This window comes from Canis aureus, chromosome 10 (assembly GCF_053574225.1).
Source record: "Canis aureus isolate CA01 chromosome 10, VMU_Caureus_v.1.0, whole genome shotgun sequence".
NCBI classification, from domain to species: Eukaryota; Metazoa; Chordata; class Mammalia; order Carnivora; family Canidae; genus Canis; species Canis aureus.
In genome coordinates, this window is record NC_135620.1 from 54,595,310 (window position 1) to 54,739,488 (window position 144,179).

General features: G+C 40.2%; 1 protein-coding gene across 9 annotated transcripts; it reads right to left on the minus strand.

Moving 5' to 3' along the window:
* Positions 1-25,554: 25,554 nt before the first annotated feature.
* Positions 25,555-91,989, minus strand: RNF38 (ring finger protein 38). 9 transcript variants are annotated; one of them, XM_077912534.1, is made up of 12 exons: positions 91,794-91,989; positions 69,498-69,647; positions 58,787-58,980; positions 52,113-52,326; positions 44,033-44,200; positions 42,676-42,846; positions 40,258-40,419; positions 39,394-39,500; positions 37,683-37,767; positions 33,486-33,607; positions 31,054-31,153; positions 25,555-29,004 (listed from the first exon to the last, which is right to left on the minus strand). In XM_077912534.1, exons 1-12 carry the CDS (start codon positions 91,794-91,796, stop codon positions 28,942-28,944), a joined length of 1,539 nt encoding a protein of 512 aa, XP_077768660.1. In that variant the 5' UTR covers positions 91,797-91,989; the 3' UTR covers positions 25,555-28,941. The 9 variants fall into 9 exon arrangements, with proteins under 9 accessions (XP_077768660.1, XP_077768663.1, XP_077768665.1 ...); XM_077912537.1 differs by having other exon boundaries at positions 91,903-91,987; XM_077912539.1 differs by lacking the exon at positions 91,794-91,989 and adding an exon at positions 79,087-79,104.
* Between the last annotated feature and the right edge of the window lie 52,190 nt (positions 91,990-144,179).

Below are 144,179 nucleotides of genomic sequence, written 5' to 3' on the forward strand. Positions count from 1 at the left end.
CATGAGGTGTAAAGAGGCTTTAGAAAAAGCTGAGAAAGACAAGAATGGTCTCTTGATGCTAAAGGTCAGTTCAGTCTTAATTTTCATGACTTTATGTCTAGAATGGATTCTTTGATCTATTAAAAGTAAACACATTTTGGATGATCTGAAGTGACAACATTAAAGATATGAAAGAGAATTTTTTTTTTTTTAAGGAAATCAGATGTGTGGGGCACCTGGTGGCTCAGTGGTCGAGTGTCTGCCTTCGGCTCAGGTCGTGATCCTGGGGTCCTGGGATTGAGTCCTGCATCGGGCTCCCCTGCAAGGATCCCGCTTCTCCCTCTGCCTATGTCTCTGCCTCTCTCTGTGTCTTTCATGAATAAATTAATAAAATATTTTTAAAAAATCAGATGTGGAGAGGGCAAACTCACACTCAAGGATTATGATAAACTGATCTTGATTATTGAAGTGAGTGGATTTTACAAAGTAATTTATTTTATTTTATTTTATTTTTTAAATTTATTTATGATAGTCACACACAGAGAGAGAGAGAGGCAGAGACACAGGCAGAGGGAGAAGCAGGCTCCATGCACCGGGAGCCCGACATGGGATTCGATCCCGGGTCTCCAGGATCGCGCCCCGGGCCAAAGGCAGGCACCAAACCACTGCGCCACCCAGGGATCCCCAGTAATTTATTTTTTAATGAGGCAGGATTGGAAATCAGGACCAGCCTTACATTCTTTTTTTTTTTTTTAATTTTATTTATTCATGAGAAGCAGAGGGAGAAGCAGGCTCCATGCAGGGAGCCTGATGTGGGACTCGATCCGGGGTCTCCAGGATCACACCCTGGGCTGAAGGCGGCACTAAACCTCTGAGCCACCTGGGCTGCTCACCTTACATTCTTCTAATAGCTGTGGTCGGTCATGGTTATGTAAATTTTAATTAATCTAGAATGAAAAATATACCATCATTGTTCTCTATCTTTTCTTGTACAAACATGATTGAGCATTAGGTCTAAGGCTTTAATGAAATAAGTTAGAACTCCATGGTCATATTCAGCCCACGCCTTACTTTCATTCGGTACATGGCTTCCTCCACAGCAAAGACCAAGAAATGAATCTGCACATTTGAAAGAAGCTCCCCTATCGCATCCCAGTTCCGACATCCTGCAGGGCAGGGGCCGGGCACCCACAGCGACAGAGGAGGAGCAGGTGCTGCGCCCATTGCTGGAAGGATCTGGCTGCTGGTGGTGTTTCTGGAGAGGGGAGGGAGTGGGAAGTGATTGAGCAGACAGTAAGTCTGCGGAGACCAGGGACCTCTGGGGCCTCTCCAATGCTGCAAAGGTGTCTGCATCATAACAGACTCACGACACACTGTGGCTGGCCTGAGACAGGGACAGTGGGGCCCAGGGCCAAGCACAGGGCCTGAAAGAGACCGCTGCTAGATCCTCGGCACAGGCTGGCTGTGAGGCCTGAGGCCTCCAGGCCTGTAGTGGTGGGCAGGCAGGAGGTCTGAGAGGACTAGACATGCAGCTCCCTTTTTTTTTTTTTTTTAAGATTTTATTTATTTATTCATGAGGCACAGAAAGAGAGGGAGGCAGAGACACAGGTAGAGAGCGAGGCAGGCTCCCCGCGGGAGCCCGATGTGGGACTCGATCCTGGGACTCTGGGATAACACCTTGAGCCAAAGGCAGATGCTCAACCGCTGAGCCACCCAGGCGTCCCTGACACGGGGCCCTGCAGGCCTGCCCTCAAACCACCCAAACGGCAGAAGCCAGGAGTAGGAGGGAAGAGCAGCCTCCAGCCTTTTCCCATCGGTGTGCAAGTGTGCAGGTGATGGACCAGCAGAGAGGTGAGTGGGAGGGAGCCTCTGGCACTTTCCTGTGACAACCAACAACTACCACAAACTGGGGCAGGAGGGACTAAAACCGCAAAAATTTATTCCCTCACAGTCCTGGAGGTCAGAGGTCCAAAATGGAGGTGCTGCAAGGCCACACTCCCTCTGGAAGTTCTAGGGGAGAGTCCTTTGCCTTTTCTAGCTTCTAGTGGCTGTAGGTGTGTCCCTAGGTTTATGTGGCTGTGGCCACATCACTCTCATCTCTTGTGCATCTATCTTCACATGACTTTTTATTCTTTTGTGTGTCTCTCCTAAGGATCTTTGTCTTTGGATTAAGGGCTTACATGGAGGATCCAGGATGTGCTCATCTCAAGATACCTAATTATGCCTGCAGAGACTCCTTTTTTTTTCTTTTTTTTTTCCTTTTTTTTTTTTTTCTTTAAATTGAGAGCATGCACATGCAGGGCAAGGTTGGAAAGGGGCAGAGGGAGAAGGAGAGAGAGAGAATCTTAAGCAGACTCCACTCTCAGGGTGAGCTCATACGGTGTTGGATCTTACGAACCTGAGATCATGACCTGAGCCCAGATAAAGAGTCCGAGGTCCAACTGACTGAGCTACCCAGGATCCTGCTGCAGACGCTCTTTTTTTTTCCTTAAAGATTTTATTTATTTATTCATGAGAGACACAGAGAGAGACAGAGACACAGGCAGAGGGAGAAGCAGGCTCCTCACAGGGAGCCTGTGTGGGACTTGATCCCCTGAGCTAAAGGCAGATGCTTAACCACTGAGCCACCCAGGTGTCCCAGCAGAGACTCTTTTTAACAATAAATTAACACTCACAGGTTTCCAGGGTTTGACATGGACATATCCTTTGTGGGAATGTGATGGTTAATTTCATGTGTCAACTTGTCTGGGTCACGTTGCCCAGCTTTGTGGCCAAAAGTTATTCTGGATATTTCCGCGAGGGTGTTTTTGCATGAGATTTACATTTAAATCAATAGACTTTGAGTAAAGCAGATTGTCTTCCATGATGTGGGTGGGCCTCATCCAATCAGTTGAAGGCCTGACTAGAACAGAAAGCTGACCTCCACCAAGCAGAAGGGAAGTCTGCCCACGGATGGCCTTTGGACTTTATCTACAATATTGGCTCTTCCTGGCTCTCCAGCCTGTCTTTGGATTCAAACTACAACTCTTTCTGGAGTCTCCAGCTGTCAGCCTCCACCACAGGATTTTGGACTTGCCAAGCTTCCACAATCATGTGATCTAGTTCATTAAAATAAACCTCTTTCTATATATACCTACACATCCTATTGTTTCTCTGGACTACCCCTACTGATACAGGGGGCTACCATCAATCTATTACACCAATGTCTCATCTATAGCACTGCTTCTCAGACCTGAATGGGCACATGCTTTTGCTCAAGTGCAGATTCTGATTCAATAGATCTGGAATGAGGCCAGGATTCCCCATGTCTTTTCTTTTCTTTTCCTTTTTTTTTTTTTTTTTAAGATTTTATTTATTTACTCATGAAAGACGCACAGAGAGAGGCAGACATAGGCAGGGAGAAGCAGGCTCCATGCAAGGAGCCTGACACAGGACTCGATCCCATAACCCTAGGATCATGACCTTCACCAAAGGCAGATGCTCAACCACTGAGCCACCCAGATGCCCAGGATTCCCCATTTCTAACAAGCTCCCAGGTACTGTTGGTTAGGGTGACCAACATGTCCCAGGCCTATCCCAGTCTCAGGACTGGAATATCCTTGTCCCAAGCAAACCCTGAGCCCCAAGCCAACTAGGATGGTTGGTCACCCTACTACAGACCACACTTTGAGTAGTAAGGAGCTAGAGATCCTATGGGGGGGGGGGGGGTGTTGTGAAAACTTGAGACCCTTTAAATATGGGGATAAGTGTAAAAGTATCTTGCAATAAATAAATCCCTAGTTATTAGTTCCCAACATGAGGTGCCACAGGTGGTTGCAAACTTATTAAGGGCTTTTATTTTCTAGTGCTCTTATTTCTTTTCATTTTTTAAAATTTTATTTAAATTCAGTTAATTAACATGTAGTGTATTATTGGTTTCAGAGGTAGAGTTGAGTGATTCACCAGTCTTATATAACACCCAGTGCTCATTACATCACACACTGTCCTTAATGTCCATCACCCAGTTACCCCATCACCCCCCACCTCCTCTCCAGCACCCCTCAGTTTGTTATTTCTTTTAATTTTCTATCATATCAGGGATGAAAGCTTCAGTCTGGGTGATTTCTTCTTAAATCCCCTACAGTGGCCTTGCCACTGACTTCATGGAGACAGAGAACCTCCCAAGGAAACTCCCTCGTGCTTCCTCCCCTAAGCTGGACATTTTCTAGGCACTGACTCACTCTCTTCTTGCCACACAGACTCAAAGGAGCAAGGCTGAGGAGTCAGCCAGAGCTGTGTTTGAGTTCTGGCTCTGCCATTTACAGTTGATTGATCTTGGACAAGTTATTTAACTTGTCTAAGGTTGATGATACTTCTGAAGAGATAATATCCAGAAGACTGTTGCCAGGTCAAAGGAGACACCTCTGCAAAATGCACATCCAGCTTTACACTCAGTGAGCCTCCTTCCTCTCTCCCAGCCCCAGGCAGAATGGCCACACAAGCGCTCACGGGTGGTGCAGTGGGAGACACAGTGTATCTCAGTCTGATGACTGTCCTTATATCTGCTTGTCATATTATCTCACTTATATTTTTCATGAAATCAACTTTAATTCTTTTCTTTTTAAGATTATTTATTTATTGAGAGAGAAAAAAAAAGAAGGGATGAAATGCAGAGGGGAAGGGAGAAGAAGACTCCCTGCTGAGCAGGGAGCCCGATGCAGAGCTTGATCCCAGCACCCTGAGATCATGACCTGAGTCAAAGGCAGACACTTAACCAACTGAGTCAGCCAGGTGGTCCTTTTTTTTTTTTTTTTTTTACTTAGCCTTGTAGTAAGAAATAATATTTGTGAAATCGTGGGTTTAACTTGCTAATTATAATTTTTTCAACACACAGAGATATTCAAAAGAAATTTAGAGTTTCCTTTATGCTCTCAATAGGATTACTATGCTAGTTATAGATCCTTTTTAAAATACAAATTATAATGAATACAAGTAGTCATTCATTCAGCAGATATTAGAATGCCTTTTTATGTTAGAAAACAGCTTGGCACAGGGGCGTCTGGGTGGCTCAGTCGGTTGCATGTCTGACTCTTGGTTTTTGACTCAGATCATGATCTCAGGGTCATGAGATCAAGTCCTGAGTTGGGCTCCATCTTCAGCGGGGGTTCTGCTTGAGATTCCCTCCCGCTGCTCTCCTCCCCCCATAAAAACAAATAAATAAATCTTAAAAAAAAAAAAAAAAAAAAAGGCTGGCACAAATCTAGGCTCTCCAGCACCCGTGCTGAGGCATTTGACCCCAGAGCCGACTTGCTCCCAGGACTGAGAAGATCAATGACTTCCCACACCAGTTAGGAAGGGCTACTGTAGGACACCTGGGTGGCTCAGTGGTTGAGCATCTGCCTTGGGCTCAGGTTGTGATCCTGGGGTTCTAAGATCGAGTCCTGCATCAGGCTCCCCACAGGGAGCCTACTTCTCCCTCTGCCTATGTCTCTGCCTCTCTATGTATCTCTCATGAATGTATGAATGAATGAATGAATGAATGAATTTTTAAAAAGGAAGGTCTGCTGTGTTTACCAAGGAGCCCAGGCAGGGTACACTAGATCCTAGGCCTCAATTTGGAGACTCTTGCATTCAAGTTTATTTATTATTATTATTATTGTTTTTTTAGTAATCTCTATACCCCACATAGGACTGGAACTCAGGACTTCGAGGTCAAGAGTCACATGCTCTTCTAACTGAGGCAGCCAGGAGCTCCTGGACACTTTCTTCTGTTCTTCCACTGCCTCTATGCAGTGGGAGGGAGGGGAAGGGCTCAGAGAGTCTATCTGAGGGCCTAGGCATCTTGTTCTTACTTTTTTTTTTTTTAAGATTTTATTTATTTATTTCAGAGAGAGTGAGCAAGTGAGTAGGGGGAGGGGCAGAGGGAAAGAGAGAATCTCAAGCAGACTCCCCACTGAGCAAGGAGCCCCATATGGGACTTGATCTCCGGACCCTGAGATCATCACCTGAGCTGAAATCAAGAGTCAGGTCTCAACTGACTGAGCCACCCGGGTGCCACTTGTTCTTACTTTCTCATCTAAGTCTTCCTTATAGGTAACTGAAAGAAAAAAAATTGACTCGAGCCTGTTCTGTGGATTTGGCCGTCCTCTGTGTGTGTGTTTTCTCTCTCTCTTTTAGTTCCGCTTGCCAGGCAGTTGCATGAGTAAATTGGCTCAGGGCCTACAGCGCCTGGGCACACCAGCCAACTCACCCTCTTTCCTTTTCCACGGGGGCCTACGTCCTTCTCACAGCATAGCTTGGGGCTCCAGGTCCACCCACAAATAAGATGCCAAGATTCAGATTTGGGGGTCATTTAGGAGATGCCACCTTTACCCTAAGCCAAGAGCTCCACCCCAGCTGTGTCTGACTGTCAGATGTTGTTACACCACGAGGCACCACACGCTGCTCCAACTAGTACAGACTCCCACCTCCGTCTGATTTTCCAAGGCTCCTCCTTCCCTAGGAGTGACTGGGTTCGTTCAATCCTCTCCTTCGTCTTCCACCTCTTCGTCTACTCCTTTCTCTACGGGCCTTCCTCTCTGTGTACCAACACATTTCTCTAGGGCAAAGCCAAACACAATCGACCCACGCCAGTTCTCGCTACTGTACACCGTTTGCATGTTGGGACTGTCTCTTCCCCTCGTGACACAATATTGTGAGAATAGGTTACACAGGCCTTCCGGTTGCCAGCCACCCACTCATCCTTAACTTGTCCAGTCTGTCTTCAGGCCCCACTACTCTCCTGAAACGGCCACTCAAAGTCGGCCCCGGGACTTCTCACTTCCCTCATCCACCCCAGCAGCCGATAGTGTTGACCTTCCCTGGGCTCTGGCACCAGGTGGCCTTGTGCGCTCCTTTTCAAGGCTTTTACTGACTCACCCCCCCCATTCCCCCCGGGGTGAGGGCAGCCAGAGGCTGTTTCCTGGCCTTCTCTCCTCTCTCCCTCCCTTGGCCTCTCTCAGAGCAACTGCTCTGCACCATCTTTTGCTCTTCCACACAGGGCACCTCTATTCTTTGTGAGACAGGAGACCTGCAGCCTGTTCCATCTCATGCCCCTTCAGAGCCCAGAACTAAAAATAGGAGCATTGAAAGCCGCATGACCAGGCCTCTGAAAGGTCATTAGGAAAAACCCAGGGTTTCAGAGAGGAAGCATGATCCCGGGGAGTCAGGTGGTTCAGAAGAACAAGGAGGCTCATAAGGAGTGAAACATCGCAGCCCAGCTGCTTGCTTTCTATTGACAGGAAGCAAACCCGTCAGCTGCTTGGGCCACTGTGCAGACAGGGGCACCTGGTTGCAGATCAGGCGTCAATCAAAGCTTGTTGTGACAGACTTACCCCCCCCCCCCCCCCCCCCCCGGGAGGCCTGGGGGTCAGGCGAGAGTGAAGGAAGATTGTTTACCATAAAGACGTCTGGGCAGAATTTAGGGAGAAGGGAGGGCTCCTGAGGCACCATGGCCGGGTCGGGCCCCCTCAGTAATGGCAGGAAAATGAAGGCCTGACAAGGGCTCCAGAGACAGGCAGTGGGTGGTGGGTGACCCGGCCCCTGCTATTTCGGGCTCCCCCAGCACACATGGGGCTCCCGGCCTGGCGCTCTCCGCCCGGGGCCCTTCCAGGTGCTGCTTTTCATCCAGCAGCGGCGCAAACCTCTCCGAACCATCCGGAGGTTCCCTGCCAGAGCGGAAGCTGGCGCCCCGGGAGGGTGCCGCGGGCTCCTCCTGGGGCCACCCTCACGTGTCGTTGGTACGGGAGGCCCAGATCCCCCAAACGACTTGGGCAGACCTGCCAGCCTGCGATGAGGGAGCAGAAGCGCGGCCACCCAGTCTCCCCGGTTACAGCAGGAGCTCCCAGGGGCAGAGCAGACGTGCCAGCGCCAGGCCCAAGGAGGCAGGAACCCCCTGGCCCCGATGTATTATCAACAGCTACGTGTTTCGAGGCTGCAGAACCTGGAGCACAGCGGCCTGGGTCGTGCGTGCACGTGTGCTATGCGCGTGTGTGTTGTGTGTGTTTGATGCGGGAATAAAATGCGCGAACGCGGAGAGGAGGGGCAGGAGATTCAGAGGAAGGGCTGAGAACAGAGGAGAAGGGCTGCGACGCGCTCACCGGCTGAGCCAAGATCTGCGCGGGGACCTCCCCGCCGCTCCCGCACTGTCCAGGGGACCGTGTCCAAGCAGAGCCGCACCTGTCGGGCGGAGGCTAGAGAGGGCGCTGCCCAGGGAGGCGGACGCCGACCCCAGAGCCGGCCGGCTCCCGAGGGGGCTGAGAACACCCGGCCCGTCCAGGCCTCCCTCGGCCTTCTCCTCTCTCTGTTGTTCGAGGGTGGGCCAAAGTCAAAACGAACAATTGAGGGCAGCCCGCCTGGCTCCAAGTCTTACCGCCGCCTTCGGCCTCGGGCGTGATCCTGGAGTCCCAGGATCGGGGACCGAGTCCCACGTCGGGCTCCCTGCATGGAGCCTGCTTCTCCCTCTGCCTGGGTCTCTGCCTCTCTCTGTGTGTCTCTCATGAATGAATAAATAAAATCTTTTTTTTCTTAAATAAAAATTTAAACTTTTTTCCCACCAGTTTTTTTTTTTTCTCTTAACAAAAACCTTTTTTTTTTTTTTAATGAAATACAGAGGCAAGAGCAGAGACCAGTGTAACTACCGGCTCTTAAATTTTAGCCTGATGCCATTTTGCAATAAAGCTGGTGGTGAGATTAATATCACAGATACAGCGGAGGGTCTACCCTTCCTGTTTCCCAGAGGTGACCCCATTGCCTTCAGCTCCCCGTCGGCGGCACTGCCTCCCACAGTATGCATCGGAAGGCAGGCACTGCAGCCTGTGCTCAATTCACTCTTGCTCAGGAGGGGAGGCGGAGAGCAGAAGGCCAATGCGTGGGAAGGTCGCCTGTTAACTGAGGTCTAAACCAGCAGGCTACCCAGAGGAGCCCTCGGGTCCCACCCATGCAACTGAGAGCGCAGCATTAGCACCAGTTTTAGGGATTCATGACTTTGAGCGTGCTGGTATCCTCACTCAGCCGTCTGTTGCATGTCACACCCTTACTTATGGTGTGTCCTTTTAACCCCTTGGGGTTCATGAACCACTGCTATAATTTTCCACTTACCTGACTTGATCTGCAGATGGGTGTTACCGAACTTATTCAAATATTTCCTGCTTATTCACCTGCAAAATTAGGACAATGATACCTATTTCAGAGATTTCCTGAGGATTAAGTGAGATAATAATACGTAAATCACCTAGCATGGTAATTGGCAATATACGCAGTAAATGTTTTTTCCCTTTCTTTTCTAATTTCTCATAAAGCATCTCTTTAAAACTCCATTTAGAATTCTCAAAGTGGGGGTGCCTGGGTGGCTCACAGTTAGGCATCTGCCTTTGGCTCAGGTGTGATCTCCAGGTTCTGAGATCGAGCCCCACGTCAGCAGGGAGTCTGCTTTTCCCTCTCCTTCTGCCCCTCCCCCTGCTCATGTGTGCACTCTCTCTCTCTCTCATATTTTCTCTCTCAACAAAATAAATAAAATCTTTGGAAAAAAAAAACTCTCAAAGTGTTGCCAACAAGCTCCACAGTTAGAATTGTTGGGAGCGGGTATCCCTGGGTGGCTCAGAGGTTTAGCACCTGCCTTGGGCCCAGGGCGTGATGCTGGAGCCCCAGGATCGAGCCCCAGGATCGAGTCCCACATCGGGCTTCCTGCATGGAGTCTGCTTCTCCCTCTGCCTGTGTCTCTGCCTCTCTCTCTCTCTCTGTGTGTCTCTCATGAACAAATAAATAAAATCTTAAAAAAAAATAGGAAAATGTAGGATATGAAGAAGATAGAGTAAAAAAAAGAGAATTGTTGGGAGCTACTACTGGTTCATAAATGGAAATTGTGGCATTTCTTTCTTCTGATTAACCTAGATGCTGGAGAACCTGTAGGAATTAACAGTGTTAAAGTGTGATTTTTCAAAAAATATGACTTTCAGGCAAATATAAAATGAACACGGGTCAAAATTTTAATCAAGCCCATTAATTCATAAGGTCACCAGTAAAATGTTAAGACTGTTTCAAAGGAGAATGTGAGGAACAGAGAGGCAACAAGGGAAGATAAAATGGTTTTGCTAATACACATAAAACTAATTAATATCCTAATGCACAAGAATGTAATTTTGGGGCCATCTTTTCTACAGAGGAGAAATCACTCGTATCTTTACCAGACAAAAATCATTTTTGTATTGCTATTGGTAAGAACCACTTGCATGACTAACAATTTTCTTTACTTCAATTCCTACAGCTTTGGAAAAATAGCCTAATCAATAAGAAATCAGTCAAATTGCACTAATCTATAGAATCAGACAATGACAGAGATTCTAAGAAACAGTGATAAACATTGCACCAAAAGAAAACCTTGTATGGAACCACTTTTGCCCATTTCCATATCTTGGACAGTTTTTCCTGATGAAACCTGTACCTTTAGGACGTGGCCTGGGAGGGAGGCTTTGGAATTCCTCACTCTGAGTTGTGAGGCCAACACAGCCCAGGACAGTCCAGATCCAGACAGCCAGGGCCTTATCAGAGTCCGCTCCTCACTCCCAGTCTCTGAGGCAGGGATTCTGTTCTTCCTGGGGCCTGATGGGGGACTAGGGACAGGGTGCTTGGGCAGCCAGTTCCAAAACAGACCATCTTGTTCTACACCTGGTAGTGGCGGGGCTAGCTGGACGTGTAGCACCATTACTTAAGGCCTCCATCCACACGCTGCCCCAACAGGCTTCGCAGAGCCCTCCCCTACCTTGCCCTTGCAAACTCTCAACCCAAGCCAAAGAGAGAATTAATATACCCTGAAATTTGCAAAACCGTGCGGTTCGTCAAACGATTCCTCATGGGTTAACTTGGAACACCTCTTGTAGCAAATCCTCTGACTTGTCTACAGTTTTGAAAAGTATTATTTCTTGTGTCTTCAATTCAGTTGTATTTCTTTGGTAGCTGACACTATTCCCCTCTCCCATCACCTGAAGCGGGTGTTAAAGAAATACTTAAACAGGCATTTAATTCGATGTTAGGTAAATATTGGTTGAAAGGATGGATAGGAAGTGTGAGAATAGATCCCTTCCCTGCCCAGAAAGGTCCCCAGTGCCTTCGGAATAATGTGCAAACAACTGGCAGGGAAGGGAGCTCACGCCCCACGCCCCCCGTGTTGTCCACCTACGCCTTCCACGCCAGGTGCTTACCCCAGTACAACATCTGTTCTTTTTATCTCTGCATCTACTCTCCTAACCCAGAATGCTCTTTTCCTTCACCCTTAGGGATTAACTCAAATGCCAGCTCTTCTGTGAAGCCTTCCCTATCCTTCTGGTTAGAAGTTACCTGATTATTTGCCTTGTCCTCTGCAGAGAAGTGAGACGCTGGAAGACGCAGGCCCCAGAGCCAGACTGCCCAAACCCACTCACTAGTTTTGCGGTCTGTGGCGAGTTACAAAATCATTCTGTGCCTGAGTTTTCTAATACAAACCCTGGACGAGTACTGCTACTCCCCCCCATTGAGTTTTTGTAAAGAGTTAAAATAAATTCCTACCTGTAGAGCCCTTAGAAGATGCCCACCACGCAGCACCGGCTACTGAGAATTAGTTCTTAATCCTTATGTATGGTCTCATAATTCTTTCCCGGTGCTTCTTTCAGTGAAGTCATTGTCTTACACAGATTTTACTTACTTTTTACATTTCTGTCCCCATCACTAAAGTCAGTTCCATCAGGGAGACTTAGGGGACATTTGCTAAATGAATAAACAAAGAAATGATGAGTTATGTGGGGCCCCGGCTCTCCATAAGTGAACCATATTCAGGGACCAGACTTTTTGCTCATGGTATGTGGGAGGTTTTTGTTGTTGTTGTTGTTCTTAAAACCACCAAAACTCTTGAGCTTCTACTTTGCAGTTTCAGGCATCTGTGGGATCTGAGGTGTAGCGTTTAGGAAGCCCTGACACCCCCTGCACCACGAGGATCTTCACCACATAACTCTTCTTGGACATGTTTGTTTTCTGGGCATAAACTGGAGTAGTAAGTTCATGGTTAATTTTGTCTTGCCTTCTAAAAGTCACACATATAATTAGTTTTTTCCTAATGAAAGCCCTGGGTTGGAAGGAAGGAATATTATCTACGAACAAGTTATATGATCTTGAGCAACTCATTTTTACAACCCGGATTTCTATTTTCTAATTTTTTTAAAGATTTTTATTTATCCATTCACAGAGACAGAGAGAGAGAGAGAGGGGCAGAGGCACAGGCAGAGGGAGAAGCAGGCTCCATGCAGGGAGCCTGACATGGGACTCGATCCAGGGTCCCCAGGATCAAACCCCAGGCTGCAGGCGGCGCCAAACCGCTGCGCCACCGGGGCTGCCCTATTTTCTAATTTTTAAAAAAGAGTTTGTTTATTTATGTATTTATTCATGAGAGACACAGAGAGAGGTAGAGACACAGGCAGAGGGAGAAGCAGGCTCCATGCAGGGAGCCCGATGTGGGACTCGATCCCGGGTCTCCAGGATCACGCCCTGGGCCGAAGGCAGGTGTTCAACTGCTGAGCCACCCTGGCGTCCCTGAAAATGTTTCTAGAAGAAATAGCAACATAAGAACACAGCTTTACATCCATTTTAAAAGGAATCTAATCCAATGAACATGAGCTTAGTGAGACTGACTTCATCTACATATCTAGATACTGAACAAATGATGGGTAGTGAATGGGTAAATGAATGAATGAAATACACAAAGCCGTCTTGATTCCATCAAGGGAATGAAGCCAGGCGACAGAGCGTGAGTGGGGGGCACAGCTGAGCCATTCAGAAAGAGGTCTGGCTGGTAGACAGCTTTTATAATCCTATGCAAAGTAAGTGGAAGCAGACACCTGCTTTTTGTGGGTCAACCTTTGTTCGGCCTCGGAGCAATGTGTACAGGACATTGTGTGACCTTTATTTCCCCTGTATCCGGCCAAAGATGCTTTTTGATTAATGTCTGTAGGACACCGAGACCATAAACACAGACAAGTGTCTGGCTGTGGCAAGGAGGCAGGAAGAGGCTTTCTGTTGGACCCTTTCCCCAGTTTGAATAGGGCCTGTGATGGGGGAAGGTATTATGAAACCTTTACCAGGGGCCCCTGGGTGGCTCTGTGGGTTGAGCATTTACCTTTGGCTTCAGTCATGATCCCGGGGTCCTGGGATTGAGTCCTGCATCAGGTTCCCCGTGGGGAGCCTGCTTCTCCCTCTGCCTGCGTCTCTGCCTCTGTGTGTCTCTCATGAATAAATTTTTTTAAAAATCTTTTAAAAAATCTTTACTGGGACACCTGGGTGGCTCAGGGGTTAGGCGTCTGGCTTGGGTTCAGGCCATGGTTCTGGAGTCCTGGGATCGAGTCCTGCATTGAGCTCCCTGCGGGGAGCCTGCTTCTCCCTCTGCCTGTGTCTCTGCCTCTCTCTGTGTGTCTCTCATGAATAAATAAATAAAATCTTAAAAAAAAAACTTTACCACACAACATTTTGGAACCCCTTCATGCTGGGGTGCAGCAGGCTAGTACCCTGGAAGAGCAGGCGGGCAAAGCCAGATGAGCCCTACTGCAGGTCCCTTTTGTTTTGATGAACTGCCCCCGAGTTAGGGGAGGGCAGAGGCAACCCTTGCTCTTTGGGGGGAAATACTCCTGGGTGACGGGGACCTAGCGGGAAGAACATTATTTTGGGCACCAACAGACCTTGTTCTGGAGGTTGACATTACCAGTCTACCAGCAGGTGTACTCGGGGAGCTCCGTACAACCCCGGCCTCTTGCCCAGCGGATCTCAATTTGAGAATGTTAGCCCCTAGCCCCGAGGAAAGGGTGCCAAGGAGAGGCTCAAGGAGGGGGGGGCCAGGGATGGGAATGAAGGTGGGAGTCCGGCTGCAAGACCCAATCTGGAACTAGCGGGCAAAGAGCCTGTTGCCGGCCAAAGCCTTGACTTAGGGGCGCTCAGTCAGAGGCCCACAGATAGAACTGAGAGGGTCTGTAAAATAAGGAAGCAAAAGAGTACACCCTGATTTTCTAACTATAATGTAAATTTTCCTTCAGTTAAAGAAGGTGGGTAACAAACCACAGTGACTTCGTCACTGCTAGAATCACATGTTTTCATATCACAGGCCGATTGTCGTGGAGACCTTGAAATATCACTTACATTCATCCCCTCTCCAAAGGCATGGTCATCATTAGACCTACCGCTACACTGTGTCCTTGAATGTGTGAGTAAAGCAGCGGCTATTTTCCCTACGCAGACTTGTTTATACGTTGGTAGCTGTATTTCGATCTGATCAGTTCCCTTTGCACTTATTTTAGGCGTTAGAACAGCATTCCGAGAAGCAGTCCACAGGCTGGGCCGCCCGTCCAGGGGGTGAGCTCACGGCACACAGAACAGCAGCCAGCACAGGGGAGGTTCTGAAAACACAGGCATGGTCACTTCCGTCTCAACATCCTTGTCAGCAGACACAAAGTCCTTTGTTGCTCATGTCTGTTGCCCTAGAAAGTTGATCAAGGGCCAACAGAGAACAGGATGGAGACGTGGGAGAAAATGGGTGGAGGGTCCCTGGAGACAGAAGGGAAAAGAAAGTCACTGCTGATGCTCCCCACCCACCATCCCCCAACACACTGTACAGGAGAGTCTAAGTTAGAGCTGAACCGAGCAGAGGCTCGGGGACCCCGGCTCCTTAGGGTCTCTCACTCTGCAGCATCAGCTGGCTCCTTACAGACTCAGCAGCTGTCTGCTGAAAACTCCCAGCCGGCTCCTAACACCTGCCGGCCAGCTGCCCGGCCCATTGGAGACCCAACCCCAGGACCTCAAACATCTTTCCAGAAGGTCGAATGAGAACTTTATGGTCTTTGTTTGAGGACTCTACTGTTATCTGATCGCTGAGTGTATGAGTCAAAGGTCAGTGCTAAACACCCACCTGAACTTTGCAGTTTCCCTGTTTCATTCAGGAGGCTATTGTGGAGTCTGGCCCTGCGTCAAGGACACATTAATTCTGGGGACAGCCTGTTTCTCCGGGTCAGTCCCGGAGGGATGGAAGGGTGTGGCCAGGAGCCAATAGGAAGGGGCTGCGAAGAGAGGAGAGAGGCTCTGCAGGAACTGCCACGGAGCTTAAGAGCCCACCTCTGGGGATAGCATTTTTCTAGGCTGTAGAGCTCTATCATCCGATTTCCTGCTCCAGAAATAATATTTCCCCAGTAACCCGCAGCTAGTGTAGGTAAGGAGAGGTGGCGAGTGTGGGAAGATACTTGCACTAATGATTGTTACAGAGCCTCCAGGTTTCTTAGCCAGTCAAGCTGAGGTTTCTATAGGGTCACAGTAAAGTGTGCTCTCTTCATTTTTCCTAGGGATCCAGGGCTGTAGAAAACAAACAAAAAAAACCTCCAAAGGCAAACTATAAACCTCGCCCATCTCATTTACTTGCCAAAGTGCAAACAGGTGAGTTGCCAAGTTGCTGGTTGGAGGAGGGTGGAGGAGGAAAAGTCCCCTTGTTGGCCACCACCCACAGGAACACCGCTCACGGAAAGGACATGATGCTAGCTAGTTACTAGGACACCTGGGTCCCGGGCCTGCCCTGCCTCTCTCTCTAACCCCCTGCTTGACTTACTTCTCCCAGTGGGCCGCCTCCGTTTCCCCACTGGAAAGCTAACCACCTCTGCTCCGGTCTGCAGTTCTGGCTGGATGCCTGCGCCCCCAGTGTGGGCAGTCCGAGAAAAGGAGAGTTCTACCGGCGGCACCCCCCCCCACCTTGACCCTCCCTCCCTCCAAGGGGGAGCTGCAGTCCCACCCAGCTGGGGGGAGTTCTGTGTAGCCCCAATGGTGCCTTTCACTCGCTCATTCATTCAAGCATTCGTGCATTCATTTATTAGGCGCTGTCTTTGGATATTTTTCTGCTTCTAAGAATAAAACATGTTTATTGTCAACATTTCAAACAATGAAAATCTAAAATCGGTGCAAGTATTTTCCCAGCACTGCCTCCTAGAGGAAATGATTTACTGTTGTTTCTTGTACGTACTTTTAAAAATTCCTTTATCTTCCTTTTCTTTCTGTCTTTCCTTCTTCCTTCCTTCCTTTTTTTTTTTTGTGAACATGTTTTATTTGAGCAATATAGAAATACTTTGATTAAAAATCAGAGAGTTCCTCTCTACTCCTTTCAACCCCCAATTCCACTCCCTTCTCCAGACAGTCACCTTGAATATTCTGGTTTTGACCCTCCTAGGGACGCCGGGATGGCTCAGCAGTGAGCGCCTGCCTTTGGCTCAGGCCGTGATCCCGGGGTCCTGGGATGGAGTCCTGCATCGGGCTCCCTGTAGGATGCCTGCTTCTCCCTCTGCCTCTGCCTCTCTCTCATGAATTTAAAAAAAAAAAAAAGAGTTGGTTTTGACCCTCCTAGACATTTGAGGGCAGGTGGCTCCCTATCTGAATGCTTGCCATCCAGCACTGGCCCCGTGGGGTCCCTGGGGCCCCTGCAGCGCTGCTCAGCCTCTGCCTCTCCACTTCCCAGGTAGGTGGCAGACACCGTGCCTTCTGTCCCCCAAAGTCCAGGGCCCAGCTAAGTCCTCCAGTCCTGTCCTGAGTGGCTCTCTCACACAGCTCCTCCCCACGGCGGGTGATGGAGGGTGGAGGGGAGGCTTTGGTGCCCCAAGAACTCCTCCGCCTGCTGTCCTTTTATAGGCTGGGTGGGGGCGAGCAGTGATGCCCGCAAATCTGGTTTCAGGACATCTCAGCATGTCCCACCGGTGTGGTCCAGCCCTTCCCTCGGGATGTAGGGGAACCAAGCACGCGCAGGCGTTTAAATTAAATTGGCTGCTGATTCTTATAAACACTTGTCATTTTGGCCTCCCCAGACCATCTGACCCCTGCCCTGCCTCTCCAGCTGGGAGAAGCTTACCACTGGACATGCCCAATGTACTCCATGGGGGCTTTGACAGCATCATATTTGCTGAAAAGTTTTAGTGCAAAAAGGATGTAGCATAATTAGTACTTAATACAAGAGATAAGTCAGGAGATGTCAAGAACATTTCTCCTTCGAGATGAGCTGTTCAGGACTCTGGTGCCAGACCTCCAGGAGATGCACAGATGTTCTCCTCTGCCCCTAAGGGCATCTTTCAATGCACTGCTCTGGTAGCCAGCCTCCACGGTGACCCCAGCGATCTGGGCCTCCCAGCATCCACACACCCTGCAGTAGCCCCTTCCCATGTGGTGCCAGGGTTGGTCTGCACGACCAAGAGAACATGGCAAAAGGGATGGCATGTTACTTCCAACATTAAGTTATAAGGCTATCAGGTTTTAGAAGACTTGGACTCTCTTTTTTTCTTGGACATTGTTTTGGGGGAAGCAAGCTGCTTTGTTAAACAGCCCGAAGGAGAGGTCCGTAGAGGAACTAAGGGCTGTCGACAACACATGAGTGAGCTTGGAAACAAATGCTTCAGCCCCGGTCAAGTCTGCAGCAGCTGCAGCCCTAGCTAACAGCTTGATCATATCCTCATTAGAGATCCTGAGTCAGAACTGCCCAGTTAAACCTCTCCTGGATTCCTGACCCTCAAAAATTGTGACATAATACATATTTATTATTTTCATCTGCTAAGTTCAGTTTGGTTTGAAACAGCATTAAGTATATGCTATATGCTGGGTCTTGGTGATTCAAAGATGAATAGCATCCTTGACCTTCAGGAACCAGCTTATAATCAGTAATGGATAAAACATATAATGAGATAGAAGCATTATTACATAGAGAGTGTCATGTTGGAGATTCAAGTGGAGAGTCCTCTGGGAGAAATGAGCCCTGGACTGAGTCTCAGTGGATAAGGAGAAGTCTTCCAGACAAGAAGTGGGAAGGATAGTCCAGGGAGAAGGGAATATGTGAGAGGAAAAAAAAAAAAAAAAAAAAAAAACCCGCAACAAAAAACCATCAGAACATGAATCAGATGTATTGTGTGTAGAGGAATCACAAATAGTTTCCATTTCTAGAGTGTAAAATGCAGAGCTGAGAGTAGCAAGAACCAAGGCTAGAAAGGCTAGGAGGCCCAGGAAGGTCCTTGGGAACCAAGTTAAGGATCTCGGACCACATCTAGGTGATGGGGAGCCATGTATGGGACTCAAGAAAAGGAACGACGCATCAAGATTCGGCATATGGAAAGTGGATTTGAAGGGAAAAACAGACTATCAAGGATTTTCACAGCCCAGAATGGAACAATCTAAATGTTCAATAATAGAAGAATAATTAAATACATTTTGAAGCCCATACAATGGACTATTATTACACCACTATCAAAAAATCACTCCTGCAAAGACTATTTCATGATGGGTAGGGATGTGCATGTTATATACTGTTTTGTCCCGTCCCTTTCCACTTAGTGTGCTGGGTGGGTATGCTGCAAGATCCCAAATTTCTCTTAAAAAAAAAATCCATCAGAAAAAGCAGTAAGTATGATTCAACAGATTAGTAATTGGGAGCGAAAGGAAGACAGCCTAAAATGAGGGTGATGAAAAATGAAGAGACCAAGGTGCAGAACAGAGAGGCCAAAGTACAACTTAGTCCCCCATAGTGGGGAGCTGGGGGCATTGGGGACAGTTGGGCTTGTTGGACTTGGAAGGCAGATCTGAAAGCACCAGAGCCTGAGAGGTTTGGGCAGGAAGATGAGTACACGTCTAGACATGTTGACTTCTGAGGTGCCAGACAGTTTCAGAAGAGAGACAAATCTGGTAAATATTGGAGAATAGCCAAATCTAGATGATTGACAGAGTCATCTTGGGTTAGGTCCTTCATCCAGAGTCATGTGGAACCTGGAAGAAGGTAGAGTTAGTTCCCCAGCCAGCCCTGAGAAGACTTCCTTCTGAGGCCTCCTAAAGTCAGCCTTGTCTTAGCTGACACGATTAAATGTTTGTTAAGATTTTTATTTATTTGTTTGTTTATTTATTCATTTATGAGAAAGACAGAGAGAGGCAGAGACACAGGCAGAGGGAGAAGCAGGCTCCCTGCAGGGAGCCTGATGCAGGCCTCAATCCCAGGACCCCAGGATCACGACCTGAGCCAAAGGCAGACGCTCACTGCTGAGCCACCCAGGCATCCCCGATTAAACATTTCTAACACGCAGCTGCCCAAGCTTCTCTCTGGACCTCTGGACCTCGATATGGGATATCTGCCTGTGTGTTCACCTCACAGGGTGTCTAAAAGCCAGGTCCTCATCTTTGACACACACTCTCCTCTCCCATCCTCATTTTTGTCAAAATCTGCTCCTCCCTCAGGATGCATTCTTTGGGTGACTGTTCCTGCCAGCTGCCTAACCATTCAAGCTGAGTCATTCCCCATTCCTCCACTCAAGAAACCTTTCTGGAGTCACTACCCAGTGCCAGACTCTGTGTTAGGCCCTAAAGATAAAGACATGCACTAGTGCAGGCTCAAGATGCTCACAGGTCAGCAGGGAACCCACCAGAACAAGTGTTGATCACACATTGGGTTGTTCCAGAAGAAAGGTGGAGCGTCATAGGGATCAAGGAAGATTTCCTGGAAGAGGTGATACCTGCATTGAGTCATGAGAAAAGAGAGGAGGGGAGGAAGTGGCCTTCCAGGCAGAGGAGCCTGCAGGAAAAAATATATAAAGAAAGAGCACAGTGTGCCTGGGGAACCAATAGTAGATTGGCGCTGCCAGAGGATGAAATACAGTGGGAAAGGGGCCTTGAGCATTAAGACTGGAACCATGACTAGGAACAGACTTAGGAGGACTTTTTGTTGGAGAGTAAGATTGGACTTTGTTCTGTAGGCAACAGAGACATTTCAGGGTCTAGGACTTAAGGTAGGGGTGGGTGGTGAGGGAGCCAGATTTCAAATGACTCACTTGGGAAGCTGCGGAGAGATCAGAGTAAGAGGGTGGGTGGGAGGGATGCAAGCCTGGAAGCAAGATCTTGAAAAGGCAGGGGATGGAAACTGAGCCATGGTTGTGGAGGAAGGGGAGACAAAGGGGCAACTGATTAATTTGCCGTAAATGGGAGATGAATGGGTCAAGATGACTTCCTTGGTTCTGGCTGGAGTATTTGGGTGGCTGGTGGGGCCAGCAATGGAAATAGAGGAAGGAGGAGAAACAAGCTTGGGGGAAATGTGAGTTTATGTGGATACACAGATTGAATGCCAATGGGATGTTGGGGAGGAGATGTTTGGGAGGAAGTGGGAACACAGGCAGTAGCTCTGGGGAAGGAGCTGGGACTGGAGGCAGGACTGTGTGAGTCATGAGAACGGAGAACCGGTGAATCAGTAGGAGATTGCAGTCCCTCCAGTGAGAGAGTATGCAGTATAGGAAAACCAGAGGGAAAAGACACATCTTAGGGAGCCCTGGGAGGAAAGGGACAGGCCAAAGAGAAGAAACTCAGAGAGGAAAAAAAAAAAAAAAAAAGAAAAGAAACTCAGAGAGGTGGAAGAGAGGAAACGCAGAGAAAATGAGGAGTGAGGACAGCATCTCAAAAGCCAAAGACTCTAAGAAACAAGTGGTGTCACCCCCTGGAGAGAAGTCTGGCAAGACTCAGACTGAGAAGTCTTCATTCAACTTGACAGTGAAGAAGCCACGGGTAAACGTGGGACTGGTGGGGGGCAGGTCTCGGCAGAGACAGTAGCTCCTGTCTGAGCTGCTTGAATGGTGAGAGCACTGGGGTCGAGTTCCTGTGTTCCACTGGATCTTGATCAATATAAAGGGAGCCCGATTTTAAACAAAATTGCACATTAGAATATAACCCAAACCAACCAACCAGTTGTAAGTGAAACATTAAAAAAACATTTAAACTGTTAGACACCCTACTTGGTAGGGAACAAACACAATGTTACTTAGAAAGGAATGAATCTCTGAGCTGTCCTGGTCCTGTGCTATTCTGAGAAAACCGACTTCCTATGTATGCTTTCTGTAAACAAAAGCAACAGTAAGGCACATTTTGGGCATTTATAACCACATCAATCTTGACCTGTACAACTTGGTTGTGTACAATAGTGCCCTCTGCTGTGGATGTTATGCATAAAAACCTATCTTTTATTAGCATGAAGGTGATATTCTCTAATTATTTCTGCTCTCACATATGGTGGGGGGAGCGGTTGTCTGATTTAGGTTTTATGGGATGCAACAAGCAACATCAGTGTATGTACCCAGGGTGGCTTCTTTAGGACGGTTAAAATTTTCATTTGCCCATTTTTTTGTGTGTGTAGTTGTACTTCTATCAAAAGGGTTAGAGTGGGACCTACCGTTTATTAAATTATAATGAGTTGAACAAATCATAAAGCACAATGAATTTCTCAAACTGAAGTACCTGTGTAATCAAGCACATAGATCAACAAACATTACTGACAGCCTCGATGTACCCTGCCCTTCCCAACACGCCCTCTAAACCTTTTAGTCACTATAACTTCTAAATGCCAAAGGGAACTACTCATATACTTTTTCATAGCATAGACCCACTTTGCTTTTGAACTTTCTATGTCATTCCCAGCCTCTCATCCCCTCAGCCATAGTCAACCAGTAATCTGTTGCTATAGATTTGCTTTTCACATTTCACATAAATGAATCACGTAATATGTGGCCTCTGTCTGGCTTCTTTTATTTTAAAGATTTTATTTACTTATTAATGACAGGCACACACAGAGAGAGGCAGAGACACAGGCAGAGGGAGAAGCAGGCTCCATGCAGGGAGCCCGATATGGGACTCGATTCCGGGTCTCCAGGATCAGGACCTGGGCTGAAGGTGGCACTAAACCGCTGAGCCACCCGGGCTGCCCTGGCTTCTTTTACTTACCACGTTTTGAAGACTCATTGGATTTTGATTCAGCAAAGAAACCATCATGGATGAAACTACACATGGGACGGGACATAGGCTTCAGGCTTGTTCTGATTTATTCATTCCTCTTTAAAAATATTGCTAATTGCTCACTCGATGATATATTTATAGTTAACTTTCATAGTTCATGTATTTTCATGGATGTACTAGGAAGCCTCATTACTCTGAATCAATTTGCAAGAGCAACTGGTTTATCTTTGACTGTCAAGGATAAAGTAACAAACCCCTCTAACATTTTCTGGCTCAAAATTATTTTGGTCATGTTTTACGATAAATTCTGGAGTTTTGAGTTCATCTGTTGGAACAGATTCGAGTAATTTCCTGAGATGGGCAAATCTGGCTTTTTCTAAGGTACCATATAGCTGACCTCTATGTAGAGGCATGGGGCCTTCCATTCAGTTGAAAACACAGAGAAACACAAGGGAGGAGATGTGAAGACCCATGTCCAGAGAGACAGAGATTGTGGAGTTACCTATCTACAAGCCAAAGAACTCCAAGGAGAGAGACACAGATTGCTCCTTGGAGCCTCCAGAGAAAACCAACCCTGCCAACACCTTGATTTTAGACTTCTGACCTCCAGAAGAGTGAGAAAATTTATTCTAAGCCACCAAATTTGTGGTCATTTGTTGCAGCAGCCCTAGAAAACCTAACACACTAGATACCTGAACTCCCGATTCTGAAGCTGCCTGGCATAAACTGGTGCTCCATGGAAGCTTGTGGAGCATAGCCTTGCAGGCTGTGAACACACCTTAGGGAAGACCTGAATCTCTCATTTTGTAAGGAAAAGAAATTGAACTCACATTTTCCTTTAAGTAAGCTCTATGCTCAACACAGGGCTTGAACTTACGACCATACTCTACCTACTGAGCCAGACAGGTACTTTATCACTTTTTCCTTTCTGACTAGTTTCTAAAGTCAAGTGGCTTGTATTAGAAAGATGGCCCAAACTTCTTTTAGAAATTCTAGAATTAAAGAGTAAATGCAATCTATTTTCCTCCTGATAGCAAAACCAGGGCAGTCTGAGCTGAATCGCCAGGAAGCATTAAATTTCTTCTTGGGAAGGCTGGCCTTATTTTGGTACAAGGGTCAAGGTTATATTTTCCTCTGATTCAGCTTAAATCCAGTATTAACATGTCCAAAAACAAAAGGGGAGAAAAAGAACGAACTAGAACCTATGGATACCATATGCCTATATAGTCAACAGAAATGTCAATCTTTACTAGGATTAAGTTTACCTAGTCAGAAGAGATCTTAACATGTTTTGTGAACCCTTCTTTATTAGAAGTGATAACTACCAATAAGATTGGATAATACAAAAATTATTCTTATCCAAACATGAAAGGACCAAAGTAATGCAGAGAGGCCATCATATTCCAAATCTCTAAGGTTACTATTAAGGAGGGGCTGTGGGGGAGTCTAACACCTGAGAGGGAGGTTAAGAAAGCAGCTTGTGAACATGTTTACTGGACACACTGAGGAGTACTGGCAGATGCTGGGTGTTGGCTAGAAGTCCTTTTATTTATTAGCCACTATATTTTGTTTCCATGTATAGACTAAGAATCAGAGGTGTAAAGGGAAAGTGCAGTCCCTTTTTACTCAACAATTCATTTCATTTCCTCTATAGTGGGAAAATATCCATGCTGATTCTACAGCATTTTTGGACTTCAGACTACAAAGTGACCTTTAATATCCCTGGCTGTCACTGTTTCTTTTTTCTTTCATTCTTTTTCTTTCTCTTTTTCTCTCTTGATTTTATTCATGAGAGACACAGAGAGAGGCAGAGACACAGGCAGAGGGAGAAGCAGGCTCCCTGCAGGGAGCCGGATGTCAGACTTGATCCCAGAACTCCGGGATCAGGCCCTGAGCTGAAGGTAGACATTCAACCGCTGAGCCACCCAGGCGGCCCTGTTTTTCTTTAGTTTTTCTTATTCCTACATTTCTTGCTGACAATTTTGGGAGGCAGAGAGAGTCACATGAAAGATGTTAAGAGCATATGCACTGTAGAGCATCTACCCCATCACCTCAATGTGAATTGGGTTTCCTACTCCCAATCCTTCAGAATGACCAATTCTCTGGCAAATGATCTTTCAAATTGCCACGAGTACTGAAAGTGCTTGGCAAATGTCTTTTTTTTTTGGGGGGGGGGGGCAAATGTCTGATTAGGGAATGAACGGACATCCCAATCCAGACTTGTCCTGTCCAACATTATGACCATCATCCATAACTACTTGAGCATTTGAGATGTAGACAGTCCCAATGGAGACATACTGTAGATATGTACATTGGATTTCAAAGACTTGGGATGAGAAAACAAACACCTCATTGATCTTTATACTAATCACATACTGAAATATTTTGAGTAAGTTAGATAGACCATATTAAAAATACTTCAACTGTTTCCTTTTACTTTTTAACGTGGCTACTAAAAAAAATCTTTAATTACAACGATGGCTCATTACACTTCTGACAGCAGTCTATTCAGCAATCTGAAACATACGAGAGATCTGAAACACTTGTGGCAGTGTCATCAAAATATTCCCAAGAAGAAAAAAAAATATTCACAAGATTTTTTTTTTTCCTTTGGTATAGATCAGGTCTTGTGATCTATTAAGAAATAACGGTAGCTGGTGAGCTTTAATTGGCACATTTGATACACCTGAGGCTTAGTATTATCAAAGCATAGTTAAGAGTTTAAGATGCAACTGCTGATACCAGAGGCTTTCTATAACAGCTCTTTTCCAGGTTGTGACTCAGTACCCACCATAGGGCTGCCATCACCATGGCAGAGGAAAAGAGAGAGCTGGCTTTTACGTGCTCCTACACAGCCTGTGCTTATAGGCTTTTGAATTAATGCAAAAATTACTGATATATTTTATTTTCTCATATCAGGTCTTTGAAACTCAGTGTACAAATTTCCAGTACATCTCAGTTTGGACTGTCCACAGTTCAAATGCTAAATAGCTGCATGAGAGTCCCTGCCTTACTGTTGAGAGTCATGTGATAGTGCACAGGTATGTACGGAGTAATAAAAGCCTCTCCTGTAGGACAGCACAAGTTTTGGGGCATTCAAAATCCAACACAAACATTCTTTCCAATATACTGGAGACGTGAAACAATCAAAACATGGTCACTTTATGGAATTCTTCCATCAGTTAAGTACTGGAGCCAGTCAGAGAGGGCATCACCTTCCCTCAGGCCAAACAATGACTGCTTCCTGAGCGAAGAGAAGTGCAATCTATTCTTCATCCTCAACTTTTTGTATTTTGTTTCTACTTTCCTTCTCCAATAACATATTTTATTTCTTTTTGGTCATAGGAATTACACAACTTGTTATATAAAATGACAAACAGGCTTCTCTTTTCCTATTATGTGGACAAATTTGCCCATTTATCTCCTGTAATCTTATTTCCTGCATCTTATGGTTAACATATATAGAAAGAAACTAGTTACCTACGATATAGCCCTACTGTTCAATAAGCTATGCCACATGTGTGGCTACATTCAGCTATCTTCTTGGCTTTCTAAATGATAGAATTCTGTTCCATTTGTTATAATGGTTGTTTTCATGTTTCTAAGATACTTACACAAATGAAGAAAAAATTCTGAATTATACTCTAAAAACTTAAATCCAGCCACAGGTAGCTCAACAGCTCCATCTTCCTGCTGGAATCCCCCCTTCAACCCTCCTTCCAAGTACATACAACCCTACCCCTTCCCTAACATAGTAACATGAAACACAACAAAATGTTTTAAGTGTACATCATACATTTATTACCAACAACCCTCTCAACTCCAAAATTGGGCACAGGGATTAAAAATAAAAATTCATTGCACTACTTAGTAAAGCATTACTAGTAACTTTCATAAAAAATGTACAAACTTTGTTAAAAATTTATCAAGCCTTCAAATGATTTGGTTACAGATATTTATAATACGTACATTTAAAACTATATGTTAACTGATACAATGGAATATGATTTGAGGAAATGACTCAGCAAATGATTCCAAAAAACACCCCTGTAAGCTTTCATAATCTGAAACAAACAGCAAAAATGAGGTAACCAAATGTACCAACAGGGGGGAAAATAGCTTTCTAATGAAGGCCTAAAGATATCTGTGAAAAATATTCTCTTTGAGTTGGTAGATCTCATTCAAAATACTATAAGAGGCCCAAATTTAAGAATCTTAATAAATCACATTTCAGAGAGTGTATAAAATCTAAATATGCTTTCACATTTTCCAGATTTTGCTCAAAAAAATTCAGGAGAGAAAATCCTAATGAGATCTTGATACCTGGAGGCCTTATTGTTTGTTTTGTTCTATTGGGGGAAGGGGAGTGCGGCTAAAAAAAAATTCAAAGATGAAAATTCATGCAAAACAACACAAAATGAAACCCCACAGCAGAGTTAAGATGGTAAAGCCAATATTGTTTTAGGAGAAAAGAGGAAGAAGGCAACAAACCAACATCTGCCTGCTATCTGATGCATCGCTCAAGGTGACAACAGCTGGGCACAAATCAACTGTTCTCTTTTGCTAGCCATGAAGTTGTTCACCGTGGCTAGTCTGAGTTGGTTCAGAACACATGCATGTATGCTCCTAATACGCGCTAACCATTTAAAAAGCAAGTCTGTACACATCTCTAAGGGCCCCATGCAAAGAAAGACATTCCCAAAGAGAGATCAGTCACAAGAGTGCAACAATTACTTCAGGATTTTACCAAAATAGACCCTGCTGCCTCCTAATTTGCCAACTGCCTCTCAAAAATTTGCTGGAAAAGGGATATTATGACAAGAATTCATCGTCAGAGGGAAGATAGAGCTACTTTTCCTAGTCATTAGTACAATGTGCCTTGTTAATTAGGTATCTATATAAATTAGAAAAGTGCTTTACTTGCATGCTTCAATAAAATGAATACTGAGTGTAGTAGTGTTATGTTAGATCTGTACAGATATAAATTTTTTGCAGCTATATAAAAGAGTCTATGTATAACATGGGCTTTTTGCCATTTTAAACATGATTTTTTATAATTAAAAAAAATAAAGATCAAACTATACGTGATTCGTAATGTAGCTGATTATTATGCCAATAATTTTGGTCTTCAACGCACTTTTTATTCATCAGGAACAGGTGGGGAAGGTCCTAATGATTGAAAAGTAACATGTGCACTTTAGCACTGTTGAGATGTATTTCTGATGCACTGACAAATACAGGGGCAAACAGAAAGTGTGCAAAATCCTATTTGTATGACTAGATAGAGGCAACAGTGTCTGGAAAAGGGCAAAATTGTGCTTCTGTGAGAATTGACTTTACTGAACTCTAAGCTGGGATGAGCTTATAGAGACTTCAAGGGAAGGCAAGTAGCATGGCAGTAACAAGTAGTTAACACTGTCTGAGTAGAAAACTGACACAGAGCCAACTGAAAGCTGAGTGAGGCTGGCAGCAAGTCATCACAGTCCTGACTGGGATTATGCAGTTTGTGCTACTGCAAACAAAGCAATGACCTCAACTGCAGGAAGAGGCAGACGATGCTGAAGACAATAAAAGAACGAGGGACGAATCAAAACACTGCTGGAAAAATGACTTTAAACAATCTAAATGATCCTCAATGGACCTATTAAAAAACAAACCCACATAGCTATGTATTATTTCAGATCAACTAAATGAAGGTCAATTCCTGTTTTACAGCATTATTTTTTATACAAAAATCAAATCTTCATTTATACTGCAAGTATTCTGGACCTGTTATATTAAATTTTTCTCAAACAAAAACATTTTAAAAAAGCAATAGAACATCAAAGCACATCAGGTCTAAGAATTCGAGCTGTCACAGCACTTGATCCATCCTGGAAATGAGGGTTTCCATGAGAAGCACATTTACTGAGGGAAGAACTAGACAACTTTCAGAATTGGAGGTTGGCAGGTGAATCGATACAAACAAAAAATACAGTTTCTTAAAACAATTTAGTTGCCTATGAGAGCTTAACAAAGAACATATCAGAAGTCAAGCTGAATTAGTTAACAGATTTTGTTCTGGTGGAAGTAGAGAAGTGAGACTTCATGGGACCAGCAGTATACTGAGAAATATATTACTCAAATATCTTCAGAATAGACTACAAATCTAAACATCAAAAAAAAAAAAAAAAATCACAGGTACTTCCTGTAAGAAGCTTACTGGAAATGTAAAGGAAAAAACAAGAGAGTATCAACATTCAAATCACTGATTGAAATGCTAATATTGCTAACTGATGATGTATGATATTGCACCTTCTTTTTGGAAACAGCAAGTTGGAGATTAAAAAATTTTTCACAACAGAATCAAAAAATCAGGTTCATGGAGTGAGAAATCTGTTACACTTTTTTTCTTAAGTGACCCACCTGGGACCACCAACGAAGAGAAGGTGACAGCTGCCTGAAGCAAAGGAAGAAGGCTTTTCTCATTCCATTCATTGGGAAGAAAGGGTATGGAGTATTCAATGCTTATCATTGATGCACCCTTAGCAATCAGTGTGCAACAGCAAACACAAGGGAAAAAACCAGTGTACAGTACTAGTGCTGTTTAAATAACACACCAGATTATACATTGCAGCATAATTAAAACTACACACACATTCTTGGTACATGCTGGTATATAGGATCTCATACACACATTTAGCTACCATGCCCTCACACAAGTAGTTGCACACACTCTCTCACACACAGATACATTTATCACCAACAGTCATACGCTGCATTCATTTCCACTCACAGTTTCTGAAGGCTCTATATAAGGTAGATTGCTATATCATCTGGAGCTACCACTTTTTATAAAAGCACATGCTAAAAGATCACGTCCACTGTAATCTTGCAGCAACACTCGGAATGATCACACAAAAACCAGGGAATGTTAGTGCACACACAAAATTAAGCTAAAGAAAAAGTCTTTGGAGTTCCAATCACACGGTTAGTATAACAATCCCATAATTGTGAAGACTAATTGTAAGCTTTTATAGTTGATTAAGTCACACAGTGCAAAGAAAGGTCCATTGACCCTTTTGGTAAAGGGAGGGCTGGAAGCCACACAGATTAAGTTCAATGAAGAGTCCGTATATACATGTGATGAGGAACACCCAAACTAAATTTGTGCTCTTAGGTTGGTCATTCTGAATCCCGATGCACTTCGGAAGCATCAGCTCGGCAGATTGGGCAAGTACGATTTGCCTAAAAGACAAGAGAGAAAATTTGTCTGAATTGTGACTAATACAATGTAACATGTTAAAAGCAATGAGCTATTTTTATTTCCCAAATAGATAGTATTTACATTCTTTATTCCTTTATAAAAAGTACAAAGTAATCATTTTATCTCTTATTTATTTTTTGAAAGATCCTTCCTTCCTTCCTTCCTTCCTTCCTTCCTTCCTTCCTTCCTTCCTTCCTTCCTTCCTTCCTTCCTTCATTCATTCATTCATTCACAAGAGACATGGAGAAAGAGGCAGATACACAAGCAAGCTCCCCACAGGAGCCTGATGTGGGTCGCAATCCCAGATCTCTGGGATCACGCCCTGAGCCAAAGGCAGATGCCCAACTGCTGAGCCACCCAGGCATCCCTAATCTCTCTTTTAAAAAAATACACCACAGGGCGCCTGGATGGCTCAGCAGTTGAGCGTCTGCCTTTGGCTCAGGTTGTGATCCTGGGGTCCTGGGATTAAGTCCCACATCAGGCTCCCCACATGAAGCCTGCGTCTCCCTCTGCCTATGTCTCTGCCTCTCTCTGTCTCTCATGAATAAATTAAAAAAAAAAATCTTAAAAAAAATAAAAAATATACCACAGGGTATCTGGGTGGCTCAGTTGGTTAAGCATCTGCCTTCAGCTCAGTTCATGATCCCAGGGTCCTGGGACAGAGCCTTGCATCAGGCTCCCTGCTCAGTAGGGGAGTCTGCTTCTCCCTTTGCCTCTGCTTGTGCTCTCTCTCAAATAAATAAAATCTTAAAAAAAAAAAAATTGACCACAAACTCAAAGACTTAGCAGCCAAAGATTGATTTAATATGTCTGTTTCAACATATAAACAAGATTAGCTATCACCAGATCAGACAGATTGAATAATCAGCTTAAAACCCCCTCTCAACAAATGGCACCACCATTTTCTGAGTTGCCAAAGCCACAAAGCATCTAAGCATCAAGTAGCTGCCTTGACTCACCTGCACCTTTACTTTCTAAGACCCATTATTCGTCAAAAACTCCCATTTGTACATTATGGTAGCTCTCCAATCAGTCCTCTTCTTCTTATCCAACTGCCAGTATTTGTTCTCTGTTTAGCCCAGATCATCATCATTCCATCTCAAAGTCTCTTAGAAATATCTTTCCTTTTCCATTCTCCAAACAGAGATCAGTCATCTTCCTGAACACAATCTCAGCCATAGCCTTCCACATCGCTTCGGGAATCAAGTCCACAATCCCTCATATTCATCACGACCTCACAAAAGCTGGTCACTGGCCATATCTTTAAACGTCTCTTCTCCTGCCACCCTCACCATCAGCCACATGGAATCTGCTCTTTACTGATCTCTGCTCCCACATGGCAGGGCCGTGCATGTATAATACATTCTACTTCTAAAAAATTAGGATTCTTTGCCTTCAGGATTCAGTTTGAGCTAAACAGGGCCCCCTTACTCTGTGCTCACACAGAGGACTGATTCTATTTGAACTCATCTGTCTTCTTCACCAAACTGTGACCTTATATAATCGAGTGGGGGTATTATTTTCTAATCAGAATACTCTTAAAATAATAAAGTTGACTATTTTCAATTATTTTGCTGCATCCTATTTTTATTCAACAACTATAAAATACAAAATTTATATCCTTGGTTTTTTTGTATTTACAAAAGAAAAAACCAGAATTAAATAAAAGCACTACTGGTTCATTTCCCATGTAAATTTCTAACAAAAGAGCTCCAGTGAAGTCCCCTCCAAAACTCTTAAGGGAAACTGGCTCTGCAAGTTTCGGCCTTGTCCCTACACACCACTAGAAAGAATATACTGTGATCAAGGACAGATAACTGATTTTCAATCACTCCAACTTTCTACAATCACTCCCATTTTGATAACTCTAGTTAATTTTTACTGGCCTTTTTCTCTTCATTTGCAGAAATCAGTGGAAGTTTTGTCTCCTTACCCACCCTCCACCAAACAATGGACTTATTCTACATTAAACTATGGGCAATAAAAAAGAAAATTCAACGTTATTCTCTTCATAGACACCATCACTTTACCTTAAGCCATTTGTCGACACACTTGGCATGGAACTCGTGGTTACAGGGTAAAACTCTAAGTAGCTGCCTTGACTCAAAATCACACATGCATACTACACACCTAAAAAAAACCAAAAAGATCGTTTAACCATAAATCCATGTGGTTTTCTATTTTGTTATGACTACCGAAGCCTAGAAAACCATTTACCATTTCAGTTTTCAAACGGTCATTTAAATTTTAAGAAAAACAATCAATACCCTGAAAAAAATCAGGATATTAAAACATTTAGAATGTTCTGCTTTACTAAGAGATCACCAAGAAAACTTCTGGTTAAACATCCAAGCTTCAGCATACTGAAGACACTATAATATTTGACCGATGGTGTTGGAACAATTGGACATCCATATACAAAAGAATGAAGTTGGACCCCTAACCTTACACGATATAGAAAAATTAACAGAAAAATTGGGGGGGGGGGGGCAAAAGCCTAAATTAAGAGCTAAAAACTACTAAACTCTTAAAAGAGGTAAATCTTCATGACCTTGAAATAAGCAGTGTTTTAACACAGGTGACACCAAAAGCACAAAAAACAACAGAAAGTAGTTAAATTGAACATTAAAACAAAAAACTTGTGCTTCAAAAGACATCATTAAGAAAGTGAAAGACAACTTACAAAATGGGAGACTTTTGAAAATTGTAACTTGTAAGGGAATGACATGTATGTATAAATAACTTCTACAATTCAATAATAGACAACCCAATTTTTAAAAATAGCAAAGGATAGAGAAATTTCTCCAAAGAAGATATATAGGTGGCAAATAAGTACAGTGAAAGAACTCAACATCATTAGCCACCTGGGAAATGGAGATAAAACCTTAGTAAGAGGGATGCCTGGTTGGCTCAGCAGTTGAGCGTCTCCCTTTGGTTCAGGGTATGATCAAGCCCCAGACTGGGCTCCCTATGAGGAGCCTGCCTCTCCCTCTGCCTATGTCTCTGACCCTCTCTGTGTATCTCTCATGAATAAATAAATAAAATCTTTAAACAAAACAAACAAAACCTTAGTAAGATACCACCACTTCACTCCCACGAGGACAGCTAGAACCAAAAGACAGATAATAATAAGCACTGGAGAGGATGTGGAGAAACTTTACATATATTTGCTGGTGGGAATGTAAAATGGTATATCCACTGTGGAAAAAACTGGAAGCTCTCAAAAGGTTAAACAAAGTTAGAAAAAAAAAGTTGGGGTGCTTGGCTGGCTTAGTCAGAAGAACATGTGACTCGATCTCAGGGTTCTAAGTTTGAACCCCATGAATAAATTCATAAATGAATAAGAAACTTTTTAAAAAGGTTAGGGGCAGCCTGGGTGGCTCAGTGGTTTAGCACCGCCTTCAGCCCAGGGCGTGATCCTGGAGACCCGGGATTGAGACCCATGTCAGGCTCTTGGCATGGAGCCTGCTTCTCCCTCTGCCTATGTCTCTGCCTCTCTCTCTCTGTGTCACTCATGAATAAATAAATAAAATCTTAAAAAAAAAAGAGAGATTAAACAAAGTCATATGATCCATCAGATATTTCAGAGAAATGAAAATATACATCCACAGGAAAATTCCGTACACAAACGTTCACAGTAGTATTATTACTAGTCAAAACACAGTAATAACCCAAATGTCTATCAATTGAGGAAGGGATAAACAGTATTTGGTGAAATATTATTTGGCCACAAAAGGGACAGAAGTAGTACTGATACAAGCAACATGATGGACCTTGAAAACTTTAAGTGAAAGAAGCCATACATAAAAGAGCACATATTGTATGATCTCATTTATGTGAAATGTCCAGGACAGGCAAATCAATAGAGATTTTTAAAAAGTAAATTTCTTAGGAGCTATGCTAGACAGGGTTGGGGGAAAATGCAAAGTGGCTGCTAATAGGTGAGAGGTTTCTTTATGGGGTGAAGAAACAGTGTATATTCAAATCTGAAGATGGCTGCAAAACTCTATGAATATAGGAAAAAAACAAATTGTACACTTTACATGTGAATTTTATCTCTGTAAAGTGATTATTAAAGATACTATAATAAGCACAATGTTTAGGTAAAAACATCAACCTTTACATGTAGGAGACCCTTCAATCTTATAAAGTTTGAAGTAGAAAACACAAAATTTGTAGGCAACCTGAAAATCCAGAACAAGACTGTCGAAAAGAACTTTCTGAGACAGAAATATTCTACGTCTTCTAACACGGCATCATTAGTTAGTGCAATAAAGAAACTTAAGTTCTTATTTAATCTAAACAGCCCTACATGACTGTGGCTACCTTATCGGATAGCACAACAGGCCTGGAGTATGCAACAGAGACTACTTATTTTTATCAAGTTATCTCTGACTCTCAAGCTTTCTTTTATAAAGGCAGAAAAGGAAATTTCAGAGTGATGTTGGAAAATTGTACTTACAAAGTCTGTTCTGACTGGTGGTTGTTAGGATTGAACCGATAAGAAGGAAGCTGTTCAATATCTGCTTTAGTCAGTCCTCGGGGTTTAGCCTCTCCCAGTCGCTCTGCCAGGTTTAACAGGGCCTAGAGAAGGAAAAAGGAGACATAACTTTTATCTCTAAGTTTTCTATTTCAAAAATCAAAAAACCCAAGAAACAAACAAAAGAAAAATCAACCCTATCTTTATTATAGAAAATTTTAAATATGTACAATACTAGAAAAAAGTATATGAATTTTCACATGCCTATTACCCAGCCTCAACAATAATTTCATGAAGCACTGTCCACTCTAAACTCCAGATTATTTTGAAACAAAACTAAAACATTTATTTCACTGGTAAAATAGTTCTGTGTATATCTTTAAAACAATCTGCCCACCTCAGCGCTTCTGACATTTTGGGCCAGACAAAATTTTATTGAGGGGAGCCGTCCTTGTACATTGTAGAATGTTTAGCAGCATCACTTGCCTCTAAGCTGCTGGATGCCAATAACGCCATACCCCTAGTTGTAACAACCAACAATGTCTCCAGATGTTGTTAAATACCTACCATCTGGGAAGTAAAACTGTCCCTAAGTTGAGAACCACCCTACTAAAAAATAAAAGATGTTTTAAAAGAACAGAACCACAGTATCATCACACTTAAAAAATTAACAATTCCTTTAAATGCCAATTGCCTCTGTTTCAATTATTTTCTTTTTTTTTGGGGGGGGGGTTGTTTCAATTATTTTCAAAAACACTAAATACAGTTTGTTCGAATCAGGATCCAAAAAAATCTATACATTACTGCTGCTTGGTATGTGTCTAATATCTTTTTTATTCTTCTTTTATCTGTTGAACAAACAAGGTCAATGGCTTGTACAAATCCCCACACTCTGAATTTTGCTCACTGAACCTACTTGTATTTTCTTTCCCCTGTACTTGCTATAAATTGGTAGCTTTGACTATTTCCATCATAAGACTCAACATGCCTACCTGCTTTGTTAGCAACCACTGATGTAACACTGCCTAGGTCCACAAATCCATTAAAGATGGCAAAATGGTAACATTCTATCACTTTCTTAATTTATTAGGTGTGATATTATTATAATAAGGCACTGTTCTATATCAAACTGTACTCAACATAATTTAAATAGAAAAGGTAAAATAAGGGGCAGCCCAGGTGCCTCAGCGGTTTAACACTGCCTTCAGCCCAGGGTATGATCCTGGAGACCCAGGATCGAGTCCCACATTGGGCTCCCTGCACAGAGCCTGCTTCTCCCTCTACCTGTGTCTCTGCCTCTCTCATGAATGAATAAATAAAAATCGTTAAAATAAAGAAAAGGTAAAAAAAGAGCAGTGAGTTTTTTATTTTTTGAAGTTATCACTAAGAAATCATGATTTTAAGACAGTTATGCTTCAGTACATGGCTGCTGTTATGCTTATTTATTTTACACCAGTGCCTCCTTTCTCCCAGTTTTCAATGTCTCTAATTAATCATTTGCTTTATCCTACAATCTGGCAGCCTTTTGTAGGCTGCTTTCCCCTCTTTTTTAGGCTGCCAAAGGGTTAAAAGAATGGCTAAAAATGAAATGACGATGGACAATGAAAGAAACAGAATTTCCCAAAATCTCAATAATTAATGCTATGATACTTATGCCTTAATATGGGACAGCTTATTTGGAGAATTGGGTCGTCTAAATAAAGTGGTCTCCCTTCACCATGCATGCCCCTAAGTCCTTCTAAAATGCTAGACAGTAAATTTGTAAATTTAATTGATGCCAATTACAATTAGCATATAAAACTTAGGATACAGCTGATATAAATCTTTTATACCTCTAATGTTTATACTATAGGACACTTAGGTCAATTAAAACAACTTATAACAATTATATTCAATAAAGTGTGTTCATTAAAAACCCTTACTAAATGAGGCTATGATAAGCAAGCCTTCAATGAATTTATATGATCTAGCAAGCAAGAGAACCGAAGCTAAGACATGATTAGTATGGATGTTTTTATAAGAACTTTAAGAACAAAAAGGAGTGAGGGACTCATTTAGATCTGGGAATGTAGGGCAGCCCGGGTGGCTCAGCGGTTTAGCGCCGCCTTCAGCCCAGGGCCTGATCCTGGAGACCCGGGATCGAGTCCCATGTTGGGCTCCCTGCATGGAGCCTGCTTCTCCCTCTGCCTATGTCTCTGCCTCTCTGTCTCGAACAAATAAATAAAATCTTAAAAAAAAAAAAAAAAAAAAAAAGATCTGGGAATGGACTAGAAATGCCTTTCACAGAGGCAGTACTTTTAGCTAGGTCTTAAAAAACAGTTATGTTTCAAAATGTGGAGGAGAGGGAAGTTCTTAGGCAGAAGGATAGGGGAATAAAGGCACTTAGGCAAGAACGTAGCAGGTAGATTCAAAACCAGAAAAGCAAGAGTCTGGACCAAGTATGACTACAGAAGATCAAACATATTTAACCCAAAGTATAGTTTAGAAAGGTACTCCAATGCCAAATAAAAAGTATTTTTCTTATGTTGGGATGGTATCACTGCTTTTTTCCATTGATGGGTACACATGATCTATTTAACAAAGAGCTGTCCTTTTCAGCAGCATGACTTAGGACTTCATTTTAGTACAGAATGCCTAAATGATAACCAACTCCTTTGTACAAAACTAACATCATCAGTGTAGAAATAAACCAGGAAAATTATTACAGCCCCTTTCTCTCTCTAAAAATCTGGAACTGGAATCCAAAGGACAGTGCAGTGTGATTACATATGTAGAAGGAAAATGACACAATACATTTTGAAAACTATAAAGGAGGGGATGCCCAGGTGGCTCAGTGGTTGAGCAACTGCCTTCAGCCCAGGCCATGATCCCAGAGTCTTGGGATCGAGTCCCACGTCGGGCTCCCTGCATGGAGCTTGCTTCTCCCTCTGCCTGTGTCTCTGCCTCTCTGTGTGTGTGTGTCTCTCATGAATAAATAAAATCTTAAAAAAAAACAAAAACACTAGTTTTTTGGTAGAAGAATATATAGTATTTGGCCTGATCTCTTCCACATGTTAAAAAAATAAACAAAAACAAAGGTGCTTTAAGATTATGTGTGTATGGTTTTGTCCCTTCTCCATCCCTAGGTTCTAGTCACATTGTATAAATAGAGACTGAGTGAGGCTGGGGTGAGAAAGAGAAGTACCAGTATAAAAAAGTCACATTGTCACATTCAACAATACAAAGTTCCCTTCCAACCCCTAAACTGCATGCCTATTCCTAATCTCAAATAATATAATAACGTCCACATCATCTACTTGACCTGTCATCTTTCATTCTGCATTCTTCAACTACTGCAATCCTTTTTGCAGAGCATCTTCTTTTGCAAGCCCCCTACACACACCCGACACTACCACAAATCATTCAGTGATCAATTCCTGTTGAGTCTCTCAAATTAAATTATATTTAAGAATTTTAAGAATAAAAAAGAAAAAAGTATTTTAAGATAAGACTCTTATACATTTGGAGTTCCCATGGTTAATTGCATAGTTTTATAATTTGCCCAATCTATTAGGTTACTCTTCCTTCCACTGATGTCTGACCATTCCCATCTATTCCTTCATGCTACCAGCAGAGTTTGGACTCCTAAAGGTAGACGTTTGATGCCATAAGCACCAAAGATACTTAGCAGCTCCTTCCTCTCACAACAGTCAAAATTTTGTCTCTAAGTAGGGCATACATATATTCAAGAACAGCCAGTTGAACTTTTCAAACAAATCTCCATTTTCTCCCTTTCATTTTAGCCACCAATCATATGCCGTGCCATAAGAATATCCAGCACTTCTCTACCTCAATCTCATGCATGAAGCAGCCTTTCCATCCTTTAGGAACCAGCTCAAACACCTGTCCTTCCACAAAATCTTTTCAGAACATTCAATCATAATTCACTGTTTCCTCATTTACAGTCTCTTAAAGGAATTTTATGTAATTCTAATGCATCACCAAAGCCTATTTCATTATCATAGCTGTGTGGTACATGTAGAAATATCCTAAGGATGCTGACCACTTTTTTTTTATACATTCGCATTGTGAAATGTATAGGGGAATTATCAAATGCGTGTTTAATTACATGAATGAGTGAATGAGTAGAACAATACTTCTTATGCATACAACACTCCCCAAATAAATTTACCGACTAACCTCATAATTTTCTACTTCTCCATCTTCCACATCCAATTCAAAGCTGAAAGTCGGGCCCACTGCAGGTGGCACTGGAAGCATTGATCTGCAGTGAAAACATTAGCATTCATACATTGGTACATTACATAAATGAACAGGATAGGAAGAACAAGGTTAATGCTAAAGGGAAAAAGAATGGTCAGTGTTAATCAGTGGCAACCCTTTTAAAGAAAGGGACTTGACTGGCAATATATAAAAACTGACATTAACGGGCAGCCTGGGTGGCTCAGTGGTTTAACGCCGCCTTCAGCCCAGGGCCTGATCCTGGGGTCCTGGGATTGGGTCCCGCATCCGGCTCCCTGCTTGGAGCCTGCTTCTCTCCCTCTGCCTGTATCTCTGCCTCTCTCTGATCTATAAATTTCATGCAGCCCCTACAAAAAACCCAGCAAGCTGTATTTTGGTAGAAACTGATTTGATTTTAAACTTTATATGGATCATGTAAGACTTTAAAATAATTTTAAGAACCAAGTTGTGACACTATCTGATTTTAAGACTTATAATAATAAAGCTACAATTATCAAACTAGTGTAGTATAAGCACATGGCTCTCTGTATAAAAAATTTCCTAGTCTTCTTAGAAGGTAATTATAGACATCAGACTGAATTCTAGCCAGCCGGATGTAGGTAGAAGTAACACATGCAACTAAGTATCCTTGAGAGGAGGCAAGTAAGCAGAGAGATCCGTTTTCATTTTTGATAGCTGGAATGTGGATAAAATGGCTAGAACTTGGGAGCCATCTTCAATCATGTAGAGGAAGTCATAAAATTTTAAGTTTGGTAGAACCATTTCTTATTTATGAGGCTAACAAGTGGTCCCTGAATTGACTACTTCTGAACTTCATTACAAGAGAGAAATATGGGACGCCTGGGTGTCTCAGTGGTTGAGCGTCTGCCTTCGGCTCAGGGCGTAATCCTGGAGACCCGGGACTGAGTCCCACGTTGGGCTCCCTGTATGGAGCCTGCTTCTCCCTCTGCCTGTATCTATCTCGCAATCTGTGTCTCTCATGAGTAAATAAATAAATAAATAATCTTAAAACAAAAAAAAAGGGGGGAGAAACAAAGAAATATGACCCATAACCCTTGGGCGCTTGTTACAAACTTAATTCTAACAGTATTTCCAAGGCATTGACATAACTTCTCTGTTCCCTCTTTCCTTGAGAAAAGCAGCAATATCAAAAGCTGTATATTCAGGGTACCTGGGTGACTCAGCAGGCTAAGTGTCTGCCTTCAGCTCAGATCATGATCGGGGGCGGGGGTCCCCTGCTCAGCAGAAAGTCTGCTTGTCTCTTTCCCTCTGTCCCTTTCCCCTAACTCATGCTCTCTCTCTCTCTCTCTCTCAAATAAATAAAAATCTTAAAAAAAAAAAAACCCTGGATCTTCAAAGATGGCAAGTGATCACAGTTGTAAAAGAGGCAAAATTATTAACTTTTCTACCTTTTGATTTGTTAAACCTACTTTCTGGCTCACAAATTCCTTCCTCTCCCACTTCTCTCTTGTTCTTGGCTCTTCTCTTTATTTCACCCTTACATTTGTTCCCCACCCCAAACCCCTTAATTTCTAAACAAATCTCTCATACACCCTAAATCATGTATCAGAGAAGGTATTCATAAAAGAGAGAGTTGTCAAGGGTATAAAAATTCAGAATTCACTAAAATGAGAAAAACAGAACTTACAACACATATGGTAGTAAGCTGGGATGATAAGGGGGAGGTGGTATTGGCTGCTGGGATCGATATCTACTACGTCCTGTGAGCCTCCGAGGCATAAATGGAGGATAAGGCTGTAGGAGAAAATGTTAAAAACAATTTAAGATCATTCTACCACCTTTATTCTGTCGAATAGTCTTTCTTCTTAAAAAAAAACAAAAAACAAACAAAAAAAAACCTTACAAAATTCCTTACTATTTAAATAACATTTGGTATTTATTAAAGTGTTAACATAGATACAACTAGTTTAAAACATACACTTAAGGCGTTTTTTTAATGGTTGGGGTGCCTAGGTGGCTCATTCGGTTGAGAGTCTGACTCTTCATCTTAGCTCAGGTCATGATTTCAGGTATTGGGATCGTGTCCCGCCTTGGGCTTCGTACTTAGCATGGAGTCTGCTTGTCCCTCTCCCTCTGCACCTCCCCCCCTGCTTTCTTTTTCTCTTTAAAAATAAGTATTTTTAAAAAGAAAATACAGAGTGCTTGGATGGTAAGCCAGTGTCTGCCTTCAGCTCAGGTCATGATCCCAGGGTCCTGGGATTGAGTCCCACATCGGGCTACCTGCTCAGCAGAGAGTATGCTTCTTCCTTTGATCCTCCCCCCCTGCTTGTCCTCGCAGCTATCTCTCAAATAAATATTTTTCTTAAAAAAATAAATAAAAAGAAAAAAAGAAAAAAAACTTAGGTATATATTTAAATACAATTTTCCAACCAAACCCTTTCAAGAATACATTTAAAATTCTAAACATGTAGAGTTGTATACAAACAGAACTCAAAACAAATAAATTATCAGAGCAAGTAATAGATTAAAAAAACAATGAATGAAAACTTACTACTCCAAAGGACACCTCCTGATGCAAAGGATCATGGGTTAGGAACTGCAAAGGAGCTGACGGAGGTAATGTTGGGGGATGAGCCGACGGAGGGTACGTAAAACCTCCTACTGGAAGATGTTCTCCTAAGAGTTCTACTTCATTTTCTATCCTTTGCAGAGGCTGAAGGAGGAAAAATGCAAACTAATATATTAATATACTTCCAGTGTTTAGACAGATGTTTTATAATAATAAAAATTAACTCTCCCCAAAACACCTTTAAGGTCATGTATTTCTTGCTGTTTGGACCAATCAAGTTTATACACGTGGACATAGAGATTACAGTAAAATCTTCCTATCTTTAATTGGATTTCAATAAGAAAATCTCTGAAACATGTCATTTAAACATTTCTACTATCCATTCAAAGATACATTTCTTTTTACTATTTGAAACTTCTCTTAAAAAAGGAGAAAGTGGTAAGTCAATTATGTGAAAGTTAAAATTCTTTTTTAGTCATGATACACTGACCTAATCACAAAATTGTCAGACACTTAATCTCCAACATGAAACTGAGCATGAACCAGGGCTAAACGGGCTAACTTCAATATTATCTATAGAACTGACAGATTCATAGCCTACTTCAAAAGCATGCTAAGAACACTGAAACAACGTACAAAAGCAAAGCACACAGCATGTGTTGTCTTCACAACAGCTTTACTGAAATAATTCACATACTATAAAAATCACCTTGCTAAGGGGTACAATTCAATAGATTTTAGTAGATTCACAGGAGTTGTGCAACCATCACCCCTGTCTAATTCCAGAGCATGTTCAACCCTTCACCCCACAAACCTGCCATTAGCAGTTCACTACCTACTTTTTCCAGTCCCTCCCAAATCCTGCACAATTGTCAATCTACCTTCCGTTTCTACAAATTTGCCTATTCTGGACATTTCATATATATGTGTCATTTGCATCTGACTTCTGTCACTATTATTTTCAAGGCTCATCCATCTTGTACTTTGTGTTATCAGTACTTCATTCCTTTTTATAATTGAAAAAATAATTCACTGCATCATTTGAACTCTTTCCATTTTTTGGCTCTTAGGAATAACGCTGCCATGAACATTTATATACGTATTTTTGTGTATCTGATTCTCTTAGGAACATGTATTCTTAAAGATTAGTCTGACTTCCTTCTGCAGTTAGACAACACATTATTCACTATTCAAACACAGTTTGGGAGCTATATATGCTTGAAAGAAATCCCAACTGCTGACACTATGACAACATAAGTGAACCTAAGTTCTGATTTGGCTATGTGACTAGACCTTTTAAAGGATTCCAAACTCAAATATAAGTAATGGCTAAATTTTGTTTTAACCTTGAATTCTCAGTATTGGAAGCTAAGGAAAATCCTGGCATCAATCTTGCCCTGATTCTAATAAAGGATTTTCTTATAGGAGTAGTTGTAACTTTTTGGATTAGCTGAACTTCTGTCCCAATTGGCTTCTATAGTTTTCAGGAGAGCAGCCAGGTTAAGTTCACCTCTGAGACCCAGTATGGTACATAAATCCTTGGTAAAGGATGGTTAGATTCTGCTAGAATACATGGTCAGGTTCCTTTCACAGGACTGAAATCTTCTCCCCTAACCATTTCATATGGTTCATAACCAGTTCTCTTTCCTATTCTCCCTCAATACCTGGTGGTTCAGATGTTTAAATTGGCCTGTCCAAAAAACATCTGGGCCTCCTTCCTGTGCTCCCTTTTCTACTTCTACAGTGCTTATATCTCTTCCAACAACTCCACCCCCCAAATAATATATCTCAGTTATATTCCGGTCCCAAGAGAGAATCAATTATGTTAATAGATGTCTCATTTTTTTCATCAGAATATAGTAGAAAAACAGGACTTTAAAAAAAACAACAAAAAAACATTTGAGGCTTAGAAATTTACTTGACTAAACAAATGTGATTATTGTAGCAATTATAAACAATTTTATAATACTTTCATTTTCCATTTCAGAAATACATAAAAGGATAAAACAGAACTGAATTTTCCTTCAGATTTACCTTCCTGGATTGCAGATATGAGGGAACAAATTTAAATTATATATGAGACATATAAAATAACTAGAAAAATTTAAGAAAAATAAAGAAAGAAAAAGAAAGAAAGAAAAAGAAAGAAAGAAAGAAAGAAAGAAAGAAAGAAAAAAGAAAAAGAAAGAAAGAAAGAAAGAAAGATAGATTTAAGAAACCAAGATAATTTTAGGTAAAGATGTCTATATTAATTTGTATGTCTGTGAATTCCCTAATTCTTTTAAGAACGAGAAGAATGGCTAAATTATAGTTTTTAAATGGTAACAAATTATATCTATTAATCTGCCTCTTAGGTCTACACATTCTCTGAAAATTAAAGACATAAGAGTAGATACCTACCGATCGTGATTGCTGTGTTTGGAAAGGGACAAACTGGCCTGGTGGTGGCAAATGAGGAGGATGATGGGGAGAAAGGTGAGGAGGATGTAAAAGAAATGGGTCACTAGAAATAAGGGGTGGGAACGCAGCATATGGTACTGGTAAGTGCTGAACTGAACATGCTTGAAGCATCTGTAAAAGAAATTGTTATTTGTTGTTTAATGTATCAGAATATATAACTAGTAATAATAATTTTTTAAAATCTATACACTGAGATGGAAATGTCATTGCCATATCCCTCAATCATACCAAAATGTTTTAATAACCTCTATTAACAATTAAATAGAAGTATATTTTTGCATCTATCAGTAAAATATTGGTAACTAGTAATTGTTCTGTATTTTATATAGTTCTGACACATCAGTCAAAAGCATCTAACTTCCTCGGTTTTTTGACACCTATGAAATGGGGTGAAAAGTGTTGCAGAGAAGAGGAAGGTTGTTCTACTTAACTCAAGACGTAGTGGATATTATTGCTTTCCTTTCTAAGAAACTCCCTTTTCAATATTATAAAAAATAATTAATTTCTAAAATTTATTAAGAGCCCAACTCACAGCTAAATATCTTTGTTCCTCAATATTTTAGTCTGCTAATTTAGCACACTGATTCCATAATCCATCACTGAGAAACCAAGCTTGGGATAAATTAACCAATTAAACTAGTATTGCTATTTGTGTGTTCCTTTTAATCTCAAATTTAAATGAGGATATTAGGATTATATTTAGTTTTAGCAAAGTAGATTACTTTGAAGACCTTAGACAAGTCCTTTAAGTTCTCTGGATTTCAGCAACCTCATTTGTGAAATTCACAGAGGTGTGAATCTCTGCTCTTTCATACTGTCTTTATGACATTAAGCAAGTTATTTTCAATTTCTTCATCTAGGAAATGAGGATATCACTTTCACCATGGGCTTCCTATAGTGAGACAGAAGACCAAGCACTCAAAGTGCCTGTTAAAATCCAGTAGGTGCTGAGACTATTACTGTTGGTCACTAAAGCCTCTGAAGCTAACTTATTAACTAGTTCAATGTCCTATGTTAGTACTCTAAAACCAACCTTTATCAAGGTTGAATTATAAAGTGTTGATACATAAGCTTTGTCTTCAGGATATTCAAATATGTGTAATGTCATTTGAAAATATACCAAATTTTAAGCTAATTTTATTAAACTGTTATTATAATTATGCTTTGAGATTTCTGTTGTAATACAATTGCCTATTTTACTTGAGAGATAAAAGCTTTTCACAAAGGGCAGTCTCTTCAATTGTTTGCTTATGTGACCCACTCACAGCTGTTGTAGAGAGAGGGGCTGCGGACTTACTGGAGGAGGCACACTGCAGACGGGGAGGTGCTGCCCACTGAAAACCACAGAGCATCCTGGGACCTGCTGTGTACTGCAAGCAGGGATGTGCTGGCCCGTGCAGAGTGGGATCCCATGTGGTGCCACTGTTGTTACCGTGTAAGAAACAGGGACAGTGCCCTGATGCAGCTATTAGGAAAGAAAAACAGAACCTTAGAGCTTTGGCTGTTTGGATAAAAAAAAAAAAATCAACTATTAAAATTTGAAAACTGGGTCTTTACTGATTCCTCCCTCAGATGCAAAGATTTTCACAATGTACTTCTCCAATAGTTTCAACCAGAATATTCTTGGTCATTGTACAGGACAGCTGACTGATTCAAGAATAGTATATGAAACCCACAGACCTGAGATGCAACATGACCCTCAAAAAGACTTGAAAAGTCCAGGACAATAATGAACTGCTGTTATAAATTCTTCTAGTCTCCTTTATAGAGAAAACTTTTCTCAAGAGGAAACTTACAAACATGAAAGCTGTATCTTGTTAATACCTAGCCACATCCAAAAGGAAAAACTTTTAAAATTAAATCCAACTAGTAAAAACAATGTAAAGTAGAATAAAAAAGTTAAATAATTTCCTTTTCTAGCAACCCTGTCGGGACCCCTCTCACTTCTTTTTTTTTTTTTTTTTAAAGATTTTATTTATTTATTCATGAAAAACAGAGAGAGGCAGAGACACAGGCAGAGGGAGAAGCAGGCTCCATGAAGGGAGCCCGATGTGGGACTTGATCCCGGGACTCCAGGATCACAACCTGGGCCGAAGGCAGGCGCTCAACCTCTGAGCCACCTAGGTGTCCCAAGGGACGGGACCCCTCCTCTTACTTCTGAGAGCTTTCTCTGTATCCTCACTTCTATCCCTTTACTCACTCCCCCTTCAAATTCTTTTTCTCTTGGCCAGTCTTACCACTATCCTACCTGAGGCAAACAGTGTTAGTAACATATAATCTTCCAACATCTTTCTCCATAAGCATATATATATGTATAGATGATTACTCACAAACTGTTGTCATATTTTTGGCTTTTTTTTCCTTAACAAAAATGAGCTATTACCCTGCAACTTGCTTTTTTTCAATTAGTATTGTAGACCTCTCTTCAAGAGTTAAAGTCAATTCATTCTTTGTAGAGTATATCAGCTCTCAAAATTTCAGGTATCTGAAATATCAGCCAGATATTTCAGGTACACTCCAATTAACACAGTTCTATCACTAATACACTAATGGGATATGCAAGTTGCTTTCACTCTTTTGCCAATGCAAATAGAACTGTAAAAAAACAAGTCATCACTGAACATATCCTCACATATGAGTAGTTTCATTTATTTCAGAGGGATTTCTGGAATATAGGGTGAATTTTATATTTTCCCAAAAGGCTGAGTAAGCCACAATCCTAAGAGTAAGAGGGCCTGTTTCCTAGCACCTCCACTCAAAGTAGATGTACCTGTATCACAGAGGTGTGCTTACCTACCTGAAGACTGGGGGTGGGGGACTGGGGGTGGTGTTAACAAGCTTGCTTTAAATTTGCATTTCTCTAATTAGAGCAACTATCTTGTAATAGGTTTATTAATCACTTAGATTTAGGGTTTCTTTTCTGTAAACTATCCTTTGCTCGCTGCTCATTTTTATCAGGTTTTCTGTCATAGTCATTTATAGCTTATTTTTAATTAAGGATACAAATCTATTGCTTGTCATGTCTAACAAAACTATTTTTCCAGTCTATGTTTTATCTTTTGATTAACCATTTAATGGTAAATTTCATCTTTCATGAATTTCTATTTCTCGAATATAAATTTGTAACTCCCTTTATTGATGAGGTTATACATGTATGTTCCTAAACTTTCTAATACTTTTTGTGTCAAATTCATGCTGCTTTAGCTATAGTATCTTACTAGAAATTAGTATCTAGGAAGACATATTCTTCTAATTGCTATACTTTAATTTTATTTCTTGGCCATTTTCACGTATTTATTCTTATGTAATTATTTTTTAAAGATTTTTTTCCTTAAAATTCATGAGAGACGGGGGGGGGGGGGGGGGGGCAGTGATGTAGGCAGAGGGGGAAGCAGGCTCCTTGTGGAGAGCCTGTTGTGGAACTCGATCCCAGGACCCCAGGATCACGACCTGAGCCAAAGGCAGATGCTCAAACACTGAGCCACCGAGGTGGCCCAATAAACTCAAATTTTATCCACTTTCAAAATCCATTGGTGTTTTGATTTTTATTAATCTAACTGTAGGTGTGCCTGAGTAGCTCAGTTGGTTGAGCGTCTGCCTTTGGCTCAGGTAGTGATCCTGGGGTCCTGGGATTGAGCTCCAAGTCTGGCTCCCTGCTCAGCGGAGAGTCTGCTTCTCCCTCTCCGCCTCTCCCCATGCTTGTGCTCTCTCTCAATAAATAAATAAAATCTTTAATAAAAAAAAATCTAATTGTATTAAAGGTTGTTATTTTTACAAAGGACACATAATTTTATATTAAGGCTTTTCATTAAATTATGCCACATGTTCCATTATTATAGTACTGTTTTTCTAGAAATGACTTTCTTTCATAAAGATATATTCTTCTTTTTTTTAACTTTTAATTTTAATTACAGTACAGTTAACATACAGTGTTATAGTAGTTTCTGGTTTACAATATAGTGGATCAACAGTTCTATACATTACTCTGTGCTCATCATGATAAGTACTCTTTTATTTACCCTCAATTCAGTACAGTTTTTTTCCAATAAAGATATATTCTTTATAAAACATATATTATAAAATTTATTTCTTGAAGTTCTTTCGTTAGTTTCTAGATTTTGCTATCAATAGGTTATTTTTCTCTATTTCCATTATCAAACTGGTTAGCACTAGGAGGAAAGTTAGATTTTTATCTGTCTTAAATCTAACAATCTTATCCAACTTAATTCTAGATTTTTAAAAACTCTTTTCTTATATGCATATACAACTCTAAGATATAACACAATTATTTACTTTTCTTATCTTCTTGCTTTAGTGATAAAGAACCTTCGAAACTGATGTGCACAGGCACTTATATCTGATTTTGATGGAAATGTTTACTGAATTTCTTTTTATGTTCCCAGTCTTTACCCTGAAAGAATACTGCTAATATTTTCTTGCAGACAGTGGCTTGCTTTTTCGCTTTTAAAACACTGTCTCTGAATGAGCGGAAATTTTTTATCTTAATGAAATTTACTATATGCTGGTGTTTTATTAAATGGTTAAGAAATCTTTGCCAACCTTATGAAGACAATCTCTTTTACCTATTTACTTTTTACATTTAGATCTAGAACCCAACTTTATTTTGTGTATGATATCAAATAGGAGCCAAGGTTCCAGTTTATCTGCATGGATATCCAGTTGTCATCGTACTATTACTTAAAAGACCGTCGTTTCCCTCCTTGAATTCCTTTAAGCACCTCTGCCAAAAATTAAGTGACAATTATATATTTACATCTATTTCTGACAATGAACACAAGTTTAATTTATCGGCAATTCTATGTGTAGGTATAGTTAGTGCTCTTCCAATTTTTTACTTAAGAAAGCCTTCCCTACTTTAAAGTCATGAAGAGGAACACCTGGGTGGCTCAGCAGTTGAGTATCTGCCTTTGGCTCAGGGTGTAATCCCGGAGTCCCGGGATTGAGTCCCACATTGGGCTCCCTGTAAGGAGCTTGCTTCTCCCTCTGCCTATGTCTCTGCCTCTCTCTTTCTGTGGCTTTTGTGAATAAATAAATAAAATCTTTAAAAATAAATAAAGTCATGAAGCTATTGCTACTTACTTTCTTTAAAGCTTGTAATTTTGCCATTAACATACCTGGAACAGATTTTTGTGAATGGTATGAGATAAAGGATCCAGTTTCATGTTTTCATTTGGATATCCAACTGGCCCAGAATCATTAATTAAAAATTCTGTCTTCTTTCAACTCCTCTGAAGCCATATATTATTAAAGTATTCATAAGTGTATGGGTTTATTTCTGGGCTGTATAATTCTATTTCATTAGCCTATTTAATTATTCTAGCATTAGAATCACCAGCATTATAGCAGGTTGCTGGGTCTCACACCCAGAGTTTCTGATTCAGTAAGTCTAGTATATAGTCGGAGAATCTGCATTTCTAACAACTACGTAGGTGATGCTACTGCTGCTGGCCAGGTGATCGAGGATATACTTTGAGAACCACTTGGTCTCAATGACTAGACCAGAGCACCAGTTAGCCAACTATTTCTTTTTCTAAAAATTTTATTTATTTATGAAAGACGGAAAGAGGCAGAGACACAGGCAGAGGGAGAAGCAGGCTCCATGCAGGGAGCCTGACATGGGACTCCATCCTGGGTCTCCAGGATCAGGCCCTGGGCTGAAGGTGGCGCTAAACCGCTGAGCTACCCTGGTTGCCCCAGCCAACTATTTCTTAAAGAGCCAGAAAGTATTTTAGGCTTTGGGTACTTTGATCTCTGTACAAAGCATCCATAGGTGATAAACAAGCATAGCTGTATTCCAATAAAACTCTATAGAAAGAGCCAGCAGCAGCCTGCTTTCCCTCACTCTTAAGATAATTCTAAGTCCTTTAAAAAAAATGCCATAGAAATTATAGAATCAGCTTTTCAAGTTACACCAAAAACTTACTGGAAATCTACTTGAGATAATGTTATTTCTATATATTCCATAGGTCAGTTTTGACAACGGGCAGTTTAAGCAAAAAGGTTTATAAGCCAAACCTTCAGTATTTATATAGGTTTCCTTTAAACTGCCTCAACAAAGTCTTATAATCTACATAGAAGAAATCTTGACCATCATCTTAAAAGATTGCTTCATAACTTATTTTGATTTTTCAATGATACTTTATTTGAATATAGTATCAAACACAAATAGTAGTATAATGACCCCCCCCATATGTATCACTTAGCCTCCAAAACCATTAAAACCATAGCCAATCCATTTCCATCAACTTCTCCCTTTCCTGTATTTTATTGAAGCAAATCCCAGGAACCCATCCTTTAATAAATATTTTAATATGTATTTCTTATAGACACACTTAACCACAATAGCATTATCAACCTCCCTTAAGAAAAAGATCCTTAAAAATATTCTGTTCAAAATTCCAATTGCATTATCAAATTTTCAATCAGAATCTAAAAATGGTTTACGTATTGCGATTAATTAGAAGCTCTCTAAGTTTATAACTGCCACTTGCATCTCCTCTCCTCCTCCCCTTTATCACCACCACAGCTCATACACTGAAAAACTCTCGGTTGTTTAGTGGTAATCTATCTTTTAAAAAAGAAATTTATTATCTTTGATTCTGGCATAGAAAAATACAACTGATTGTTGATAGGTGTTTTTGTAACTGATCCACCTGTTGATCCACTGTTAGAATTCCTAATTCTAATAGTTTAAGATGCTTTGGGCTTTTTCATGCATATGATCGTTTCATCTGTAAATACTGGTGTTATTTGTTCTTTTCTTATTCTTACACTCTTTTTCTTGTCTTCTGTCCTGGCTTATACTCCATAACAATATTCATTTCCATTTCTATGGATTTACCTATTCTAGACAGTTCATATAAATGTGGCCTTTGTGACTGTCTTCTTTAGCAGGAATTCTTATTTTTTTTAAAGACTGTATTTTATTTATTCATGAGAGAGAGTGAGAAGCAGAGTCCCTCCCACAAACAGAGGGAGAAGCAGGCTCCATGCAGGGAGCCCGATGCGCCACTCTCGATCCCCAGGATTCCAGGATCACACCCTGGGTGGAAGGCAAACTGTTGAGACACCCAGCCCCACTACTTTAGTAGGAATTAGTACTTCACTACACTCTTGAATGTGTATTTCATTGTACAGATATACCATATTGTATTCATTCGTCAAATGATGTGAGTTACCAATGTCAATACATTTAATCTGTATTTGAGCACTGTATCAAATTCTTTTAAACTAGAATTTGTGTTTTCTTCTACAATTATATAATGAGGAGGAGAAAAATACAATTATTCTGTTCAATGTTTTATACCCACAACTACATTATCTTACTCCATTTGGTAGAACTTCTAATATAACATTAAATAACATCTCTAGTTACTGATTAACCCCCGGCCAATTAGAATACTTGCTGTAAATTTTACTTATTATATTTAAGTATTAGAGTTTTTATTAAATTTTAACTGACTTTAACATTTTGATAAAATCATTATTTTCTATTATTTGTTGATGTAATATGAATATTTTCATATTAAGCTATCTTCTCAACTGGAATAAATCTTATTTATTCATAGGTTATTCTTTTTGATACACTGCTACACTATTTCTAAACATTTAGAAACTAATCTTGCTTTGTATTTGAGAGGTTTTTTTCTATTGTTCTTTGGGGATTCTTATATTTACTTTTGATATTAAAATCACACGGGCTTCAAAAAATATTTAGAAAATTGGTCTTAAGAAAAGCCTGGAATCGTTTGTATATTATTACATGAGTGCTCCTTACAGACTGGAAAAATCATCTGTGAAGCCATCTGTTGATCACTGTGCCTCTTTAATAGTACATCTCTAAGTAGCTCTTGCACTTATGTAATTCAAATTTTTCTATTATTGTTGGGTCAATTTTGGGAACTTCACATTTTCTTTCTGTCCCCCCCAGAGTTAGATGTAGAATTGCATTATAATAGCTAATAACAAAATAATAATTGAGTGCTTACCACTTGTACTATTTTAAGTGCTCAAAATGAATTATTAATGCTCCCACATCCCTTACAAAACAGGTGCTTGCATTTTACAATTGAAGAAAATTCTCTGAATGTTTCCTATGTGTGTGGATATAGGTCTTTTTCATCATTCCTATTTTCTTTTCACCTTAACCAAGCTCACAAGGTGATTATTCCTATCAATTTTTCAAAGCACCATGATTGGGTTTTGTGCTACTACTTTTTTAAAAAAAAGATTTCCATATTATTAATTTTAATTGTATTTCCTGGTAATTTATTCTTCTCAATTCCTTTTGGTTTACTCTATTTTTTTCAGTTTGAGTAATTACTCAAGCAATTTTCAATTTTTAAAATAAATAAGGAAGGTTTATAAAATTTTCTCTGAAAACAGTTTTAGGCATTACTCACTGACTTGAATGGTATTTTCCTGAATTATAATCTTGCTTCAAATATTTCAGTGTCAAAAAAAATATTTGTGTCATTTTTTAAATCATTTTTAAACTTATGATTTATAGTTTTATCAGATTACAATCACAAAGAATGTGGCCTAGAAAAATTTTTCTTTTTGAACTTCTTATTCCATGATCAATTTTTTGAAGTGTTTCATTAACATACGGTAGAAGATGTCTGACAGAAGATGGTGCCTGGGAGAGTTATTTTCTATCAATTGTACAGTCTGTTCATTGTTTCCCATTATTTAATGAGGTGAAAAAAAACGGATACTGGTCTCAGTCTCTTTCCTTTGTTAATTTCTCCTGTCTATAAACTTGAAAGATTTTCAGCAACTTTATTAGGTGTATCTAGATTTGTGATGTTTTTGACTTCAGAAACTCTACAGAAATCCAAGCAATTCCGGTCTTTATTCTCAGGCTCTGAAGACTGACAAACCCTCTCCTTGACTAGTCCCCCTCAGTTCCTGGCAGGTACAAAGAGAAATGAAGTCTTCTACCTGTTGTTTCTTTGGAGACCCATGGAAACCTATCAGCAAGGATGCACCCCTATGGTCTTGCCTACTGAATCATTCTAGAAGAAATCGGAAGGGAGAGGGGAAATAGAAATGCATATTCAAAACACCAGCTGTTATCTCCAATTAATATTGTTATCAGAGATTTCCAACCAACTAATACATGAAGCCATTCTGAGCTTTCATAACCTTGCTCCTAATTTTTTAAAGTTCAACTTTCTTCTAAGCTGTGTAGAATTTAAATTAAGAAGAATGAACTTATCTAAAACAGCTTCAGTTTAGGGAAAGTTATTTCCTTTTAGGTAAAATTGAAGAAATTTACAACAAAAAACAAATCACCTCAATAAACGGCCACCAATTTTTAGCATCTGTATTTCCTGAACATTCTGTTACTGTACCTGATCATGTATGTCAACCATTACTGCATTTTGCTGGGGTGGATGAGCAGCAGGGTGTAACAGACGGGGAGATACATTCGGAGGGTGGAAGGCTCGAGGTTCCTCTATTGCTTGCTGCTGTGCATAAGGGAGATGGTGATAGTTTTCATCTTGACTAATGGAATTATGTCGAGACAGACGATCCCTTCTTCCTCTCTGGCGCCTGACAGGAGGACTGTAATATAGCAAATGTCAAAAAAGTCACTGTAATATTTACTGTTGTGATCCATAAGGATTCTGTATTGTCTCTCTTTGCAATGCATCAATAGTTTATACTAAGGCAAAAGCTTGAGTATTAAATAATTGCTGTGGTACCCCATCAGCTCTAAAAACTTAAAATTTAAACAATGTTTTCTTTTAAAGAAAAGAGCAAAATGCTATTCAGCTCTGCAAATATGAGAAATCAACAGCTCACTACTGGTCACTTTTTGAGGGGTTTAAATGTATGAAACTGCCCTTTGTATAGAAAAAAGTAGTCAAACTACCAGCAATTTCACATGGTTTATCCCATTGTTTTGCTCCCTTTATCCTATAAACACATAAATTTTAATCTGCATGTTTCTTGCCAGTATTCCATATATGCCTAATGAGCACTTCATGTTTGTCTATCTGGCTAAGATATACAGAAAGACATAGTTCCTCGAACTGGTAGTTGCCAGAGGGGAGCGGGGTAGGGGGAGCAAAGTGAGTGAAGGGGGAGTGAGAGGTACAGGCTTTCAGTTATGGAATGAGTAAGTCATGAGTATGAAAGGTACAACATAAGGAATATAGTCAACGGTATTATACTGTATGGTGACAGATGTGATGTATGGCTACACTTGTGATGAGCATAGCATAATATACAAACTTGTCAAATCATGTTGTATACCTGAAAGTGTATCAACTATACTTCAATAAAAAAAAAAAAAATCAAGGTGAAAAAAAGTTCCTACATACTCAAAATGAGAATCTTTTAAAATGCAAGTAGAAAATATATAAAGTAACTAAAAAACATTAAATTTGTTGACAAATGCAAATATAACAGTAACTCAGTAAATGCTACAAATGGAAATGATTGGAGAAAGTGTCAGCATAAATATTCCTATAATATTCAGAATTTTTAAAAACTGCTTATGAAAGAAACCACTTTTACTCCCCCTACAGCAATCACAGTCATCTATACAGTTTAATGCAAATTTTGTCAAGTTGTTATTGTAAATAGATTTCCGTTTTCTACTTTTCTACAATTCCAAAATTCATCTCCACTGCTTTCTACAATGGCTCAGTACCAGTGCAATTCAAAAAAGCAGCCTCATTAAAATGTACTCTACAGGGGCACCTGGGTGGCTCAGTTAGTTAAGCACCTGCCTTTGGCTCAGGTCATGATCCCAGGGTCCTGGGATTAAGCCCCACATTGGGGTCCCTGCTCCACAGGTACCCTGCTTTTTCCTCTCCACTGCTTGTGCTCTCTCTTGCACTCTCTCAATAAAACAAAAACAAAAAACAAAAAAACCCACAAATCTTTAAAAATAAAACAAATAAATGTACTCTACGTTGTGCAAAAGAGGCCAAAACAGCCCCTTTCCAGACACAGCTGCATATGGTCACCTTAGCAATCTTTACTGAGATCAGGTCACTTCTCTACCTCTTTTATTTCTTTCTTCTCACTCCCAACTGCCCAATCTTAAAGAGAACAATGACACGTCTTTGCAACATGAACTCTTCAATAGTGCTCTTGATACCATTCTCCGGGTTCTTGTTCCATTAACTGCTTCCTCTAGCTTTATTTTTAGTTATGTCTCTTTTTGCAAAATCTACATATTTTTGTTTCAAAATCTACATACTGTATTTCATTGAATTTAAGATGCCATCTGCCCTAAAACTCATTTTTTAAATGTTTTGAAGTAATTTTAGTATGGTTTTTTGCATACCCTTTGCCCAGCTTTCCTTCATGCTAATATATTCCATAAGCATAGAACAATTACTAAAATTAATAAACCTTGGTATTGTACTACTAACAGAGCATATTTCAGATTTCACTAGTTTTTCCACCAATGTCTCCTCACTGTTGAGAATCCAATACAGGATATCCCATTATATAGTTGTCATATCTTTTAATTTTTTTTTTTTGAGAAGGAGGCAGAGGGGAGGTGGGGAGGAGCAGAGGGAGGAAGAGAGAGTATCTTCAGCAGGGTCCACTGCCTGGCACAGAGCCCAGCACGAGGCTCAATCTTATCACCCTGAGTTCATGACCTGAGCCAAAACCAAGAGTCAGATGCTCAACCAATTGAGCCACCCCAGGTGCCCGTTTCTGTAAAAATATTTTAAAGGACTGTTTTATTAAGGTACCTGGTTAGCTTAGTTGATGGAGCGTGCAACTCTTGATATCAGGGTCGTGAGTTTGGATTGGGTGTGGAGATTACTTAAAAATAAATCTTAAAAATATAAAGGACTGTTTTATGTATCACTAAAAGGAAAAGTTGTCAAACTATGATATTCCATCAATTCTAAGTCCTTACTAGATGTTAAGGTGTGAAAAATATGTATCTTAAATAAAATACATGTGTTCAGATCATTCATTTCCTGAAAATCTATTCGACCCATACATAAACTTTAAGGGCCCCCTGTATTGTTTTTATTATTATTATTTTTTTAAGATTTTATTTATTCATGAGACACAGAGAGAGAGGCACAGACATAGGCAGAGGGAGAAGCAGTCTCCCTACAGGGAGCCTGACGTGGGACTCAATCCCGGGACTCCAGGATCACACCCTGGGCTAAGGCAGCGCTAAACTGCTAAGCCACCCGGGCTGCCCTTATTTGTTTTATTATATTGCTGCCACTTATCCTCACTTTGCCACTCAAAAACCATTCCAACAGCAAACTAAAAAACAAATTAAGATCCAAGCCCCTGTGCTGGCATTCAAGTCTCTTTGTGATTTGTTTCCTTTGTCTTTACTATATGACCTCTCACTAAATGTTATTTTTGCCTTTGTGACAACCTTTAGGAAGCAGAATAATTGAAAAACCTAGAAATTAGAAATAATGATAAAATATGGATATATATTTTTCAGTTGACCTTGTCATATTTTGTCATATTACTTTATTATCTGTAAATACCACAAAGCTGTTCTGTCCTCTTACCTGCCTTTTATTGATTGAGTTTTCTATATACGTTATTATCTGGTTTTTTTTGTGTGTGTAAAAGTTATACATTCTGTATTTCTATTCACCTAGGGATTTCCCTGAATTTTGAAATATATACTTCCTGGGGATCCCTGGGTGGCGCAGTGGTTTAGCGCCTGCCTTTGGCCCAGGGCGCGATCCTGGAGACCCGGGATCAAATCCCACGTCAGGCTCCCGGTGCATGGAGCCTGCTTCTCCCTCTGCCTGTGTCTCTGCCTCTCTCTCTCTCTCTCTCTCTCTCTCTCTGTGACTATCATAAATAAATAAAAATTAAAAAAAAAAAATCTTTAGAAATATATACTTCCACTTTTCTAAAAATATCTACATTTACTCAGCATTCCCAGCAGATAGAAATTAAACTTATTACACTCTTCTCTCCACCCTGTCCCCATCTTGTGTGCAGATCTTTTCTGCAGCTCTCTTTCTAAAACAAAAGACCTTTATTCAAACTTAATAGTATGTCTTTTTCATTTCCTTTGCTAACCAATGGTCTTGAATCATAGTTCTTGAATTCCTTCTTCTGCTTCCTGGAGAGAGTACAACTTTTAATTCTTTCAGAGAGGATTTCTTGCTGGTCAATTCTGTCTCTGAATATTTGAAATGTGTTTGTGTTTTCTCTTTATACTAGTGATACATCAGCTGGCAGAACTCAAAGTTTCTGTCTTGGAATATTTGTGAATTTTTATTATTCTTGGCATGTGTTCTGCAAGTTCACCAAAATCTTGTTCAACACGGTCTTTCTTAAATTCTGAGAAATGGTTTTGCATTATTTCCTTTAAAAGGTCCCTTGAATTGTGTCCATCTGAAAATATTTTAGACATACTTAAAACTGATGGCTCTGTCTCTATATTTAAACTTTTTTTTAATCCACACTTTTCCTTTTACCTTTTACACTACATCTGGGAAAATTTCTCCACTTGATCTTCCAGAAACTAGGACACCTTTTCTGCACATTTACTGAGTTCTAAATTTTTCCCAAGCAAGGTTTCTAGTTGACTTTTATGACTATAAAATCCTCTTGTCTCTCTCTGTTACACTTATTCAAAAATTCTGTCTATTCTATTTGACTGTTATTTGTTTTATTGAGTTGAATGCCCTTCTTCCACTTTGTGTGCTCATGTTTGTATCTGTAATTATGTTAGACTGCCGTTGAATACTGTATCTGCTTGCACAGCCTCCTTCTGGAAGAAAATCTGGCAGCTAAGCTCACAGCTAGCCTAAAGTACTAAATTGAGAATGGAGTAAGGAATAACACACCGTGCTGAGCAGAATAAGCCTGTAAATTAGTTTTCTGGAGCTCCTGTCTTCCTCCTGTGTTTCCATGAGCTTAGAGCATGACACTTCTCTTCAATTTAAACAACCTATAGCTTGTTATTACTACCATCTGGAAATAGACACTTTCGACATTCCCTTTCTGGTCCAGAGCCTTTCCTATGACCCAGCAGTTGTACTCCCAGGAAATGTGTACATAAAAGATTCCTAATAACTCTTTTTAACAGTAAGAAATTGAGCATCACCATTACCCAATAGTAGATGGATACATAAATAATGGTATATCAATATAAGATTATACCAAGTAAAAATAAATGAACTACTGGCATCCACATTAAAAATAGAATGTTTGATAAACAAAATCAAAGAAGAATACATTTAAATGAAAGTAAAACTGGCAAAACCGAAAAATATATTGTTTTACAATACATTCCAGTGTTAAAAAGTATTAACAAGGGAAGGATGTCAAATCACAGAACAGGGTTAATCCTTTAGGAAGGATGAACAGGGGCTTTTGAAGTTATTAACAATGTTCTATTTTAATCTGGGTGTTGGTACACTTGTCTACTATCCTTTTAAGTGTATGCTTGTTTTACATGTTCTCCTGAAAGTATGATACATTTCACCAAAGAAGAAGAGATTACAGTAGGTGCTCAGGCTGTAACCTTGAAACAACCAGCCATATTGTCTCATGCTATTTATTTAACAGCTATAAAATATTTTACCTGGTTTGACATACATTATCTTAACTTAAACATTCCCATAAAATTGGGGGACAATGCACCAGGTAGTGTAAAAGTCTTAGTGTCCAAACAGAAAACTCAAAAGATTTTTGTCTCATTTGAAAACAAGGAATGGTAGTTTTATGATCCTTCAATATTAGTTTCCTAGGGCTGCCATAACAAAATGCCACCTACTAGGTGGCTTAAACAACAAAAATGAATTTTCTTATAGCTCTGGAGACTATAAGTCTAAGATCAAGGTGTCAGCATGATTGGTCTCTGTTGAGAGCACTCTTCCTGATTTGCAGATGACCACCTTTTCACTGTGTCCTCACTTGCCAGAGACAGTAAGCTCTCTGTGGTGTTTCTTCTTTTTTTTTTTTAAAGATAGATTTATTTACTTATTTATTTGTTCATTCATTCATTCATTCATTCATTCATTCAGAGAGAGACAGAGAAAGAGAGAGAGAGAGAGGCAGAGACACAGGCAGAGGGAGAAGCAGGCTCCATGGAGGAAGCCTGACATAGGACTCGATCCTGGGTCTCCAGGATCACACCCCGCGCTGCAGGCGGCGCTAAACTGCTGTGCCACTGGGGCTGCCCTCTGGTGTCTCTTCTTATAAGGATACCAATCCTTTTTGGACTGACTCCCCACAGCCACCCTTATGACTTCATTCAATATTAATTATTTCCTTACAGACCTCATCTCCAAATATAGCCACACTCGGAATTAGGGCTTCAACATACGAATTTTGAAGATACACAAACATTTGTCTGTAACACCTTAAGATTTTCAAAATTTCTTAGATTATTAACATCCGAGACATGCAAACAGTTGTCTTACTCCAAGGATACACAATTTCCCTGAAGAAAAAAATGTATGACATCAGGACATAAAGAGGAAGCAGCTCAGAAGAAAGATTCCTCTGGGAAGGAAAAGTAGGGGACATGTCCCATGACAGAGGACTGAGTGCTGACGTAAATCTCAGTCTGTCTTTCATACCACAGGCTCCACGGTTTTTTAAAGAAACCTAATTAAGTTCCCAATTGCCTTAAGGATACAGAAGAAACGGAAATGGAATGGAAAAGAGGTAGTTCATTTCAAGGGTCTCCATACTTCCTTACAGTTGTAAACTATAAAATGCATTTTTCTGTAATCAGGATTGCAGGCTAGCCCACAGAAAGCCTTAAACCATAAAGCAGCTGAATTCTTATATAATGGCATAGACTGATTATAGGTAAATCAGCCTAGCCTCTTTGAATTTCATCTGTTAACCACAAACTAAATTAACTTCCATGCTCTGTGGTGGGAGTCTCAACAATGTGTCATGCTGTTTTTCGAGTGTATGAGTACATATGTGTGTTGATCTGTTTATAAAAAGCCCATAGAAATGATGCTTTCTCATGTTAAAAAAAAAAAAAACAACTCATAAATCCACCAAAGAAAGAAAATTTAAGACATTGTAATCAACTAACCTTCTTCTGTTGCGTGCAGGTGTGTTGCATCGTTCCCCTGAGAAGTGATGTTGGCTTGATCGAACTGAAGGGGGCTGCCTATTTGATGTCATCTCCCATGGTCGCATTGGTGGTGAGGGAGCTGGTGATGCTGATGTATAATCAAAGACTGAATGAGAGAGGCGCTGTCTCTTGGGACTTGGACTATCTTCACTCTGACAATGCAACAAAATCAATCAACTTAATAAGACCTTTCAAGGATTTTCCATTACTATATATGCATAGGTGTTTAAACATATTTACCTTATAAAGTAAAGGGGAGGTGGAATATGCTATCAAGCCAAATTAATTATCTTTAAAGAAAATAGATGCTGGACAGGGGAAGGGAGATGCAAAGTAAATATTAAATGAAAAATAAAATCTGTTTCTTAAAAATCATCATAAAACTCATTAACATATAAAGACACACAATAAGGTGATAAACAATTGTATGGAACTTAACCACTTTTTTCTTAAATATTTATTTATTCTAGAGAGTAAGGCAGAGCATGCATGCTAGGGAGAGAAGAAAGAGAGAACCTCAAGAGAGAACCACCCACAAGTGTGGAACATGACAGAGGCTCAATCCATGACCTGAGCCAAAAATTAAGAGTCAGACACCGACTAAGACACCCAGGCATTCCTTGACCATTTCTTTAAAACTCCAACCCAACTGAGAAATTCCACTATGCTACTCCATCAGTTAAGTGACCTTTTTAGTGATCAATTCTCATCTAAGAGATCAACTGAGGAAGGGGTATAATTTAGGTAGGCCCTTAACTTGATTCTTTTTTTTTTTTTAAGATTTTATTTATTTATTCATGAAAGACACAGAAAGATAGGCAGAGACACAGGCAAAGGGAGAAGCTTATGAGAAAATTTAGATGTGTGCATTTTTTTTTTTTAAAGATTTTATTCATTTATTTATGAGAGACAGAGACAGAGAGAGAGGCAGAGACACAAGCAGAGGGAGAAGCAAGCTCCATGCAAGAAGCCCGACATGGGACTCGATCCTGGAACTCCAGGATCACACCCTGGGCCAAAGGCAGGTGCCAAACCGCTGAGACACCCAGGGATCCTCTAGATGTATACTTTTTAAAAATTGATTTTGAGTATATATATTTAAAAGAGTTTGAATATTACTGAATGGAGAAGAGTAATTGTTTTTTAAAGATTTTATTTATTTATGAGAGGATAGAGAGAGAGACAGAGAGAGAGACAGAGACAGAGACAGGCAGAGGGAGAGGAAGAGGGAGAGGGAGAAGCAGGCTCCCCGCAAGGATCCCAATGTGGGACTCAATCCGGGGACCCTGGGATCACTACCTGAGCCAAAGGCAGATGTTCAACTACTGAGCCACCCAGGTGCCCCCCTTGACTTGATTCTAAATAACACTCTTTTGCTCCTTTATTCTTATGATTTAAGTCCATTACATTAGTTTTCTCTAATAAAGGTTATAGGGATAAGATAACATTTATCTAAAACAGATAAAGAAACAGTCAACTGATCTAGATCATCAGTTTTTTTTTTTTCTTCTAAGATTTTATTTGAGAGTGAGTGAGAATCTGAGGTCGACTGTGAACTGAGCACAGAGCCCAATGTGGAGCTCCATCTCATGACCACAAGACACACTACCTCAGCTGAAATCAAGAGTTGGATGCTTAATGGACTAAGCCATCCAGTTGTCTCCTCACCTAGACTGTCAGTTCGTAACTAGAACATTACAGCATTTTGAGGAAGACATGGGGTTAGTTTCAAGTAAATCATAGGAGTAGTGGAGAATTCAAAACCAGTACTTGTTACATGTTGAGTTTTCAAGGGTCACAGCATTGTTTACTAGCTATAAATTTGGTATGGCTTTCTTAGTTGAATTAGTAACTGTCGAGGATTCCCCACACAACTCAATTTTCCAATCCAATCTCACAAAAACTATCAAAATTACAAACTAACCAAATGTCTGGGTGAGGGCTATGTGTTTTCTAAGAGAGCCTTTATTATCTCAAATCTATTCCTTCAAGTTCTAATTACTTGAGCATTAGAGCACTTTTGGTTGCAAAGTAATTGGTGCCTGCGGCCAGTACCAAAAAAGTCAGATTATCTCCAGTATACAGGGCTACAATATAACATTAGATTTTAAGAGATAAACATATAAAACAGAACAGATTAAACTGGCAGGAATAAAGTAAACTGCTAAATAGTTACTTTTGAACATTCCAAGTTATTTAGCAGAGGTATTCCAAAAACATCATTTTCCTTCTATATTTAAAATAACTCAAATCTGTCATTTTAATTAAAATATAAAATAGTTTTCAGAACCACAAAGAAACACCTTATTTTCTCCCTAGATTTAATGCTATTAAAAACGCTTGTTTTTACCCTTTGATTTCAGTAAGAAAATCAATTATGCTCTATAATATTAAAACTCAATAAATAACCAATGAGGGGCATCTCTGGCTCAGGTCGTGATCCCGGCCAGGGTCCTGGGCTCGAGTACTGCCATCAGGCTTCCCGCAGAGAGCCTGCTTTTCCCTCTGCTGGTCTCTGCCTCTGTGTCTCTCATGAATAAGTAAAAATCTTTAAAAAAGAAAAAGACTTCTGATTTTGACAAAATCATGGGCCAAATACGAAAATCTGGATAGAAACATCTAAAAATAATGCATTAAAAAAAAAGTTTTTAATTGCAACAATGAACTCAGAAAAAAAGGAAAATTACCAAGGACCAAAAACAAAGAGGAAAACTGAGAACCCAGCTGTTGGTTTTATTTTGAGGCGGGACACCGAATATATGGCCTTATCACTCACTGAGAGCCCTGCATAGAGTCAAAATTTCCAAAGTACTATACTTGCAAAAAAAGAGAAGGCTAGAGGGGCACCTGGCTCATCCAGGTGAACATGTGACTCTTGACCTCAAGGTCGTGAATTCAAGCCCACAGTAGGCGTGGACCCTACTTAAAATTTTAATAAAGAAGGGCAGACTAGAAAATGTTCACTGGCATAGAGAATCAATAGGAAAACACATCTACTCTGTCTGGACTGGGAAGTGGAGAAGAGATTTCTCTTCTGAGAATTCAGGTTAGTTTCTCACACCAGATTTAGGGTTCAATTTTTTCATTACCCACAGAGGTTGCCTATGAACCTCTAAGTTTAGAAATACAGAAACTGGTTAAGAATTATGCTACCAAAAGGACTTGTGACAGGTATATGCACAGCAGAATCTGAAGGGAGGGGATCCCTCGGTGGCTCAGGGGTTTAGAGCTTGCCTTTGGCCCAGGGCATGATCCTGGAGTCCCGGGATCGAGCCCCACATCGGGTTCCCTGCATGGAATCTGCTTCTCTTTCTGCCTGTGACTCTGCCTCTGTGTCTCTTGTGACTAAATAAATAAAATCTTAAAAAAAAAAAAAAAAAAGCTGTAGGGATACTCCCATTAACTCGACCAGTGCTTCTTACACTTCTGCATGTGTCAGAAACATCAGTTTGTTGGGCCCACTCCCCAGTTTCTGATTGAAAAATTTTGGATTGGGTCCAAGAAATTTTTTTTTTTTTAAGATTTTATTTATTTATTCATGAGAGACATGGGGGGGGGGGGGTAGCAGAGCACAGGCAGAGGGAGAAGCCAGCTCCCTGCAGGGAGTCCGATGTGGGACTCGATCCCCAGTCTCCAAGATCATGCCCTGGGCTGAAGTCGGTGCTAAACTGCTAGCCACCTGGGCTGCCTGAATTTTCATTTCTAAATTGATCTTGGGTGATGCTTGCTACTGCTGGTCTGGGACTATACTTTCAGAACCACCAAGCCAAGTTAAGGGACTCTCTTAGGAAAAGTCCCTAAAGATAAACTTGCCATAAAAGAGAAATCCATTTTTTCGGGGTGCCTGTGTGGCTTAGTCAGTTAAGCATCTGTCTGGGTGGCTCAGTCAGTTAAGTATGTTACTTTTTTTTTTTTTTTTTTAAGATTTATTTGTTTATTCATGGAGAGAGAGAGAGAGAGAGAGAGAGAGAGAGAGAGAGGCAGGCGCAGAGACACAGGCAGAGGGAGAAACAGGCTCCATGATGGGAGCCCAACATGGGACTTGATCCCGGGTCTCCAGGATCATGCCCTGGACCGAAGGCGGCGCTAAACCGCTGAGCCACCCGAGCTGCCCCCCCCACCTTTTTTTTTTTCCTAAAGAGGGAGAGACAGAGGAAGGGGGTGGGCAGAGGGAGAGATAGAATTTTAAGCAAGCTCCACATCCAGCATGGAGCCGGACTCAGGATCTCACAACCTTGAGATCATCAACTGAGCCAAAACCATGAGCTAAACACTTTAACCAACTGAGCCATACAGGTGCCCCAATGTCTGACTCTTGATTTCAGCTCAGGTCATGATCTCAGAGTCGTGAGATCAAGCTCTCTGTTGGACTCTGTGCTGGACCTGGAGCCTGCTTAAGATTCTCTCCTTCTTCCTCCCCACTGCTCACTCTCTCTCTTAAACACCCCCCCCCCAAACAAACCCAATCACAACTTTTAAAAAGTTAAAAAAATAAACTCAGACCTTCTCTACCTGCCTTATCTTTGACAAATAATAAAATTTCTCATTTCACAATTAAACATGTTAAGTTTAAATGACCCAGAGAGAGAAAACACTTACCAAAGTTCCATTCATTCTAAATACATGTGAAAGTACTTAAAAAACCAAAACATTCGATATAAAGCAAGTTGATAATAGAGAATAACCATTGAGACAGACCTTGATTTTTTTTTTTTTGTTGTTTGTTTTGCAAAGGAAGAATATAAGCAGGGGAAAAGCATGACATCAACAATTTCATATTTGAATCACACAGTATGGTTTACGAAATGATCTCTATACATTCTCTCATTTAATTTCCCACAATCTGGTCTTTGTTTAAACTACATCCAGATTAATGTGTTCCTATTAGTCAAGATGAACCAAAGACGAATGATTATACTGTCCTTTTTTTTTTTTTAAGATTTTATTTATTTATTCATGAGAGATACAGAGAGAGAGAGGCAGAGAGACACAGGCAGATAGAAGCAAGCTCCTTGGGAGCCCGACACAGGACTCGATCCCAGGACCAGGATCAAGTCCTAAGCCAAAGGCAGACGCTCAACTGCTGAGCCAGCCAGGCGTCCCTACACTGTCCTTAAACAACACAATGCATAGTCCTGTTCCACATAATTTACAATGGGCTTCAATTTTCTAATGTATAGATCTCATATTCCTCAGCTCAGAAGATTTCAGAGTAAAACTGAAACTCATAACCAGACTAGCAATACATTTTCCCGGGATATTATCTTATTTATATCTGTAGAGGGGAAGGAGACTTTAAATGTTATATATTCAAAAGTATGCATTAAAAAAAGACAAAAAACGAAGCTTTGTTTTTTGATATGATCCAAGTTTGTTTTTTCATGAAAGGCCAAAGAAAGAAATAGGTTTTATGTGCAGTGAGGACTTAGGGGATTCTAGTGGGATAGCAGTCCAGTTCCATCATAATGAACAGAATCCAACAGGAAGAAAATATGATGTTACCATCATTGGCCACAACTGGTAGTCCAACTTCTTCTGGGCCTCCCTGAGTTTTGGGAGGCCTACATGGCTAATATTTTTTTCTTTTTCTTTTTTTTTACATGGCTAATTTTTGAATAACCTATAGATGCCTTATTTTTGGTTTAAAAAAATTTTTTAAATAGACTCCATGTCCAGTGTGAAGCCCAATGCATGGCCTGAACTCATGACACTGAGATCAACAAGACCTGAGCTGAGATCAAGAGTTGGATGTTTAACTGACTGAGCCACTCAAGCATCCCTTTCTTAATTTTTAATCACAAATACATAACTGGTTCATAAAAACTGATTTACCTTGATGCTATAATTTGTTTTCTAATAGTATGTTAGTTCCACCAAAGCACTAGATTTTATCATGAATCTGTAACTATAATAATTTTAAGCTGTAAACACAAATCAATGGTTAAAATTAAAAAAAAACTGATGCATAAACATGAAACCAGTGAAAACAGAGAAGATATGAATAAAGAACAACTTGAAATTAAGAGATCCTTTTGAGATAGCCACAAGGAGTGGCTATCTCAAAGCTCAGAGACCAGAAATTTTAGTTTTGGGCATACAGATAAATGGTAGGTTAATGAAGCTATAGGTATGGACAAAATTTTCCCCAATTAATTTATACAAAGAAAAGGAAGCCCAATACTAAACTCTAAGAAATTAAAAAAAATTTTTTTTTTTTTTTTTTAATGATAGTCACAGAGAGAGAGAGAGAGGCAGAGACCTAGGCAGAGGGAGAAGCAGGCTCCATGCACCGGGAGCCGGACGTGGGATTCGATCCCGGGTCTCCAGGATCGCGCCCTGGGCCAAAGGCAGGCGCTAAACCGCTGCGCCACCCAGGGATCCCTCTAAGAAATATTTTATGCCAAGTAGTTGATGAGAAGAAAGTGGAGTGTGTTGATAGAAGCCAGTGAAATGGAGTTTCAAGGACTCAACTGAGAGGTGACAACGGATGGGGACTGAACAACAGCCACTGTGTTTAACAACAAAGAGCTCAGGGAGAGGGGGAGGGTAACTGGGTGACAGACACTAAGAAGGGTACACAATAAGATGAGCACTGGGGGTTATATTATATGTTGGCAAATTAAATTTAAATCAAATATATTAAAAAAAAAGAAAAAACAACAACAAAGAGCTCACTGACACGGAGCTATTTCTTTGTAATATGACTTAGTATCATTTATGGAGTAACACCCCTTACAACAACTTTCAAAAAAGTTTTTCTCCCCTGTCTTTTCTTTGAAAATCTTTCTTATGAATTTAGGATAACTCTGTAAGGTTTCTAAAATCATGAAACTCTGACTTTGGCTGAAATTTTTATTAAGTCTGTAACTTTGCTGCAGATTTTTTTTTAACAATAATTAGTCCTCTCCTTCAGAAACCTAGACTATTTCTGCATATAAATCATGAAAATTTCAATCACCTAATTAATGTTCATAAATTTACAAAATGAAGTATCACACAGCTATCATTAGAATACATACATACACGCATACACACACACACAACCCTGAAATCGAGGGTTGTACTAGACCCAAAATCTAACCTCTCCACAATGTACCTGCTTTATGAAAGCATACTATCTTCAGTCACAATCAATAAATTGGTTGAGTGCACCTGGGTGGCTCCATGGTTGAGTGTCTGCCTTTGGCTCAGGGTGTGATCCTAGGGTCCCAGGATGGAGTCCTGCATCAGGCTCCCCTCAGGGAGCCTGCTTGTCTCTCTGCCTCGGTCTCTGCCTCTCTCTGTGTCTCTCATGAATAAATAAATAAAATTAAAAAATAAAATAAAATAAATTGGTTGATGGTACAGGAACTGCTAATTTTAAAACTCTAAGAGGTTAATAGCAGAGACAAGAGGGAATTTTTGGGGAAAGATGAAATTGTTCTACTATCTTGATTGTGGCAGTGGTTCCACATCTGCATGCATTGGTCAAGTCAGAGACCTGTACACAACAAGGGTGAATTTTACTGTATGTAAATTGTATCTTAACTTTAAATTTCTGAAATAATTATAAGAGGTACTTTGATTGTAAGTAAATATACTTATTTTTATAGATGCCAATATGCCAACACCTATTATCTCTTCTGTAAGAAAACCCAGAGTGATAAATACACAAAGCAATCACTTGTATAGAAATTAAAATATCAATTAAGTGTACACCAGGAAACGCATACAAAAATATTCATGGCAACACTGCTTGCAGTAATAGTAAAAAACTGGAAACTACTGGAAATGTCCATCAAAAAGAGGGAATAAACTGCAATTTATTCATACAACATGAAATACTAAAAGGAAAATGAATCAACTACATGTCCACATGCATCAATATGGATGAACCTCAAGAAGACAAAAATACATAGTATGAGATCATTTTTATTGAGTTCAGGAACTAAATAGTATAGTATTGAGGGATACTGCCATGTGGTAAAACCACAAAGAGAAGCAAGGGGGTATGAAACACTAAATTCAGAGTTTTTAACCAAGGCACAAGTATGGAGCAGCAGGTAGATAGAATATAGAAGGTCATATGAAGACTTCTAAGGTACTGGTAATGGTTGACTTCTTAAGATGGATGGCGTTTCTTAAATTATACATGTGTCTACTTTATAACTTTCATATATAAAATATTTCATAATTTTTTTAAAAACAGTATGCAAAATTTGAAAGATTTTGACTAAGTAATATAAAACAAGCAAGTAAATAAGGAGCAAAGTACAAGGTCTTTAATAAACAACAGTGACAAAATTGATAGAGGGGAAATGAATGACAAATATAGCTCAAAAACAGGAGATTCTTGTTCAAAGATGACCGGTAATTGGAAACAAGGATTCAGAAGAGTATCAAACACTTTCCTTCTCCTCTATGACCATCCCACTTATTAGACACATAATCAATTTCCATGCTGGGGGGGTGGGGGGGCAACAATTTTTTTACTCCTACACAAGATTACAAGGAAAATGATATCCTCTGAAAAGAGACTAGTTTCAGCCAAGATAAGGGAATAAAGAGGATGCTTTAAGAAAAAAAATGCAAGAGGTAGTTGAGTCTGTTTAAAATGGAGTATTCCAAAGGGAAGGAAAAGTAAAGAAGGCTGAGAGGGAAGGAACTTGGGGGGAAAAACCCCAAAATGAAAACAACACATTAAAAGATTTCTCCCTTTCACGTGGCAACTAAGTTTTCTAAAGATGAGAAAAGCGGGATCCCTGGGTGGCGCAGTGGTTTAGCGCCTGCCTTTGGCCCAGGGCGCGATCCTGGAGACCCGGGATCGAATCCCACGTCAGGCTCCCGGTGCATGGAGTCTGCTTCTCCCTCTGCCTGTGTCTCTGCCTCTCTCTCTCTCTCTGTGACTATCATAAATAAATAAAAAAATTAAAAAAAAAAAAAAAAAAAAAAAAAAAAAAAAAAAAAAAAGATGAGAAAAGCATAATCAGAACAAGAAATCACACCCAATTTTATTATCAGAATTAGCTGAAGGTATGTGACAGCATCTCAAAGGGGATGTAAGGATTTACTTTGCTTCATGTTGAACAATGGTAAGCCAGGAAGTGGGCGGAGAAAAATCTCCAGTCTTCCCTGGAAGCCAAGTACACTGAGGGCCTTGTTTTTAAAGTTAGAAAAAAGATTTAAGTTTAACTAGGGCTATAAATAAAAATTTAACAATACCACCTTCCACCTTTCTGCAACACTAAATGGAATTGGCTCTTTGTTTTCAAAACGTGTTTAAATTTGCCAGCAACTCTTTGAGTTTAAAGTTAATAATTGAGTTAATGCTTAAAGACTCAAAGTATGAAAAACAAAGAAAGCAACAAATAACTGTTTAGTGGTGGCAGCAGTGAAGATAGTCAATTTCTTCCTTAGCTATACTGGTTTACTAAATATTGAGCTATTATAGACCAATGCTGTATCAAAAACGGTAGTCAATACTCCATTTGATTCAATACAGTAACTATCTCTTAACATATACTACACTGTTTACAGAAATATCTGTTATCTAAAGATGATATGCTATAGTAGATAAGAAATCACAAAAGGTGCTCTGCCAATAACTACCTGTTTAACCAGACCTCTCAGAAAGCTTTCCTGAGCCTATTTCTTCATCTATAAAACCATCCGTGACTGGTTTATTATTAGAAAAGTACAAAAAAAAAAAAAAAAAAGAAAGAAAGAGAGAGAGAGAGAGAGAGAATACATGCAAAAGGGGAAAACCTGGCACAAATTCCAACAAGAAGTATCATATTGAAGAGCCCTGCCTGGATCACCTACACAATTATTCTCAGAAATTTCATATATCCAATTTAATGTACCACAAAGCATTTCTCTTTCAGAACTAGTCCCAAGCCCCAAACTACCACTCAGACACAAAGAGAAAATGAGTTGGCTTTGATTAGCAACTCTCACTTCCTTAGATTTATATACATATATATAAATACATGCCTTGGCCCACAACTCTAAAATCCAGAAGCCACTGTATAACTAGTTTCCTTTTGGTAATATTAATACTGACTTCCATTACTAAACCATGCTTCTCTAGGAGTAATGGACTGGAAACTGAGTTGCCAGTAATTCATGTGAGCACATCCTAGCAATTTTGTCAATAAACTAATGATAATACCTGCCTTAATTTATTTTCATTTCATATATAACAAAAATTTTAATCACATTTTACCCACAGGTATCAAAAGTGATAGAAAGCAAGTCACCATGTTTTCTTTTTGAAATATACATCACTATCAAACTCTGGGCACTAAGCTAGTAAGTAGTGACAGCTTTAAAAATATCTTGCATGCTTCCATTTTTCCATTCCTACACAATTTCATCCATCTGTAATATCTTCTACTTTCCTATAGAACTTGGCCTATTAAGACAAGTGATTAAGACCACAAGATCAAAAAACAAGAATATTAATACTGGTCAAATAATAAATAGCAGCTCAAGAGAAGACAAACATTCTTCAGAAAAGCTGGCTAAATAGTTAAGTTGAAGAAGTCCTCTAAGAAGAATACTTATTCCCACATTCAACAGAAAATAAGAAGATGATACTGAGAATATTGTTTTAAGCCTTCCTAGAAACCACCTAAAATGTATCTGTGACTTTCAGCCCTACATAGGGAAAGGGTAAATATATAAGAACCTGGAAGAAAGCTTTGAAGTGAGCATCCTCTTGAACGGTAGTATTCTGATCACTTGGGAGGAGAGGGAACAGGCTCTGAAGTCTCACCCTTTCACAAATCACCTTGTTAGGATGGCCAGGTAGAGGTGTTGAATTGGCCCCGGGAGATATCTGGGAAAAAGAGGGAGAAGAAAAGGATAGTTCATGGCTAGCCGCACCAATGTGGAGAATCATGTCTATGAAGGACAGTCTGGATTTTCTAGGTATTTGTGTTAGCAGAGACTGGAAAGAAATTAAAAATTAATCTTAAACATCAAAACAAATATAAGGATGGCAAAGGTTGCCTCTGGCAACAGATCTCTTTTACAAAAACTTTTTTAAAAGACCAAACAGCACTGCTCAAAAATGCTAAGTCTTTCCTATGTTTCCCATATAATATCTACTAATATCTTCTTCCGTTGGTATTAATTCTAAAATTCTAAAGGATAGGGAAGACTTCATGTTAAGAGAACCTGAGATACTACCATGCATCTTAAATACAGAAAGATTACTCTCTGTCTTGACTAAGATAATATTTTTCATCCTATTTTTTAATTAACCTTCTTTATGATCATGCAAAGACAACAAGAGATTTCAAAACATTGGTAGCAAAACTTCTATAGTGACCATAGGCATAAGAAAGAAGAGTTTGTGGACATCTCAGCTCTATTCAACACAAACTCAGTGACCTTAAGAATAAAGGAGGGACACCTGGGTGGCTCAGTGGTTGAGTGTCTGCCTTCAGCTCAGGTCGTGAACCCATGGTCCTGGGATCAAGTCCCATCAGACTCCCCACAGGGAGCCTATTTCTCCCTCTGCCTATGTATCTGCCCTCTCTGTGTGTCTCTCTCACAAATGAACAAATAAAATCATAAAAAAAAAAAAAAGGATAAAGATCATAAACCCCAAAGCAAATGACTGCATGTTTTAAATGCCTGACTTGATTGTAGGTTAATCCCCTTAAACTCATACATAATATCAACTTAAATCTGCAGGACTTTTAATCATGGACATCATGAGCATCACTTGTTCCACTGTGCTGTGGAGTAAACTCCCCTTGGGAGTTAAGTTTTGTGAACTTGCTTACCCCTACATTGAAGACCATGTGCTTTAAACCACATGTCTGGTTTTCAGTTTCACTGCCTCATTCATTCTCTTACATAGAAGTGTCTATTCTGTGCTGCTTAGGCAGCACATATACTAAGTGTCTATTCTGTGATAGACATTAAACCAAGACCGGCATGGTTTCCAACCTTCAAGAAGTGTATGCTATGAAAAAGAAACAAAAGCAAATCAGTGTACAATGTACAGAATATCATCTTTCTTTTTTTTTTTTAATTTTTCTTTCTTTCTTTTTTTTTTTTTTTTATTTATGATAGTCACACAGAGAGAGAGAGAGAGAGAGAGAGAGAGGCAGAGACATAGGCAGAGGGAGAAGCAGGCTCCATGCACCGGGAGCCTGACGTGGGATTCGATCCCGGGTCTCCAGGATCGCGCCCTGGGCCAAAGGCAGGCGCTAAACCGCTGCGCCACCCAGGGATCCCGAATATCATCTTTCTATGATAATGCTAGGCACACGGTGCTATGAAGAGGTAACCGGCAAAAGACAGCAGTATAGTCAAGAAACTGCAAAATGTTCAGTTTGGCTAGGCAGTATAGAAGTAAGCAGAAAGGAAGGCAGAGACAGATGATGAAGTAGCATGTTAATTATATTAATACTACTTGTATAATAGCCTTCCTTAACCCCTTTATAAATTGTTTCTGGTTTACTATGAGCCTGGTAAGCAGATAACCAAGCCTGATGGTAAGACTAAAATTATTTCTAAACACCTTCTTAGGAGCAAAAGCAAAAATCACTTGAGGGCAGTAACTTTAGAATTCACAAAATGTTTTCAACATGAGCTAAAACTTATCTTTACACTTACAAACATAAATGTGCTAATATTCTATGACGAAGTATGAAGTGCAGAATTAAGGATTATTTACTGATTGCCTCCTGCAAATCAAGAGTTTGTTACAAAAGATAAAACATGAATCCCATCACTCAAGGAGCTTATTCTAGTTTTCTTTTTTTTTTTTTTTTAAAAAAAGGTACAAAGCAGCCAAACTATAAGGATGGTATTTTAAATGAATAAATAATAAAAATAAAATCTTTAAAAATAAAGCAGTTCTCTTAAAACAGTATCTTCCTTTATGCTAGTTTCATGTTATTTTTGTAATCTTCTTAAGCTTATAATTTACAAGGTATCTTTGAAGACTGTTTTATTTGGTTTTGTTTTTAAAGATTTTGTTTATTTATTAATGGGGGACACAGAGAGAGAGGCAGAGAGGGAGAAGCAGGCTCCTTGCACGGAGCCCGACATGGGACTCGATCCCGGGTCTCCAGGATCAGGACCTGGGCTGACAGCGGCACTAAACCACTGAGCCACTGGGGCTGCCCTGAAGACTTTTAAAAAGTTCACCTGTCTTCAACTATCATACCTGAAACAGTCTGCATGAGTACCATTCTTATAAACTACTTGTACAAGTAGCTAGCTTGGAGAACAAATATCAGAGGATCAGGTTTCCTCTCTTTTATACTTTGTTCCTTTGAAAACTTAAGATTTCAGTCATATATAAATAAAAATTAAAAAAAAAAAAAAGAACGAAACTGGTAAACTCTGGCCCTTGTGCTCATAAGTTAATAACTTTCAAGCATATTCCTCTCCTACCCACAACAATTTCCTTTGGTCAGAAGCTCCTTCTGTCTAGAAAAAAGGGAGGACAAACAATACAATGGAGAAAAGCTATATTTAAATACTGCAGAATACCTGGTTGGCTCAGTCAGTTAAGTGTCTGCCTTCAGCTCAGGTCATGATCCTAGAGTCCCACATCCCATTAGCTCCCTGGCTCCATGGAAATTTTGCTTCTCCCTCCCCCTCCTGCCTGCCACTCCCTGTGCTTATGCTCTCAATCTCTCTGTCAAATCGATCAATCAATCCATAAATCCTTTTTAAGATACTGTAGTTAATACAGATCAAGGACAAAATGAAAGATGGGGTTTTATACAGGTGCACCCACTGTATAAAATCACATATAATCATTCTGTGTGTCCCTGTGAGGCAGAATTCTAAGAAGGCCTCCAAGATTCCCACCTCTGGTACACATCTATATAATCCATCCCTCCATGGTGTGTAGGCAGGACTGTAAATACAGTGGATTTCATTCCCATGGTTAGGTTAAATTATATAACCTAATTATATGAACCCATTCACAGAAGTAAAGGGATTTTCAAGTGTAATTAAGATCCCAAGTCAGTTGATTTGAAGTTAATCAAGGTAAGCCCGACTTAAAGTTCCTAAAAGAGGAACTGACTCTTCCTGAAGAGATTCTCCTGTCAACCCTGTAGGCAACCACTATGTTGTTAGAAGACATATGAACAGGACGGGGTCATGCTGCAGAGACAAGAAGGCACCCTGTAGGAGCTGAGAAGGTCACCAGTTGACAGCTAGCAAGAAAACAAGGGACTTCAGTCCTACAATTACAAGAACCATATTGAACCAACCAGTGGCTTGACAGAGGACATCAAACCTCTCCTGACATGGCAGCATCAGACAGGTAAAACCACTAACAGCCCTGCAGCTAACCCATGTCAAGATTTCCTGTTCCATGTGTTTATCCGTGAGGTAACAGGTTCATGTTTTATGCTACTAAGTGTGTGGTAATTTGTTACACACAATAGAAAATTAACAGGACATATATGTATCGAATAGAACAGAAATTGCTCTTCCACACCTGAAGAAAGTTTCTTCTCCAGAATCTTAGCTGTATTAATTTGATGAAAGATCTAAATTAAGACACTTATATCTAAGCAACACAGCAGTTTTCAAAATCTGGTAATAGTGAACTTCATACTAGGAACTGAACTGGCTCTCTGATCTTTATACACTGCAAGTCAGGGTTAACTGACTTGCTTAAAGCCATGTTATCTCATAAATATCAAAACCATAATTTGAAGCTAAGTCTATCTGGCTCTAAAATTCATGCTGAATGAATGAATGAATGAATGAATTTCATGCTTGACCCACTAAAACACCTTGTAGTTTAAGAATTTTAAAAGTGGGCAGCCCGGGTGGCTCAGCGGTTTGGCGCTGCCTTTGGCCCAGGGCATGATCCTGGAGACCCGGGATGGAGTACCACATCAGGCTCCCTGCCATGGAGCCTGCTTCTCCCTCTGCCTGTGTCTCTGTCTCTCTGTCTCTGTGTCTCTCATGAATAATAAAATCTTAACAAAAAAATTTTTTTAAGTAACATTTGGGGCACCTGGCTGGTTCAGATAGAAGAATATGTGGCTCTTGATCTCAGAGTTCTGAGTTTGAGCCCCATGCTGGGTGCAAAGATTACTTTAAATAAATAAAACTTCTTTTAAAAAGTAACCTTCCTTCTTGTAATTTAATTGGATTAATAAAAAACTATTTCACAAAGTCTATTTAAAGCTATTTTAAGTATTTCTACATAAATTATTTGACATAACTCTCCACTACTTCCCTCAATCTTCCTCATTTAAAATACTGTATACTGTATCTGGAAACTGATACAATTCTCTTTTTCTCTAACCTGGGAACTGTTGAACATTACAAAGATACAGTAACTTAAGTCTTTGTGCAGCATGCAACCTATGTTTTAAAAATCCAATAAAGGAAACATCCCTGAGACCTGATTAATCTGCAACTCCCCACACTTCTCATTTTTAATGCTTATTTACGTATAACTATATGTCAAATTTACCCAGCATAACTGAGAAAACCACCTGTTTCATAAGACTAAAGTTACAGAATAGTTTAACCTTTTAAGCACCAATATGATACTATTTTAGGCCATCTTTTGTTTAATGTGGCCTTACCCTGTGTGGTAAACCATAATATAACCAACAATTAAACTTTTGTCTTGAAGAGTGTAATTATTATGTTACGGTGCTAAAAATAACACAGGGCTTAGGTCCAGATATTGTCTCGGAACTTGCACTCTACAAAGCTGCTCCTGGTAGCAGCTTCCTTTTTCATTCATTTACATTTTTCTTATAAAGATGAGGTAGAGGATAGGCAGGTGCATGATCTCTAGGCCACACATTAAAATACCCTACTTTCTTCAACATAAATTGCTAAAAGGCCAATAGTCTTCTCCAAACAACCACATTATTCTTCAGGGAAAAAAATTGTTCATTGTTACTAGCAGCATTATCAACTAGTCAAAAGCACTCAAATCACAGCCTTTCAGAAGGAAAACAAACCGAAACAAAACAAAAAATGAAGAGTGAGGTAGTTAGTGTTGACCTCACCAGGTCTTTTACTCCTTCCTCTAGGTGAAGTCTGGGTACCTAAAAAATGAAAAGGTCAAATCCAAATTATCTCAAAATCCACATATTCTCACTGCTTTCATGATGGCAAATGTTAATCTCCTGGAAAGTAATCAAATAGATTTTATCAACTACTTGAACAGTTTGAGTCAGCAATCTTTCATCTGAAAAATTCTCGTTTTACTCTAATATGGGAATACCCCCAAAATACAGGAAAAGCCACATGCACAAATGTTTATCACAGTACCATAACTAATATGGGAATACCCCCAAAATACAGGAAAAGCCACATGCACAAATGTTTATCACAGTACCATAACAGCAACAATTTAAAATAACTAGAAGTGATCTAAATGTTTAACAAATTAGTACTTGCTATGTAAAATAATGGTATATACATGATTGGTGGACTATCACACAGCCTTAAGCCATTCAAGGACTGGTACTACCTCCTGAAGGAAGATCACTGCTGTTCAGCACTAGAATGATCATTTTTTATATTTATTTTTTTTATTTTTTATTTTTTTAGAATGATCATTTTTTAAAACAAACTATTATTCCCATTCTTGAGTTAAGGCAAACAAACTGGGTTCATGTCTTTCTGGGAGCACAACAGAACCAGATTTGGTGAAAATGACTGAAAGGCTTCACCATCCTTTCCCTAACGCTATAGTCCCATTTATTACTTGGGGGTGGGTGGGGTGGGGACACACACATTACATGCAATTAAGGAGGTCTGTAACCATAACATCTACTGATCTACTGAGAAGGTGGACATAAAGGTTAGAAAAAATAAGTTACAAATTATTTAAATAAAAAGGTTTTTTTTTTCTTTCCCCTCCACATCCAGATTTGCCTGCACATTATTCTCCCAGCAAGGAAGTGTCTGAAATAACTTTATTTAGTGTGGTAACCCTTAGCACAATGCTCTAAAGTATCTCAAGATTTATCTCTAAAAATTACAAGGATTTGGAAAGTACACAGACCATGACCAATCCAACCAAAATGAAAAATTTATACACAAATATATGTATGTATGAAAAGATAAAGTGTGACTAGGCTCTTTAAGATTCTTATTAAACGGCAGCCCTGGTGGCTCAGCAGTTTAGCACTGCCTTCGGCTTAGGGTGTGATCCTGGAGTCCAGGGATCGAGTCCCATGTCAGGCTCCCTGCATGGGGCCTGCTTCTCCCTCTACCTGTGTCTCTGCCTCTCTCTCTCTCTCTGTCATGAATAAATAAATAAAATCTTTTTTAAAAAAAAATTCTTATTAAATAGGGCAGCCCAGGTGGCTCAGCAGTTTAGCACCACCTTCAGCCCAGGGCCTGATCCTGGTGACCCAGGATCAAGTCCCACCCACATCAGGCTCCTTTCATGGAGCCTGCTTCTCCCTCTGCCTGTGTCTCTGCCCCTCTGTGTCTCTCATGAATAAATAAAATCTTAAAAAAAAAAAAAAAAAGATTATTAGATAAAATTCCTAATCAACTTATATTGACTGCACGTCTACTATGTGCTAGATGCTATGACTACTTGGGAAAAAGAAATTATTCTTGCTCTTAGACTCTGGTGAGGGGCAATTCAATAGGAACTAAACGAAGAAATAGGGCCCTCTAACAGAAATGAGAAGATAAGTGCTGAAATTCTTAAAAAAGGAACATGAAAAGATGTAAGAGTTGGGGGGAAAAATGGGACTGTCTAGATGGCCCCTCTTCCTCTATCTGCTAAAATTTCTCACTTGTTAATTTACTATACAGAATTCAGGCATTTGCTTCATCTCCAGAAAGGCCGTCACTCCAGGAATTTAACATTTGCTGAATGAACTAGACCAAACTACATTCAAATGTGTTTACAATCTGTATACTCTCTCCAGAGATAAATAAAGCAGATTATGTAGTTAATCAAAGTAGAAAACAATTGAAAACACATGCCTGATATATATGGCCAACAGGAAAATAATCAGAAAACAAGACCCAGACACTACACAAAAACCAGCAAAGTGAATTACAAAATGAAGGTGGCCTAAACAAGACTGAAGCAGGAGAGAGAGAGAGAGAGAGAGAGAGAGAGAGAGAGAGAGATGGAATAGCTGGAAAAAGACAAAGATAATCTTGACTAGTAATCTTTCCATACAGATCAATCATTTGAGATCTCTGAGTATTTCTCCATCATAGTTCCCACCCACAGCCTTGAAAAAAAGTAAATATAAGCACAAATAAAGAGTCTGGTAATATAACTAAAAGGTTCATCCAAAGCTATTGGCAGAGAGACAATAGATCTACACTCCACATTGTGATGCTAACAGATTCAGTTATGTCTATGCCATCCTATGTCCACTCTGCCTCAAAAGTAGGATGCTCTAGTAAAGAAAATTTTCAGCATTTACTCAGATTAATACTTGCAAACTTAGTTCCCTATAAAAACAGGATGGGTATATCAACCTCAGCAAGTACAGAAACAAACTACCTTCCAGAGTCACAGAAGACATCAGAGGTGGAGGGACCACAGACATCATTTAAATCCAACTTTCCTATTTTACAAATGAAGCTCTGTGGTCCACATGGCCAGTTTGTGGCAAAATTTAAACTATATCCTTTAAAGTCTACTAACTCTCTCAGCGATAAGTCTTACAAAACATTTTAGAAATCAACTTAAAATTGAACTCCTGTAATGAATAGACAAGGTTTAATAGGTTTTTGAAAAATGAAACATTATGCCAGTAAGTTTACAAACTAGCAATAACTGGAGAAAGGAGTATGTGAGGAGATACAATTCTCATTAAAAAATCCAGTTAGTCATTTTCCCCTTTTGACTGCAAGTATGTCCCAAATCACTGCATCGGATCTAACACCTGTATTCGGTCTTGTTACTTCTGTAGAAGTCCTATTTCTTCCTTTCCAGTATGTTGTCTGAAAACAGGGAAATTTTTACTTTGATCCCAAATGTCCTTAGATTTTTAAGTTTTGATTTCACAAAAATTGAGAGAATAGCTGTTGTTTTTTTAATTTGATCCTAGTTAAAAGAACTGAAGTAAATATTTTAACAATAGCACCTGTAAATCAGGGCCAAACACGATCCCAAGAGGCTTGTAATTCTAAAGTAACAAATCGGCTGTGTAGGAGTTGCACACACTTTAAATTTTCAAAGTTACGTGCGCCACAACGTTAAGAGAAGGAAATATCACATGATGCCAGCAATGACATGTATTCATTTCTATTTAAGGTGGAACCATTAGCATACTCAACTTTTATAGCACAAAGAAAAAAGGCTACGTCTCTTACAGAGCCTACGTACCGAAACAAAAACTTTACTTTCTTTCACTCTCAACAATTTGAAAAATTCCTGGTTCAAAACCAACCTCTCTCATTCTTCGGCCCCGAAAGGAAGAACTTCCATCCCCTGAGAACAAAACGCAGCCCGAACAGACGGCTGCGGCGGCAGAAGGACGCGCGAAAGGGCCCCGGCGACCGGGTTCCGCGTTCTCCTGGTGACATCATTTCACCTGCGCCTCGGCAGGCGGGAGGGAGCGCGCGGCCGGGGCCCTCTGCCAGGCGGGCGGCCGCCCCCGCGGGCTGCACCCGCACCTCCACGCCGCCACCTCGGGAACAAAGAGCGCCGGGCGGCCGGGCCGCGCCCCAACCCGCGGGCTACCACACCTCCTCCGGGTTCCCGGAGCGGCCCCGCAGGCTCCCAGCGGCCTGCGGCCCGGCCCGGCCCGCCCTCGCGCGGGAACCAACGGCCGCGGCGGCCAGTACCTGCGAGGGGAGGCCCCGCCCTGCGGGGCTGCTCCCGCGGCTCCTCGCTGGGCCGCCGCCTCCTATTGTGACTGCTCGCCCAGCCCGCGGCCAGCTCGCCAGCTCCGCCGTCCCCGGGCCTCCTCACCCCCGGAACCCGGGCTCCGACCGAGGCGCTGTCACGGCGCTTCCTTCCTCCCGGCACCATCACACGGGCCGCGCCAGGAAGCCGCTGCGCGCTCAGGGCTGACAGAGTCCGCTAACGCCTCGGGGGCGCCATCCTCTCCGCCCCCGGCCCTAACTGCCGGGGCCGCGGCACCGTCCCGCCCCGCCGCACCCCGCCTCGCGGCTCGCGAACACGCCGTGCCGCGCCGGCGCACTGCCCTCCGCTGCGCGCGCAGGCGACACCCCCGGCCAGGCCGCAAGATGCGCGAGCACGCGGCGCTCCCACTTCGCGGCTCGAGGTCGCCGCCCGCCTCCCTACTCGTCCCCCCAAATGAACAAACCTAGCAAGTCCAGAGCGCGAGACCGCCAGACGCTCCTCCCCTCTCCCCCTAGGCTCGGCTCCGCGCGCCGAGCCCCCTTTGTTTCCACCCCGCGGGGAAGGGGGCGGGGCGGCGCTGCGCGCGTCCGGGCGCGCGACGGGGACTAGTTCCGGCAACAGAGCCCGTCGCACAGCGCCCCTGCGCAGCCCCGCCCCGGCCCGCCCCTCACCCCGGGCGCTCGGCGAGGCCAGGCTACCCTGGGGCCCGAGCGGCTCCTAATTCGTACTCATCTTCGATCTCCCGCTCCTCCCTCCAAAACTCCGCCATCAAACAGTAACTAACCTCACTCAATTCACGGTAGAATATGTATTCATGTGGCCCTAGAAGAGGAATTCTTATTGATGTAGAAGGAGGTGATTATTTTGAGGTGTCTCTCAAAGAAGCAACCAGGTTGGAACCCAACGTATCCAACTCTAAAGGCCTAATTAAACCTATTATTCAGACCATGCTAAGAGTAGGAAATAAGATCGGTACAAAGACCGCAGGCGGCATAGTGCCTGTCCTGATCACGTTCAAGATCTAAAAGGGAAGACAGATATACCATAAAAGCACAATAAATGCAAGGAAAAGACAGCTAAGTGGTATCAGAGGAAAGGTGGGCCATCAAGGGGGCATTATGAAAGAAGTGGACTTTAAGCAGATAGGAAGTGGTTGATACCATCAAGGATGGTGATCATAGTTTAGGGTAGTCCAATCAGCAAAAACCTAGGTTCTTACTTAAACCAGTCTCCTTCCTGCTCTTGGCCTCAGCTGCCTGCAGTAGAAAATTAAGGAATCAGACTAATGTTCAAAGATCTTTTGAATAGGTATGAGTAACACATTATTTGTGTACATTTGTCTCCCATTATCAGACTGAGCGCTGGCTCTCTGCTTTGGCTCTGAAACCCCAAGTTCTAAACCAACAGCCTGAAGCACAACAGCAGGTGCTTAGCAACTACGAATCAAAGTTCCAGCAATAGGGATCCCTGGGTGGCGCAGCGGTTTGGCGCCTGCCTTTGGCCCAGGGCGCGATCCTGGAGACCCGGGGTGGAATCCCACATCGGGCTCGCTGCATGGAGCCTGCTTCTCCCTCTGCCTGTGTCTCTGCCTCTCTCTCTCTCTCTGGGTGACTATCATAAATAAATAAAAATTAAAAAAAAAAAAAAAAAACAAAGTTCCAGCAATAAATCACAAGCTTTTACAATTCCTGGACAAAGAGAGTTAGAATGATATAACAGGCACAGAAAAACACAACCCCTCTCTCCTAACCCCAAACCCCTATTAATGTAGTCATTTTATCTAGCTGACTCTTCCTCCCAACGTGCTGTCTTCCAAAGCTGTCAGTTTGTAGATGATTATATCCAAATTGTAAAGGGTTTTTTTTTTTTTTTCATTTCATGATACTATCATAAATCCCAACCACACTTTTAGATGCATCCAATGCAATCCGTTTCTAACTTGTGAGTCCCTCAATAATTCCCCATCTACTGCTGTAGCTTCACCTAGCTCCTGGCAGAACCTCAGCTGCACAAGCTTCCTCACATAATCCAAACCACTCTGAAACCACTCCTCTTGTATACTTGGATATTAGCTATGTGATGAGAGGAGGAAAGGAGAAAAAAAGAAGAAAAAAAAAAAAACTGGGAAAGAGAAGGGAAATTAACATTTGAGAGCTCTCTATCTAATCAAAAGAGCCAGATCCCTCAAGTGCTGAATCTCAGCAGCAAAAATCTATTACAGTACTCCAGGATTTCCATCCCTTAAGCTTAATGTGAATCCTCTAGGGCCTCAGCCAATCCTTTGTGAGGCAAACTCCAGGAGAAACCTTCTCAAATGGTTAAGACCTTAGCTACCTGGGCTCTTGGGGTTTAACCCAAGAAGTCTGTGTAGATGTAAACAATAACCCCACAACTCAAAGTTGGGATAGTTTGAAATTTGTACTGCAATTTCTTCTCGAATTCATTTTCTTCACCAGAAAATCTAGTATCTTGCTAATAAACACCCAATCAAGAGGATAGGCTTTAAACTAGGCCAGTTTTGACCACCTGATGTAGCAGGTGGTAAATTACAAGAGAACAGTTGTTCAACCCCAGTCCACCTATAATTTTATTTGGTGTCTGTTCAAAAAGGTGCAAAACCTTATTGGAGTGGTGTCCAATAAACTTTCTGGATAGAAATGGTCAATACCTGCATCATCCAAAAGGAAGCCACATGTGGCTACTAAGCACTCAAAATGAGGCTAGTGCATCTAATGAGTTGACTAGGATCAATTTAAGCAGCCACAGGTGGTTAGGGAGAGCACAGCACTTGTAGGCGAAGGAACTGATTGTTCCAAGAGCTTTTTGAGACTTCTGACTCCAAGTAATTTAAGTCCCCTCACTTCTAAAATGAAAATACACCAAATCACTGCTTACCAAAAAGAAACATATTAAAATTCCTTCAAATGTGTCTGGTCACTGGGCTTCCCTACAGTAGTGACCTACTATTCTAATACATGGGAGAAAAACAGCTGAGATTTTGATTGGGCTGGGCTGGAACAAGCAATGAATCTTTACAATACTGATCTTCAATCTATGAACAAGATACATCCTACTATTTACCTAAGTCATCAACTTTCTTTCAGTATTTCTTTACATTTTCTATACAAGTCTTACGTATTTTTTGTTCTTTGGTTTATTCCAGGTTTTATATATAATTCCTAATTCCAGAAATATATATAAATATATGTAATGCGTAATTATATATATAATTATTCTAATAGTTTATCTCAATCTTTTTGAGTTTTCTGTACATACAATCCTTTTGGCAGAAAATAATGACCATCCAATTTCTTTCTTTCCAATACAGTTTTCCTTTTCTTTGTCTTGTCTTACTGCATTAACTCGGACCTCTAATGCGGTGCTAAATAGAAACAGTGAGAACATACATTTTTGTCTTATTCCCAAACTGGAAAACTTCCAACATTTCACCATTAAGTATGATGTTTGCAGTAAGTTTTTTGCAGATCCCTTCCGCAATTAGGAGAGTTCTCTTTGGGGATCCCTGTGTGGCTCAACCGTTTAGCGCCTCGCTTCCGCTCAGGGTGTGATCCTGGAGACCTGGGATCGAGTCCCATGTCGGGCTCCCTGCATGGAGCCTGCTTCTCCCTCTGCCTGTGTCTTTCATGAATAAATAAAATCTTTAAAAAAAAAAAAAAAGAGAGAGAGAGAGTTCTCTTTTATTTCTAAATTTTTTAAAGTTTATCACAAAGGGATGTTTAATTTTAGCAAACTTCCCTGCAGCTATGAGATAATCATACACTTTTTCTGTTAATATGCGAATTACATTGACTGGTTTTGGATGTTAAACCAATTTTGCATTCCTAATAAAATCCTGTCTTATTACCCCTTATTATATATATGTTGTCGGATTTAGTTGAACATGTTCCCATGTTCGTTAGGATTTTTACATCGTGTCCTTGAGTGAGAATAGCTGTTGTTTCCATTTTTGTAATGTCTTTGTCAAGATTTGTTAACAAAGATTATGCTAACCTTAGAAATGAATCAGGGAGTTTTTTCTATTCTCTAGAATAGTTTCTGTAAGATTGGTGGTGTGCCTTCTATAAACATTTGGCAGTATTTGCTGGTTAGCCAACTGAACTTAGAATTAAATTTGTCAGAGTTTCTATCTTTTCCTTAAAGATTTTATTTTAGGGGCACCTGGGTGGCTCAGCGGTTGAGCGTCGGCCTTTGGCTCAGGTCATGATCCTGGGGTCCCACGTTCGAGTCCCACATGGGGCTTCCTGCATGGAGCCTGCTTCTCCCTCTGCCTACTACTCTGCCTCTATGTGTCTCTCATGAATAAATACAATCAATCTTTAAAAAAAATAAAGATTTATTTTAAAGTAATCTCTATACCCAATGAGGGGCTCAAACTCACAACCCCAAGATTAAGAGTCTCATGCTCCACCAACTGAGCCAGCCAGGTGCCCCTGTCCTTTCCTTATTTTTAACAAAGAGGAGTGTTAGGATAGGCTTAATAGGGCAGCCCAGTGGCTCAGCGGTTTAGTGCTGCCTTCGGCCCAGGGCCTGATCCTGGCGACCCGGGATCAAGTCCCACATCGGGCTCCCTGCATGGGGCCTGCTTCTCCCTCTGCCTGTGTCTCTGCCTCTCTCTCTCTGTGTGTCTCTCATGAATAAAATCTTTAAAAAAATAAATAAATAAAAGGATAGGCTTAAGATCTCATACTGAAACTCACAATCTGCTTCTAGAAAACTAACTTCCAAAATTGTGAATTTGAAGAGTTCTCTTGCTAGAAATACATTAAAAAAAAAAAAAAAAGATTTATTTATTCATGAGAGACACAGAGAGAGGCAGAGACATAAGCAGAGGGAGAAAGGGATCCCTGGGTGGCGCAGCGGTTTAGCGCCTGCCTTTGGCCCAGGGCGCGATCCTGGAGACCCGGGATCGAATCCCACGTCGGGCTCCCAGTGCATGGAGCCTGCTTCTCCCTCTGCCTATGTCTCTGCCTCTCTCTTTCTCTCTCTCTCTGTGTGACTATCATAAATAAATAAAAATTAAAAAAAAAAAAAAAAGATTTAAGCAGAGGGAGAAAGAGGCTCCCTGCGAAGAGACTGATGCAGGACTCATCCGGACCCCAGGATCACAACCTAAGCCAAAGGCAGATGCTCAACCACCAAGCCACTCAGGTAGGTGCCCTAGAAATAATTTTTGAGCACACTAAATAACCAATAACCACAAATAAATTTTACATAAGTGATAGTTAAACAGTCTGCCAAACAGTAAATATAAAATTTGGTTTGGTGCTCAATTTTGCATTTCTAAGACATCACAGACTATCTAAACATGATTACCCAAAGGGCCTTTATACAAGAGAAGGGACTCTGAAGCTATACAGGCTTTGTTCTTTTACACATTTCTATCACAATACCTTACAGTATTAATGTCTGTTTCCTCCATTAAACTGTAAGCCCCTCAAGAGCAGGTCCTATTTCTCTTTTGTTTTTTATCACTGATATCCATATTGGAAAAATGTTGGTTGGTAGAGAATATACAAAAAAGAAAGGAGGGGTAGCTCTTAAGACGTTGAAACACACAATGGAAGAGCTGCAGATAAAGAATCACTTGTCCAGATGCTGAAGAACCATGTATGTAGAAGAAAAAATGCTATATACCCACTTTTGGGTCCTGCCAAAGAAGGTATTGCGTAAAGAATGACCCTCCTGTTGGGAGTCTGTGACCGTTATAATGAAGGAGGCAATTTCCCACTGGTAACACTGTCAGAAATAGGGTTGTGCTGTCATCATATCCATTGCCAAGTCTCCTGACTGTAATTTCACTCTAATTCCACCACTACTGTTGAGTTAGTGGGCTCTATTTTCTATTCTAATATAGCATTAATCACTCTGCCATGTAAATATGCACTTACTTGAGTCGTTTGCCCATTAAGACAGTGAACTCCTTGAAGCCAAGGACTAAATCTCACTGCTTCTGGCAAAGGTTCTAGTACATGGCAAGCACTCAATAGTTCAATTAAGGATACGTGATATTTCATAGCAGTGGTAATTCCAATGTTTTCCTCAACAGGCAAATACCCAGGAAGAAATGAGACACAAAAGTAGAATAGGTAGTAAAAGAGAGGAACAAGTGGACAAAAAAGAAATTCTGAAATTTCCTAAAGCTAACTCTGCTCACCTTCCTCCCTAAAAGTTTCCCTCTTTCCACCAAAACCAGCTAAAAGGACCAATCAGATGAAGCTACATAGCAGAAAGGTGTATTTGCCTAGCACTATTCAGGCTACATATTATCTATAACCATGACAAGACATGATCTAAGGCAAAACATCAGCATAAGCACTTTCACCCATAAATGTTACCACCTGTCAGATTGGAAAGGTTATCAGCAACTGCCAGCTATAGTTGCTAAAGACCAGAAAGGGGCAGCAAAGGCTCACCCAAACCCAAGTCCACTGAAAACTTCCCAAATATAGCCAGCTTTGGGATGGAGAAGTGAGCATACTGTTGTTTCCACAGTACAGGTGAGAGATGCCAGGGACAGAACCATAACTGTGAAAGTGAGAAGGCGGGGGGGGGGGGGGGGGGGGGGCTAAAAAGCAGAACCAGGTGAAAGGCCATTTGCCAGGAAAGAGCTCAAGACAGAAGAGTAAATAAACCTGAGTGCCTAAGATAAGCTGAGTCAGAAACAGGAAAAACAGAGACTAAGATCAAGCCAGAAATGGAGAGACAAGAGTGCAAATAAAGCATGCACTGCACATCATGACCTATTCAATCTCTGGAGCAGGATAAATGAGAAAGAGTGGACTCTGACGCATGACCTGCCTTAATGCATACCCTTTGAAGCAGAGATCTTAAAGGCACCTTGCTCATTCTGTTCTGGCAAATAGGGCACACCTTGGGAGCTATTCTACCTGCTATTACTCTCATTCTAAATTGATCTAGCAGCTCAATCTCAGGGCAAATCATATGCTAATATCATAGTTTTAAAAAACCCATCGGACAGCCCCAGGCAATAAAAAGATTCAACCTGGATACAGATCTAATAAAAGCCTGTTATTTCCTTTTTTTTTTTTCCTGTTATTTCCTTATTAGGGATGAACCATCTCTTATTTTTAACATTAAATATTACATTTAGGTTTTTTTTTCAGTATTTTTATATTATAAAGATACAATGAATACTCTCATGCATACATAGTTCAGCCTGCATTTGAAAATATATCCATAAAAGTGGGATCCCTGGGTGGCGCAGCGGTTTGGCGCCTGCCTTTGGCCCAGGGCGCGATCCTGGAGACGCAGGATCGAATCCCACGTCGGGCTCCCGGTGCATGGAGCCTGCTTCTCCCTCTGCCTGTGTCTCTGCCTCTCTCTCTCTCTCTCTCTGTGTGACTATCATAAATAAATAAAAAATTAAAAAAAATATATATATCCATAAAAGTGATTTTGTAACAGTTTTCAAAGGGCCTTTGTTTTTTAATTTTGAGAAATTTTGCTAAATTGCCTTCTAAAAAGTTGTGCCAATTTTTTACTACACCAACAGTAAATGAAAGTAGTTGGGAGTCAACTCAGAAGAGGAAACAGCAGTGTTTAAGGGCATTCCCTGAGGAAAGATAGGCTAACCCTATTTTTGCAGTAGGCCAAGGCTAGGGAGAGAAGCCATGAAAACAAAACTTGGGCCAGGCTACTCTTGAGAACAGTCATTATTTCATACCCAGCTTTAAATTCTTTGTTTTAATTACCTGTTAAATCCCTGAGCCTTTACTATGGTCTTATTAGATGCAATAGTCTAGGAAGTGAGCCCAAACTGGAGCCAAAGTGATTCTAACGAGAGCAGCAGCACTTAGAAAAGCTGATAAGCAAGCAACAGGCCCTCAATCAAAGGGCTAGCTCGCTAGGAGGGCAAACAACAACCAGAAAAGATACCTAGGGCATCCCAGAAATACTTGCAGAGAAAGGCTAACTAAAAGTGATCACTGCAACAAAAAGGAACAAGGCCTTAAATCATTAGGAATTAGACACTAAAGTAAAATATGACCCGAAAAGCCAGTGAACATGGGCTATACTTATGTAAGGGCTTTAAGAAAATAAATAATAGTGTTGATAAGATAATTTAAAAAAATCATAGTGTTAGCACTAGTTAAGAAACAGAAAAAGCACACACAGACAATACCATCTTCACTTGAAGAAGATAATTAAAAAGCAGTTGCTGAAAAGGGACATGGGAATGAAGAGAGAGGGTCTTAAATGGCTGAGATGCAAAAAACACGAGAATGTTCTCTAAGCAGAACACAGGAATATCTTGAAACTTTCACCATGTTTGATGGAAAACAGAATTTCCTGTAGGGAATGCTGGTGGAGCTCATGTGACTGCATAGTTGAAACCTTGCTCTGGATGATGCCCCTGGCTATAGAATTCTAACACCCTGCATTCATGAGATGTGGCCAGCTCACTGAAAATGCCAGTGTCCTTGTTGCTTTTTGCACAGACATTGATACATGGCACATCTCTACAAACCCTGAACCCTCCAGCCCAAGCCACATTCAAGAGGTCTTTACCAAACTTTAAGTTAAAGAAGAAAGGGTGTTATATTATCTGAGCACATTCACACAAAACAGAAATGATCACCTTAAACAAAACCTTTAAAGCAGAGCAACTTTTTATAAAGCAAATATAAAATTTAAGCTCCCACAGAAGTTTATTATCTCGCCTCTGCTTGCTTGTTCATTACAACCGTGTCATATAAATAAAAAAAAATTAAATTTAGCAGGCAATGACATTTCAAAAGCCAAGACAGGAATGCCACATAACAATAATCTCAAAATACCTATCACTTCAATGTATTTCCAATCACCTCAGATATTACACAGTAAGGCAAAGAGAGAATCTATTTAAAAACACAATGTGTCACATAATACCATATAGCTCAGAAAGCATAATATAAAATTTAAAAACTTTAGGAATATGTAAGGAAATAACTGGAAACAGATTTCCTAAAAGTAAAAGCAATAAAATACATTTTCAAAGGACTATACCAACAGACTTGCTCTCAAAATAATTTTAAATTTCTGAATGGGAAAAAACTTTATTAAGAATTAAAAGCTACGGGGGGATCCCTGGGTGGCTCACGGTTTACCGCCTGCCTTTGGCCCAGGGCATGATCCTGGAGTCCTGGGATCGAGTCCCACATTGGGACTCCTGCATGGAGCCTGCTTCTCCCTCTGCCTCTCTCTCTCTCTCTCTCTCTCTCTCTGTGTCTCTCATGAATAAATAAAATCTCTAAAAAAAAAAAATTAAAAGCTAGGAAATTTTTTGCAAATAGGACAGATGATTAATGTTCCTATACACAGTGATAGGAAATCCCAAAAGAAGAGAAAATTATGCAAAAGACAAATTTTTAAAAATCAGTAACTAAGGAACAAATGAAGCTATGAAGAGTTATATAATTTCAGTAGTAATCACAGAAATACTCATTGAAACAATTAGAAACCATTTCTCATCAATCATTCACAAAGTAACTTGATATTATGGATGCTATTCAATGTGAAAAGGAAGTGAGACAAGCATTCTCATATGGAAGCATAAATTGATGCATATGTGTGAAAAAATATACAAAAAAAGACAAAGGAAAGGCTGAAAAAATATTCTTTTTTAAAATTCTATTCTAGTAATCTAGGCTCAAGAAATATATCATTCAAAACTTATTACATAGCTAGAGTCATCAAAACACTGTGGTACCAGCATCAAGACAGATACACAGACCAACTGAACAAACAAAAGCCCAGAAATAAACCCTTACATATATAGTGAAATGACCCTCAAAGCTCAAAAGCATTCCAAGACAAATTTCAATGGGGAAAAAAAACACTCAAAAAAACAAAAAAAAAAACAAAAAAAAAACACTCTTTTCCACAATGGTGTTGGGAAAACCAGATATCCATATGCAAAATCAATGAAGAGAGACCCTTGCCTTACCCTATTATACAAAAATTAACTCAGATGAGTGAAAGATCTGAACTTAAGAACTAAAACTATAGAATTTTTAGGGAAAAAACATAGGGGAAAACCTTCATAAGATCGGGTTTGACAGTAATTTCTTGGATCTGACACTAAAGGGTAGACAAGAGAAAAAATTAATTGAAATTCCCTCAAAATAAGAACTTTAAAAAAAAAAGATTTATTTCAGAGACAGGGAGTAAGCATGAGTGCATGCTTAAGGGGGGAAAGTGTAGAGAGAGAATCCCCAAGTTGACTCCCTGCTGAGCACAGAGCCTGAAGTGGGGCTCAATCTCATGACCCATGAGATCATTACCTGAGCTGAAACTAAAAGATGCCTAAGCGACTGAACCACCAACGCACCCCCAAAATAAGAACTTCTGTGCGAAGGACACAACCAACAGAGTAAAAAGGCAACCTCCGTTAATGGGAGTAAAGTATTTGCAAATCATCTGTCTGATAAAGGGTTATACCCAGAATAAAGAACTCCTATAATCAAACAAAAACCAAACCTAATTTAAAAATGGGCAAAGGTTGGGGCGCCTGGGTGGTTCAGTCAGTTGAGCATAGGACTCCATTTCAGTTCAGGTCATGATCTTAGGATCATGAGATCGAGCCCTACTTAAGATTTTCTCTTTCCCTCTGATGCGCCCCAACTTGTGCATGTGCACTCTATTAAAAAAGGAGGGGAGGGCAAAGGTCTTGAATAGACATTTCCCCAAAGAAGATAAATGACCAAGAAGCACATGAAAAGATGTTCAATATCACTAATCAGTAGGGCAATGAAAATCAAAACCACAATGAGATACTTCCTCACATCTAAATAGGATAGCTACTGTTAAAAAACATAACAGAAAATAACAAATGTTGTCAAGAATGTGAAATGTAAAATGGTGCAGCCACTTTGGAAAACAATACAGCAGTTCCTCAAAACTCTAAAAATATAAATGATACAGCAATCTCATATCTGGGTCTATGCCCAAAGAAATAAAGTAGAGTCTCTAAGAGATATCTGTACACCTATGTTCCTAGCAGCATTATTCACAAGAGCCAAAACATGGAAGCAACCCAAGTGTTCATCCATGATAAATGAATAAACAAAATGCATTATATATACCTACAATGGAATATTATTCAGCCTTTATAAGGAAAGAAATTCAATATTCATGCTACAACAAGAATGAACCTTAACAAGGTTACACTAAGGTGAAATAAACTAGTCACAAAAAGACAAATATGGGGCACATAGATGGCTCAGTTGGTTGAGTATGGGCCACTTGGTTTTGGCTCAGGTCATGATGTCAGGAATGTGAGATCAGGGGCAGCCCTGGTGGCTCAGCAGTTTAGCGCCGCCTGCAGCCCAGGGTGTGATCCTGGAGACCCGGGATAGAGTCCCACGTCGGGCTCCCGGTGGATGGAGCCTGCTTCTCCCTCTGCCTGTGTCTCTGCCTCTCTGTGTGTCTCTCATGAATAAATAAATAAAATCTTAAAAAAAAAAAAAAAAAAAAAAAGGATTGTGAGATCAAGCCCAGCCTTGGGCTCCACACTCAACAGGGAGTCTGCTTGAGATTCCCTCCTTCTGCCCCTCCCCCTGTGCATGCTCCTGTGCATACTCATGCTTTCTCTCTCTCATATGAATAAATAAATTTTAAAAAATATATCTTATGATTCCATTTATATGAGGTGCATAAAACACTCAAATTCATAGGGACATGGGACATTTGGGTGGCTCAGTGGTTGAGCATCTGCCTTTGGCTTGAACATGATCCCAGGGTCCTGGGATTGAGTCCCACATTGGGCTTCCCGCAGGGAGCCTGCTTCTCCCTCTGCCTGTGTCTCTGCCTTGTCTTTGTCTCTCATGAATAAATAAATAAAACCTTAAAAAAAAAAAATTCAGGGGCAGGCTGGGTGGTTCAGTAGTTTAGCCGTGCCTTCAGCCCAGGGCGTGATCCTGAAGATCTGGGATGAGTCCCAGGTCAGGCTCCCTGCATGGAGCCTGCTCCTCCCTCTGCCTGTGTCTCTGCCTCTCTCTCTCTCTCTCTCTCTCTCTCTCTCTCTCTCTGTGTCTCTCATGAATAAATAAAATCTTAGAAAAAAAAATTCAGAGACAGAAAGTAGAATGGTACTTGCGGGGGGTGGGGGTGGGCAGAGAGTGTAGAGAAGAACAGGGAGCTACTACTTAATGGATATAGTGTCCATTTTCCAAGATAAAAGAGCTCTGGAGATTGGTTGCACAACAACATGACTGTACTTAACACTACTTAACTGTACATCCAAAAACTATTAAGACAGTAAATTCTTATGTTAGGTGTATGTTACCAAAATTAGAAGAAAATCTCATCACAGCAGTAAAAGGGATGTTTAAAAATATAAGCCAGACCATGTCATTCCTTTGCTTAAAACCTTCCAAAGGCTTCCCATAACAAGCAGAACTGAAATTTACACTTTCCCTGGCTTACCAAGTTCTACATAAGCTGCCCTGTGCCCATCTCTTCAACTTCATCCCATATGACTTCTACCCTCAGCCACCCTACCCTGCTTGTGCACATTAGCATTCCCTCTGTTTGGACCATCTTTCTAGCCTCAGGGCCTTTGCATTACACCTTCCCTCTCCCTATGATGTTCCCCTCATGGCCTAGATTTTCACACCTTGTTCCTTATTCAGATTTTAGCTTAAGTGTCACCTTCTTAAACCTTCCTGGGTGGCGCAGCGGTTTGGCGTCTGCCTTTGGTCCGGGGCGCAATCCTGGAGACCCGGGATCGAATCCCACATCGGGCTCCCGGCATGGAGCCTGCTCCTCCCTCTGCCTGTGTCTCTGCCTCTCTGTCTCTCTCTGTGTGACTATCATGAACAAATAAATAAAATCTTTAAAAAAAAAAAAAAAAACACCTTCCCTAATACCTAATCTAGCCAACTGCCCAATTACTTGTACAGCACTTATGAGTATCTGGTTATTTACTGGTATTTACAAATACAGCTCATTTTCTGCCCTTTTCACAAAAAATAACCAGCAGAAGAACAAGGATCTTCCTTGTTAGTCTTTTCACCACTCTTTCCTGGTGACTAAACAGTGCCTGGCACATAGTAGGCACTTAATAAATATCTGTTGAATGAATAAACGCATAATAGCTTTTAAAAATTACCTAAAGCTCTACAATTAAAGACCGGTTAAGCAAATTACCATGTATCCTTATAGTAGAACATTATGCAGCCATTTTAACTGATGTTCAAGTATATGTAGTGTGCAGATTATATTTCCCAAGATGACCATACATAGTAAGTTCTCCCACCCTTCATTCTCTTCTTCTTATGTTGACATTACTCCCCAGTGAGGAGACTGAGGTTCCTCCTTTTGAATTTGGGCAGGCCTGTGACTATGCTGGAAGTGATGCTTTGTGACTTCAGAAGTTAGGTCATAAAAGGCCTTACAACATCTGTCTGGTCCTCTTGGAGCAGTCACTCTTGCAATCAAGCTGCCATGCTGTGAGAAAACCCACAATACATTTAGGTGTTCTGGCCACGGGTCCCAGTTGAAGACCCAGCTGACAGTCAGCATCAACCATCAAATATGTGATTGAGGACTTCAAGATGACTCCAGCTTCAGCCACCATTTGACTGCACCTGTATGAGAAAACTCCAAGCAAGAGACTCCTAAATGAGCACAGGAAACCCCAGAAACATGAAAGATACAAGTGCTATGCACCAAATGAATTTTAGGGTCATTAATTACACATAGATAAATCAGAGCAATTTAGTTTTATTTTAACCATGAAGAGAATGCAGAAAGAGTGAGTTTTCTTATGACACAGTCTGTTTCTGTGTATTTCCCCAAATTACCATAATGGACACATATAACTATGTAATTGGATGTATGGGGAGACTTTTTTTTTTTTTTTTTTTTTTTTAAGCACAGGGGCAAGAACAAGAAAAAAGGTCCTAAATGACTTTTTTTTTAACTGACTATAGAAGATTTGGGATGGCCAATAGCATATAAAAAAAATGCTCAGCATACTTAGTCATTAGAGAAATGCAAACTAAACAACTGAGATATCTCACTATAACCGCTATAATTTAAAAAAACAACTGAAGAGTGCTGGATGTGAACATGTGGATGTGAAGAATGTGAGACCTTCACGCATTTGCTGGAATGTAAAATGGTACAGCCACTTTGCAAAACAGTTTGGTAGATTTTCAAAATGTTTAAAATAGGAGTGCCTGGGTGGCTCAGTCAGTTGAGCGTCTGCCTTGGGCTTGGGTCATGATCCCTGACTTCTGGGATCTAGCCTGCGTGGGGCTCCCTGCTAAGCAGGGAGCCAGGTTCTCCCTCTCCCTCTGCCTCTGCCACTCCCCCTGCTTCTGCTCACTTGATCTCTCTTTCGACAAATCTTTTTAAAACAATGTTAGAAATAAGAATGCCTGGGTGGCTCAGTGGTTGAGCATCTGCCTTCAGCTCAGGGCGTGATCCTGGAATCCCAGGATCGAGTCTCGCATCAGACTCCCTGCTTCTCCCTCTGCCTGTGTCTCTGCCTCTCTCTCTCTGTCTCATGAATAAATAAAATCTTTTAAAAAGATGTTAAAATATACCATGTGACCAACTAAACAAAAACACACTTACATAAAAATGTTCCTAGTAATGTTATTCATAAAAACCACAATGTGGACACCTATTAACCGGTGAAATGGATAAACAAAATAGATTAGATGCACACAGTGGAATACTATTCACACATTAAAAGGAATGGAATATCGATTCATGCTACAACATAGACAATCCTTGAGATTATCATGCTAAGTGAGAGAAGCCAGACACAAAGGCCACAAAGTATGTGATTCCATTTATAAATGTGCAGAATAGGCAAATCCATTAAGACGTAAAGATAAGTGGTTGCTAGGTAGGTGGGAGAAGGAATAATGGAGAATGGAATAATGGAGGGTGACTGCTAATGGGTATGGGTATTTGAGTGAGGAATGTTAAAATTGTTCTAAAATTAGATGGTAGAGATAGTTGTACAACTCTGAATATATACTAATAACCAGGGCTTGCAAAGATGAAAAATATTTTATACAAATCTAACATTAATTAATCTTGTTAATATTATATTCCAAATGTTACTTCTGAGTAGAGGGGTTAAAACTATTATTACGTATCTTTTTATACTCAACATACAACTTTTTAAAAAACTATAAAATGTAAAACATCAAAATTAAAAGAATGTATACATAGAATCATGAAAGAAAAATCAATTAACACATTTCCAACCTTCCCGGAAAGCAGTGTGCATGTCATTACCTGTACACAAACTGGACTGATGCCTTCTGTGACAAATGGACCCAAGGCTAGCACAAGGAAGTTTTGTCCAGAAAGACTTCTGCTCTGAGTAGCCATTTACATACATGCCAGTTCAGAAAGAATTCTCCCATTTCCCTCACTCAAATGACCAGCCTTCCTGGAAGTGTTCCAGGCCACTCTGGGAAAGTGTACCATTGAGGCTACAAATTAATTCATCTCACCCCTGGTTCCATCCCCAGTCACACATGGAGTTAAAATTGAGGCAACTTTTAAGAAAAATCACCTTTTATTCCCAAATCTGAGAAATGGATCATGCCTGAAAGTGAGGATACTGAGCAAGGCATCCACATGTTTTGACAGTTTTCACAATCAGAATAGCTAAGCCATTATTTTTGCATGACTTGTATAGGGGACAGAAGATCTGGTCTAGATCCAGCTCTACAGGGTGACTCCTGAACAAGTCATTTCTTCCAACGGAGTCACAGCTTCCAAGTTTATTTTAAAAAGAGGGTTGGATTAGCTGTGCCCCATAATCCCTTCAATTCTCAAAGTGAGAGAAGTATGTGTGAGTGTATAATATGTACATACACACACCCAAGTGTAAGTATCAGGGAGCAGTTTGTTGTTACAGAAGAAAGTCAGAATCTGTTGCAAACATAAGGATCTGAATTCTAAACATGCTATCTACTGCTTTCCTCCCCAGAACAATGACTGATAATCCTATTCAAAGCCACAATCTGTACTATCCAACTCTTGGTGGTTCTCATCCCACTTAATTCTGCTCTACATTTTCTTTACTCCACTGCACTTATTGTAACATACTATATTAATTATTTTTATTGTCTGTCTCCCCTGATAGACTGTACACTCATGAAGAAACAGCAATCTTTGTTTTGTATTCTGATAGATTTCCTAAGTGCCTAGACACATTGCTGCCAATCAATAATACACCTGACTGAATCAGTTGAATAAATTATAAATACACAGTCAAGAGACTAATCCATTCTCTCCATTCCCCCCCCGGGAAACAACATCTGAAAACAGAAGAGAGGGAAGAGCAGTTTCTCACATTCTTTGAAAATTGGGCTGATCAAGTGACAAAAGCCTTAAGTTCTCTTCTCTATCCCCACTTATGTCATGAAAAAATGCCATCTCCTAAAAGCACAAAATTGGTCATACAAAGATTCAGAAATTAGGAGGAAAAAACATTTTAAAGTAGTCAGCAAGTTTCTTGCAGAAGTGGAGAGAAGTCTCATCTCCAGACTCTTAAACCTGGAGACAGAACAGAGCACAGTTTGGCATCACCACCATAAATGAACAAATGGAGAAAGGGATATTATACTTAGCAAGGGAAAGAAAACCCAAAAACATCTTCACAATTACAAAGCACAAATGTATGCAATATTACTGGCCTGAAGAGATCTTGTCTTTCCCTCTATCATCACTCGGGTTTTTTTCAAATGCTCATTTCTACAATCTGTGGTATATTGAATTTTACAGAGCCAACTATACAGTCTAGCAGTCTCTTTCAGCAGCTTGCTTCTAAAATAAGTTAGAAGTTAAATCCATGCCCCTGGATTACTGTAATAAAAAGAGACTCTGGAATGCTAAAAGCATACCACTCTCTCTGTAAACAGACTGAAATCTGCCTGAGCAAAGCCCACAAAGACAGAGAGATCAGCACACAGAACAAAGAAAACCATTTGGAAAATCCCAATGACCAACCAACTTCTTGATCTAGCTCCAACAGGATGAGGGAGGAGGATCTTGATTAAAACAGCAGAGAAAAAGATCACTTGGATTGGTCTGCCTTGGAAAACTACCAAGGGAGTGATACATTCCTGCATGTAAGACACAGGAAATGGGAGGGAAGCCACTGGAAACTGATGATGGAAAAGACTAAATTTAAGCCCATCCAACATCAGCAACCAGATGTTCCAAACAGCAAGCCCACATTAGTATTTATTGCAGGGGTTGAGCCATCAAGGGCACTGAGGAGTACTGGGAAGCCCCCAAAACCAGATTCCTTTAGAGAAGAAGCAAAATACCAGAATGAAACAAAACTACCAACAGTTTGGACCTGATTTCAAAAACAAAAACAAAAACAAAAAAGGCCCAAAGCAGGTTTCTTTGGTGTGAAACAGGTTTCATTCTCAATCCCCACCATTTAAATTGGGCTTTGGAAATGCGGAGGGGGGGAAAACGTCAGTATGAGAAGAAACCATAATCTAACACAATCAACTACAAAAACAAACCAAACTGAAATGCCTAAGATATTTCAAACTAGAAACAGACACAAATTGCTGAGGTAATTAGCAGCTGTGGGAGTACCTATTCATATATTAAGATAATTCACTCAGTCTGAGCAAAAGAGGAAGCAAAGTGACAGGAACAGGGATGAGGGAAAAAAAAAATGAAATTTATCAGGAGTCCAGCCCACTTCCTGAAAATAATCCTCAAGTGTTCTGGAGCAGTCTACTAATCTGACACATAAATCAGGAAGGCCTTCAGCATCTCAACGGTGTGCATAGCAAGGCACACCCTCTTGGCCCTATGTCCACAGTTATGCAAATGCATCCAACAATATTAGGGCAGCATGCATTTTTACCATGAGTGACATCAACACAGACCTCACCTTGTCACTGTCATCATGACAAATGTGGTCGTGATGGATGGACTGGCACTGAAAAGAAGCACCAACACTACCTACAAGAGAAGAGAGGAAAAGTTAAGATGCAATAAGTCCTTACATTTAAGCTGTTTTTCCAATTAAAAGTGTTTTTATATCTATTATCCCATCTAATCCTCAACAACACTCAGAAGTAGGCTGGATAGGGATTACTATTCATGCAGTCTAAGCAAAACAGTGAGGCTAACTTGCACAAAGTAGGAGTCAGTGAAGCAGCGGGTCTGAAACTAAAAGCTTGTTCAAACCCCTTATTCACCACTTTCTACTATACTGAGCAGGTTAGCTTTCAAAGGCCACCTGAATAAGCATAACAGCTTTCAGTAAGGCAAACCTATTCAGGAAAAAATATATCCCCTTCTTCAGACTACACATACTTTCTTTGAAAAAAAAAAAGCTGACCCTATAAATTCTTAGCATATAGATAACAGGGTCTAATACACAATCATGGAGAGCCTGGCTGGCTCAGTTGGTGGAGCATGCTAGTCTTCATCCAGAGGTTTTAAATCTGAGCCCCATGTTGGGTATAGAGATGACTTAAAAATAAAATCTTAAAAAAACATTTAGCATATAATCAGATTATAAATAATTTATTACTTGAAAAGTATATATTTTAATATACCTATTTGTTAATTTGAAGAACTATTTCCTAATAATAACTGCTCTTAATAGCAACATTTCTAACTAACAGGAAAACAAATGATTATTCAATAAAGGATTCAAACAACTCATTAGTCATTTTGAGAAAGTTTGGTTCTTACCACACACCATACAGAAAATGATGGCTCAAAGACATATGTAAAAAAAAAAAAAAAAAAAAAAAAAAAATGAAGTCTGTTTTAAAAGAAAACGCAGAATAAAAAAGGAATCATCTTGGAGTAAGAAAAACCTTTTAAAAATAACTAAAATAGGGATCCCTGGGTGGCGCAGCGGTTTGGCGCCTGCCTTTGGCCCAGGGCGCGATCCTGGAGACCCGGGATCGAATCCCACGTCGGGCTCCCGGTGCATGGAGCCTGCTTCTCCTTCTGCCTGTGTCTCTGCCTCTCTCTCTCTCTCTCTCTCTGTGACTATCATAAATAAATAAAAATTAAAAAAAAAAATAACTAAAATAAAAACTATTTCGAAGGTCAGCAGGTAAGACTAGCTACCAAAGGTGAGCAAAACCCTTTCTCCTCTTACATATAAGAGTTTGACCTAGGGATAATCCCTGTTACCCGATTAAAATAACATGCCACCTATATGTTACTTTGCAAGTTTCTCTGAATCTGGTGACATGCAACTAGGCATGTCCCTTGCAGAGGATCCTGGAAACTATGTCTATGGAGTACTCTGCAGCACGCAATGTGGATAACATCTCTTTGACCTTGAGCTGTCAGAAGAGCACTTCAGAAAGTAAGAACTGCTACACAGACTACAAGGACTCCAACTATCTTTTATTTGTTTTTTTAAGATTTTATTTTTAAGTAATCTCTATACCCAATGTGGGGCTTGAACTCACAACTCTGAGACCAAGAGTCACATGTTCTACCAACTGAGCCAACGAGGTGCCCCAAGACTCTATCTTATGGACAAGTTATAGTTTCTGTCCTAAATACTCCTGAATCAAGTGGTGCCAAGTGAGACCTATAATGATAGTTTTACCAGTCTGAATACATAAATGTTTAATTGAACCTAAGACATGGGCAGACTGGCTGGCTCAGCGGTTTAGTGCCACCTTCAGCCCAAGGCCTGATCCTGGAGACCTGGGATCGTGTCCCATGTCAGGCTCCCTGCATGGAGCTTGCTTTTCCCTCTGCCTATGTCTCTGTCTCTGTCTCTCTCTCTGCGTGTGTCTCTGTTTCTCATGAATAAATAAAATCCTTAAAAAAAAGTTTATGAACCGAAGACATCCCACTGCCACCACCCATATTCTGCAAAACTTACCATGCCAGCAATTCAGATGTCCAATTATTTCATATGCAACTGAGAATGCTGCCAACTAAAGTTTGACACACTCAATACTAAACATTTTTATTTCAAACTTACTGAAATAATTTTTTATACTTCTTTAAAAGTAGATTTTATCATATTTTTCTTATATATTGATAGAAAATAATGTCAGAATGGCTATGATCAAAAACTCAAAAAATAACAAGTGTTGGTGAAGATGTGGGAAAAAAAGGAACTCTCATACACTGTTGGTAGGAATGCAAGTTGGAACAGCCAGTATGGAAAGCAAAAATTAAAATTAAAAATAGGGGATCCTTGGGTGGCGCAACGGTTTAGCGCCTGCCTTTGGCCCAGGGCGCGATCCTGGAGACCCGGGATCGAATCCCACATCGGGCTCCCGGTGCATGGAGCCTGCTTCTCCCTCTGCCTGTGTCTCTGCCTCTCTCTCTCTCTCTCTGTGACTATCATAAACAAATAAAAATTTTTAAAAAATAGTTGAGAAAACCTTTAAAAAATTAAATTAAATTAAATTAAAAATAGGGGCACCTAGGTGGCTCAGACTGCCTTCAGTTCAGGCCATGATCCTGGAGTCCTGGGATCAAGCCCTGCGTTAGTCTCCCTATCCAGTGGGGAGTCTGCTTCTCCCTAACCCTCCTCTGTCTCTCCCTCTGCTTGTCCTCTCTTGCTCTGTCAAATAATTAAAATTTTTAAAAATTAAAAATAGAATTACCATATAACCTAGTAATTCTACTACTGGGTATTTACCCAAAGAAAACACTAATTCAAAAACATATATGTATTCCTATGTTTACTGTAGTGTTATTTATAACAGCCAAGATACAGAAGCAACAAAGTATCCACCAACAGAGGAATGAATAAAGATGTGGCATGCACTTGGGTGTGCCTTTATGTCATTTGCAACAACATGCATGGACTCTGAACATACAATATGAATTGAAACCAGTCACAGGAAGTCAAATATCATAGGATTTCACTCATATGTAGAATTTAAGAAACAAAACAAAATGAGACCAAAAGAATGCAGGCTACTTTTTTAAAGATTTGTTTTAAAAATATATTTTTTTATTCATCCATTTTATTTATCAATTTGAGAGACAGAGAGAAGATGAGCAGGCAGAGCGTCAGAGGGAGAAAGAGAAGCAGTCTCCCGGCTGAGCAGAGAGCCTGATGCAAGGCTCAATCTCAGGACCCAGGATCATGACCAGGGCTGAAGGCAGACACTTAACCAAGTGAGCCATCAGGTGCCCCACCTGGACTCTTAAATACAGAGAACTGGTGGTTTCCAGAAGGGGAGTAGAGGGGGTGAGGGGTGAAATAAAGGGGATTAAGAATGCATTTATCATGATGAGCATTAAACTGTACAGAATTGTCAATCATACTGTATACCTGAAACTAATATAACACTGTATGCTAATTATACTTGAAAGAAGAAAGAAAATAATTAAATTGGCAATAGCAGAGAACATTATTTAAAAACTACAGAGGACGGGCAGCCCAGGTGGCTCAGTGGTTTAGCGCCACCTTCAGTCCAGGGCTTGATCCTGGAGACCTGGGATTGAGCCCCAGGTCAGGCTCCCTGCATGGAGCTTGCTTCTCCCTCTGCCTGTGTCTCTGCCTCTCTCTCTCTCTGCCTCTCTCTCTGTGTCTCTCATGAATAAATAAATAAAATCTTTGAAATAAATAAATAAAATAAAAACTACAGAGGATTAAAAAAAACTCCTTACTAGACAGATTTACAGTTAATTTCTTCCAATGTACAGATTCAATAAACCCAGTGACAGTGACTATTCCTAACCTATGGTAGTACAAGTTTTCTCTCGACTCCTTTTATATGACATTGATTATAAAATATAAAAAAAGATTAAACTAAAAAAACAAATTAATCTCACTCAAACACTGGAATAAAAATACTAGGGCCACCTGGGTGGCTCAGTTGGTAAAGCATCTGCCTTTGGGTCAGGTTGTGATCCCAGAGTCCTGGGATCTCTGCTCAGCAGGGAGCTTGCTTCTCCCTCTACTACCCCTCCTCCCTGCTCTGCTATCTCTGTCTCTCTCTCTCTCTCAAGTAACTAAATAAAATCTTTAAAGAAAATACTAAATATAAGTGTAGCATACACAGTTTATACAGTATAGTGTAACATAGTATATGTAATACTACATGTATGAATAGTAATTATATGTAATATAGTATGTCATCATAACCTACTCATGTTTACCTAAGAAAAACCTGATTCCTTACATGAAGTCAATAAAAAGAAAATTTATCAAGAAAGCATTAAGACAGGCGGCCCCGGTGGCCCAGAAGTTTCGCACTGCCTTCAGCCCAGGGTCTGATCCTGGAGACCCAGGATCGAGTCCCACGTCAGGCTCCCTGCATGGAGCCTGCTTCTCTCTCTGCCTGTGTCTCTGCCTCTCTCTCTCTCTCTCTCTCTCTGTGTCTCTCATTAATAAACAAAATCTAAAAAAAAAAAGAAAAAAAAAGGCAAGCAAGTAAACATTAAGACAAAAAACAATCTAAAAAAGTTTGATTTGGGGTGCCTGGCCAATTCATTCAGTAGACCATGCAGTTCTTTTTTTTTTTTTTTTTTTTTTAATTTATTTATGATAGTCACAGAGAGAGAGAGAGAGAGAGAGAGAGAGAGAGAGAGAGAGAGGCAGAGACACAGGCAGAGGGAGAAGCAGGCTCCATGCACCGGGAGCCCGACGTGGGATTCGATCCCGGGTCTCCAGGATCGCGCCCTGGGCCAAAGGCAGGCGCCAAACCACTGTGCCACCCAGGGATTCCCCCCCCCCTTTTTTTATTTATTTATGATAGTCACAGAGAGAGAGAGAGAGAGAGAGAGAGAGAGAGAGGCAGAGACACAGGCAGAGGGAGAAGCAGGCTCCATGCACCGGGAGCCCAATGTGGGATTCGATCCCGGGTCTCCAGGATCGCGAGACCATGCAGTTCTTGATCTCAGGGTCATGAGTTCAATCCCCACACTGGGTATAGAGCTTACTTAAAAAAAAAATAAACGAAAGATAAAAATAAAATTTAATAATAAAAAATACCATGTGATATTATCAATACCCATTTCTCAGAAATACACTTAAAGACGGATGCCTGGGCGGCTCAGCAGTTGAGCATCTATCTGCCTTTGTATCAGAGCGTGATCCTGGAGTCAGGATCAAGTCACACTTCGGGCCCCTTGCTTGGAGCCTGCTTCTCCCTCTGTCTGTGTCTCTGCCTCTCTCTCTATCATGAATAAATAAATCTTAAAAAAAGAAAAAAAGAAATACACTTAAGAATATGCTTAACAAGTTTCTGATTGGAGGACAATTCTGGGGAGGATGAAGTGGGAAAGGTACAGTTGCCAAAAAAGTTCAGCTATGGATAAAATAATATAAACCATACAGTTCCCCTCTAGTACTGTTACCAGTTCATTTAACATATTCCAAAACCATGTTTTGGAAGAAAGAATATACAATAATGTCCCAAATATTAAAATCTCCTGAGATAGAATGACAAATCAAATCATGACATCAACTATAGCACCAAAAATATGGTAGATGTGTTTTCAAGAGGCATTAGTAAAACTTAAACTTTCGGTTCCTATTAATTGAGTGTCATGAAACACTAGAATCAGACTGGTGAAAAAATCCATAAGAAATTATGGTTATAGGTGTACATTAGATACCTTCAAAGAGGTACCAAAACATGTTATTTATTTCTTACACAAAATCCCTGTATTTATTTTTTATAAGAGCTTTTTTTTTTTTTTTTGAAGATTTTATTTATGCATGAGAGACACAGAAAGAGAGGCAGAGACATAGGCAGAGGGAGAAGCAAGCTCCTCAGAGGGAGCCCGATGTGGAACTCGATCCCAGGACCCCAGAATCATGCTCTGAGCTGAAGGCAGACGCTCAACCACTGAGCTACCCAGGCATCCCAAAACCCCTGTATTTATATACCATGTCATGTGCATTTCTATTGAACAGAGTTTAAGAAAGATGAAACTGTGCTGGAAACAATTCACATAATACCTCTAATGACTGGGGGATACCACCACTTGGGACCATCACCAAGAACTTGGGACCCCATGAGAGCTGGAAAGATGAAGACTGAGACACATTATTTAGCAAATTAAAAGTCTCTTCTGAAAGAAAGGATTAAAAATAAATGAACAAGGATGTCTGGGTGGTTCAGTCAGTTAGTTAAGCATCTGCCTTTGGCTCAGGTCATTTGACCTCAGGGTCCTGGAATCAAGCCCTGTGCAGCAGTGAATCTGCTCCTCCCTCTCCCTCTGCCCCTTCCCTTGGCTCTGCTTCTCTTTTTCTGTCTGTCTCTCTCTCTCTCTCAAATAAATAAATCTTTTAAAATAAACAAAAAGACATCCACAAATAAAAACAAAAAAACACCTAGGCACTGACTTTACACCTTTCATAAAAATTACTCAAAATGGAACACAGACCTAAAATGTAAAACACAAAACTATAAAACTTACAGAAGATTACAAAGGAGAAAATCTAAGAGACCTTGGGTTTGACTGAACTTTTAGGTACAACATCAAAAGCATAATCCATGAAAGAAAATAATTGATCAGATGGACTTTGTTAAATTAAAAACTTCTGTTCTGTGAAAGACATTTAGAGAATTTTTTTTTTTTAAGCCACAAACTGGTAGAAAATATCTGCAAAATGTGTATCTGATAAAGTACTGGTATCCAAAAGTATTCTAAGAGCTCAAAACTCAACAGTAAGGAAACATACAACCCAATTTTAAAATGGGCAGGGTTTCTCTTAGACCTTTGGCCCTGAATATCAGAACTCACTCCTTTGCCACTAAGGAAAGGGCCCTCGGCTGGAAAACATCCAAGAGGTGAAAGAATACACAAAACCGCCAGCTTCCCTCTCCAGCTGTCCCTAGACAAAGGATGTAGACAGACTACTCAAACTGAATTCTGAAAGAATAAAATACAGATCTAAGGTAGCTTTGGATAAGCTAATCAGAAAAAGAAGTACAGGGTCGCCTGAGTGGCTCAGCGGTTGAGCATCTGCCTTTGGCTCAGGGAGTGATCCTGAGGTCGGGATCGAGTCCCACGTCGGGCTCCTCGCTGGGAGCCTGCTTCTCCCTCTGTGTGTCTATAATGAATATATAAATAAAATTTTAAAAAATAATAAGAAAAAGAAGTACACAGCAGCAAAAGAAGAAACAAGGGAGCCAATTTTTGAAACTTGAAAGAATCTGGTAGAGAATAAGCCAAATATAGTACATTAGATGATGATGTTTACCGTGAGTGTTCTGATTTTTTTCAAATACATTTTAGAAAATTATTATTCCTGTTCAAGAACCTACCCTGGCACCCATAAGCATAGAAGGTGTAGGAGGCCTAAGTAACAGTATGCTTCCTTCCATGCAGACAAGGCTTGTTCTTTCCCCTGGTGGCCCATTCAATGGGCTACTCACCAAGATTTACATGGGAATAAAATTTTTATTATCATTAACTTGAAAATTAAATGTAAAAATTCATTCTCTTACAAATACAGCAACAAACTACATTAGTATCAACAGTATTTGTGACTGTGACACTAATAAAAACCACATTTAGTTTCATTTATTAGTAGTTAAGGGTATATTGAAACGTCACATATATCACTACTTTGGAGGTTTTGTTTTTTTCCCACACATATCACTATTTTAAATTTATGATAGCTATTAAGAACACTGTTAAGTATGTTATTTAATGCATTAAGAGATGCAAACGTACTTTTATTACAAATTAGTTTTTGATGTTTTGATAACTACATTCCCGCATAATTGATTTCCTCTGTAATCTCATGTATTTCACTTTATGCAATTAAAAACTCTCCTGGAAAGGGGCCTAATAAACTTCATCTAATTACCGAAGGAGTCCAAGACACACACCAAAAATAGGTACAAACCCTACTTTAGCTAGCAAAAGATGCTGGGCCCAGAGGAACAAATCAAAGCAAAAGCCTTGTGGGATCCCTGGGTGGCGCAGCGGTTTGGCGCTTGCCCTGGGCCCAGGGCGCGACCCTGGAGACCGGGGATCGAATCCCACATCAGGCTCCCGGTGCATGGAGCCCGCTTCTCCCTCTGCCTGTGTCTCTGCCTCTCTCTCTCTGTGTGACTATCATAAATAAATAATTTAAAAAAAAAAAAAAAACAAAGCAAAAGCCTTGTAAAGATAAATAAATAAATAAATAAATAAATAAATAAATAAATAAATAAAAGCCTTGTAAAGGAAAAGAGACAAGTAACATCATGAGAAGAGCCGGAAAAATGTGTGAAACTGAGGGAAGATAACAGAAATGAAGATTAGGGGCACCTGGGTGGCTCGGGTCAGGATCTCAGGGTTGTGGGATCAAGCCCCTCACCCGGCTCCCTGCTTAGCTAGTCTGCTTAAGTTTCTCTCCCTCTGCCCCTCTCTCTCTGTTCACTCATGTGCACACTCCTCGTTCGAACTCCCTCTAAAATAAGTAAATCTTTAGGGGGCGGGAGCAGTGAAGATTAAAGTCAGGGTGTGAAGCCCAAAGTTTAAAACTAGGTAACACAGGGACACCTGGGTGGCTCAGTGGTTGAGCATCTGTCTTTGGCTCAGAGTGTGATCCCCGAGTCCCAGGATCAAGTCCCACAACGGGCTCCCTGCATGAAGCCTGCTTCTCTCTCTGCCTACGTCTCTGCCTCTCTCTCTCGGTCTCTCATGAGGAAATGAAATCTTTCAAAAAATAAAACTAGGTAACACAAAGAGGTCAAGGGTGAAACAGGGACACAGCAAAGTGGAAAAGTTTCATTGCAACTGCCAAGAATATCAGCTAGTGTTTTAATCCACAGAAGCAAGGTAGTGAGGTAAAACAGAGACAACGTTTTCCATGTTCCCAGAGACCACTACACTGCAAAATCCAATAGTCAAGGGGCACCTGTGTGGCTCAGTTGGTTAAGTGGCTGACTCTGGATCTCGGGTCAGGTCTTTTTTTTTTTTTTTTTTTTTTTAAGGATTTTATTCATTTATTCATGAGAGACACAGAGAGAGAGGCAGAGACACAGGCAGAGGGAGAAGCAGGCTCCATTCAGGAAGCCTGATGTGGGACTTGATCCTGGGACTCCAGGATCACACCCTGAGCCAAAGCAGACGCTCAACTGCTGAGCCACTAAGGCATCCCTCAGGTCAGGTCTTGATCTCAGGGTTGTGAGTTCAAGGCCTGCCCTGAGCAGCATCACACTGGGTGTGATTTAAAAAAAAAAAAAAAAATCCAATAGTCAATTCTGAATCCTCATCTTTCTTGATCTATTCACAGCAACTGACTCACTTGATTCCACTCTCCTTCTGAAAACCCTCTTTTTCACTTGGCCTCAGGAAAATGTTCCACATTACTGACTTCAACTTCTTAGACCCATCTGCTACATTCTCTTCATCTCCTCAATTTCTCAAAGTTGGAATGTTCCAAAGATCAATCCTCTGACTTCTTTCCTATCTATATTTACTCCTTTAGTGATCCCAACTAGTTCCATGGCTCTATCTCCACACCCTCCCTCACCTCCCATGGGAAGGAAAACCAGATTTCTATATCCTTCTACCTACTCAATTATCACTGAGATGTCTAACTAGCATCTCACACATACATGTCCAAAATTGAGCTCTTGATCTTCCCCTCCAAAACTCTTCCAATTTCAGTAAATGATAAAGCTATTCAACACCTGCTCTGGCCAAAGCCCTTGGCATCATCCTCAACTCCTCTCTTTCATTTATATCCCACGTTTGATCAATTAGCAAATCCTGTTGGCTCCAATTTCAAAATATGCCTGAAATATAATTACTTCATAAATTCTCCACTGCTACTACCTAAGTAAAAAAGCCTGGACTAATTCAATAGCTTAACCGGTCTCTGTAGTTCAACTCTTTTCCCTGTGAACTTTCCTTACCTCCCCTCACCCAGTCTCTTCTCCAGAGTAGCATGAATGACCCTTTACATGTTCAGATAGATCACATCACTCTACTTCTCTGAAAACCTTGGTTCCATGGGACACCTGGGGGGCTCAGCGGTTGGGCTTCTGCCTTTGGCCCAGGGCATGATCCTGAGTCCTGGGATAGAGTCCCAAATTGGGCTCCCTGTATGGAGCCTGCTTCTCTCTCTGCTTATGTCTCTGCCTCTGTGTGTGTCTCTCTCATGAATAAATAAAATCTTAAAAAAAAAAAAAAAAGTAAACAAGAGAACCTAGAACCTCCTCACATGTAAAATAAAATCCAAAGTCCTTACACCTCGATCTTACAAGGTCTCACGTGACCTATCTTGTATCTTTCTGATCTTATCTCCTGACACTTCTCCTTTCCTAAAAGGAAGTTAAACAGTAAATACATGTAACAAATTTTCATGCAAGAATGTAATACACCTAAGACACTGCCAAAGATCACTGTTCTTTGAACGCAGTAAAATGGCTTCTTAGTCCCAGGCCCATCCAGAATTCACTTTCCCCTTTGTAGACATGCAGTGTGATTTTCCAAATGACAAGTTCTAACAAGGATAGTTATAATGTAACTGAGACTCTTCTGCACATTACTTAAAAAAAAAAAAAAAAAAAGGTTGTACTGAGTTTGTGAAATACAAATATACAATCCTTTTATATAAAGGTCAGCAGAGGGATCCCTGGGTGGCGCAGCGGTTTGGCGCCTGCCTTTGGCCCAGGGCGCGATCCTGGAGACCCGGGATCGAATCCCACATCGGGCTCCCGGTGCATGGAGCCTGCTTCTCCCTCTGCCTGTGTCTCTGCCTCTCTCTCTCTCTCTGTGACTATCATGAATAAATAAATAAAATCTTTAAAAAAAATAAAAAATAAAAAATAAAGGTCAGCAGAAAAACATTGTTGAGACATACTCCTTGAAATCTACATATAAAAAACAAGAGGCAAAAAAAAAAAAAAAATAAAAAAAAAAAAAAAAATAAAAAACAAGAGGCATTAAACCAGGAAACCAAACTACAGGGACTTGGGCAAAGGGTGTATATCTTTAAAGGCGGTTAGCTCTTTCAGTTGTAATAGAAGTGTGGCATATTTTTAAAAAATTTTATTTATTTATGATAGTCACAGAGAGAAAGAGAGGCAGAGACACAGGCAGAGGGAGAAGCAGGCTCCACGCACCGGGAGCCCGATGTGGGATTCGATCCCGGGTCTCCAGGATCGCGCCCTGGGCCAAAGGCAGGCGTCAAACCGCTGCGCCACCCAGGGATCCCAGAAGTGTGAGGATTAGTCCTCAATACACACATCTGAGATGGGGGTTTGCATTATTTAATCTAGAAATATGAAGTGGGTCCCTCTTAAGCACTGCCTAGACTCAACAGCCTCAGGAACAAAAAAATGAGGGTTTTTAAATGAAGGTTTCAAAGTCACAGGGGTGAGAGATACAGCACAAAGAATACAGTTAGTGGTACTGTAATAGCATTCTATGGTGACAGATGATAGCTACACTTGTGAGCTTAGCATACAGATCTGTCAAATCACTATGTCATACATCTGAAACTAACAACATTGTACGTCAACTGTGCTTCAATAAAAATACTAGTAAAATATGCATTTGTTTAGATTTTTATTCATAAAGTATTTTCCAGATGTAACATTTTATACTGAAAGAAATATTTTTTTAGAACTATACTCTTTGGGGGAACCCTGGGTGGCGCAGCGGTTTGGCGCCTGCCTTTGGCCCAGGGCGCGATCCTGGAGACCCGGGATCGAATCCCACGTCGGGCTCCCGGTGCATGGAGCCTGCTTCTCCCTCTGCCTGTGTCTCTGTCTCTGTCTCTCTGTTACTATCATAAATAAATAAAAATTAAAAAAAAAAAAGAAAAAAAAAAGAACTATACTCTTTGGGCACTTAGGTGGCTCAGTCAATTAAGTGTCCCACTCTTGACTTTCGCTCAGGTAATGATCTCAGGGTCGTGAAACCAAGGCCCACATCAGGTTACATGCTCCCCCTCAAAATAAATAAATAAATGCAAACTACACTCTCGAATTAATGTATTCATTTGACAACAAGAAACTAACCTACAGTCAAACCCTAACAGTTTAAAATAAAAAACAAAGTATTTCTCTTTTAATAAATAAGTAAAATCTACTTTCAAAGTGGAACAAAAAAAGAGGGTCCTAGGTAGCTCAGTTGTTGAGCAATCGACTCTTGGTTTCAGCTCAGGTCATTAACTCCAGGTCATGGGATTCAGGCCTGTGTTGGCTCCTCACTCAGCAGGGAATCTGCTGGAGAGTCTCTTACTCTCCTTCTGCTCCTCTCCCTACTTGCTCACGCGCTTTCTCTCAAATAAATTTTTTAAAAATTGAACAAAAAAACAAATAAAATAAAAATGAAGTTCTGAACTACAAAACTGGACAGTGGGATGAGCAACAGCATCCATATAAGCACCACATGCTTTCTGTGATCTATTCTACAAGATCAAAAGCAGTAGCTCCTATCGGCCAAAGTTTTACCAATTTAAGCATTAAAAACAACAAAAGTCTGTAGCTGACCCAAAACACATTGTATCAATGAAAACCTCTGAGTCTCTAATTGTACTCAACAAAAGAGAGAAAAGTAAAACTCTCTAGCACTTTTTTTTTTTTAAGATTTATTTATTCATGAGAGACACAGAGAGAGGGGCAGAGACACAGGCAGAGGGAGAAGCAGGCTCTTCAAAAGGGAGCCTAATGCGGAACTCGATCCTGGATCTTGGGATAACGACCCGACCCGAGCTGCAGGAAGGCACCCAACTGCTAAGTCCCCCAGGCAACCCACTATCAATTCTTCTGATAACTACTACAACAGCTTCTGACTTCAAAAACTGGTAATTAAAACAAAAAATCATGTAGTTATCCCACCTTTTAAGAGTAACCAAACAGCCCTAGTTCTTTCTAGTTCTACAATATAAGAACAGCAGCAAAATATGTGTTGAAAGTCTTTCAGAATTAGGAAACATCATTTTGCAAACCCCGTAAAACTGGTGATTCAGGCAAGAGTCATCAATTAGGTTAAAATCATTAAGTGATAGGCTGACAGAAACTTCTAAGTGCTAAAATAACACTAGACAGGTTACTTGGTGATTGCAGAGAGAACTTACACAATAAAGAGGTCAACTCCCATCATGTTAATTGAGGAGTCAATCAGCATCATTAAGTGGGCCAACCAGACAATGAACTCTGAGTTGATACAATATGAGATTCAGACATGACCTCTGTTTGGCATTAAAGCAAAAAATACTTCACAATGTCCACCAAACTACTGGATATGATTTCCAACTCACAGAAAATACAGAAGACAGATGAACAAATCATATCACAAAAAAGCAATCAGCTCGCCCAAAGTTGTTTTGCAGAACAAATGGCTCAGGTTCTCAGTAAGTCAGTGTTAATATTATTTTAAAAGGAAAGATACAAGACAGGAAGTGGTTAGATTAAAAAAGACTTAAGGAAAATAATTAGATACAATATGCATACCAAATTATACTTTAAACAAACCAATTGAAAAAATATTTGGGATAGAACTGGAGAAATGTGAATATGTTGAAATTAGAGGAGATGATGAAAATTTACTGAAATGAAATGTTAACTTTAAAAGCAGGGTATATAAGAATGTAAACAGCATAATTTCATGATGGTTACATATACATGTACATAGATATGCATACGAAAAGTTCAGAAGAATATACACTAAAATACAGTAAGTGATGGGAGGAAATTCTTATTATTGCTCATCTATATTTTCTGATTCTCCATGATGCCCATGAAAAAAGGGGCTACCTCCAAGACTAGCTTCCAATATTCCTAGAATACTGGACCAGATGGGACAATCAGCCTCAAGAATAAAAAAAAAAAACAAACTAGAGAACTCCAAGAGCATTCTCATGACCATAAGCAGCGTTCTTGATGTGAACTATCCATTTTCTTCTTTCCCCTTTGAGACATTGTCTACAAAAATATCTTGGTGGCAACTGTTAAGACACTTTGCTCTGCTAAGATTCAACTGTTAGCTTAAGTGTAGGAACAAATATTTTGACTCTGTTCCTTTTGTTATTAACCTCCAGTCCAAATCCATAATAGCTTTTGAGAAAAGTACCTTGGAGGAGGCAGTTGAGACCAACCTTTAAACAGTTGTACATTGCTTTTAGATTCTTCTGGACAATGGAAGAGGCCCCTGCACATATTAGATATTTCAAGTATTTAATTGATTGATCTGAAATCTGGTTCATTAACAACCCTTCCAAATCAGTCTTTTGAAAACTTAATTAGCCTACCAGCTACCACAATCCAAATATAATTGATATAGATGCTAAAAGCATCTGAACTCAATCAGTAATATAAAAAAGAACTAAGCATATAAAACTAAGCATATATTTTTGTTCATCCTACACTAAGTGACAGGTAGACTTTTCCAAAAACAACAACAACAACAACCACCCAGCCCCAAGAATCCTGCTCGTACTTTTATTTATCGTTTAGAAATTTCTATACTCAACATGGGGCTCAAACTCACAACGCCAAGACTTGCATGCCAAGTACTTCTGAAGTAACTGTCACTACAATTATTGTCTAAAAGACACTCACCACTTAAGTCTAATTTTTTGGTTCTGTTTCCATTGACTGTTCTTTCAGGGCTCTTTTCCTTTTCACTCTAGCAGAATTTTTTTCTAAGTGCTTGATTTTTATAGCAGGACATGAAAACATACTGAGTCTTACCCAATACTTGCCCAAAGGTTGCTAAATTCTGGAATATAATGTCTCGAGGTTTTAATCACATCACTACCAGGATACCAGAGTCATGGCACAGATGCAAAGAAATGTGCTAAGAGAGTTCTGAGTCTCACAACCAACTAACATTGTCTGTATTTCTGCTCCAAATATTTAAGTATCATCCAACTGGTTAAACCCAACTTTCTCTACTTACCAATTTTCAATGTTGTAAGCCTTCTCCAAGTGAAGTTAGAACAAAACAGAACGTACTGTTTTTAGAAATCTTACTTAAAATTTACAAGACAGATTACTTGCTGAATCAGATAACATACTTTAAAAGACTTATTAAGGGGATCCCTGGGTGGCTCAGCGGTATAGCACCTGCCTTTGGCCCAGGGCACAATCCTGGAGTCCAGGGATCGAGTCCCACATCGGGCTCCCCGGCATGGAGCCTGCTTCTCCCTCCTCCGGTGTCTCTGCCCCTCTCTCTCTCTCTCTCTCATAAATAAATAAATAAATAAATCTTTAAAAAAATAAAAGACTTATTAAGAAGGATGCCCGGGTGGCTCAGCAGTTGAGCGTCTACCTTTGGCTCAGGGCATGATCCTAGGGTCCTGGGATCAAGTCCTGCATAGGTCTCCCCCACAGGGAACCTGCTTCTCCCTCTGCCTGTCTCTGCCTCTCTCTGTGTCTCTCAAGAATAAATAAAAGCTTTAAATTAAAAAAAAGACGACTTCTTAATGTTGGGTAAATAACAAGTGAGGAAAAAATCTTACTCTGTGAGGACTGGCTGTCAATTTACTATTACAGTAAGATCTTATTGTTACTTCTAGCTAAGTAGAGCAGAAAATTAAATTTCAGTCTTGGATTGTTTTAAATAGTTTTATTAAGATACAATTCATATACCATAAAATTCATCCATTTAAAGTATAAAATTAATTTTTTTAGTATATTCACAACACTGTGCAACCATCATCACAATCAATTTTAGAACATTTTCTCACTCTAAAAAGAAACCCAAGGCCATTATCTCATTTTCTCCCTCTAAAAGCCCCTGACAAGCACTAATCTAATTTGTGTATCTGCCCATTCTGGACATTTTTTATAAATGGAATCATAAAATACATGGTCTTTGTAACTGACTTTCACCTAAGCATAATGTTTGCAAGCTTCATCCATGTTACAGAATGTATCAATTCATTCCTTTTTACTACTAAATAATATTCCTGTATACAGATAACCACATTTTGCTTATTCATATGTCAAGTGATGGACATATGAGTTGCTTCCATTTCAGCAATACTATAAATAATGCTATTATGACATTCATATGTAAGCTGCTGCATGGATGTTTTTATTTCTCTTGAGTAGAACTGCTGGATCAATTCAACTCTTAAGGAACTGCCAAAGTGTTTTCTAAAGTGGCTGCCATCACTTTACAATTCTACTAGCAGTATATAAGCATTCCTCTGGTTGTTTCTTAAATAGAATGAACCTTGAAGCCAAACCTAGACACTGTTCAGTCATTTACTGGAATATGTGATCTTAAGTTATTTAACAAATCACATGCCTTCTATCTATAAAGTGGGAATAATAATGGTCTACTTATCTACTTTAGAGTTGTTCTGAGGGTTATTAAGATTATATGTATGAAAATGCTCACAGCACAGTGCCTGGCACATAGCAATTCAAGAAATGGGCTTATAATTAACACTTCTGTTCACACAAGGCTGCTGATTTGCCTGTGAGACACTGCCTAACTACTTAACTTTCTGCTAGAGCTCTCTCATTGTACTTAACATATTGTAATTTTTTTCATTACATATCTGTCTCTCCAACCAGACCATAAGCTCCTTAATTTATCTTTCATATTCTAGCATGAAGTACATTTCCCAGCTCATGACAGGCACTAAACAAAGACAGAAATAAGGAAGGCTAAAAGAAACTACAAGAAGAAAAGAGAAAAAAGGAGAAGGAGAAAGAAAGGGGGGAAAAAGCCTTCATCATCTCCCTCCCTTCTCTGGCCTACACTTCAATCAGTCCTTCCCTCTCAGCCTCAGTGAGACTTAATTATGCCTTCCTCCCTTTTCCCACACAAGCTGCTTACACCTCATAATATGTCTTGTATGTAATAGTGAAATACAAAAAAATTCAATTTCCTCTGCTGTATTACATTTTCCTTAGAATCAGAGACTTACGTTTATTCACCTTTACTACCTGTGTAGAGCCCAATGCCAAGTTTTGTTTGCAGTAGACCCTACTAAAAAAGTTTACTAAATAAAGACTGTGCAATCAAGTGAGTCTGATTTTATGCCTAACAAAAAGGGACCAACCAAGGGAAGCAAGGAGTATACTACAAGTAGATAGATACAACAAGACCTCACTAAGGGAATTACACTTTCTTCTTATACTCGGGGCTGTAATTCTTTAACGGTCCATTCTAAAAAGAGCCCTGAACATTTTTGAGTACCTATTGTACCAGACACTTGTACAAGACACTGCAAAAAGCAAAGATTCCTTGCTTTGGAGTTTACAGCTCAGTAGAGAGCACTTGCCTTCTATCCTGAAGGTTCTAATCACATTCCTATTTCAGAAATTTCATCTCACAATGGCTTCATTCATTATTTATCAAACCCCCCATGTGTCAGATCTACCCCAGGCACTATGGACATGGGACTAAATAAATAAGACAAAGTCTCTGTTATTTCATTTATTTCTATTTTAACCCTTTCTATAAAGATGCATTTCCCAGTCAATAGTTTTGTGAATACTAATGTAATAATACATAGACGTAAGTTTGAAAAGTAAAAAAGAATGAAATGGCTTATGATGAAAAAAGAACTCCACTATCTTAGTCCCTAGCCCCCCTTCCCAGGGGCAAGTATCCTTGAACTTTCTAGGCATTTCCTCTAGAACTGATCTCAATTTTTCTAAAGAATATGCTTATATGACTATTTCTTGGTTATCAATTTTATGAATTATTTACCAAATTTCTGCCATGCTACTATTAGAAGACCACATTCTTCCATCCCTATTCTACTTCCTCTCTCATCCAGTCTTCCAACATAATTCTATTACATACTGAATGTGTATCAAAATGATAGTCATTGAAATTTCAGAAATAGGGGCGATCTCTCTTTTTTTTTTTAAAGACCTTATTTATTTCTTTTACACAAAGACTGAGCACAAGCAGGGTGAGCAGAGGCAGAAGCACGATCCCCACTGTTTAGAGGCAGAGGCAGAAGCACGATCCCCACTGTTTAGAGAGCCTGACCTGAAGCTCCATCCCAGACCCTGGGAGGAGAGGCAGAGGCAGAAGCACGATCCCCACTGTTTAGAGAGCCTGACCTGAAGCTCCATCCCAGACCCTGGGATCATGACCTGAACCAAAGGCAGATGTTTAACCAGCTGAGCCACCCTGGGACCCACAGAAATAGGTGAGTGGGTCTTCTTCTTAAGGAGAAGTTGTAACCAGAGAAAAGCAGATGGCTAACAGGTAAAAAATTTTTGAATAATGAAATATACAGGAAGGGGTGAGGAGTAGTTAATAAAGGAGACAAAGGAAGAGAAGGAGACAAAAGAAAATAAAAACAAGGTAATAGAGTTGGGGGCTATGGGAGGAGGAAGAAATGACTGATATGATCAGTTTTAAGTTTTAGTAAGAAGCCAAGTAGTAAAGGGAATGGCTCCACTTTTTACTTTTCTTTATGTGAGTGGAAATATGAGGACTTCAGATAGGACAGGGAAATATTCCATTTCCAGAGCAGCTCCTTATTCTTTGTGAGGGGACATAAAGAGAATGCAGAAATTGTGAATCCAAACAAAAATATATCCTGAATGCAATCCATTTCTGGCACTGTAATATAAGTTATCTAAATAGTGATTCTAGGCATTTTCTCACTCAGCTTTAAATTAATCAAAGTCTTGAAGTGCCTGGCTGGCTCTGTTTGGTGGAACATTTGACTCTTGATCTCAGAGCTGCGAGTCTGAGCCTTACACTGGGTGTAGAGATTACTTAAAAAAAAAAATCTTAAAATTAATTCATTACTCCAACTCCTGACTTACCTACCTATCCATTACCCTCTCATTTTACAAGGGATAAAGGTGAACTTCAACAAATACTATTTCAGCCACTGAGCAGAAAATGTCAGGTACACATATGCTAAGCATGGGTGATCATCTACTATTCACAATAACCAAACATAGTAACGTAATATTTTACACTTCAGTTCTTATAAATTCAAATCTTTGGACTAAAACACTTGAAATCTCGAACATCTTCCCCAAATGAAAAGTGAGAACTTAAATTACTGCTATGATTTCTAGTACAGACACAACCCTGATAATCACATGTAACATTATATTTGCCATATGAAAAGGATAAGAAAAAATTATCACTTTTCCACAGTCATAACGTAATAAATAAATAATGGGTTAAAGAACAGGGCCTAGGGGATCCCTGGGTGGCTCAGTGCTTTAGCGCCTGCCTTCGGCCCAGGGCGTGATCCTGGAGTCCCAGGATCGAGTCCTGCATCGGGCTCCCTGCATGGAGCCTGCTTCTCCCTGTGTCTATGTCTCTGTCTCTCTGTGTCTCTCATGAATAAATAAAATCTTAAAAAAAAAAAAAAAAAGAGGGCAGCCCCGTGGCTCAGCGGTTTAGCACCGCCTTCTGCCCAGGGCCTGATCCTGGAGACCCGGGATCGAGTCCCACGTCAGGCTCCCTGCATGAAGCCTGCTTCTCTCTCTGCCTGTGCCTTTGCCTCTCTCTCATGAATAAATAAATAAAATACTTTAAAAAAAAGTCCTTATTTTATTTCCACTCACATAAATAGTAAGCTTTTCTCAAAAGAAACATGCAAATGAATATTACACTGACATACCTTTCTTACTCATCAGATTGAAAAGATCAAATATTTTGATAACACACCATCTTGGAAAGGTATGAAAAACCAGGCATTGAAACATTGTTAGTAGGACATATATAAACCACTACATCTTCTAAAAAGAGCAATTTGGCAATCAAAACAAAACAAAACACATATGCTTTAAACCAAATATTCCAATTCTAAGAGTTCACTTTACAAATATGCTGGCACTCAGGTAAATTGATATATACACAAATTACACTTCATATAATTTATTATAGGTCTCCCATGATTGTAACTGGCTTGGGACGCCTGGGTGGCTCAGTGGTTGAGCATCTACCTTCGGCTCAGGATGTGATCTGGGGTCCTGGGATGAAGTCTTGCATCAGGCTCCCTGAAGGGAGCCTGCTTCTCCCTCTGCCTATGTCTCTGCCTCTCTCTGTGTCTCTCATGAATAAATAAATTATTTTTTTAAAAAATTGGAACTGGCTCCTTGGGGGCATTAATTCCCTCTGCTCTATACTTTGTTATCCTAAGTACAAAGGACAGTGCCTAGCACATGCTCAATAAATATTTGGTCAAATGAATGAGTAAAAGCCAAGATTTTAAGAATTTAAATGTCCATCAATAAAAGAACACTCTGTGACAATAAGGGGAGTTGGGGGAAGGATGTTCTTTAGGTACTGATAAAGAATGAGCTCCTATATACTGTTAAAGGAGAAAACAGTGTGTGGAATAGCAATAGTGGGCCACCACTGTGTAAAATAAAAGGGGTGTGTGTGTACAGATGTATAGAAATTGATTACACCAACTGTCTCACATTTTTGGAATTTTGAACCATGTGAATCTATTACCTGTTCAAAAAAATAAATTTTCGGGGCACCTGGGTGGTTCAGTGGTTGAATGTCTGCCTTAATTAATTATTTAATTAATTAATTTTAGAGGCGCCTGCATGGCATGGTCAGTTAAGCATCCAACTCTTGGTTTTAGCTCAGGTCATGATCTCAGGGTCGTGAGATCTAGCCCCAAATTGGGCTCCATGCTGGGTATAGAGTCTATTTCAGATTCTCTTCTCTCCCCCTGCCCCTCCCACTCATTCTCTCTCTCTCTCTCTCTCTAATAAATCCATTTTAGAAAAGAGATCAGTCCTACTCTAAATTACAGTGGTTGTAAAATGAAGCAGATTCTTAAATACACTTGAGGTTAACAAGTTGAAAATTTGAGGCAAACACAGGAGTCATAATTTTCAAGAGATGTGACTTAATATCTAAGAATTATTTACCTTCCAAAACAAAAGTAGAAAGTACATAAAATGAAATTACTCTAATAATTTATATTATCATATTAAGCATAAAGTTGGATAATAGAACATCATTTAAAGTGAGAAGCTGAATGTGAAAAATAAACAATAGTTAATGTTCTTTAAAAAAAAAAAAGACTTTATTTATTCATGAGAGAAACAGAGAGAGAGGCAGAGACACAGGCAGACGGAGAAGCAGGCTCCATGCAGGAAACCCGACGTGGGACTCGATCCCGGGTCTCCAGGATCACACCCTGGGCTGAAGGCAGCACTAAACCACTGAGCTACCTGGGCTGCCCTAATGTTCAGTTCTGATTCTTAAACGTTCAGAGACAACTGTTGATGCCTTGGCTTTACTAAGTGAAGTTTTCTAGGCAGAAAATATAATCTAGTGCTTTGCAATTCTGTGTTTTCTTTTATACCTAAACTTGGAGCTTCTCATTTCCTAAAAAATATCACCGTTTTCAAAATGACAAAACAGTTCATTTACATGTTAAGCTTCCCATAAGACGCTGTCAGTTCTTAATGCTAAGGACGGTGTCTGCATGTATATGCATAATTCTGTAATAAAGTTTTGTGGATGAGTCTGTCACTGAAATTAGGCTCTTACCACTTCTAAGTGATAGCAGAGTGTTTTGTTTTTATAAAGGGGTGCCAAAAATATGAAGAGTTGGTAGAAAAGTAAAATATTGGGAAACTACATTAAAAGTATCGGGGGAAGCCAAATCTCAATGGAAAAATTGACATTAACTGATAGTCCAAACAAAGAAGATCTCAATTAATTCTGGAAAGACCTAAATTACTCTTGCTCCTTATCTGAAAGATGTCTCCCCATTATTAAAATAGTAGTGATAGACCTATTTGGCATATTCTAAGGGCAACTGGCTGGCTCAGTCAGAGGAGCACGTGACTCTTAAGAGTTGTGAGTTCAAACTCCACGTTGAGTATAGAGATTAAATAAATAAAACTTAAAAAAAAAACACATAGCATATTCTAAATTATATTACATTCACTTACATCCATTCTTTCCTTCTATTACATGTGGAAAATATTTTAATTTACAGAAGCATAATCAACAGCAGCAAAGAGTCACAGTAAGATTAGCATTAAAGAATAGGAACATTAAAAATTAGGAAAATAAGAATAAATAATATAAAATGGATAATCATGCATCTTCTTTACCTGCCATGGCAACCTGGGCCAATAATCTTTGAAGTTTGTATTCTAAATTGCTAGTCCTGAGAGAAAGTAGTTTTCAGCCACCAAAGTAGCAGGTGTCAGGCCTTTTCTTTTTCCCCTCTTTGCTGTCCCTATGCGGATAAATATTTAGGAAGTAGGACATGAGTGACCACTTGACAAGGTTACACAGGCTGCAGTGGCAGGTAACCAGCCCTTCACTCCCTCTCCTGGTATTTGAGCTGAGTGGGGCAGGTATAGTGAGAGAATTTGTGTGTCAATCTTTTTTTCTTTTTTTTAAGATTTTATTTATTTATTCATAAGAGACACACACAGAGAGAGGCAGAGACATAGGCAGAGAGAGAAGCAGGCTTCATGCAGGGAGCCCAATGTGGGACTCGATCCCAGGACTCTTAGGATCATTCCCTGGGCCGAAGGGAGGCACTCAACCACTGAGCCACTCAGGTGTCCCCCGTGTGTCAATCTTAATACCAAAGTGAGAATTCTCACCAATCATGAGTCATATATATACTATATGGTTATTTTCCTCAACAAATCATGTAATTATAATATCTTCTTTAAGATTTTTTTAAAAAATAATCTCTACAACCAACAGGGGGCTCAAACTTACAACCTCAAAATCAAGAGTCACATGCTCTAACATGCTCTACCAACTGAGCCAGTCAAGCACCCCTAAAGTATATTCTTTATATCAACTTTTGGTTATCTGTAGTGATGCAAGGGAGCCCAAATATAAATACAAGTAAATAAAATCACAGGAAAATCTACCCAAACTTTCAGTTGTATGGTTACTGGTATCTCCCCTTATTCACACATCCTTGGGTTATAAAATGTTTATCCTCCATCTGGAGAACTAATCCTTTCCATGTGAGATCATAGCTTTCTGAGGGCAACATTCTTAAAAAAAAAAAAAAAATGTTTACTTATCACCTGATGAGTGATAAGCCAATCAATGCCACTAGCTGACAGCCTGAGCTTGGTGCTGGGAGAAGGAAAAAGGCAGCAGAAACATGGTTCCATCTTCAGGCAGCTTTCAACCTCAGATGGGAGACAAAGCCTAAATTATCAGAAAACCCCAAAATAACTTGTCAAGATGGTTTACTTCAGACTCTAAGTGCAAAGGCAATCCAAGTGAGTGGTTTTTAACAGATCCTCACAGAGGTCCAGGACTCTCAGAGTTAGAATTCACTACTCTAAAACAAAGTGTTTAAAAATTAAATAAATAAATAAATAAATAAATAAATAAATAAATAAATAAATAAATAAATAAAAAGTGTTCCAGATTTCTCCCTCCATACTTCATTCCCATACACACAAACAGGAAGAGTTACATTCTAGAGTAGAGCTTTCACAGAGCTGAGCAAAAGGCCTAAAGGTAGGAAAGTGCACTCATTCTCCAAAACAATTACTTCTACAAAACCAAAGAGGTATTGCAGTGTGGGAAGTGTCAACGCCATTCATAACCTGGAAAAAAAAATCTCCCTCTTACCCAGGTGGTTAGGTAAGAGGACTGGCATCTTGGTCTGCTTGGATAGAGATGCCCTTTTCCCACTCTCACCACCTTAAAAGGCCACTGGCCTGGGGGAGGGCAAAGCAATACACAGGTAAAGTTTTACAACAGACACTAGAAGCAGAAGAATTACTGTTAGAAAGTTCTCTCAACCAAAAAAAAAAAAAAAAAGAAAGTTCTCTCAACCTATTCTGAATATGGCTACACAGACATTTATATCAAATACCCTCTAACAGAAACTAGAAGAATCGGAGGCAATATGAGCCACAGGGGCCATGTCATATTGCCGTATTTCAAATCTAAGCAGAATAGAGCTATGTATGAAAAGCAAGGGGGAGGGACTACAGAACTACAAATAACGGAGTGAGTTTTTATAAGTAAAAGTTTTATAATAAAAACCAAAGCCACTCAGGTGCCTCAGTCAGTTAAGCATCTGACTCCTGATTACGACTCAAGTCATGATCTCAGGGTCATGAAATGGAGCACCGTGTGGAGTTTAAGATTCTCTGCCTCTTCCCCCAACCGCTCTAAATAATAATGAGTAAATACCTACATACATACATACCTCAAAATTATATTCAAGCTAATTCTAATATCACTGCCAGAAAAAACATTTTACTTGATAATAATATAATTAGATCTAGAAATGAGATGTGAAAAAGAATAAGATTTTGTGATGAGACCAGCTTTGATATTAACCCTTGGTCTATTCTTGAGCTGTGAGACCTTGGGCAAGTAAGCCTCAATTTTTTTCCTCACCTGGAAAAGAGTGTAACATCTGACACAGGCTGTTGCAAAGTTTATACGATATAAAAAATTTAGTAATGTGTCTGGCACAAGAAGGGTTAATAAGGGCACCTGGGTGGCTCAGTGGTTAAGCATCTGCCTTTGGCTCCGGTGGACATCAGGGGGTCCTGGGATGGAGTCTCTGAGTCCCTCCAGTCTGCAGAGAGCCAGCTTCTCCCTCTGCCTCTCTCATGAATAAATAAAATCTTTAAAAAAAGAGGGAGGTGGGGTTAATAAGTGGTTATACTTACAACAGATCAATAGAAAAAGTTAAGAGCACCAACTCCTTTCTCTAGACCTCCAAAAATTGTCTGGCATACTCTGTAACTCGGAAAATCCATCAATAGGAAAGTGGAATGAATGAATTAATTAATTAATTAATTAATTAAGAAACGAAAAATAGGAAAATGGTTAAATTATTATTTCTTTGATCTACTCAATATACAGATCTCCTAAAAGTTACTCAACATGGAAAGTCCACCAAGATATATTAAGTGAAAAAAGTAAGCTGTAGATCAATAAATAAAAAAGGTCAAGTTTGTCTGGAAATATACACAAAATGTTAAGGGGCAGCCCAGGTGGCTCAGGGGTTTAGCGCCACCTTCAGCCCAGGGCATGATCCTGGAGACCCAGGATCAAGTCCCATGGGGCTCCCTGCGTGGAGCCTCCTTCTCCCTCTGTCTGTGTCTCTGCCCCTCCCTCTCTCCCTCTCTCTCATAAATAAATAAATAAATAAATAAATAAATAAATAAATAAATAAATAAATAAAATCTTTTTTTAAAATGTTAAGATAATTATCCTTGAAAAGGATAATGGGACTGGGGGAAATGTTTATTTTTTATTGTTTGCATCTCCTACAATTACAAGCACTGCTTGTAGAATTAAAAACTAGTAACAAGGGGATCCCTGGGTGGCGCAGCGGTTTGGTGCCTGCCTTTGGCCCAGGGCGCGATCCTGGAGACCCGGGATCGAATCCCACATCGGGCTCCCGGTGTATGGAGCCTGCTTCTCCCTCTGCCTGTGTCTCTGCCTCTCTCTCTCTCTCTGTGACTATCATAAATAAATAAAAATTAAAAAAAAAAAAAACTAGTAACAATATATATATATACATATATTACTTGTGTAGTTAAAGTGGCAACTACTGGGCAGCCCAGGTGGCTCAGCGGGTTAGCACCACCTTCAGCCCAGGGCCTGATCCTGGAGACCCAGATCAAGTCCAGTGTTGGGCTCCCTGCATGGAGCCTGCTTCTTCCTCTGCCTATGTCTCTGCCTCTCTCTCTCTCTCTCTTTCTCTCTGTCTCTCTCTTGAATAAATAAATAAAATCTTCAAAAAAACTGAAGTGCCAACTACTCATATGGGCACTTATATAACATCAGATACTGATTTAACCTTTTTATCCAAACCTTTTTTCCTGATGTAGCTCATAGCCTGACAGGTGTAAACCACACAGGCCGACTTAGTTTTGGTCCCATCCGACAGCCAATCTAACATAGCCAAGGCAAAGCTGGGTGTGGCTCCTTTACCCATGATGGTGGTAACGGGGTGGGGGAATGGCATGCGGTGTGTATAAGGGAGAACATGGTACAAGATATGATTAAAAAGGAAAGGCTCAAGGGAAAATGAGCACCCTTCTCTATTTTGTGCTGGAGTGCCACTGTTACAACATGTACTTTGTCCATGCTGGTAAGGCCCCTCCTATTGGGACTGGGACATCTGTGTGTAACATAGTCAACCTGTCCATGAATGTTGGCTGATAAGCACAGATATAATTTATGTAATTTCATTTTTCAGCCTTTTTACCTCTTTATAGTTACTAAATTACTCTGCCAAATCTTTCTTTTTATTATTACTTTTTAAATTTATTTATGAGAGACACACACAGAGAGAGAGAGAAAGAGGCAGAGACACAGGCAGAGGGAGAAGCAGGCTCCATGCAGGGAGCCTGACATGGGACTCGATCCCAGGTCTCCAGGATCAGGCCCTGGGCTGAAGGCGGCGCTAAACTGTTGAGCCACCCAGGGCTGCCCAGCCAACTCTTTCTTAATATTTAATTACATTGCAGAGTCCCTGGCTGGGCTCAGTTGGTAGAACATGCAACTCCTGAACTTAGGGTTGTAAGTTCGAGCCCCACATTGGGTGTGGAGCCTAGTTAAAAATATATATTTATATATATTGAATTACATCACATAAATAGATTCCAAAGCTATTTCTCTTATCTCAATTTATCAGACACCAGTCTAACATACATTCACAAACACACTTATAGAAAAAACTTCCTCTGGGAAGTAAATACTCAAGGATAACTTTGAGTCCATCTAAATTAGTCTACAAATCTGCCTTCTATTCAAGAAAAAAAAAATCATAGTTATTTAAGGAATTACCACCTTCAAAAAAGATTATTTTCAGGACACCTGGGTGGCTCAGTGGTTGAACATCTGCCTTTGGCTCAGGGCGTGATCCCAGAGTCCCAGGATCAAGTGCTACATGGGGCTTCCTGCATGGAGCCTGCTTCTCCCTCTGCCTATGTCTCTGCCTCTCTCTCTCTCTCTGTCTCGCTTATGAATAAATAAATAAAATCTTAAAAAAAAAAAGACTTTATAATATATTAAGTCATTTGTACTTCCAAACTGATTTAAAGTGAACATTAGATTGTAGCCTATTAGCTGTTACCACTGGTTATTGGCCTGTTCTTTGAACACTAATGAGAACATATTCTTGTACAGGTTATATTAAAACACCAATTCATAAAACTTCTTTCTAATACATTCCTTTAGCATTATCATTTCCCTACAAGGAACTGTCAAATTGCTTTCTGCTACTTTTAAGATTAAAAATGCCAGGGATCCCTGGGTGGCGCAGCGGTTTGGTGCCTGCCTTTGGCCTAGGGCACGATCCTGGAAACCCAGGATCGAATCCCACATCGGGCTCCCGGTGCATGGAGCCTGCTTCTCCCTCTGCCTGTGTCTCTGCCTCTCTCTCTCTCTCTCTCTCTCTCTGTGACTATCATAAATAAATAAAAATTAAAAAAAAAAAGATTAAAAACACCAAATTAGTCAATCAGCATTCAATGTTCTATCAGTCTGCTCTGGCCAATCTTCCCAGTCTCATCACTACCCACAACGTACCAAAGGCTTTGCTCAAGCCAACTAACAACTTATTCTCAGAGCTCACCTGTATCTGCCTGAATCTTCTCAATATACCTTTAAAACCTTAGCTGAATTCTACATTTCACAATGCCCAACTCAAACCTCAAGAAAGCCAGAAAAGACCACCCACCCCCCATGAACTTTTTAGCAATATTACTACTGGACTTTAAGGGATCATTAAATAAAATACCTTTAACCTACTTCTGGGATAATTGAGAAGACAAAAATGTCAAAAAAAAAAAAAATGAAGATCAAACTGTCAGCTTTGTTACAGATTAAGCTCCTATTTTTAAAATTTAACTTAAAGACATTGCAACAGAGGCTTCCTAAGACTGTACCCCAGAAATGAGCCATTTCATCCACCCAATTACAGGCACGGTTGGAAAGTCACAGGTTTCCCCCAAAGTTATCTAGAAAACAGATACAGGTGGGTTGCCTCCGCAGGTAAGGGAAAGCGGAAAGGGACAGGGAGTGAGACCAAATTCCTTACCCAAATTCTCCAACAATATCAATCACTCCTCCCCTGGGACAAAGAGAGGCCAAGGGAATTACAATGGGGTGATATTCCTCCATGTGGAAACATCAATCTAGGCTAAAAGAAGGCCCCACTCTTCAAATAATTGCTTGTATAATGTGATTAACAACGTATCAAACATAGGCCTATGCCACTTTCTCTACAAATGCCTTAAAATGTTATTTTTAAGTCTTTTACTGTTTTTACTCATTGTTACCTCCAAGTAGATTTTAAGCTCCTAGAGGGTGGTACATTAAATGGACTAACCAGCATCTGACCCAGATGATCAAATCTCTCATGAATTAAGGGAAGCAGGGTGACAGAAACGTCTGTGCCAGAGTTTTAGTAGATGAAGACAAAGAGGATATAAGGACAGTCTGGTATAAACCGCAAAGACAGCTTTTTACATAAAGGTGTTAAAGCAAAAGTATGAAAGATACAAGAACACTCCTCCTATATATATAAAAAAGTAAAAAAGCAATTCAATCTTTGTATTATTTATACGCACAATACAACACAATGGGACACAGAAGAGTCAAATGAAAATTAGGAATCACTAGAAACAGATAAAAAGCCTTAATTAACATACATTGCTGGAAACTTATTTCAAGCTATCAAACCTTATAGACCATAAAGGAACAAAAAGAATGTGATTAAGACGCAAAGAAGAAATGAACTCAAATTTTAAAAGGCAAGCATAACCACTGAACTGAAAAAAAAAAAAAATTTAAGATGGCAAACAGACTCCTCCATCTGGTTCCTGTGACTGATGAGGGCAGAGGTGCTCAGGAGAGAGAGCAAGCATATGGAGAGAAAAGAAGAGATCCCAGTAAGAACCTGGTGAATGGAACATGGGAAACAGCGGCTGCAAGCTCAAATGTACAAAGACTAGGTGATTACCAAACAAGTAAAGTGCTCTGGATAGTGCCAAGCCAACTGGAGCAAGTGCCTTTCCCAGAGAAGCAGCTCTGAAGATCACTGCCACAGGGAAATGGCCACCCAGTGCAGCCAGCTCCTTTCCCCACCCCAAAAAAAGCCCTACATTCAGTTTCTTAAAATAAAATGTTATATTTTCATTATTGGTGACTACTGTATTTTCAAAACACTCTAAGGACCAAATAAAATATGTCAGCAAACCAGATTTGACACACAAGTTTGCCAGATTGCCATTGCTGATTCGAGACACGAGCAAAGCAAAACAACCATAGCCCTTGAAAGGGAATACTGAAAGGGACAGTGAACCATCAGTGCAGAACAGTTCACTGCAACCAAGGGAAAAGGATTTCAAGAACACTGATAAACAGGAAGTTCAAAAAGAAATCAAGACTGAAAAGTACCCAAAGAATCCGATTCATTAGAAATTCATTGATGGAATAAAAGGCCTATAGGGACAATAGCAGGCAGCTACTTTGTAGCAAAATACTTCCCTTAACTGCCATTTTTGACAACTCGAGGGACCCATAGTCCAGAAAATCTTGCGAAACTAACCAAATGATCTGTATGTCACTGGTTAACATCAAACAGATTCCGGCCTTACAAATACTACAACTACAGTTTAGCTTTTCAGAAGAAAAATAAGTTAAAAGAGTAAAATCTGAATAAAGAAATATTCCAAATGCTATGAGTGCTCTTTATTAACCTGAAAATTTAGCATAATTTCATACTGCAGCTTTAAGAACCATTCTCCTTCCTCCTCACAGCCATCTCTGGAGATCATTTATGATACACTCTGGTTAATCCCTTATCCCCACTACACCCCCAGCAAATTCTGCATAGATCACAAAGGCTCAAATCTCCTAGGCTATACTAGCCAACCCAGAACACACAGTGTCCCACAGGGTTCAGCAATCACAAGAATATATCACCTTACTCTTTTTTTTTTTTTTATCATGGGAGAGCATATGATAACATGATACTTCTACCCTAGATGTCTGACAGACATGGTACACACAAATGATGTGACTTAGGAAGATTTAAAGACAACTAATCAACAAGAATCATTAAGTATTCGAAGCAAAGAACAGAATAAATCCAGGTGGAAAGAAGTTAATCATGAAATACTATCTGAGAAAATTAGAACAAGGGAGAGAAGTTGAACACTGGTTAGAGAAACAAACATAGGAAGTAGGGACGCCTGGGTGGCTCAGTGGTTGGGTTTCCGCTTTTAGCTCAGGGCATGATATTGGGGTCCTGGGATCAAGTCCCACATCGGGCTCTCTATGGGAAGCCTGCTTCTCCCTCTGCCTGTTGTCTCTGCCTCTCTCTCTCTCAATCTGTCTCTCATGAATAAATAAAATCTTTAAAAACAGGGCAGCCCAGGTGGCTCAGGGGTTTAGAGCCGCCGCCTTCAGCCCAGGGCCTGATCCAAGAGACCCAGGATCGAGTCCCACATCGGGCTCCCTGCATGGAGCCTGCTTTTCCCTCTGCCTGTGTCTCTGCCTCTCTCTCTCTCTCTTTCTCTCATGAATGAATAAAATCTTTTTTAAAAAAGATCTTTAGGGCAGCCCTGGTGGCGCAGCGGTTTGGCGCTGCCTGCAGCCTGGGGTGTAATCCTGGGGACCCGGGATCGAGTCCCACATTGGGCTCCCTGCATGAAGCCTGCTTCTCCCTCTGCCTGTGTCTCTGCCTCTCTCTCTCTGTGTCTATGAATAAATAAATAAATAAATAAAAATCTTTAAAAAAAATAAAAATAAAAATATCTTTAAAAACAAAAACAAAACACATAGGAAGTAGATCGTATGGCCATGTATCCCAAATTTTGAGACAATATGATTTCATGTAATTTTTTCCTTTTTAATAATGGTTATCTGTTAATTGCATAATTAAATAAACTCAATTATCATTTTCTCCACTCTTCCTTTGTCATACCTCGTACACAACTTGAAATTGGATAATTGGTTGCCGTATAGATCAAAGCAACAGAACCTACAATGCTGGTACAAAGATGCTTGTGAATAAATTAAGGAGTTGGGGTGAAAGGCACTGTAAGCAGACAGCCCATGCTAAGACAGAAGAGGCAAACCACAGACCAGAAAGACCTGGGGAGGGTGAAGGAGACAATGAACCAGCTGGTGAAAGATTCTTCTTAAGCAAGGAGGCACGTGTCTCTCTGATAGCAAGCCTACAGCTCCTTAATCCAGGTTTTCAATTTAGTACTTCAGACTGTCAGCTGATCTCAAAGAGTGTCACAAAACAGCAATATACCAGCAGTGAACACTTTCCTTTACAAAAGTAATTCACAGCTTCAACATGTCACCTGAAGTGACAGCCTACGAAAAGATATATTGAAACTCTTCTCCCTTTCAACTCTCATCCAGGCTTGAACATTTCACCTTGAGGCAGAAAATGAGAGCGAGCCAGTCCCACTTACTGCAACATGTAGTAATTGAATTGTCTAAATTCTCCCACACTCATTCTGCTCTGTCTTTGTCTTCCTTCTTCCCCTTCCCTTCAATGTTTTCACTCTTGCACGGGAAAGCCTACCAAGCTTTGTGATGAGCTAAAAACTCTCCTGCTACTCTGTGAGGTCCACATGAAAAACTGGACCTTCTCATGTTAGAGACTTCCTCTGTAGATTAGCCCTGCCAAAGTACTAACTATGCTAAAAGACTCTGACAATGTTACGCTGATTTTTAATCACAGGGAGGGTTATTTTCTGTTCCTGGAATTTGAGGGCAAAGACTTAATATATAGGGCTCAAATACATATAAACAGTGAGGATTTTCCCGACAATCTTTAAGAGCTTACAATAGTATGAATTCAGTACAACAGATTACATGAAATGCTTTTTTTCCTCCCCTGTGCTTTAAAAACAAAACTCAAATAAGGAAATGGCTTGGAAACAATTTTTTCTTTGTATTAAAATAAAAATGTGGGACTCCTGGGTAGCTCAGTGGTTGAGCATCTGTCTTTGGCTCAGGTCGTAATCCCAGAGTCCTGGGATCGAGTCCCACATCGGGCTGCCCACAGGGAGCCTGCTTCTACCTCTGCCTATGTCTCTGCCTCCCTCTCTGTGTCTCTCATAAATAAATAAAATCTTTTTAAAAATAAACAAATGAAATAAAAATATAATCTAAAAACTGTTCATTAACTTAACACATCAAGTTAGCCTGATTAGGCTCCTGTGATTAAATATGGCTAGAAATTTTGAGTTCAGGGTCTCATCACTGTGACTGAATAGCATGACTCAGGCACTCCTCTGTGCTGCCATAGAACTTTGCATAACATGTCACGAAACATCCCAAAGCTTCGCTTCTCCTTCTAGACCTTCTGCTTGACAGCAGAAGCCACACCTTACAACATGTTTTGATATACTGAACCCAGCACGCATCACTGGGCACATAGTGGGTATTAAATAAATACTTCCAAATGGAAAGACATGATATTTGTTACGAATTCAGGAGACAAATTTCTGACTAAAAGTTTGCTATCTCTGAAGGATTCAAATCTGCAGTAAATAGCTACCTGTCTCAAGCCCTAGATGTGTGGGCATTTGGTAACATGATGCTAGTAAATGTTTAGTAACAAATGACCTATTAAAGTAGATAACCAGGGAGAGGAATAAGTCCCCAAAGAAGCAAAGAAAATACAAGTTTTTAACAGACTCTGAATTCTTGAGCCCTCTTAGCATACTTAGTATTCATAATAACTATTGAACAAGTAACAGAAATGTAAACACAGAAAGGAAATGGTCTTGCCAACTACCATTTCCTTTCTATCTTCTTTTCAAATCCAATGACCTTAGGATCCAGGCCAAGAGGAAGTTTGAGATTTCAACATTCAAATTTATTAACTGCATTAAGAGACGACCTAAAGAAAAATTCACTCATGTGAACTCTGTAATTGGGTTTGTTTTCACTTATGTGCACAACTACTGTCATGGGCAACCAAGAGCAGCAGCTTCTACCCTGTGAATTCTTTTTAACTAAACGCATGGAAGAGGGTGATTCTTCACTGCAATACTGAAACCTATACAGCTCAAAAGCTCTGAATGGCTGAAAAGAGCCATCAAATCTACCTCTACTAGTTTACACTAAGCATAAAACTAAGGTCCACTGAGGGTAAGTGACTTGCCCCCGGTTTACAAAAAATTAATGACAGAGCAAGGGCTTAAGATCTTATGGCTGAGGCCAGGGATCTGCTACCCCGAACCAGGTCCCTGCAGCTACTAAATTTGTGTTCACTGTAATAAACTATACCGAAGTATTATGCAAGTACAAATGCAAATTGAAATGATCAAATATAGCAAAACCTTCCTAAGCAGACTTCTCAGAAGAACTGCATATTCTAGTTGACTTAATTTTCTGGTTACCAAAGGTTGATTTTGATAATTGAACCTCACAATTACCGAAAAAAGGACACGAAAAAAAGGAAAAATCAGAATACTAGTCCTATCTCTAGACATACAAAGAGAGCTATTTTCTTTTTGATACACTTTTGCTATTAAGTAGTGTTGATATAGAACAAAGCCCTACTGCTGACTGACTAGCTGTATGGCACTGTGCAAGCCAACCTCTCTGGAACTCAGTTTTCACATCTTTAAAAAGAACAGGTTGAAATAAATAATGCAAGATCCCTTCCAGCTCTGAAACCCAGAACATCTAGAACACTAAGCATGCTTTATTATAACTTACTATGTTCTCCAGAAAGTGCCTACATTTCCCCCCTACAAAAAAAAGTTCTGAGCATGTGATTACCTGAGGTTGAAACAGACCTGAACAATAAACCAGTTAAAACACCCAACTGAGGGGTACCTGGGTGGCTCAGTCAATTAAGCCTCTAACTCTGGATCTCAGCTCAGGTCTTGATATCAGGGCCCTTGGGGTCCAGCCTCACAGTGGGCTCCAACCTGGGTGGGCTCCAAGCTAGGTGTTGAATCTACTTAAAAACAAAAACAAGAGACACCAGGGTGGCTCAGCGGTTGAGCATTTGCCTTTGACTTGGGGAGTGGGATCTAGTCCCACATCGGGCTTCCTGCATGGAGCCTGCTTCTCCCTCTGCCTATGTCTCTGCCTCTTTCTGTGTCTCTCATGAATAAATAAATAAAATCTTTAAAACAAAACAAAGCCACCCAACTGATACCTAGATCTCTTCTACAAATACTTGTAACTCTAATGAATACAGGCTTTCTGGCTTACAAGGAATGGCTCAGGGATTTTCCATAGCTTAATACACTTAGGAGCTCTCAAATGGTATAGGAATGGGGGAGCTTGCTCAACTAGATGGAAGTAGCTTTCCAAGATCTCTCGTTATATCTGAGGAGTTCCAATTTAACATTTTATCATGGTTGTCCTGCTTAAAATAATTTTGGAAGCTCACTGATTTAAAGGCTGGTCTATGGGACACCTGGGTGGCTCAGCAGTTGAGGGTCTGCCTTCAGCTCAGGGCATGATCCCCAAGTGCCAGGATTGAGTCCCAAATCAGGCTCCCTGACTGGAGCCTGTTTCTCCCTCTGCCTGTGTCTCTGTGTGTCTCACATGAATAAATAAATAATCTTTTTTAAAAAGTTAAAAATTAAAAATAAAGGCTGGTCTTTCCCAAAAAGGCAACAATGTAACAAACACATTGGTCCTTTTTACAAGAATAGCACTACAGAATTTCCACATATATTTATATGCTAACAAATACTGTCATGAGGTTGTCCTATTTTTCATTGTGGCAAAACATACAACATAAAATTTATCATCCTAACCATTTTTAGGTGTATAATTCAGTGGTATTAATTATATTCACAATGTTGCGCAACTACTGTCACTGTCGATTTCCAAAATTTTCTTATTGCCCCAAACAGAAACTTTGTAACTATTAAGCAATAGCTAGCTCCTCATCCTCTGTGCTTTATTTTCTATAATTATATTCCCAAAAGATTTAGTAACTTTCAAATTATGGTATACTGCCACCAGGTGGCTAGAGAGTGTCATGGCTGCCCAAGATTGGAATCTGTTTCAAAATAATTCAAGGTAGATATAGATATGGGGGATATGGAAGTATAAATGAAATGAAACTGTCATAATCCAATAACTGTTGAGCCTGCATGATAGGTACACAAGCTGATTGTACTAGTACAATCATATGTACATTTAAAATCTTCTTTCACAAATATTAAGTGTGCCTACTATATTACAAATATATAGATTTCACACATTTTTAAAACCTAGAAAACAAACTATACCTGCTACATCGCATACATCAATACTACACAAATACTGTATTTCTTCAAGTTTTTAAATTTTCATTGAATTTATTTTTTCAGTAAGCTCCATGCCCAGCGAACTCATGATCTGATCGAGACCTGAGCTGAGATCAAGAGACACTTGCTTAATCAACTGAGCCACCCAGGCAACCCATCTTCGAGTATTTTTTTAAAACCAAAACCATAAAAATTTTATGCTTAATAAAAGTATCAATTATACATTAATTTTAGTTTTTTTTAATTTTTAATGTATTTTCTACACCAAACATGGGGCTCAAACTCACAACTCTGAGATCAAGAGTCACATACTGGGCAGCCCAGGTGGCTCAGCAGTTTAGCGCCGCCTCCAGCCCAGGGTGTGATCCTGGAGACCCGGGACTGAGTCCCATGTCAGGCTCCCTGCCTGGAGCTTGCTTTCCCTCTGCCTATGTCTCTCATGAATAAATAAATAAAATCTTAAAAAAAAAGAAAAGTGTCACATACTCTACCGACTGAGCCAGCCAGGTGCCCCTATACACTAGTTTTGTTTGTTTTTAAAAGATTTTATTTATTTATTCATGAGAGACACAGAGAGAGAGAGAGAGAAAGGCAGAGACACAGGCAGAGGTAGAAGCAGGCTCCATGCAGGGAGCCTGATGAGGGACTCGATCCCAAGTCTTCAGAATCACGCCCTGGGCTGGAGGCGGTGAGCCACCTGGGCTGCCCTATACATGTTTTAAAACCTGTTAATAACTAAATTTTCAAGGTTACATATTTATGCTAGTTAAGATAGACTTTGTGCTGTATCCAACTAAAACTCATTAGCTACAAATGTGAAAAATCAAATTTATCAGCATTCAACTCCCCGCATGTATGCAGAAATAAGTTCAGAGGAACTGCAAAGGAATTACACTTTATCTCATTTAGGGTTTTGTTTAATAGGAAGTACAAACTATACAAAGAAGCCAATAGTCAAGTATCTGTAGTAGAGGGAAGTAGAGGGAAGCTAAGAAACAAGTTTAAAACTGAAGTCATTTTCTTTCTGTTTCATAAATTGCCATTTGACAAGATCACAGAAGTCAGCCCAGTAATTTTCAATTTTTTTGGCATCAGTAGGGAGTAGAAGTTTCACCTGGATGAACTTTCTTTTTTTTTTTAAAAAAAAAAAAGATTTATTTATTTATGATAGACATAGAGAGAGAGAGGCAGAGACACAGGAGGAGGGAGAAGCAGGCTCCATGCTGGGAGCTCCATCCTGGGACTCCAGGATCACGCCCTGGGCCAAAGGCAGGCGCTAAACCGCTGAGCCACCCAGGGATCGATCCCCTGGATGAACTTTCTTGATAACTCATCCAACAATTTTTATTTCAACCATCTTTCCTGATATTATTCCAATATATAATATCTATCCCTCTGCTTTTTTTTATTTTTTTAATTTAAGAGAGAGCAGAGCAAGAACACAAGTGGGAGGGAAGGGCAGAAGGAGAAGCAGGCTTGTACCTCTTTATCCCCCTTCACCTATTTTGCTCATCCCCCCACTCTTCTCCTCTAACCACCAGCAATTTGTCCTCTATATTTAAAGCTATGTGGGGGCAGCCTGGGTGGTTTAGCGCCGATCCAGGAGACCTGGGATCATGTCGGGCTCCCTACATGGAGCCTGCTTCTCTCCCTCTGCCTGTGTCTCTGCCTGCCTCTCTCTCTTTCTCTCTCTCCCTCTGTGTCTCTCATGAATAAATAAATAAAATCTTAAAAAAGGGGAAAAAAACTATGTGGGATGCCTGGGGTGGCTCAGCGTTTGAGCATCTGCCTTTGGCTCATGGCCTGATCCCGGAATCTGGGATCAAGTCCCGCGTTGGGCTCCTTATGGGGGAGCCTGTTTCTCCCTATGTCTCTGCCTTGCTCTCTCTCATGAATAAATAAATAAAATCTTTAAAACAATTTTTTTTTAAGACTCTGTTTTGCGGCACACCTGAGTGGCTCAATTGGTTGAGCATCTGACTATTGATTTTGGTGGAGTCTTGGTGTCATGAGATGGAACCTCAAGTGGGGCTCTGCACTCTGCCAGGAATCTGCTTGTGATTCTTTCCCTCTGCCCCGCACTCGGCTCACTTGTGCACACATGCGTTCACACACACTCTCAAATAAATGACTAAATTTTTTTAAGTTCACTTGGTTTTGTTTTTTAGATTCCACATGTAAGTGGAATCATATGGTATTTGTCTTGCTCTGTCAAGCTTAGTTCATTTAGCATAATACCCTCTAGGTTATCCATGTTGTCACAAATGGCAAGATAAAATCTTTTACAGCTTAGTATATTCCATTGTATGTATACCACATCTTAATCCATTCAGCTATGGATGAACACTTGGGTTATTTCCATATTTTGGCTATTGTAAATAATGCTACAATAAACACAGGGGTACATGGGACGCCTGGGTGGCTCAGCGGTTGAGCATCTGTCTTCAGCTCAGGGCATGATCCTGGAGACCCGGGATCAAGTCCCACACAGGGCTCCCTGCACGGAGCCTGCTTCTTCCCCTGCCTGTGTCTCTGCCTCTCGCTGTGTCTCTCTCGTGAATAAATAAAATCTTTTTTAAAATAAATAAATAACATAGGGGTACGTATATCTTTTCAAATTAGTATTTTCATATTTTTGGGGTAATACCCAGTAGTGGAATTACAGGACCATATGGTAATTCTATTTTTGATTTTTTGAGAATCATTCATACTGTCTTCCACAGCAGATGCATCAATTTACATTCCCATCAACAGTACATAAATGTTCCCTTTACTCCACATCCTTACCAACACTTGTTACGTCTTTTTTTTTTTTTTTTTAAGGATTTTATTTATCTTTTCATGAGAGACACAGAGAGGAGGTAGAGACATAGGCGGAGGGAGAAGCAGGCTCCTCGGAGGGAGCCCGATGTGGGACTCGATCTCAAGACCCAAGGATCATGCCCTGGGCCAAAGGCAGACGCTCAACCACTGAGCCACCCTGGCATCCCGCTTTTTTTTTTTTTAATTTTTAAAGATTTCATTTATTTATTTGAGAGAGAGAGAAAGCACAGGGTTGGGGGTGCGGCAGAGGGAGAAGCATGCTCCCCACTGAGCAGGGAGCCCAAATCAGGGATTGATCCCAGGACCCTGGGATCATGACCTAAGCTGAAGGCAGACACTACAATGACTGAGCCACCCAGATACCTCAACACTTGTTACTTCTTGTCTTTTTTGATACTAGCCACTCTGTTCTGACAGGTATTCTGAAATTACTCTTAGGTTAAATTTACTAATCTATGTTAAAGTATTAACTCCTTTTATTTGTCCAAAAAAAAAATCTGTCAAAATCAGGAATAGAGAATTGCCCTTTTTTTGTTGAGTATTTAGTATTTTGAGAATAAATCCATTATCATGGTTTTATAAGCTTTGATTACAAATCCCCTTAGTGTTTTCTAAGACTGCAAAATTCCTTTATATTTAACACTGTGGATCCACGAGAGCAAGAGACAGAACTTACTCCATAACCTATCACATACAGACCACATAAGATATTAACTCTCAACACTGTATGCTGCTTACAGAGAAATACATCATTCCTTTCACCACTAAATACTATTAGTTGTTCACTTTAGAGTTTTGTGTATTTAAAAATTTTATATTCACATTTTCTACCACTATGTACAAGCTAAGGATGAGTTTTTAACTAATTGCAGTGTTCTTCCAAAAGAAAATGAAGGAAGGATTACTTAGGAAATTTTTGAACACAAGATTCTCCACAGTAATTGGTAACATCATCATAAATGCTGTTTTATACCTATGTATTTTAAGGGCATTGCTATCTAAAACTTCAGGGGAAATTTTTTTTAACTTAAGAGGCAGAGAATTAAATCCTTTTACCAAAACCATGTCTCTTAATATTTGAAAACTATATTCCAGGACAAAACCACTGCTTCCAACTAGAGACCACAAATGTAATTTTAAAACTTTTTTCATATGGTTTCTTAAGATGATCAACTGCTAAAGATTAAAAACAGTAATGACCAATAATATACTAGAAATTCCAATTCTTCCATCTATAGGCATAGCATAATTGTTTGATATAATCACACAGTTATCCACATACCTTCCTCAGAACTCCATATGGATGTCTAGCAAAGAAGGTAGCAGAGAGTATTATAAAAATAGATTGTTCTCAGTTTGCAAAACTCATGGTTTACTTCTCTAGCATAAGTGACCATAATAAAAAATAAACTAGGGATCCCTGGGTGGCGCAGCGGTTTAGCGCCTGCCTTTGGCCCAGGGCGTGATCCTGGAGACCTGGGATCGAATCCCACGTCGGGCTCCCGGTACATGGAGCCTGCTTCTCCCTCTGCCTATGTCTCTGCCCCTCTCTCTCTCTCTCTCTCTGTGACTATCATAAATAAATAAAAATAAAAAAAATAAAATAAAAATAAAATAAAATAAAATAAAAAATAAACTATAATTCAAAATTCAAGCAAGCAAACAAAATTCAGAGGCAAGAACAAAAAGAACTTTCATCTACATTGGTTTAAACTATTATATACACATACATTTTGGAATAAATGCGGTAACAGCAAAGGGTATCTATATCCAAGTGTGCCTGCCCCATACCACCCCTCCACCACAAGAACAGGGTTAATTAGGAAAGTGAAGCAGGGATCCCTGGGTGGCGCAGGGGATCCCTGGGTGGCGCAGCGGTTTGGCGCCTGCCTTTGGCCCGGGGCGCGATCCTGGAGACCTGGGATCGAATCCCACATCGGGCTCCCAGCATGGAGCCTGCTTCTCCCTCTGCCTGTGTCTCTGCCTCTCTGTCTCTCTCTGTGTGACTATCATGAATAAATAAATAAAATCTTTAAAAAAAAAAAAAAAAAAAGGAAAGTGAAGCAAATGAAAACACAGTGGTAAGTAACTCGCTTTTCCTAGACCCAGGAACACTTAACGGACCAAGAGACACAACCAGCTTAATCAGTGACACATGCACACACACAGAAACAAAGGGCCACCTGAAGGTGGCAATCAGCAACAAGAAACAGGTTCTGAGACTCTGGTCTAGCTCTACCCAGAGAAGAGACATTTGCAGGGAGCAGCGGGGAGCACACAAATGTTCTGGATACCAGTGGTATCTACTGCTGAGAGGAAGGGATTTTTCATCAATTCCTCGCTCCTATCACTTAGATGAAATTCTCAAAAGATGAGCTACCTGCTTTTGCTCCACTTCCATTCTGTGCATGTGTACTGAGCAGCTACTAAGTGCCAGGCACTATATAAGTAGTAGGTACATAATGCAGGTGAACACTGGTGATAGATTTATCTCATGCTGCTTGCAATCTAGTATGGAAGAAAAGTTAAAGCGGGGAGGCGAGAGCAGGACAGGGGAATCCCAGTCCCACCTTCATTCCTTTGATTTTTTTCCAGTGCCAAATTCCTGGACACAAGGAAGTACATTAGAATGATACATCAAAGTTTATTAGAAGAGATGACAACATGAGAAGTCCAGTCTGCCCTATAAATGTTTGCTTTTGAAGAATATGATGACTCAAAATCATCTTATTGGATAGAGCAAGGAACAAGTCAATTTGGACTTCAATATAAGCTGTCAAAGACTTTCCCTGTCTTGGGCAAAAGAAGGTTATCAGAATAGAAAGGGAAGGGATAAAGAAAAACAAGGAAGAAGGGACATCAAAAGAGAATGGGCTTCTGGGAACTGACCCAAGACAAAGAACAAAATTACTTGCAGTCTTTTCTGAATTTACTTTCTTTGGAATCGGTTACAATTAAGACCAAGGTCTTCTGCTAAAGGACAGACTCATCTATCTTCCCAGACCTAGAGGGACAAGTGTATGGGCCACATATGTAAGCCCATGAATAAGTAATTATAAATTGTGGCAAGTGCTTCAAAGGAAAAAAAAAAAAAAAAACAGGATAAAATGAGAGAACAGAGAGGCTGAACCTCTTTTTGACAAGGTAGTCACAGAAAACTTCAGAGGAAAGCTGAGAGCAACAGATGAGTAAGAGCTGAGCGAAGGGCAAAGTGAATAGTCTATACAGAGAAAACAGCTTGTAAGAGAAAGGAAATACTGGGTAAGTTCAAGTGCAGCAGAGGGCCAATGAATGGTTTTAAGTAGCTATATGACCCATTGTTTTAAAAGCTCTCTGGTTACCGTAGTGCAGAGAAAATGGGAGGGAAACCAGAGAAGTGTGAGGACCAACTAAAATGCTCTAAGTGGTAGTTCTGGGAGAGAGACAAGATGGTTTTGATGGAACAAAATGAAAGGATACAAGATACATTTTGTAGATAAGTTGAAAAGGACTTGGTGAAGGAAGTGGGAGAAGGGGCATGAGAGTAAAACAAAGGGCCAAAAATAACTCCTGGCATTGCCAATTTAAGCAACTGATTGTACCATTATTGATGGAAAAAACTGTGGGGGCGAAAACTGCTAGAACTCATACAGGAATTCAGCAAAGTAGCAAGATAGAAAATCAATGCACAGAAATCAGTCGCATTTCTATACACTAACAATGAGACAGAAGAGAAATTAAGGAGTCAATCCCATTTATAAATGCACCCAAAACCATAAGATACCTAGGAATAAACATAACCAAAGAGGCAAAGGATCTATACTCAGAAAACTATACAACAGTCATGAATGACATTGAGGAAGACACAAAGAAATGGAAAAGTATTCCAAGCTAATGGAATTGAAAAACAAATGTTGTTAAAATGTCTATGCTACCTAGAGCAATCTATACATTCAATGCAATTCCTATCAAAATACCATCAACTTTTTTCAGAGCTGGAACAAATAATCCTAAAATTTGTATGGAACCAAGAAAGACCCCAAATAGTCAGAAGAATGTTGAAAAAGAGAGCCAAAGCTGGTGGCATCTCAATTCCAGACTTTAAGCTCTCTTACAAAGCTGTAATCATCAAGACAGTATGGTACTGGCACAAAAACAGACACAAAGATGAATGGAACAGAATAGAGATCCCAGAAATGGACTCTCAACTCTATAGTCAACTCATCTTCGACAAAGCAGGAAAGAATATCCAATGGAAAAGTCTCTTCAACAAATGGTGTTAGGAAAATTAGACAACCACATGCAAAAGAATGAAATTGAACCATTTTCTTATACCATACACAAAAACAGTCTCAAGATGGCTGAAAGACCTAAACGTGAGACAGGAATCCACCAAAATTCTAGGAAAACACAGGCAGCCACCTCTTCAACCTCAGCCACGGCAAATTCTTGCTAGACACGTCTCCAAAGGCAAAGGAAACAAAGGCAAAAATGAACTACGGGGACTTCATCAAGATGAAAACCTTTTACACAGCAAAGGAAACCGTCTACAAAACCAAAAGACAACCAACAGAATGGAAGAAAATATCTGCAAATGTCTAATATTTGCAAATGTCTTATCAGATAAGGGACTAGTATCCAAAATCCTTAAGAACTTACCAACTCAACCAACACCCAAAGAACAAATAATCCAATCAAGAAATGGGCAGAAGACAGATATTTTTCCAAATAAGACATACAAATGGCCATAGACATGAAAAAATGCTCCACATCAATCAGCATCAGGGAAACACAAACCAAATCACAATGAGATACCACCTCACACCGGTCAGAATGGCTAAAATTAACAAGTCAGGAAATGACAGATGTTGGCAAGGATGTGGAGAAAGGAGAACCCTCTTACACTGTTGGTGGGAATGCAAGCTGGCACAGCCACTTTGGAAAATAGTATGGAAGTTGCTCAAGAAGTTGAAAATAGTGTCACCCTTGACCTAGCAATTGCACTATTAGGTATTTACCCCAGAGATACAAATGTAGTGATCTGAAGGAGCACCTGCACTACAATGAATCTAGCACAATAACCAAACGATGGAAAGCCCAGCTGTCTATTGAAGATGAATGGAGGGATCCCTGGGTGGCGCAGTGGTTTGGCGCCTGCCTTTGGCCCAGGGCGCGATCCTGGAGACCCGGAATCGAATCCCACGTCGGGCTCCCAGTGCATGGAGCCTGCTTCTCCCTCTGCCTGTGTCTCTGCCTCTCTCTCTCTCTCTGTGTGACTATCATAAATAAATAAAAAATTTAAAAACAAAAGAGTGAAGATGAATGGATAAGGAAGATGTGCTACAGGGGCACCTGGGTGGTTCAGTCAGTTGGGAGACTGCTTTTGGCTCAGGTTGTGATGTCAGGGTACTTATATCCAGCCCCGAGTTGGGCTCCCGGCTCAGGAAGGAGTCTGCTCCTCCCCTCCCCCTTGTCTGCTCTTGCTCACTTGTGTGCTCTGTCTCTCACTGCTGCTCTAAAATAAATAAAAAATTTTAAAAGGTGTGGTATATACACACACACACTCACACAATGGAATACTACTGAGCCATCAAAAATGAAATCTTGCCATCTGCAACAATGTGGATGAACTAGAGTAGTAAGCTAAGCAAAATAAGTCAATTAAAGAAAGACAATTATATCATCCCACTCATATGTGGAATTTAAGAAACAAAGAGAGGATCATTAAGGGGAGGAAGGAAAAAAACAAAACAAGATGAAATCAGAAAAGGAGACAAACCATAAGAGATACTTAAATACAGGAAACAAGGGGTACCTGTGTGGCTCCGTTGGTTATGTGTCTGCCTTTGGCTCAGGTCACAATCCCAGGGTCCTGGGACTCAGCCCTGAAACAGTCTCCCTGCTCGGCGGGGAGTCTGTTTTTCCCTCTCCCTCTGCCCATCTCTGCTCTCTCTCAAATAAATAAAATCTTTATTTTCTTTTTAAGATTTTATTTATTTATTCATGAGAGACACAGAGAGAGAGAAAGGCAGAGACACAGACAGAGGGAGAAGCAGGCTCCATGCAGGGAGCCTGACATGGGACTCAATCCTAGGTCTCCAGGATCACGCCTGGGCTGAAGGCGGCGCTAAACCGCTGAGCCACCTGGGCTGCCCTAAATAAAACCTTTAAAAAGAAAAAAGCATAGGAAACAAACTGAGGCTTGATGGAGGGGAAGGGTGTCAGGGGATGGGGCAACTGGGTGATGAACATTAAGGAGGGCACGTGATGTAATGAGCACTGGATATTATATAAAATCGATGAATCAGAGATGCCTGGGTGGCTCAGTGCTTGAGCATCTGCCTTTGGCTCAAGGCATGATCCCAGGGTCCTGGGATCCAGTCCCACATTGCATTGGGGTCCCCACAGGGAGCCTGCCTCTCCCTCTGCCTATGTCTGTTTCTCTGTGTCTCTCATAAATAAAATTCTTTAAAAAAAAAGACTAATGAATCAGTGAATTCTACCTCTGAAACTAGTAATTCACTATATGTTAATTAACTGAATTTAAATTTTAAAAAGGTAGGGATCCCTGGGTGGCCCAGCGGTTTGGCGCCTGCCTTTGGCCCAGGGCATGATCCTGGAGACCTGGGATCCAATCCCACATGGGGCTCCCGGTGCACGGAGTCTGCTTCTCCCTCTGCCTGTGTCTCTGCCTCTCTCTCTCTCTCTTTCTCTCTCTCTCTGTGTGACTATCATAAATAAATTAAATTTTAAAAAAATATTAAAAAATTTTAAAAAGGTAGCACAGGGAGGAAAAAAGAAAAAAACTGAGGTACAAAGGCAGGTCCCCCCGGTTTGGTCTGGGTAATAATTTTAGTTATTGACATGTAAAATATGAGCTCCCTACAAAATGTAAATCTGGGAATTCTCAGCATATAAATGATACTTAATCCTTGGGAACAAATAATATCAAGAAAGAAAACACAGAAGAAGAAAAAACAACAACAAAGGTACAAGGCCAAGCTGTGAGCAGCTCAACCCTGTAGTTACTGGGGGGAAGGAGCAAACAACAACAAATACACATAAAGATGAGAGGAAAAATCAGCACTGCAAAGTTACAGAAGCCAAGATACAGGGATTCAAGAGTCAATTCTATGTGGGCGCCTAGGTGGCTTAGTCAGGTGAGCGTCTGTCCTAGGCTTAAATCATGATCCCATGATCCTGGGGTTTGAACCCTGCGTCTAGCTCCTGTTCAATCGGGAGTTTGCTTCTCCCTCTGCCCACCCGTTTTCCCTCTTGCTCTCTCTCTCAAATTAAAAAAAAAAAAAAAAAAAAAAATTTTTTTTAAAGAGTCAATTCCATGGAGGAGTCTACTGAGACATGCAGTGAGATGTGGCCACAGTATCCGTCGGTTTGCAACTCACCATCATTGATGATTTTGGCAAGAGCAGTTTCAGAAAGTAGAAAAAAGGTCAAGTTGATGAGGGCTGATGAGTGGGGTAAGCTATACACCAAGCAGTCTGTTTCTGACTTAGCCCATATACCCCAGCTATAAACAAGCAGCAGATTAATCACTTCATCTCCTGCTCTACCGAAACAGCCTCCTAACCACTTTTCCTACTCCAAACCTTCTCCTCCTCTATAGCCCATTCTCAGCACTGCAGCCACAGTGATGGTGCTAAAAAGGCAGTTATATCATATCATCACTCCTCTGCTCAGTAATCTCATCTCAGAACAAAAGTTGGAAAGTCTTTATAAGGGTGAAGGTCACCATCCTACTTCCTGCCACTCAGAATTCCCTCCTGCTCTCTAAATACAGCAAGCAAGCTTCTACCTCAGGGCTTTTGAATTTGCATAGTTGACTCCACTTCCTTTAGGTCTCAGTTTGTATCACCATACCAAAGAGGTCTTCTTTGGCCAACAGATTTAAATAGCACCCACTTGGGGCACCTGGGTGGCTCAGTGGTTGAGCATCTATCTGCCTTTAGCTCAGGGAGTGATTCTGGGATCCTGGGATAGAATCCCTTATCATGGGCAACCCGGGTGGCTCAGCGGGTTTAGTGATGCCTTCGGCCCAGAGCATGATCCTGGAGACCCGGGATGGAGTCCCGCGTCAGGCTCCATGCATGGAGCCTGCTTCTCCCTCTGCCTATGTCTCTGCCTCTCTCACGGTGTCTCCCATGAATAAATAAAATAAGTAAATTTAATAAAAATTACATTTATATAAATAAATAACACCCACTCCTTTCATACTTTGCTTATCTTTCCTTAACCTACTCTATTTATCTTCTTAGTACTTATCATCTTCATGACCTGTTATAGATTTATTATAGTCTCACATCACCAGAATGTAAGAGCAGAGGTTTTACCTGATTTTGCTCACTACTGCATACCCAGTAGTAAGTAGGCCTGTACAAAGTAGACACTCATATTTGTTGTATTTAAGTCATTAGAAAGGCTATTTCACATATTTTTAAAGACTTAATTATTCATTCATGAGACACACAAAAAGAGAGGCAAAGACTCAGGCAGAGGGAGGAGAAGCAGGCTCCATGTAAGGAGCCCAATGCAGGTCTCGATCCCAAAAATCCAGGATCATGCCCTGAGCCAAAGGCAAATGCTCAACCACTGAGCCACCCATGCATCCCAGGCCATTTCACATTATAAACTAGTACTCTTAGTTTGGATACAAGTCTTCTGTTATAGAGACAGGGTGAGTCTGATCACTTGTAGACATGCAGGGAAAGTCCCGTTTCTGGGGCCATGAAACTGAATACTATCCTCTAGGCCTTGGAAAATTCACATTAATATCATCCTGTGGCCCATATCCTATAGACTCCTCAAGACGTATTTCCATTCAGATTTCAATATGAACTGTTTACCTTTTGGGTAAAGCAAAGTATACTGTATAAAAATTGTTTTTAATAACTCAAAGGGGTCATAGAGAAAATAGTGGTACTGATAAATCACAAATATGAAGATATATACATATTATATTTGAACAAATTCAGCAGGCATGATGCTCCAGAATTAGGTGACCCTCCAAATAATAGAACTATGCATTCTACTCTGTCCATCTAGTTTCCCGAGTCATCTCTCTGATCACCAAGAAACAGACTACATCATTTTTCTCTACAAACTCTCAACCTCAGGCTGTTCTTCCTGGAAGAGTAACTAACTGAAACTCCTGATGAGTTAAGAGCAAACAAAGCTCTGGATTCTGTCAATGAAATGCAAACCTTAATCATATCTTTGAAATGTCTCAATCAGGTTTATCAATCATACAGATCATCTCATGTACTATAGAAAATACATGGAAACACGTATCCGGGAACCCTGGGTGGCGCAGCAGTTTGGCGCCTGCCTTTGGCCCAGGGCGCGATCCTGGAGACCCAGGATCGAATCCCACATCGGGCTCCCGGTGCAAGGAGCCTGCTTCTCCCTCTGCCTATGTCTCTGCCTCTCTCTCTCTCTCTGTGGGACTATCATAAATTAAAAAAAAAAAAAAAAAAAAGGAAACACGTATCCTGGAAACTGTAGAACTCATGCGACAAATGAACTGATTTGGGACACCTGGATGGCTCAGCGGTTAAGTGTCTGCCTTTGACTCGGGGCATGATCCCAGAGTCCCGGGATCCAGTCCCAC

What these genes read in the sequence shown, in the direction of transcription:
- RNF38 (XM_077912533.1), bottom strand. An exon ending in AGGAGGTGTCCTTTGGAGTA is followed by an intron (nt 39,501 to 40,257) that starts GTAAGTTTTCAT and finishes TTTCTCCTACAG; the next exon opens with CCTTATCCTCCATTTATGCC. An exon ending in AGCTTACTACCATATGTGTT is followed by an intron (nt 37,768 to 39,393) that starts GTAAGTTCTGTT and finishes TTTTCACTGCAG; the next exon opens with ATCAATGCTTCCAGTGCCAC.